This window comes from Strix aluco, chromosome 7 (genome assembly GCF_031877795.1).
Source record: "Strix aluco isolate bStrAlu1 chromosome 7, bStrAlu1.hap1, whole genome shotgun sequence".
Taxonomy (NCBI): Eukaryota; Metazoa; Chordata; class Aves; order Strigiformes; family Strigidae; genus Strix; species Strix aluco.
Genome location: NC_133937.1, coordinates 30,303,542 through 30,425,437, shown reverse-complemented (window position 1 = coordinate 30,425,437; position 121,896 = coordinate 30,303,542). Strand labels below are relative to the sequence as shown.

At 41.3% G+C, this 121,896-nt stretch overlaps 1 protein-coding gene across 13 annotated transcripts; it reads right to left on the bottom strand.

Annotated features, from left to right (window-relative positions):
• Positions 1-635: 635 nt before the first annotated feature.
• RBM20 (RNA binding motif protein 20) lies at positions 636-108,819 on the bottom strand. 13 transcript variants are annotated; one of them, XR_012624026.1, is made up of 16 exons: positions 108,648-108,819; positions 29,313-30,507; positions 27,638-27,699; positions 27,397-27,488; positions 26,957-27,048; positions 22,604-22,747; positions 21,167-21,298; positions 19,219-19,298; positions 17,706-18,393; positions 15,745-15,843; positions 13,612-14,281; positions 11,082-11,201; positions 10,215-10,336; positions 3,839-4,689; positions 2,952-3,073; positions 636-1,407 (listed from the first exon to the last, which is right to left on the bottom strand). XR_012624026.1 is itself a non-coding variant. In XM_074831248.1 (15 exons), the coding sequence occupies exons 1-14, from the start codon at positions 108,788-108,790 to the stop codon at positions 4,579-4,581; spliced, it is 3,750 nt and encodes a 1,249-aa protein (XP_074687349.1). In that variant the 5' UTR covers positions 108,791-108,819; the 3' UTR covers positions 636-3,971; positions 4,551-4,578. The 13 variants fall into 13 exon arrangements, 7 of the variants coding, with proteins under 7 accessions (XP_074687349.1, XP_074687347.1, XP_074687350.1 ...); XR_012624025.1 differs by having other exon boundaries at positions 2,952-3,070; XR_012624024.1 differs by having other exon boundaries at positions 2,952-4,689.
• Between the last annotated feature and the right edge of the window lie 13,077 nt (positions 108,820-121,896).

Genomic DNA, 121,896 nt, shown 5'->3' with positions numbered 1-121,896 from the left:
CCTGACTGAGGTTGAGTATTTCCTCCCAGGAGCTCCAGTTGCTGGTGATGGAGATGAGCCAGGGAGAAAGCCAGGCAGTGGGAAAGGTCCCTGTGGAGCTGGGAGGGAACCAGGGAGGACAGTCTGCTGAGAATGATTGCAGTCAGCAAAGGCAGAGGGAGAGCACAAGGGAACCAGGGTAAACAGGCAAACAGGGGGACTTAGGCTGAGATGAGGTGGAGAAGATGCTTGGCTGGGGATGATTTTATAGGGTGCTTTCAGAAGGATGAGAAGACAATGGAGATGAAGAAAAGCCAGACAGCTTGCCCAGTTCATTCGGAAATAAAGAGAAAAAGGAAAATGAGTATGTATCTAGAGAGACAGGAGTGGGTAATAACAATTAATAATAAACACAGAGCGAACAGCTGAGATGTGTTCACTTCAACTTCAGCATCAGATGGCAGCAATCACTTGCAATCTGTACAGCAGGAGCTACCTGGTAAGAATCACTACTTCTAGAAATTGTATTTAAAAGCAAACATTTCGGCCTCCTGCTTCCTTCTTACCCCCAAACTATATTTTTTTTAATTTTGACTTTTAATAGATCCCCTGGGAAGCTAGGCCTGTTGTTGCTGGGACGACTGCCCACCAATGTATATGCTTTATAATTCTCTTTATTAAAATCTTTCTTTTTAAGAAACACAAATTGAAACACTTTGCAAGCAGTTACACAGATCAGTTAATATTGGTGACAGTTCCTACATATTTAAACAAGTACTAACAAATTCCAACTGTTTACAAGCCAAAACTTAAATTAACAAGATTATATAAGCTCAATAAATAGTACATCTGGTCCAGTTCAAGTATAATTCAACAAATCACAGCCTTAATCCTTAGAGAATAGAAAAACCCTGAATATAACCAGCCTAACACTAATCTAGTGTTAAAGCCAATATGAAACTTTGTCTAATCTTATGGGGCAAATGTTTAATTATTTAATTTTTTACTTCAGAGAAAGTAAGTTACAGATTGACATTAAAGTCTATTTGAGATCAATACAGATTTCACAAAGATGAAAAACATAGTTCCTATTAAAAAAGTGCAATCTTTGGTTGAGATGTGTTGAAACGGTTTGTATATATTAAGGAAGCTCCTTTTTAAATATCAATATTTGTTTGGCTAGACCTGAGCCTGCTTTGTGCTATATATATATATATATGTATTAACAAACAGCGTGGATTATAGTGATGATGAATTATGCCAACTAAAAAAAAGTCAAGATTTTAAATATAATAAACCAAAAGAAACAACGCATTTTTACAAAAGCTGAGAAAGGTAAGCAGTTGCCTACAGTGGCCTTCTTCCTCAGCAGAATAGGTAGTAGAGAGAAGTTGAGGAGTTGAGTGCCTGTCAGCATTGCATGATGGCCTGTTGGAGAGGGAAGGAGATTATCTCTGAGTTCTCAAAGTACATCAGGCTGAAAACTGATCATAGGGATCATTAGGAGCTAGTTGAGACTTGGGATTGCTTTTAACTGCTTTTAAATGTTGAGTTTTAGGGGGAGAAAGGACCTTCTCAGAAGGGGAATTGCCTGTCTGGCCATACCCATTATTTTGCAGATTGCTGTTGTGTCAGGACAGAGCCCAAAAGGACAGCGTGTCCAAACCACCTCTATAAATTTCTGGGTCTCATCACATCTGTGGGGCTGGGCACTGCATCTGCATCACTCACCTGAGTCATCTACCTACACTACACAGGGCAGAGATGCCATCTGGAGCCTCCTCCTTCCTCAGTGGCAAGCAGGGGCCTGTACCCATGACCCAGACAAGGTATCTGTAGCCAGGACAGTTCCTGGTGAGCCTCAGTCAAGACTTTTGGAGCACTGGATGGAGACCAAAACTTAAGCAATTGGAGACTGAAGGATACCAAGGCCCACTCTCTCAAGAAGGGATTTTGCGTGCTAATGCAATTGGCCAGGAAAAAAACGGAGGTTAAATATGAAAGCTGTGAACCTGGTTCAGAACCAGAGGAGGGGGAAAGTAGTTTGAATCATCTCCCGTAAATCCAAAAATAAGCCCCTGGGTAAACGCTCATTTTAATTATTCTTCTGCTGACAGTCAAAATCTTACGGTTACCTACTGCTTTCCTTGCCTGCCTGTATCCACCTGTTGTCTGTTTTCAGAAAGTTTGATTTAAAGCTCTTTGGCCTGGGAAAGCCTTTGTTGTGGATTTGTGCCGTGCCTATAATAAAGGCAGTGGACCTGTAGCTTCTACTGCAATACAAATAAAGAATAATAACAGTGATACTTTTCTCATTTGAGGTTACCTGGGGATAAAGTTGCTGGAGGCGTATGACTTTGATATAAAGTCAGCTATGTCTCACATCCAATTAAGCTTAACCACATGGTCTAACAAGCTCCCATTAGGCCAGTGAGAGCCCCAGTTTGATAGCAGGGTTAGCTTCAAAGATTTGATGCTTGCATTTATAGTGATTTCCTTCCCTTGTGCTCAGATTGTGCTGAAGGGCATGAAGGGAACTTCATATTCAGATGATACATGACCAGCTTGAGAGCTGTGCTTTAGAAGACAATTGCACAATCTTTACTGCTATTTTCGTAATCTTACAGCTTGCAATTCAAGCTCTTGCCCTAACAGTCCTGTGCTCAAATTTCACTGCAATGTTAAAAACAAACAGTCAAAGAAAAACCCAACCCTTGAAGGAAAAATACCTGGTTTGCAATATTATTATTTTTTTCTATAGGGAAAAACAAACAAACAAAAAAAACCAACCCTGTTTTAAATGACAGATGGACCTAAGTCTTAACATATTTCAAGTCTGGACAAAGGAGGATTTAGGCTGTAATGTTTTTCATTTCCCCTTGTCTTTTGGATAGGCCACATCTGAATCTGGGATGCAAAGAATCCCTCAACTTGTGAGAAGCAGGAATGCCAAATATGAAATCTGAACCCACCTCTGGTAAAAACGAGTGGAAAGCACAGGCCATGAAATGGAACAGGGCTTCAGGCAACAACACCAGGCACCTCTGAGACACACTGCCTGGCTACAGGGTACTTCAGAGAACGAGCATGACTGCTGGCACAAGACATAATGGAACGAATACGTTGGTGGAAGCAGTTTTGGCAATTTAGCCACTTTGCAATATTTTGTGACATCCATGTCATTCTTAGGGATGGCTAGAACCTGCCGGGAAACAATTTCCTCTGCACAACATCTAAACAGGACATCCAGCACCAGCAATTTTTACAGAACATACTGTGATGAATATTAGTCAGGCAAAGAATGGAAATACGTCTGCAAACCGCCATCTGTCTAGATTGCATGGGGCATTTTATAAAAGCATAACTCCGGGATCAATTCTGGCAACGGTCTGCATACGTATTCACTTTACTACACAAAGCCCTATTGAAATGAACCAGAAACTTGTACAGTGCATTTCAAAGGGACTTTGCAAAATACTAAGCAATAACTGTGCAGAAACAATAGCTCATAATAATGCCAGAGCTGCTGGTGCATCCTGTGTTCTCAGTGCAGCACTCTGTGAGCCATCAGTAGTTGTATTCGCCTTAAAAAATTCAGGGAAGTTAAATACAAAAACAGTATTAAAAGTCTGGCATCTTTCCATGAAAACCAGGAAAATTCAACATTGCCAAGCTGAGGAAAAGCAAGCTTTAAAGAAAAAGACCCCACAAGCGAGGAGCTTCCATAAAATGTCTAAAAGAGACATGGTCCGAACATGTGGCACTTTAAAAAACCTCTCAAGAGAGTTTCAAGTCTGTAAGACTCAAAGTTGGCACCCTTTAGAATTATCAAAAAGAAGAGTTTCAAACACAACGGTACCTGGAGAACATCCTGATCACACCATGGAAAATGCTGAAAACCAGAGCAGGTTAGCTGTCAGCACGTGTATTCGAACTGCTCTCGCTGTGCTGGGTTCAGGCTTTAAGGTCCCTGGGACAGACTGTGGCTCCCTCTGCATTTGTACAACACAGTCAGTGTACAGTCAGTGCTTAACAACACAAACATTTTATCATTTCACCAAGCTCTACGACACATGGAGGTGGATGCTGATGGGGCTTATATTATGCCATCTACTGACTAGTTTTAGCACAATGGCTTTAGATGTCCTATGCAATTCCTACTTCTCAGTGGGGCAATGAGTGAAATGGCTGAAGATATTTTAAGCAGCATTAAAGCCTATTTATAGTCACATCTCCTTTCCTTCCAGCGTCCACTGGAGGATGCTGAGTGCTTCTAAACACTTCGCCTGACCTGATGTGTCATATCAGAATTAAAACTTTAAGAATCCCTGAGAATTCTGATTTAATCTAGGAAACCACTCCCAGCATGCAGAGTGTGAGAAAGAATTGCTCCACTTCTTACAGATATGCCAGCATTGCTTCACCGTGGGAAACAGCGTTTCAGGCATTTTGGTTTTTAATGGCACTCTGGGTATAGATGCATGGAACATGCTCTTTATTTCCCCTCCTCTGTACAGTGCAAATTGACAGTTATATCATAGAAATAAAAAAAATAAAGTATCAGCAGTCACTCATTATCGCTTTTCCAGTTCATCCGCATCATAGTTTTTTCTTTGCAAAGTGAGGAACAATGCCAGTATCATCCTGAGACAGATGGCTGCCTTCTTCCTTCATTTTCAGGCTCTCTTCTGCAAGCTGGGATAGATACTTCTGCAATCATATCAAAAACAAAGCATTGTTACAAAACTGAAAATGTTCGACATGGGATGCTTTAGTCCTTTCAGAGCCCTCACACTCTCCCAGCATCTCAAAAGGGAAGAAAGGACATAGAAGCCCCATTTTGGTGAAAATTCAAGCCAGGAAATAGAGCCGTGTCAGGCAACATGGAGAAAACATGGAGAATACATGGAGAGCCTCAGAAGTTCAGTGATTTACTCTGTGCCACAAGGGAACTGGTGACAGAAAAAGGAGGACCACGACTCATCGGTCTGTGCAACTAGACCTCACCTTTTCTCCTTGCAAACTCTCTACTCCCATATGCTATAGGGCTCGAACTAACTCCACTGAGTCAACTGAATTATGCTAGTATAAGACTGGTGTGTCAGAAAATAGATGCGGTTTCTGAGTCACAATTTAAAGCATAGATATTACATTTTCAGCATGTCCAGTTCAGAGATAAACCTTCTGCACAAGAACATTGGTTTTAAGGGAATAATCAAATTCAGTAATAATTAACACAGTTTAGCAGTCTGGCTAGAGTATTTACATTTATTGTGTTTCTCTAAGATAAAGCCTTTCAGTGCTTTAAGTACTCAACGTGATCTGAAAACAGACATGGCCAGTGAGGCTTTCAGCCTTTTGGCAGTGCTCTTAGTTGGCAGAGCTGCAAACAAAATGGGTGATGAACTGGTGTGGGTCTGAAAATGCTCAAAGTATTTATTCAGAGTCAACAGACCTAGAAATGGATGGAAAGAAGCTTCTTCAGCAGCTAGTATGGAGACATATGGGAAATTCCCACATAATAATTACAAAATTATAGAATACCAGGTTGGAAGGGACCTCAAGGATCATCTGGTCCAACCTTTCTGGTCTAGACAAGATGGCCCAGCACTGTGTCCAGCTGAATCTTAAAAGCGTCCAATGTTGAGGAATCCACCACTTCCCTGGGGAGATTATTCCAGTGGGTGATTGTTCTCATTGTGAAAAATCTTCCTCTTGTGTCCAATCAGAATGTCCCCAGGAGTAACTTGCACCCATTACCCCTCATCTTTTCTATGTGACTCCTTGTAAAAAGGGAGTCTCCATCTTCTTTGTAGCCACCCTTTAAATACTGGAATACAGCGATAAGGCCTCCCCTAAGCCTTCTCAAGGCTGAAAAAACCCAATTCTCTCAGCCTTTCCTCATGGCAGGCTCCCAGTTCTCTGACCATCTTTGTGGCCCTCATCTGCACCCTCTCCAGCCTGTCCACATCTTTTTTGTATAGTGGGGACCAAAACTGAACACAGCATTCCAGGTGTAGTCTGACAAGTGCCGAGTAGAGTGGGATAACAACTTCTTTATCTCTGCTGGTGATGCCCTTGTTGATGCCACCCAGCATCCCGTTGGCTTTCTTTGCCGCTGCAGCACACTGTTCACTCACATTGAGCTTGTTGTCCACCAGGACCCCCAGGTCCCTCTACACAGAGCTGCTCCCCAGCCGGGTAGATCCCAGCCTGTGCTGCACTCCTGGATTATGTTTTCCCAGGGGCAAAACCTTACACTTGTCCTTGTTGAATTTCATAAGGTTCTTGTTAGCCCACTCTTCCAGCCTATGCAGATCTTCCTGCAGGGTGGCTCTCCCTTCTGAAATGTCCACTTCACCACTCAGTTTGGTATCATCAGCAAACTTCATCAGAGTACACTTGATCCCATCACCCAGATCACTTATGAAGATATTAAACAGCATTGGGCCCAATACCAATCCCTGGGGGACCCCACTTGTGACAGGTTGCCAGTTTGAAGAAGAGCTATTTACCACCACCCTCTGGGCGCGGCCTCTCAGCCAGTTCCCCACCCACCACGCTGACCACTTGTCTAGACAGTAACATATCAGTTTCTCTAAGAGGAGGCTGTGGAGAACTGTATTGAAAGCCTTGGAGAAATCCAGGTGGACAATGTCCACCGCTCGCCCCACATCAGCCGAGCAGGTTACTTAGTTGTAGAAGGTGATCGGTTTGTCAAGCATGGTTTGCCCTTGGTGAATCCGTGCTGGCTTTTCCCAATCGTGTGCTTCATTTGATTTGGGATGGCCCCCAGTAGGATTCGTTCTATAACTTTCCCAGGGATTGAAGTTAGACTGATGGGTCTATAATTTCCTGGATCCTCCTTTAAGCCCTCCTTGTAGATGGGGGTGACATTAGCCTTCTTCCAGTCTTCTGGGATGTCCCCCGATCTCCACCACTTCTCAAAGACTATGGAGAGCAGCCTCACAACAGTGTCAGCCAGATCTCTTAACACCCTTGGCTGTATAACGTCAGGGCCCATCAATTTGTAGGGGTCAAGCTCCCTTGTAATAATTTAGTAATGTAATAATGTAGTAAGAGATGTTCTTATTAATGACTTATACATACACCACATGCAAGAATAGCTGACCTACACATTATTAGGATCATAAACCTCTCTTTTCTAGCTGATTATTCATTCTGATTTGTTTTGAAAAGACCATCTCACATCACTGCAAAATTTTATGTACTTGCAGGATTCTCCCAGAGTACAGTTTACTCTTTGGCCTCCATGGGGAAGAGGTGAAATGAGAAATGGATGTAAAAAAACTAAGGACTGTCTTAGGACTGCCAGGTTGTCTCACATAAATACAAGTTTTGGATGTGAGAGGTACATCTCAAAGGGACTCAGATGTGGTAATGAATGAGCATACCTGTGACAAAATGACCACTGCACCCTTGTTACTCTGAATATAGAGATTTGGCTCTGAAAATTACACAACTCTCAGTCTTGATCCCTGGGTACAAAATTCCATGTGGCAGAAAGCCAGAGTAAATGTTACAGTAGTATTCAGAGATATAGGGTCCATAAAGGCTGGGAGAAGTGATCCGTACACTATGAACTGTAATAAATCACTAACGCTTGTCATTGGATCAGATAACCCATGCATATTTGTTTTTTAATGACTACTCACCAAAATAAGACTGACGTTTATCCACCACCTTTAGCTGACATTGTCAGCTATCATGAGTACCACAAACACCAGTTTTGAAGTTCACAGACCAGACATTCAGATTAATTTATAGAAAAATGACAGTCAAGGAAAAAATATTTCTTCATTTAAATACAAGTTTTGATGAATACTGCATAAAGCCAGTGGAAAACAGGATACAATGCTGCACTGAGTTGCCAAAGTAGCTTACACCAGATTAATCTGACAGCTTTTTGTGGTAGTGGTGGGAGGGATGGCCAAATGATGGATTTTTTGGACATGGAAAATGCAGTGGATCTGTAAATATAAATACCACCTGGGAAAATAATTTATTAAGCTGAAGAGAATGGAAAATTACAAAAAGTCTGCAAGGTTGACAAAGAAACGGGTGGATTTTTTTCAGTGATCGCTTTTCTTCAAGGGGCACCATACACAGATAAAGTTGACTATTTTACTTCAAGACAAAATCGTTATCATCTAAGCAAGGTTTTTGGAAGAAAACTTGTAAACAAACTTTAGTTTTGCATTCAAATCCAAACACTGGACATACATTTTGGATGTGGCTCCAAGGAGATCACATGAAAAACAACAAGTAGCAAATCAACTATAAAAGACTCATAATCATGAGACCATTTGGGACAATGTCTTTGTCATTGGACAATGGTATTTGTCTTGTAGGCAAGACAACAGAAAGACAGTGTGCAGCAGCAGCAGTCCCATAGCTTCACATACAGAAAAAGTTAAGAGTCCATAGTTCTTATGTTGGTGGATACACTCATTAAATTGCATCATCATAGAAAACTGACATTTTTTGCAGAGTGTGTAAATAAGCACTCTTGCAACTAAAAGGGTTCTAGTAATACAGAACAATTATTTAAAATCTGCTGAGTTTCCACCTGAGTGGGCAAAAGTTGGATGAGACATTTACTTCCTCTATTTAGTAAGATAAGAGGTACCGCTCACCAGAACAGTCTGTTTTCATTACCATATTTGACATATTTTAACAGCTTTTGTGGTCTTTGTTCTTTTATCTCAAGTCAGTGTTAGGTATCTACCACAGTACTCATGGGAAATGTCTTAATGGGGAGAAAAAGAGGGCTTTTTTTCACACTGACAGTTTTAGTTGGATCTTTTTTTCTATGACTTTAACAAAATAGCTTAGAAAATTAAAAAAAAATCCCTCTTCTTCTCATGGGACCAGCTCCCAGGAGCAGGGGCTGGAGTTGCAATCTTTGCATTAGCATGAGTTTCTTTGGGACAGACTCACATGGGATACACAGCCTGCACTGAGTGGTGCCACCTCTGGTGAATCCCTCTGGATTATTTTGTATGAAGCAAAAAAAGGCATGCAAACTGAGCACCTGTTTTTCAAGCTTACGCTTGGAGGATCCATTATTAGCAAGAATCGCAGCTCTGCAGGCACAGTCTTTGAAAGCCAGAGGTCTTCGTATGATTACAGCTACCTAACTTCAGGAAAGTCAAGAAGAAAATTCTCCCACACAAATTATGACTCTGAGTGTCACTAGAAAAGCCAACGCATACTAGCCAGCTAGGGAAAGATAGCTGTCACCTGAAGAGAAGCAGAGCTCCAGCACTTACTATGGGTAGAGCAAAGGAACAGAAAAAGAAGGAGCAGCTTTGCTTTGCTCTTTCATGATTTTTGCCAAGAGTACGCGAATGCCAACAAAGGTGTCTTCTGCACAGTGTACACACCCTGCACACAGGCAGGGACACAAGGAGGTGAGAGGCAAGGCTACCTCCTCTGAGGAGTCCTCAGCACAGGGCAGTTAATGCTCATCCTGTCATGGCTGATATTATCAACCATGCATCTGAGAAGTGATAAAGGCAGGGTCTTTTGAGTGAACTGCAAGCACCTGTGGTCCCTGTGTGATATTACCAAGTGCTGATATGCTTATGGTACATTTTTATAGACACCATACAAGTAATTCCATGTTTCTGCATAACCTTATAGAAATTATTCAACAGTGGTGTTCTGCGTGGCTGAACTGCTGTGCCGTTCTGTAGCACAGGGAGGTGATTTCAGCAGGTCACAGGAAATGCCTCGGAGAGCCTGTGTGTCACAAAGTACTGCGTGCTGAAACACGCTGCAGAAATTCAAGCTAATGCAAAAATATGTCTGGCAATATTATTAAACAAGTGGCATGTTTAAAGCTCCTGAAATTAAGAAGTAAGAAAGGCTGCTGCTGGGCTCACTCCCACTGATAAAAACATCCGAGACCCTCAAGAACAGAGAATTAAAGATCTGAGTTGCATGCTGTGCTGGTGACAAGGATCAAATGTAGCTAAGAAGATCAAATTATCACCTGGCCCCATCTTAGTTATGATTCAGAAGTTGATTTCAAGGATCTGGGAGTGAGAAATTAGTGTGCTAACATTTGGAACTACTGTAAAGTTTTATCTAAATGTCTGGTCATCCGAATTCTGTCCACAGAGTGAAAACTAATTTCTTGTAGCATCACCTATCTTACGCACAATCCACCCCATGAGCTAGCTGTTAACCAGCTTCAAGTGTGTTTTTACCTGAAGATTTTTGTAGTGAACAGTACTTCTGCAGTGACTTGTCTTTGCTGTCTCTTCATTTGTGTAGAAGAGTCCACAGAGCTTGCAGTAAAACCCAGTTCGAGGCACCACAAATTCCACACCTATTGAGAAACTCTGAATTACATTTAAATGTCAGTTGAAACCCTTCCCCTCCACAATAAACTTGTTTTCAAAGAAAAAAGTTGCTGGTTAGTTAAATGACATAGATAAGAAGACTGAATCCTGGATTCACTTCTCTTATTTCCCTAATTTTGCAATACTGAGCTGCAGTTTAAAGTCCTGTGCATTGCAAATACACCTTCTCTTAGATATTATACATATTTAAAAATGTACCTTCTTGTGCATAAATATTGACTGGAAACTTCACTGTGTAACCTCAAGGGCTAGAATAGCAATAGTGCTTATTAGCAGTAAATTCATGCTTAAGTTACACAGATTGTACTTCTTCCAGGTGTTTTACTCATGACCACTCATTTACACAGTAAAACTAGTATTTTTGCTTATACTGAAAGTATAATCAATACTTATGACAAAGACTTTAAAATTACTAAGTATTTTTAACATATTTTTCCCATATAGTCCAAGGGAACTTACTTCATCTCATCAGCAACATTAACAGCTATCTTTTGCTATTCATCTGAAATGAAATTAGGAATGATCTATAATCAAAAGCTCATTTCTTTCAACAGCTACCCCTCTGTCATATACTCTGTTCCTTCACTCTCCTCACATGTGTTCTGAAAAATAAATATAGCAAGTAGCCTTAAAGTGACATCTTGTTGTAAGCTCTAGGTATTGCAGTGGGCAGCACCGCAGGCCACGGGTGGCCTGGGTGTCTGAACGTACCCAGGGGAATGCTGAGTTCGGTAAAGACGTCCTCTTGTTCCCAGCCTGGCGGAGAGTGCCTTCTTTTAGGCTCTACCTCTGGGTATTCCAGAGATCTCATTTCCAGGTACCTAGAATTTGCTTAACAAATGAATACATGTATTGAATGAAAACAGTTTATTAGTTTAAAGAGATGTTTTTAAACTTCTTGGGAACATTTTCTGGGTGGATCTATAAATGAAGTAAAATCTGGAAAAAATGCTTTTCCATTCAAATCAGAGGCCTACTCTAGCAGCTTGTACAACACCGTGCAGTCACCCCTATTTCTCCCAGTAGACCATTTTTCTATTTCTAATGTCACATTCATTAGGTTTCTTTTCATATTTTAATCTCTAAATAGATCTATGACATTATACCTGCCTCTGGCACAAGCGTGGTCTGACTGCAGCTCTGTAACCACGCATGGTACCATATGACCAGTGATGGAGCTGGGCTAACACAGGGGCTGCTGAGAAAGGGGGGGCCAGCAGGACCTGCTGAGAGCAGATAACCAAACTGCATGGGCAGAGGGAACCTTCTTCTGGTAGGACCCCTGCAGCACCATTGTCCTCGTCTCCCTGGAGCCACTCTTCTCCCATCCCCAGCATTCCAAGGGATAGTTTCTGCTTTATGGCTCTTGGCCACCTGAAGATTTTGGTTCCTGGCCGGCAGGGATGGGACGGTTGGTCCCTGCTGACCAACGTGAATGGACACAGGCAGGAGATTCAAGGTGTGGAAAACAGTGGATTGATTTGCTGAGGCGGATAAAGCCAGTCAAAAAAACAGATGCCCTCCCTTCTCAACATGTGAATTGTTTTTATTTAAAAAAAGACAAATTTGTTATCACAGAGAAACAGAATTACAGATAAACTGGTCTGATTCCTATTCTTCAGCTCTTACATCAAAGAACTAGTTCCCTTACCCTGACAAAACTTCTATTGCATTGCAAATTTCACCTAGATAAGGGATATATTTTCCCGTAAAACAGATATATTTTTTCCCAAACCAAACCCTTCCTGCCTTTCAAGTCTGTAGTCCACAGATCTGCAATTTCTGGCTGTGAGAATGAATATTTCTTCATTATTTTAAATACATCTATTACATGATTTAAAAGAAAATAATATAAAATCCTGACTGTTTGGCTTTGCAGTTAACTTTAAGCCCATCCCAGGTTTCCAAATCTGCATCAGACATCCTGGAAAACCTGCAAGCCTCAGTTGGCTATTCTTAAGACACCCTGAGCCTTCGTGGCAACTTGAGTCCCACCTAAATTGATTTCTGGGCTTCTGAGCTGGCAGCTGCATTTGCGGAGAGCCTAGAGCCTTATACTGCAGATCCCAGATATCAAGTCCACGGCAGAAACCTGGGAAGCACAAGCTCCCCTGGAGCTTCCAGGCTCCCTGCTGGCAAGTTGGAAGCCGAGATGCTGAAAACACCCAAGTAACTATGCTCTTGGGATACCCAACTCTTCCGTCAGCTGGCTGCCCGTGAAGCGGGCAGCCCAGGGGAGCCAACCTTGCCATTCCCAGTCTCAGGGAGTTTGCATGGCAGTGTTATCTCCAAGTATGCAAAGCCTGGCAAGATGTCTTCAGGCCAAACAGGTAAGTATTGAAAAGAGTGAGTTTCAAATGTGTCCTGGAGAAAGAATTTCAAAATCAGACATTCACATTAAATGTTCCAGCATTCTCTGGTGGAAAATTGCACCCTCAAAAATCTTCCTGCACAAACCCTTCTCCATCACACGGACTCCGGTAGCAACAAAAAAGAGCATTTCTGGCCAACATGCTCTATGTTGTTTTCCTCTTCCCCTCATCATACACAGCCCATTCGCTCAAGTTTCATTTGAAAGTGTGACAAGGAACTGAACTCACTTTCAGACACTCAAGATCTTTTTTTTCCTGACAGCTAAAATATTAACAGACAGTTATGATTACATGTATTGGCATTATCTCACAGCATGTCCTACCAATTATATTAAAGGCAGCATGCGGTAGATAACAGGAGATGATAAGGCAAGTCCTGACAAAAGGCACGTATTTGCATGAACAGGGACTGAGAAATAGCAATCTCCGGATGATTTCCACGTTACTAACGCTTCAGTACAGTGTGTAAGAATACCCACCTTGTCCAGGCGCCAGCCAGACATTATAGATACTTTTCTGTTGACCTTCAGAGACTGTCATTCATTTCATTGACAATTCAAAATAAATTTAGCAGGGCACTGAAAGAGTTCAGTTAAACTCATATGAACCTTGACATGACAATTATAGCAGCTTATGCCTTTCAGAAAGCTTGCAAGCTGCTTATCATATTTCCTTTGCACTATTCAGCTAAGAGCCTCTAATGGTTTAGCTTGGCAAAAGGCACTGGGGTTCTTTTACTGAGCTGCTCCAAGGACAAGTCTTGATACTATTAGCAACATTTATTCTTGTTAGCCATAAATTTCAGTCTACTGTCAGAGAAAACATGCAAGGCTCTCTGTGGGTTGAAAAGAAAAAAAATCAGTAGTTACCCTTGGCCTCTGGACACTCTTGGCTTCCGTGTCTTGTTTCTTCACTAGCATTTTTAACAAGCATTTCCATAACTTCTCTGCTCTCAGTTCCTTGTGATCCCATCTGTTTGTAATCATCTATAAATGTATCAGGGAGCTGGAGAGTCTCTTCTTTCAGATGAACAGAAGGTATATGGTGATCTTCAGGCTCTGAACGAGTGTCAGAGCTCTTATCAATTTTTCCTTCCTTCTGCTGGGGATCCGACTCCTTAGCAGACTGGTCTTCTTGCAATTCCTCTGGCTTCTGCTCAGGGTCCAGATTTAGGCTTGATGCTTCAGTTACAGCATCATCATCATCATCCTCCTCCTCATCATCCTGACAGCCGCTAGAAGCTACACTGCCCTTTGCTGATCTGAAGTTTGTTTCTAAATCTTTATGGGCAAATTCGTCTTCACTCCTGGTTAAGTGGCTGTGATCGTTTTTCAGTTCTAACACGGTTGACATACAGGGACACATTTCTGAAGCAGTTTTATTTTTTTGATCAACTGGTACTATTTCTTCAAGCTCAGTTATATCAGGCTCCATAATTAAATCATCTTCTCCCACTTCATCTACTGTCACTAATTCCTCCATGTTAGCAGGATACCAGGTCTCACCTTCTATCTCACTTCCACTCTCCCAGTCTCGGTCCTGTCACAAAGATGTAAAACATGTGAGAAATCAGTGATTATAGATCATCACTGTTAAAAAGTGGGCTTTGAACATCAGTAACCAGGAAGAACTTTGATCTGGCCATGCCTAATCCCTCTTGTATTTTAGTTTCAAAGAACAATATGCCTTGGTGTTGTGATTTTGAACCTTATGCACAAGGACAAGCAATCTCTTTTTAGTTGTCACATAAACATCACTTTGTGGAGATTCTGTAACTGCCCTGGGGATAACAGTCTCTCCAGCCTCCTGCTTCTTACTTTTCTGTAAGCAGTAGAACAAGGCACAACCTGTTATACTTTATTATGAAACTAATGCCACTATGTGATCCCCAAGGAAATTAACCTTTCCCCTTCCTCTACCTCCATCCCAGGGTGGCAAGAAATAGGCAGCACAATGAGAATATACTGAACCCCAGTCTAGCCACTGTGGCTTTCACTTTGCTAGACTAGGTCCTTCAAATTCCTATGGTGACTGAGAAAACATGGCTACCTTCTGCAGTCATCTTCTTCTACCAGCAAAAGCCCTCTGCCAGGGACTGTGTTGGTAGAGATAGGCCTAGACCTTAAGAGAAATCAGTTTTACAGTTATACTCCAAGGTACATAATCTGAAATACCTCATACACGCAGCTATAGACTTAGAGGACTCAGACACTAATACTGGACTTCAGAAGTATCAGAATGGTAAGGTATATGTTACTTTCAAGACACACTTGCAGCTTAATATTTCAACTCCCAGACTCATCGTGTACACATAATCTATTAATAATCTGTATTTTCCTCCTGTTTGGCCATTCCCACAATTTTCCTCCTAGAATCCTAAAACAGCACGAAAAGTCTGGGAGTTGACACTGCTCTTGACAGGAGATCAGTTTTCTACAGCAACAGATATCAATAGCTTCCATATCTGACCAGCAACCCATGACCCTACAGATATGAAGCTGGAGGAATTCCAAGGACATTGCTGTCCCTGACTGCAATGCTGCAGTAGGGGTGCTGTAAAGACATTATTTAATTAAAAACAGAAATAATCAGAAGAGGCTGCTATCTATAGTCCATCTAAGGCCAATGTTCTGAAAAGTTCTCATCATTAGTACCCTCCTTCTCCACTAACTGACTGCATCTTCTATTTTTGGGCACGGTTCACAAAGTTACACAGTTCACTTGGGCATACGTTACTTACAGTTGCCAGTGCCAAGGGCCATGCATGTGAAGCAATCTACATGGGCAAAGAGCAACTAAAAAAAGAGTTCTGGAGACTTCAGGAAAAGCTATCCTTTAAAGCAGAGGTCAAGATAAGGCAAGTTAATTTAGACAACCCCATTTTACAATCCCTTTACATGCCCTTCTGTGGGGGTTTAATATTTCAGTTGGGAGAATGTGCTACCAAACCTGGCTTTTCACTCATTTCGTTGTGAAAGCTCCACCAACAATGTGTCACCAACCTTCTCTTTTCTTGTGTTTTCCAGAACCTCTCCCGATTCTTTTCCTTGTTTATTATCTGAAGGTGAGCTCTTCTCTGGAACTTGCTCCTCTTTTCCAAGCTAAAATAAATACAACATACACACAGTGGTGCTCTAGTATGTTTCTATTCTGGGTTTAGGAAAGCAAAGTCACTCACAAGGTCACATTCTTTATTTCTAAAGTTTACGCAAGTCAACTAGGCTGTGAGAAAAGACCCAACAATTGGATTCCATTAGCAAAGTTGCACAAATAAGAATTAAGAAAAATGTACACAAAATTAGAGAGATGCGATTTAAATCATAGAATTGGCTAGAATACAGGTGGGAGAGAATGTTAATTCATTAGAATTTCCAGCCTCTACTCCTCTGTTCTCTACCCACATCTGCTATGTTGGCTCAGACATGGTAAGGAGAGCAGCAGTGTTAAAACTCTGCAAAAGACCTCAACTGTTTTGTTTATTGATGTAGGAGCAGTTGAGAATGCAACTGCTTGCACCGTTCGTACTCTGGAAGAACAAAACCACAGTACTACCTGGCACTATGGTAAAAGAGGGGTGATGCAAAAGTGTGAGTTCAAGGCATTCAAACTTATTCCTTTTAAAATAAAGTATTAGCAGTAGTCCCTGGAGAGGTATGCCTTTAACAAAGCCACTTTAAAATAACTTGAAAAACATGCAGAGGAGTGTGCAACACTGGTGATTTAGGATGCTGTGTGACATTTCTCTCTGACATCTCCTCCCAAGGAACCATCCATCACAGTGAAATACCAACCAAAGGAGAAAGATGACAAAAGGTGGCACAGACACACACATCTATGGCATGAGGTAGTGCTGCTGCCTGTTACAGGGACTAGCTGAGTTAAAAGATCTACAGATTTCCACCAGCCTTGCCCCCGCATAAGAGGAACAAACACAGGGTCAGCTAAAAACAACCAAAGATGGCTCTGGCAGCACAAAGTCACAAGCTAGAGCTGGACCCCTGGTCAGCAAAGCAGCTCTGCAGCCTCCTGTGCCAGCATCCCCGGGGGTGGCTGGCGGCAGTGTATCACCAGGGGGGACTGGGGGAGGCAGGGTGGCCAAGAGCCAGTAACAAGATCCCCATAGGGTGGGGATGTGAGCGTGGGCTGTACTGGGACTGAGCGAATGAGGCATCTTGATCTGTTCCCTCTCCACTTTTTCCCAGTGGAGAATCAAACCCACAAATGCTGTCACTTTACCGACTGGGAGTATTTCTCCAGAGATCTCAAATTTTACAGGTGAGCTGATTCAGTGGTTCTGCCATGAGAAGAGATTCCTGCCAGCACATTGAAGGGAGTGGTGTGAATTATCCCGGCCACAGCTGAGGGCAGGGACATATGATTAATAGAAACCAATTGCTCTGCTGAATTGACCAAAAAAAATGTTCCTCATTAGAAGTTCATTCCCCATTTTAGAAGTATAACAACCAGTTCCCTATACTGTCCTACAAATATTGTGCATCCCTGTAAAATACCACTTAATTCCCAAGCAAGTCAATCCACATCACAGGTAGTGGAAGGAGGTGATGGATGCTGAGAGAGCAGCTATGGGGTATTCTGTGCAGATTAGAAGAGAGAGCAGTAGGGCAACTGCCCCTGCACACACAACCTGCATGCAAACAGCAGATTGTCACTTGGTTTTTCTGTCCCCTTCCCCCCCCCGGTTACCCAGAGCGTCTGTGCTTGACACAGAAGGACAATGTCCATGTACCCAACACTGCAATGGTGTAATAGATCTGCATCATCTGGGCAAAGATGTAGACAAAACGACCTCCCAAGATCTCTTCTAGGACTATATTCCCTGATCATGGCAAAACATTGCATATCACCAGCACCACACACACAACAACTGATCTAAAATATTTCAGAAAATATATTACTTCAGCATTTACCTTCTTCTTACATACAGTTCAAGATCTCTATTTACCTCATTCTCAGGAGGTTTGGTTTCCTTCACATCACTGCTTTCAGCAGCAGCATCTTCCTCTTGGTCTTTTTCAGCTTTCTTCACCTTATTCTTATCACTTTGTTTCTGCCTGGAGCCCTCAGATGCTTTGCTGTGCTTCTGTTCAGCTGCCTCCTCCCTGGCAGCATCCTCACTGTAAGAATGCCTACGTTCCCTTAACTTTGCTTCTTCCTTTCTCTTAGATCTCCCAGGTAAATCCTGCGGCTGCCTCTGAAACTTGTCAGATTTTGACTTAGAGGTTTTTCGGTAATAGTCATCTTCCCTGCTCTTGTAGCCAGATAAAGGGTGAAGCGAGCCAGGGGAACCACTCCTTAAATATTTTTCTCTGTGCCCTCTGCCTCCTTCAATCCGTTCCTCCAAATCAAACTTGTCCAGCTGTCGGGAATAATGTTTCCTCTCGTGTACCCACGTGTCAGTCCTGTCCCTCTTCTCATCCCCATTCTCTCGCCATTCCCTGCTGTCTCTTTCCTCTTCCCGTCGAGAATACGGGGACTGATCCCATGACTCTCTCCCATTTCCCCAGTCGGTCCTGCCGGTCCCCATCGGGCTGTGGGGTGAACTGCAGGAAGTAAAGCTGGGTGTGTGGGATCGGGGCGACAGGGAGCGGCTTATGGGGCTGCGCGAGCGGGGCCTCTCCGTGCCGTACCTGCTGCAGAGGGAAAAGGCAGCTGTAACTGGCTGACTCACTGTGGTCTACCAAGTTCTTGCACACTGGAAACACATGGGGACTGCCCTGGTGCCTGCAAACCTGAGATCCCAGGCCCTTCACAGACACGCACTGCACAGCTGCAAACACAGTCAACAGGAGAAAAGGCAGTGTCATATCCAGAGAGCTTAACTAAATCCCCACAGATCTGTCAAGAATATATTCATTCATTCTTAAAAGCCTCTTATAGGGGTTTAGTGTTAAAAGGATATAATATGTTAATACCTTTACAATGACCCTAATGTCTGTACCCTTAATACTCATTCATCTAGGGCATCTCTGAGACAAAAGTGACAAAAGGTCACCTCTTTAAAAGAGATGTTTTATCACTGTGATTCCTCTCCATTTTTGCTGGAAGGTCCAGAAGCCAGGCAGATCAGAAATATACCAAAATACATCGTAATGTGAACTGACTCCTTCCCTCTAGGTCTTGCAGCGCTCCCAGCCTTTACACTTTTCACTCAAGGGGGAGGAGAGTGTAACAGCTTCGTTTGTGTGTTCTTCACATGCCTGGCATATTTTCTGAGTCATCATCATCAGTAGGAAAGAGTTCATTTATTTTCATAACATGCACAGTTTCAATCTGATCTCATTATATAGGCCCTGCACCTACTATTGCACCCACTTATATTTTTACAGTCATTTCAAGTGAAATCCAAATTAAGAAAGATATGAGGTATGAGAGGGAAGGACACAGATAATGCTTTTTCTACCTGCAGGTTTACAGATTTATTCAGGTCCCAATTCCAAACTGTGGAGAAACTTTACCTGTCCACTTCACGCAGCAGGTCCCTCTCCCTCTGCGAGTGGATGTCCTGGATGATAGCAGCCACGTTCTTACCTGGTTTCTAAATAAGACCAAGACACTGTTTAGCATGCTGCACTACTCTCCAGGCTAATATAGGTGATTTGTCCTTCAAGAAACAGCATCCATGCATCTTTCAGTTATACCACCACTGAGAAATATTTGGTTTCAGTGCTGTGGTTACAGTCTTTTCTGCAGCTGGTATCTCAATAACATGATCAAAGCAGTAAAATGATACAAATGGAAAATTTGCTCCATTACATTGCAGCACTGTGTCCTCATACTTGGCTGCTGTAACGGGCTTTGAAAACGAGTTTGTCCTTCCCTGTTACACATTCACTACAGAGTATTTTCTAGGAATTGGATATAAGAAGAAACAAACCAGACAATTTTTCTAATATCTGAATTAAATATGTATAGTAGCCTATCTCGGATCCTCTAGGAATGAACTGCCTTCTTTTCATCTCAGAGTTTAGCTCATTCTGGAGTATAGCTCTAAAAGACTATGTTTAGACACAAGAGCTTCAGAAAAGCTATATGCAAGAAAGATGCATACTGGAAGTGTTGATTACTCGAGATTCAAGATCATTTACAAAAGATGTGCTACTCCAGGCTGGAGTGCACACAATTCATCAAACACTTAGAGCGCGCAGAGCTGAGCAACATAATCATGCAGGAACTCAGAGCAGTTTGTAGTGGTAAATAGCTCATGCATATTCCCCCTTCCATGTTGCACTCATTTGTTTGTTTGTTTTTAACAAAGAGAAAGGGCTTTTGCTTGTGCAGAGAAAAATAATTCCATGACCTGAAAAACTGCCATTGGAAAGGCTGAAAATCTTCCTGAAACCTAGGCAAACTCCCACACTCTCCTAGCTAATTCCTGTTCTGCCTCTATGTTAAGATGCACAGTCTCCACCACCTTACATCTGAACCCCTCACTGTACCACACTAAGAAAGACCGCCCTGGTTTATGAACTTTTGGCAACTCCTTTAAGTCTCCTTAAACTATGATACACGTACAGGAGAGAAAGAGACTTTTCCAAAGGTCAAACCAAACCATCTGAGTTGCCTCTTCTTCCTCAAGGTGCACAAAAGGCCCTTAACCTCTTAACTTGGAACATTACAGTTATTTTATAAAATAATTCTGTGCTGTGTTAGGTAATACAAAATGAAGCTTTTCAGTTCTGCATTGCCAGTTCCAGTCCAAGTCTCCGTGAAAACAAAAAACTCTCTTAGCATTACACATGGCAGTAAATAAGCTTCCACAAATGTGCTCACAAGAGCACTGATTTTTGGACATCACTCAGGTGACCACATCAGAAATGTCACACACTCTAAGTCCAAAGACTATTGCTCTGTTCTGAGTCTATGTTAAAAAAAAAAAATAAATCTTACTTTTAAATGTAGGTCGTTCACAAGAAAGAAAGAAAAAGAAATCAATGTGGTGTTTAGCCCTGCCATCACTGCATGGTATAGAGACTGTACTATGGCTCAAGCATGCAAGCAGTGAAGAGCATTGCTTCAGGCTTAATGTCTGACTAAAAAGACAGGACCGTCTTATTTTTGCTGACATGTTGTATCTTACACATGGCTGTGTTTTAGACCATTGTTAGACCAAGCAATGTGAGGAGCCTGCTCAGAAGGAAGCTCAGAAGGGATTTTTGAAATAATGGTATGAGAGGACCAGAAAAAATGGGATCTCTTCCAAGAGTTAAAATTTAGAACAAGAGCAAGCAGCTAAGTATAAAAGATCGTTAACATACATTCATTAATTTATCTTTCTTAATTTCTTTTTCCATAATATTAAAGCATTAATTAGAAATCAGTAACCAGCAAAGACTTTTAGATGTATTCTCCAGGACATGCCATGAAAACTCAGGAAATCTGATCAGGAATAACTAACTCTCTTACCTTCAGCTGCAACTCCTTGTATCTTTTAGACATCCTAATAAGTAACTTGTCATCATTTATCATAGCAGGTTTTTCTTTGTAGTACTGCACCATGGCTTGTGCTGCTTCACTGTAAGCCATTTCCAGAAAGGCCTAGCACAAATGGGGAGAGCTTTAAAATCCACTACATAATTAAAAATACAAAGCATAAGAGAGAAAAGGCAGCACAATGATTTTCTTTTGGATTCTTCTCATGCGAAATGTCTTGATAGTACAGAACTGGGTAGCTTCCAGCCCTGGAGCTGAAATAGTAACACTCGGTCCGTTTCTCAGTCTCCTTTTAACTGCAAATAATGGTTTCAACCCAGCCATTAAAGCTGATAGGCAACTTTAGAAACCAGTTTAGTTAAAAACTAAATGACTGGAATCTAATCTTTCTGGATATATGAAAACATCACCTTTTGCTTGCTTTCTCACTGGTGCTTCTAAACCATGGTCAGCTGCTGACAAGATGCAGAACTGCAATGCTGCAGCATGCACTGCTCCCAAGATTGTCAGCTGTGTCTTGCAGAATTGCAAGGGATCCACATAAAAGCAGAACATCAGAGCATGAGCAGCCAGAACAAAGCCAAGAGAATTTAAAAAACCTGAACAATATTAACTACACTTTTATTTATACAAAAATTGCATTTGATGTAACTGCAGTTTAACTGGTCAAGGAATATACTCACAGCTGTGTAAGGACTGCATTTTGAAACATTACAGTCTCAAACATTGCCCACTGGCGTGGATTCTACATGCATCTGTACTGTCTGCTGCAGGCATGTGAGAGAAGATCTTCTACTCTTCCCAGCCTGCCACCACTGGCAGATTTAAGCTACTTAAGGTAGACTTAAACTACCTTGAAGGAAAAGCTCTACTGCAATCCAGTGCAGATTAAAAGGGAATGAGTGGGGTTTCAGTGCCCCCTGTAAGGGCACAGCCTTCCTTTAGCACCCGTGTGCCAGATCACCCAGTGCAGCCATGGCCAGTCAAACCAGACTAGAGTGCAAGTCCTTCTTCAATGCCCAGTTCAGCTCTACGAGTATGGGTAAGAAAGCAATAAAAACCTCCCAAACAGAACAAGAGAAGTTTGAAAGGAACCCTAACAAATGGCTGAGAGAAGAAGGCCAAGTTAGTAACTTTTTAAAAAAATTGTTATTATTTTTAAAAGTAGTTTTACAACACTTCTTCACTGAGATTTCTGGGTTTTTTTAACAAGAGCTATGAGGCAGTGGTCATGTCTATGCCATCATCTCATTCTGTGAACACCTTTTTTTTTTTTTTTACTTTAAGAGCAGACTTCATATTTAAGTTTCTATTACAAGAAAAAGAGATCTTCCCCAAAGACTCCGTCTTCGTGTCAATATGTCTTTATGCCAATAGATGTCAATACCAGTGACCCCAAATGCACAGTACCTGATTAGTGGATTTCATGAGGATATAGTTGGTGACCTTCCCAAATGGGAGGCCCAGGTTAATGACATCATTCTCTGTGCAGCTTCCCTCGGGGAGGTTGCAGATGTGAACAACTCGACCCAGTGTAGATTTCCTCTGGGGAAACTGGGGAAAAGAACAACTCAAAATTATGTTTTTATCTTAGATGTTCCAACCTCTAGATAAGAACTTACATTTCTGCGAAAAATGAAATGTTCTGTTCTGTGTATCTGTTATTAAGGACAAATATTCCTCTTTAAAACTTTGCATTTTAACACCCTGGTTTAGAAATACAAATGGTAAGGGAGCCCTGCAGTTTGCAATGGAGTCTCCATCCCTGGACATTACAAAGCCCAGAGAGGATTTCTCTAGAGATGCTCTCGTTGAAACAGGATTAACTATATTGCTGCAAAAGCTAACTTGCCCCCTCAAACCTTATGAACTCCAGGGCCTCAGCTGCCTGGTATGTCACAGCAGTGGGCTGGGCTGCCACAGGCACAAGCTACTGCGTGATACTCAGCACCAGAGAGAGTCTGGAGGCCCCTCAGTGTTTGGAGATGAAGGGTTTCCCTGCCATGGGGAGGTCTCAGCCCCTCCTGACGAGCTCCCTGCGGTGCCAGCACCCATCTAGTCCACCAGCACAACCCCTACGGCTCCTCTGCCAAGTGGGACAGCCTTCCCCAGCCCATCTGCATCTGTCAGTCCCACCGGGGGCTCTGTGCCTTCCCCGCACATGAAGACACCATGCACTACTGCTGATAAAAGGCGCTTAGCAGGCAGTTTGCAAGCAAAGCACAAAAAATTAGTATTTTCAAGTATTCCAGAAACACCCATTTATGTGGTGCTGGTGGTGCCTGGAAAATGAAACAGATGCTCACTGCAGTCCCTGCTGAATTTTTGGACATTAGAAATCAGTTTAGGTGACTACAGAAGTGTTCAGGATAGCTGGGGCTGAATTTAAATCCTCACCCTGGTGGAACAGACTGGGCCGGGGGGAGAAGTGACCCCATTTAACTTCTGAGAGGACACACAGCTGTATGTACCTCAGGTTGGAAAACCTACTACTTTCCCCTCTCATTGCAACAACACACAGTAGGAGGGGCTTCTCCCCTGGGGCATAGTGAGGACTGGACGCACAAAGAGGCGGAGCTCCCAAATTGGGCTGGCACAGGCACATTGCGTCGGTGCAGTAATCACTTCCCAAGGGTGGAAGTCTATTTTGGAGTGCTGGGGCAGTTCCCAAAGAGCAGCCCGTCTCCCTGACATGGAAAGCAGACTCTACACTCCTTGTGCAAAGAGGCATCAGGGTATACTCAGAGAGGAACATAATTTACCTCAGCTAATGACACAGAAAACATTGCTCACGTAGGATTAAATTTTCCCAGATTACTTCCCTGCTTATGACCTCTGCTGTTAGGATTTTACTGAAGAAGTAACTCTACCATCAGTTAAAATTGTGCCATTCAAGGGAAGATGCAAATCACGTAATCTTGCGGTATCAAGTTCACCAGAGCCATCACAAATGTTTGGCTTGTCAGCAAGTTCACAAGTTACAGAGCTAATGTTATCTTATTTACACCTTCATCCCATTACCTTCCCTCCAGGCTTCACCACTTAACCATTTGTGTATTTTTGCTCCAGCAAGACCCTGTATTGCACAGTGGTCTGCTATTTAGCTTGCATCTTACAGAGCCTGTCCAGGTGCTTAAGGTAAGTCAAAGAAGTGCCAAAATTCAGGTATCTTCTCTAGCAGAAAAGTAACAAAGACCTGATCCTGAAAAAGATGAAGCAACTCAATTCCACTTGAACAGAAAAGGAAGTGATGTCTGCGTGCAACTGGCAAGGCAGCCTGTAGCATACAGAAGAATACAACTACAGCTAGCAGAGGAAAAGGAAACTTTCCTGAGAGCAAAAGCAGTTCCAGTGTAGGAACACCCCAGGTCACGTGGCACCTTCTGTTTGTTTTGTTAAATCCGTTAAGAGATGGTATGTTAAGAGTCTATGGGACTAGAAAGACTTAGCTGTTCCCTACGTAGGCTCCAGAGCCTGTGTTCGGACACGCACTCAGCAGTACATTAAATCAAACGACTGTAAGATGTTACCACCTCCCCACAATTGGCAATGGCTTAAATTAAAATGCTACGCCATAAATCTGCTGTAATTCATGATTAAGAAGTGGTCACATACTCATACCAGAAGTCAATGGGCTGTACCAAGCAATAATCTTGTCAGTTGATTGAAGTTAAATTGGATTCATTCATTAAATAAAGCTGTAAATCACAGCCAAAAAAGGAATATACACCTTCCATATCCACAGCCAGGAAGTTAGAGGAGCTCTTGTGTGTCAAGTGTCAAAGGTAATTTTCAATAAGACTGTAAGATAACTTTCATTGCAACTGATGCCTACAGGGGTTTACCAATGCAGCTGAACAACTACTACAAAAATAATTTGATGCACAGCAGTGAAGTGTACCTCATACTGTTTGCCATATTATTTCATCAACACAATTTGGTTATTTTTTATTACAGCCTTTTTTTTCAATTTTTTTGTTTCTTGCTTTTCAAATTCTTTATCCCTTTCTTGAGACTCGCATGAATCTTTTCTAAAGATAATAAGAAACTGACAGTCCCATCCCTCCAGTGCTAATGGCTCTCCACGCCCGAGTGAAGACCTGTAGCACAGTATTTGCCTTTTGAAGAGGGATAGAGTTATTTGCAGACAGATAGCACAGAGCAAGCTCTTCCAGAAATCCAAACACTTTGTTTATGATTACATGCAGGGTCAAGTATAATCTCTCACTGCTCAGTTAAATGGCAGCAGCTTAGCTGAAAGTGAATACTACCGTTGCGGAGTGAATGACAGCTGGCAAACTCAAGCTTAACACCTCTAATATAGTTCCCTGTCCACCCAATGAGGTTCTGAAGAAAAAGAGGATTTACAGTGTCCAGGAAAATCAAAGTTATTGTTTCTTTTATCTCTCATAGTAGTGCAGGTCATTCAGAAGGAGGGCTTCTGCAGGCAGCTTAAATGATAAATAGTGACAGATTCTAAGGAGAAATGATACTGGTATTAGCAGTAATTTCATTTGTTGCAAGGTTGACAGACATGATGAAAAGGAACATTCCACTGCACCCGCTGCTACTCCACCTCTGACCTTGGAGGCAGCTGTCATGAGCAGCTCTGCTCCTTGCTCTCCTGCACGCACAGTGCCTATGACAGGCAGAAACTAAAACCCCTTCAAATAACCTCTTGCACAGCAAAGCCACACAGTAGAAAATTGGTTGGATTAAACAAATCTGGGTGATGTTTCTGTAAGCAATGCCTGAGGCGAGCTGGAATGGCACAGGGACACAACTCAACCTGGTTTTCCAGAGTGTCTGAGACCACATCAGGATATAGACACAAAAGCTAACAAGGTGAAAACTTGAACCCCTGGATTACTGCTGCTATTCCATGAATGCCCTAACATGAGTCCTTGAGGTCTCCAGCTTTAATTGTAGCTTTCTGATATATATTAAGCTTCATTTTAACCCTAACAACTTTGTATTTCCATTATGTTTATGATCTGCTTTTATTTGCCTTCTTTTTTCTTTTTTTAAGTAAGAACCACTTTTAATATTATCCTTCTTTTCTGGCATTTTTTCGTTATTGGGCTAGGAATTCAAATTCTATTCAAACAATATAACTGGGGACCTGTGTTGAATGCAGGGGGAAGCTAATCTAAACCATGGAAGGCTGTACATCAAAGCAAACTTGCTGAAAGGCTACCAGAGGCAGCAGATGATATAAATAATACACTAAAATAAACTAAGAAAAAGCCCAGTAGAATGAATTGATCCAGCTGAGTAACGGTTAGCGAAGCTGCAGCCGTTATCTTTGCCACTGTTGCTACCTGAGAAAAGGAGCCCAGCATGGGAGAGGCAGACAGCAATAGCTACAAATGAATAAGTGGAGAGATGGAAGGCTGCTTCTGGGATCAATACTCAGAGTAAATAAAAACTAATCCAAATCATTCCAAGCTGAAGCTGACCTCCCTGGGTTGAAAAGATTCAGAAAAGGGGGTAAAAAAAGTTAATGGGATACACTCAAAATCATTTACCCACCTCCCCAAACCTCTAACAAGCAAACAACTTTTAGCACTGGGAAAAAAAACCTGTAATCAAGTTGTGATTTGGCCAAAATCAAAAGCACAAAAAAGCTGCAGGGAAGTTGAAATAGCACACTGAATATTCAGGTTATTGTCTAAAAGGAAGCCTTTATGGTTTTAATTCCAGTAAGTACAAGTGGCTTCTACAAGAATCTCAACACGGAGATCAATTTCCTTAGGTACTCACCCCCGATGGAGGAGAAGAAAATGTAGGACCTGGCTGGCCAAAGGACCTTGCTGACGTAGTGATAAAAGATGCGCCGACATTTGGTGGATAATCTAAATAACGGATTACACACATTTCATGAAAATCTTGACTCATATTAATTGCATTAGTGTGTTCAGTAAGCAATGCCCCATTTACATAATGATTAATTTCATAGTCTCTACACCAAATTATATGCTGTTTCATTGTACTGTGAAAACAAGTCATTGTTTGAAAGGAAAATAAATTCATACTTTGAAAGGCACAGTATTGGCTTTTAGCCTTCCTGTGTACAACCTCTAAAAAGTTTTCCTTGGAAACTTGTATCACATTTCATTTAAAATATCTATTTTTCCCCAGAGACTGACTTCCCTTTCAATTAAAAAAAAGTGGTTTTAACTATTGCACATTCAACCATTCACCTTCGATACTAGATGGATTGAAAACTGCTGCATTATTTGGTGATAAATGCAATGTTCCATCTGTTGAGCTTAACACACACCGGATGCCAGTGCTGGAAAAGAAAGAAAAGAACTTTAGGAGCATGCAAAATGCGCTATAAATATTAAAGCATAATTATTAGTAAATTTTCAGTGTAAAGCCACTGAAGTAAGGGATGCTCTGTTAGAAATTCAGTTGGAAGAGTGACTCTAAAATACTTACTTATCTGAAAAAGCCATACATTTTTGGATGTGAAGACTTCCCTTAATGTGCTGATCCCAGTCCTATGTTGAAACAAAGACATGATGAGCACAGGAAAAATCCCAAGACAGTTTTACAAGAGATTGCTTCTCCATTCAGTTTACCTTATTCTAAAAACAATACCGAGATGCTGAAGATCAAACTATGCGATGCTGGAGCCAAGCGCACTTTCATCTAGTGCATTTACTGACGCGTTATTTGTAGATTAAATTATCAGTTACTTTACAAAAGGAGAGCTTCCCTGTATTAGTTTTTAAATCCAGTATATTTTTATCAATTCGGTTACTTCAGTCTAGCTGAACAGCTCATCCTGCAAGGCGCTGAGCACCCTCAACTCCTGCAGTGTCCATACAGAAGGTGCTCAGCACACAGGGCTGCCAGGACAGCACTTACTCATTTCAATAGATTAGCAATATTTGTCCAAGTACATTTGGCTATTTACACTTCTATGATCCAAATAAGGCAGTGTATTAAACACCAACAAACAGATCAACCGAAACTCACCGTAATGACATGTTCCCTGACCTTTTTAAATGTTTAATGCATGCCCTAGATGGGGGCTACTTCACACTACCCCTGTAGCTGCAGTAACCACAGCAAACCCTTTTGCAAGCAGCTGCTCAAAGACTAAAAGGGAAACATGAAAGAGCAAATATATTCGAACATCCCAAAGCCCCAGGGTGTGTAAGTATCAGGTACTATTTCATTTGCTGGTCATCTTCCTTCCTATATACATGCTGTTGTAACATTTTTGTCAGGCCACCACCAGTGTGAAAACACATGCCTTTGCAGGTAGATGCTGGTCCTGTGAGGCAATGGAAAGGTCATGAAGGCTTGTTGAACAGGGTTCATCAGGAGGCAAGAACAACCCCAGCCAGAGCCTACAAATGGCTGTGGGGCTCAGAGAGCCATGTAAGTGGCCTTCTTCAGACCTGACCTACATAACGTGACCTAGCACACAGGTTCTCTGGGCAACTGGGAAGCTGCTTCTCAAGGGTGAGGTTTAATTTGGAGCTCTCTTGGCAGTATGAACAGAGAAGTGGGAGCATGGTCTGCACCACACATGCTGAGCAGCTTCTTGCTGCCAGGCCAAAAGCATGGGGGACCTGGAGACCTAAATTTCCTTAGACATACTAGAAGGAGAAAGAGATCCCAACAGAGGAATTATTAAAATAATTTTATCAAAATGCATTGTTTTGTTTAAGCAAGCTGCTTCCACAAGGCTGTTAGGGAAAAGCCTTTGGGATGAGAAATGCAAAGAGAAAGGGAGAGGCAGATGAAACTGCAGACATGCGGATACTTGAGAAGCAGGGGATCAGCTTCAAGCTCCTCCTCTCCTTGCTTTGGGCCCACGAGATGAGCTGCAATCCCAGCCCAGACCTCTTGTTTCTCATGCCAGTGCTGTAATCTCACTGTCTTTCACAGCAAGATGTGGAACAAAACTAGATCTTGAAACCCCAGTAATTGCCGTGAAACAGATGTACGACACCATAAGCGAAACTATGGCCCTTTGTTTCTGCTTCTCTTGGGGCACCTCTATGGCAATGGGGTGGTAGGAGCCAGTGGCCAGATCAATCACCAGGCAGCCTGTTCAAGGGTCCAAACCATGCCCTGGGGGTGCCTTAAACCCACTCACCTTCAGATCGAAGATCTTCTTGTCGCACAGGGCACAGACGTGGGGGAAGTGGAGGGGGGCCACGCCGCGGAGGAGGTCACCCAGCTGGTGCGGCGGCAGGGAGCGGGCGGGCAGGTCGGGCGTGCCGCCGCTCCGCTCCTCCTTCTGCCTCATGCGAGGGCTGCCAAAGCTCTGCTTGCTGTGGTTGAGGCGGCCGAAGGTGGGGGGTGCGGCCGCGCTGAACTTTGTGTCAGGTGTTGGCTCTTCGGGGTTGTAGAGCTCGTTTCTTATTTCATACTGCTGCTGACTTGTTGACGGCCACAGGCTGTCGCTGGACACAAGGTCAGGCTTGTTTTGGCTGGGGAAATTAGGGATATTTTCCCACTGGTTGCTTGTACTGCTGCCATGCAAGACGGGGCCGGGATCTCCTTTCGGATGGGAGCCTGTGTGCGGGTCGCTGGGGAAGGCCCGTGCTGCCCCGTGCTGTGCTGCCGCCACTGCCCCATAGGCCTCCTTGGGAAAGGCTGCCGCCGCCTCGTGCTGCAGTTGGCTGGGAGCCCCAAAGTGACCCTCGTAGCGTGGCCCCGCTGCCACCGAGGAGGCTGCATGGGCCCCGCCAGCGAGGAAGCTATGCTGGCTGGGCTGGTCCCCCTCCGAGGTGTATGCCTGAGGGGCAGCAGTGGCGGCGTTTTGTTTGCCGTACTCATAAAAACCCCCTGCAGCAGCCGCAGCGGCAGAGGTGGAGGCACCCGCCTTGTTGAGACCTACCACCACGGGTTGCTGGCCAGAGGTCGGAGCCATGACACCTCCAAAGGGACTCATGACGATGGCGTTGGGGGCCTGGGCAGGCCCCAGGCCGCCCCCAGGCGCGGCTAAGGCCGGGCTCTGGCTGGGAAAGGCAATGCTGCCGGAGGGGAACCTCGCGCCGGTGATGCCGGGCCCCTGCGGCGGCCCTGCGGCGTGGCCCTGCGGGGCGTTCATCACGGTGGGGTGCCTCAGCTGGTTGAAGAGCGGCTGGGACATGGCCACTTTGGAGAGCACCTGGTTGAGGACAGTGGCAGCGGCCGGGTTGTTGGTGACGGCGCTCTGAGCCAACTTCAGCCTGTGCAGCGTGAGCTGCGCCTGGAGCTGCGCCAGCTGCAGGCTCGCTGGCGAGGGGAGCAGGGGGCTTGGGGCGCCGACGGAGAATGGAGTCTTCTCCAGGAGCTTGGCAGCGCTGCAAAGGATCAGGATCTGGGTTAGCTGAATTTGCCCAACGTCTACCATCTCTCACTTCCCGCTAAAGCCCAGCATGGGATACACGGCTGCTTCTGGAGACTCAGCTTATCTAAACCCAGGGAAAACAAGGAGGCAACTGACAATGTAGCCATAACCTGTTGTGTTCCCTTCAACACCTGCTGCCACATCCCTTTCAAACAAAAAGTTCTCTAAAACCCCCATTGCGTCCCTCTGGATCAGGCCTTCAGCTCATTTTAAGTACGCCTAGGACACACACCTCTAATGCAGACCAGGAACAGTGGCAACACAAGCCCCTAATCTACTTTTTTTTCCCCTCTTTTCTATTTACACAACCTCCTGCCTCCCTGCTGGGACATTGCTGCTCCTGACTGATCTTGTGATGCTACCATCACTCCCTTTTCTCACAGAGCAGAGGGATATGAAGGAAAGGACATCAAATGGGACTGTAAAGCCAACCTTGTACGTACTTCATACCTAGCACATCTGGCTGCATAAAGCAAGATGAAAAACACTACATGTATTTATTTTAATTGTGGCATGACAGCCTGTTCTGTAACAAAGTATATAGTTTCCCTGTTGTGCAAATGCAAATACAGAGGAGGAAAAGAAGCGAGTGATTTGCCAGAAGCTGGAGCAACTACGAACAAACCATCCTGAAGAATTTTCCCAGTTCAGCTGGAATGTAAGGCAAAATTTCTGCAGCAGCAGATGGTAAAAATCAAGGTCTTTATACTTTCTAGAAATTAGAGGTGCATTGAGTGTTCTTCTTCAAGTCTCGTACATGGGATGAATAAATGACGACTAAATTGCCTGCTTGAATACCAGAGCTGGGAAAACAGGAGATCATATTTGCAGGCATATGGTAGTTCCTGGCTTTGGGAAGCACCTTTGGGACATCTCACCAGTTCACACCACCACCACCAACCCTTCCTCTCCCCACCCCATCAAACCCTGAACATTAAAACAGAAGAAAATAAATCAAAATGAGTAAAGTCTAGCAAAGTTAAAAGCAAGAGATATGTTAAAATGGAAAATATTAGGCAGCACTAGCTTCTGGGCAGCTGCACCCACCCTGCTTTTACTGCCCCCCTGCACCCTTCCAGGACGCCTCCTGCATCATCTCTGGCAGAGCCAGCCTGGGCCACATGTATGTATACCGTCCCACAGCCACGCTCCCTCTGTATGTCACGCTGCCTACACTTGGATACCATCAGCCATTTTCATGCCCCTACCAGAAAAATGTTAGCCATCACTTTTTCCACCACCAGAAGCTTCTGCTCATGGATGGCACAACTACTCAGTGCGTTACAAATGGCTGTTCATTCTGAAAACGAGAGGAGAGAGCACTGGAATAAGAGGGATGTGGTCCAAGGCTCAATTAATTTATATTGTAAAAATGTATTGAGTTTCAATTTAGGCCTTTCAAAGCAGCAGGAGCTATGCATCAACCACCACACAACCCTCACTGTTAATAATTGGCCAATTTGCTAAACTGCATGGATGAAGTTGTAGTTAATGATAAATGTCTTGTCAGCATGCTACATTTGAAAACCACAAATTAGGAAAACATCTGCTTAAATCCAAAGTATGACTAAGAGAAAATGAATGGGTTTCATATTTAACGTTTAACTTCCACTAGCAACTGCAAGGCACATCTGTCTCCCAAAATACAAAACGCCGTTTGGATAAGTGCATCATTATGTAATGACACGACTCCCTGCCAGCACAAGCAGACACCAGTGCGCTTCAGAGCTGAGGTGCCTTTTGTTTTCCCGTGTGGTTTCCATCACTTACTCTCTGACTTGCACTTATACCACAGTTTGCTGTAAATCTGATTACGGATGAGAGTCAGGGCGCAAGTACAGTCAAAACAACACAGAGGCTCTCAGAAACCTCAGCCTGTGAGACCCTGAGGACCCATAAAAGCTACCAAGGAGTCCCACCGGGTGCGAGGAGCTCAGCGAGCAGAGGATCCCGCACTGGCATGCACACTGTCGTCACTGCCAGGGGACATGGCACGACCCTATGCCTGGGCTGTATTGTGCCACCAGCATCTGGAGTGTCCTGGCTTATGATGTGCTGTGTGGGACCTGCCACAGTCCTGACAATTGTTTCATTCTGTAGCTGGTTATACCTTTTGTATGCTAGGTAAGCTGTAAAACTATTTTTAAAAGTTTTATAGAACATGCAAATAAGAACTGCCTGGTGCTCTTAAAACAAAAAGAAAAGCCAGCAGCCAGCTTATGATGTTTTCAGGCTCAGGAGCCACAGATGACTCCTGTTCCCAGCAATCTAATTCCACCGTGCTGCAAGCCTACGCAACAGCGTGCATATCCCAACAGCTGCAGCTGCTTCCCAACTCTGGCGGCTACCTGCTGGACATGGGCACGGGCTCCCTCACTCCAGTGAAACCATCTCACTTGACATTGTCACAAGCCCTAAAGCTCCCTCAGCCTCATCAGATTTTGACCAACTTTGGAGCACTGTCTCTAAGAAACCCCCCCAACACATAAGTAGTGCCCTGCCAAAGCCCCCCACAGCTGGGCATGCCCAGGGCTTGTGCTGCTCCCCAGTTCCCCAGTCATTTCTGGGCTCTGCAGCTGGGCACGGGGAAGGCAAGGGCAGGAGTCCCTGTACTGCTGCACAGTGGGCTGCCTCTGGCCACCTCAGGCCAACAGCTTTCAGGCCCTGCTGTGGAGCAGGGCAGCACTCTGCTCCCTGCGCCTGCCGGCTCCATCCCTGGATTGCAAGCCAGCAACAGGGAGGGCTGGAGGGCTACAGGGAGCCTTACCTGCAGGAAAACAAATGTTGCAAGGAGAAGCTGCAGCCTCCAAGCCACTCACAGAGGGACAGAGTTAGTGAGGAGGGTTGCTCCCATGCACTGATTGGTTTGGGAATGGCCACAGCTTCAAAATCCAGCTGTCTGTTATGAATTTCCAGATTTCAGGGTGTTTCGGGTTGCACACTTTATCCTCCCACAGCAGAAACACAATATTTTATCATCTAATCAAGGCAAAGAAGGAAGGGCATGTTCATGGGTCAGTGGGAAAAGCAGATAACACAGATGGGAGGTTGGGAGGAGAGCTGTGTATAAAGCATGTTTTAGAGCAACACCCAAATTTGAGGATTTCTGTTCTGTTATGAAATACAGGATGTAAGAGACACACAGGACCAGTGTGCACAGCTTTGAAAATTTCTTTCCCTCTTTCTGTTCTACAAACGTAGTATTTATGTATTTGTTAACATCATTTTGTAAATAATCCTGCTACAGATTTACTAAATGACTGGAAACTGCAAACACGAAGTGAAGACAGGGCTCGGCTAAGGCATTTTGTGGGGGCTGTTCACCACCCATACACACACACACACACCTCCCACCCCAGCTCATCCTCAGGTTACCAAAACGCAGCCCCCGTCTGCTCGTGGGGGGTCTCTGCCACAAGATGATTCAAAGCAGCTGAATGAAGCTCTCATTCTCCATTGAGCGCCCAGGGAATTAGCCTGCGTCAGCCAAAGTTAGCTCTATCCTGCGCAAAACATTCCCGATTATAAGGTCAGCGATGTAAAAAGTAAACAGAAGTTGTCCTCTTCATTTATTTATTTATTTAACATTAGTTGTACAGCTGGGCTACACCAGCAGTCCTTGCACAACTAGGAAAGCCAAAAATGGTCTTTCTTTACCAAAATAAGGACAAGCAGGAGCGCTGCCGTTCAGTTTCCATGAGAAAGCCATAAACCAGGAAAGTTTTTGCACAGCTCTGAAAGACAGGAGTTGAAGATATGCATCAACTGTTGCAATACTCACAATGAGATTGCAAACACTGGCAGAGCTGTATTGCTATAAATCAATTCAGTCCATCTGCTACCCCTGTAATCCTTATTCTGCTTTTAGTATCCAAGAACAGCGAGCAACACACAGTGTCGGAGGTAAAGTATCTAGATGAGTAATCCTGTCTGCAAGAGTGATGAAAAGGCTGAACACAAAACACGTCTGTTAGAACAGACTGATAACCTGGAGCTTAATTTTCAAATGACAAAATTATGGATTTTAAAGTGCTGCCTGGCACCTTTCAAAATTAAGAAATAAATAAAAGAATCTGAACTAATAAAGTTATAGTTATCATCTTAACTGCAACTATTTAAGACACATTTATATTCACAAATATCTGAAATGCTGCATAGGGTGTGAATTTGAATACTTTTTTTAAAAAAAAAGACTAATTCATAGCAATGCAGAATTTGTTTTCTTGCATTTTCCATAACTTTTGCACATCTTCTAGGATTTTTGCATTCTCTTCCCTATGACATATTTGCCTTTACATATAGCTACATCTACCTGTCAGAATCTTTGAAAGATAAATTTTTAATATATTTTGTTCCAAAATGTGCTTTTTCCAAGCTGTCTGTATTACACTCTGTTGATTTCAGAATTAAAATGGCCAAGATATTAAGATACCCAAGTATCCTAGATGTATGACTACTCTGCATTAGCACAGTATTAGATTTGAGACTGTATTTGCAATAGCATGCTGTTTTTTCATCCATGTTTCTGAATCAGTTTTTCTAACAGTTAGCAAACTTTAAATTTTTAATTCAGGGCTCTTGAATACATAAAAGAGAACCACTTCTTAATTATCCAAGCACAAAATCAATTATAGTCTGTTATGTAGAAGTGTGAACATCCCTTCCCTGTAATGTATCATTTATTTAAAACACATGGGGCTGCCTTCTCTAAACTCATCCAAAATAATTGCCACTGTACTAAAAGAACAAATAAAAAAAACCTTAAAAATAAACAAATCAATTGTCATGTAGATGAAGCTGATAAGATATTAGGGGTAAACCTAGTCTTCAAATAAAAATGCACCATTTGACAGTACGTTGGCGAGATTACATGCTTATATGCGCCAACAGAATTCGACCTCTTGAATTCAAGGGGACTGCAAAGCTGTATTTCAAACACTGATAAAGACAAAAGTTCAGCAACCTCAACAACATATATTAATTAATAGAATAATTATTATAACGATATTTTATGTTATGCTGTTTTGCTGATCCCATTAAGAATACAGGGTTTACACTCATTTTTGCTTGTTGAATAAACCCAGCGCATGTCAATAAAGACTGGAACACTGGTTAAAAAATGGACACAGGAACTTTCTTCTATACTCTAGACTGCATCTGGCTGGTACTAAACGACTGTTTATTTTCTTTTCAGCTCCGCAAGAAGTATTTTCTTTAGGTTTTAGTAAAATAACTTTCTCAGTCGGAAAAGCTTGGAAAGTCTGCTGAAAAGAGAAAAATCATCTACCTTTATAATTTAAACTCTCAAATTATCTGCCGCCAAGCTTTTTTTTGCTGAGTTCTGGTTAGAAATGATAAAAAAAAGTGATCATGTTTCACAGTGAGTTCAGCTAATGACGGGGAGCACTAAAAACCTTAAGCTACTTTAATACACTTATAAGCTGCAAGTAAAACCCTTCTTATCCCAAATAACGATTTCTAAAGCTCTCCATTATACTACGGAGGGAGTAAAATAAAACATCAGCCAATGTATACATGTGCTTTGCCAAGTGAGTTTTGCATATGTTTGCAATAGTAAACTCTATTATCTGGGCAATCATCAAACTAACAGTTAGCTGGAAGATTAAATGTAAAGTGTTATCACAGAGTTGCTAAACTTCAGGTTTACAAAACTGATAGGGGTTAAGTGCCTGCCTCCTACCAAGAGTCCTTTTTTGCTCATTTGAATGTTCCCTACCTTTGTTTATATGCAAAGAAGTTAAGCAATTTCCATTGGGAAAGTGACAAGATAAAGGGGCAAATGCAGTGGCTGTATCTTGGATAATGGTTGTGATCACAGAAATAAAATTGGAAGTGATTTTAGGAGGATGGTTAGACCAGCTACTGAGGTGGGATTAAGCTGAACTCAACTACTCTTGACATATTTATTTAATCTGCTCTTAGGAACCTTCTTTGGTGAAGATGTCATGACCTTCAGGGACAATTAATTGCTTAGTCTTATAAAGCTCCTCTTAAAGCCTACGGTGGCTCTCTGCTGACAGCATAAACCAGTCTTCCCATGCACACTGAGAAGGGCTTCTCTTACCTTCCTGCAGCTGCTATCAAATCTTCTCTACAACCATCCCAGCTCCTTTCTCCGCACATTTTGTGTGTTGCATTTGTTCATAATACCCAGTATGATTGCTTTTCTTCATAACAGCACAGTCCAGTGGTCCCCTATTACACCCAGCTCCTTTCCTGAAGAGCTATTGCCCAGAGACGTTGGCTGGGAGGGATCTCCAGAGCTCAGCTGGTCTGAATTCCCACGCAGAAAGGCTAGCTCAGTCTCTTCTCCTTTTGACTGTTCAATGGATTTATCGTATCAGCATTTCATACTGTGCTCATCAATATTGTATCCAGGTTACGTCAGATCTGGTTTGTCAGGATTACTCTGGATTCCCGTGCTGCCTCCAGAGCACTTGTAAATCCTCTCCTCTTGGCACTAGCTGCAGATTTAATGGATGCTTTGTTCACCCAAGTCATCAATGAAAGTGTCAAATAGACCAAAGACTGTTCCCAAGAAGGGAACTGTGATGCACCTTTCCATTTTCTCTCCAAACACCAGTAATTCAAGGACATCTTATGCACCTTGCAGCTCCACTTTGCGTGCTGAAGAGACCACGCTCTTTCCTCCCTGACAGTCACTTCTGCTAAAAAAAGCAACTGTCCTATTTGCAGTTGCAAGAATAAAAGGGTGGATCATCTCTGGTAAGACTGATTTCTTATTAACAACTCTTGCTCTATAGTTCTGGGAGAGTTGCTTTGGATTGTTGTTTAAAATCAACTGTATGTTCTGGTTTCTTTACAGCAACATTTGCTTCTATTTGATTTAGCTGCTTTCAAATGCTGAATCCAGTGCAATAGACAACAGTACACACTTACAGCGTAAGAACAACAAAAGCAGGTACCACTGAAGTCTGCACTGGCCATCACACTTCCTCCCCCTGTTATTCAGCATACATTTTACCCTGGAAATATGTTTCTTATATTACGTGGAAGTCCAGATTGTATACTGGGCTTATTTCTGCTTTCCATCATGTAACACATCTCTCCATAAATATTTAATTACTCAAAGTTCAACTCCTTTCAAGTAAGGGACGTATTCTAGCAAATGTACCACCTAAAACCAAGGTCATAGGTAACGATTTTCAGAAGTTAGGAAAGTTATCATTTTGTTTCGTGACATTTAAATGTTGTTTCGTTTTGATGATGTGCCACAGCATGTCAAGGATGTATCTGAAGATCAGTGTGCACACAGAAACACCGGTCTACTTTTTAAATTTCAATAGGCAGCCATACAAACTCCTTTAGCTATACTGCAACCATCTATGCAACTGCTTCTCAAGGAAAAGGAATTCTTTATTTACTGAAGTTAAAGAAATGTATTTTAAAAATTGTAATTTAAATGTATGCTAAAAACTGTCAGAAATCGCTATAGCACCAGATCAGTGCCCTCTGTAACATGTTGCAAAGATCTAAATTTGCAGAGAAATCGTGTCACAGTTTTATGGAGCTTTCAGGGCATGCTGTGAATGTCTGGCAGTGCCATTCTGCCTGCACCTGCCTCCCCAGAACTCTTCCTGCAACAGCTCTTACCATCTAAGCTTCAAATACCCTTCACCATGCACAGTCCGCAGGCCAGATTATCCCTGCCAACCAGCATCCCAGCAGGGCTCCTGTAAGAAGGGGCGTTGAGGTTCCCCAATAACCTCATCACCCCAACAGCCGTGGACCCCACGCAGATGATGGTGCCGGGGTGCTGTGCGGCCGTGCCCCAAGCCCCTCCTGCTCCTGCCCCAGGCAGCGAACAGCACAGCCCCAGGGCCTTGCCTGAAGGCCTAGGGGTGCAGGAGGCCTTTTGGGAGGGGAAAAGCAGGAGAAGGTGTTATGGACAGTAATGCAAATCCACAGGGTGAGCAAAGAGGCCGGGACAGGGATTAGCGTTGGCTCGCGCCAGTGGGAACGGGGCAAGCGGCTCCAGCAAATGCAGCCTGCTTCGGGGACCGCGTCTGCTGCTCTGCCGCATGGCTCGGTGCTTGCGGCGCTGCTCCCAGCCTCCCCTCGAAAATAAAAGAAATCTGGGGAGAAATGATCTGGAAAGCTTACTTATAGAAAAAAAAAAAGAAAATGCAGCCTTTAAAAAAAAAAATTCAGAAACCCTTCAGAAGCTTTTTACATGAGCACATAGACACCCAACTGAAGAACAATCCTCAGCCTATAGTACTTACTAGAAAAGATATTACAGTAATATCTCACTGCACCTTCTGCTAATGTCTTTTCTGCATGGTATTGTTAAACACTACAGAAATAATAAGTTTGAGTGTATCAATATCTCACACTGCCTGGAGGCACAGCCATTTTCATTTGCATGTTAAATGTAAGAAGCATAATATGGTAGGCAGATAATTCCTCATTTGAATAAACTATTTCTATTTCACAGTAATATAAGACAATATAAAAGCCCTTTTACAAAGGTAATATCTTCACTTTGTAGACAGGAAAATGACATGTAACCGTGGAAAGGGTAAAGTACTAAGAAGGATTTTTATTTCTAAGTAGCTTCATTTGTGCTCAAAGAAAGGATTGCCATTTATGGAAAAAAACAAAAATATTAAACTCACCTTTTTATCCTTTTATTTTTAAATATTAGTCCTAATGATATATTTGAAAAGCTTAATTAGGAAATTAAGTCTCTAGGAGAACGCTAGCATTCACAATGGCAATGGCACAGGCTACAAAAACTGTGAGCAAACCTGAGCTCTTCTGTTTGTACCCTAGGTCAGCCGAAAAGCAACAGCTTGTGACTAAAAGTCACCCAGGAGCATCACACTCATTTCATAATTAATTTAGAATCACCACCTCCTCTAAAAGCTGTTTAAATGCTATGTGTTACTAGCCACCATAGCACGAGAGTACACGAGGAGATACACTGGAATAGCTCCTATCTGAAGTGGCCAATATAATTTACCGCTAACATTTAAAAGTAGGCAATTTAAAGTAATAAGTTTAAAAAAAAACAAAAAACAAAGCTTCACTTATTTTTTAATCAGATTTCTGATTCAGAAACCAGAACCTCTGCGGATTTCCTAAGATATATATTACGTAACTATATACTTAGGCCTGTTTTTCAGTTTTCCTTTTATGTATATTTTAAAAGCACATAAATGTTATAAATTCCTATTGTTTATATACCCACACACATTACTGGTATACATAAATTATTCATGAATCTTATGAAGCCCAGATCTAATTCAGCTGTTACTGAAGTGTGCTGCAAAGTCTTCCCTGATTTCACTGTAGCAAGAGCAATGCTTCTGTATCCCTCTTCAGTTATATTTAATTTAAACAAAACATCAAAGAAGATTGCTGTCTTTTCATGATCTCTTTGAAATCAGCCTTTAATACTAGGTCATAATATTTATACTGTTACATGGAAGTAATACGCAGTGTATTTTAGCCTAGAAGCTTTCATTATCTATTTTGCAACAAATGTTGCTTACTTTTTAATGCATCCCAATTTCTATGCTAAAGAAATTTTAATGTCAATCCTGAAAGATATATAGGAGGTTTTATTTATTTTTCTTACGTTAAAGGACAACAGTTGGTATGAATCAGACCTGAGCATGTTCCTTCTGGCAGAAAACAGCCTGTGCCAGAACTGCTGGAACTCTTTGGCTTTGAGAAGTTTAATTTATTGTCTTGAATAATAAACTGCCATTCAATCAACTTTGTGAAACAAAACATAAAACAGGTCAATGCTTAAATCTTGAACAGGGACCAAAAGAGTTTTCGACAAAGGAAACAAAATTGGGAGAGGCATTCTATATTAAATAATGTCAATTATTTTATTCTCCCTTTTTGTCTGCCTTCAGTATTAATTAGGAGCAAGTGACAGTTAATAGGCTCCAAGCTCTGCATGGTAAAATTGATTAGTATACTAAAATGGAAAATAAGAATCAGTTTTTGATGAAAAATATCAGGTTTCAGAGCACTGCATGTGGCAGCTGTGAAGAAGGAAAAAGTGTGAAGGTATTAACCCGTCCAGAACACTCAGCTGGGCATTTGCCCAGTGCTGCCGACAAAACCGTCAGTGCAGACAGTCAGCCACTACTTTTTGGTTAAGCAGTACATTATTTCCTCGGGATTTTTGCCTGTTGGTTTTGTCCACTTTTACTACAACGCACATGGTCTGCTCAGTAGCTGTAGTCTGTATGTTTAAGTAGCTTACACAACTAAGGAAAAACAGGTTTTAATTCATTCCACTGGTCTGCATAGTAGATGTTACACCGTGTGTTAGTGATGTATTTTTCAATCACAAAACACTCTGGGACTCGGATTGAGTTTTCTGTGTGAAAAGATTCTAAGAAAGTTGTGACCACTACTGGTTGGGGTTTTTTTTAATATATATAATAATTTTCTTTAAAACTATTTTAAGAAGTAAAGCCTGGGAAATAAATAAGATAAAAAGCTGTCTTGAAGTATAAAGTATCAGTTATTAAAAAAACCAACCAACCAAAAAAGCCCAACAAAAAACCCCATTAATAATGTTGCTCTGTTTTTCTTTTTTTTTTTTAATTCCAAGGAACTCTATTCATAGTCTAGTGACAACATTTCCAAATTCAACCCTCTTTGAAATATTTTGGTATTTTGACTTCTTTCACATTTTGCAAATAATTCTTTGCCCACTGGTTGTAAGTGACATTAATATAATTCTGCTTGTGTCTACTCACACAGACTATGAGGATTATTACAGGGTGGTTAACCATGGCAAATCAATAGGATACAATTTGGTGTGGAATGTCTTTTAAAGTATAAAAGCCCTGGTATTACAAAAAGCTAAGCACTATAAGAAGCTACTGCACAAAGCAGATCGTATCATTAATTTGAAATCCCAGTTAGCTGTTACCGCCAGAGCTGCACATGCCTGTATTTTCCCTTTGCTACGGAAAGGGCTGTACTTCAGAATTAAATTTAAAGATCGCTAAGATACTCCACTTGGCAGATTAGAACCCCTCCTTGCTGGAGACGCGGGAGACGGGCGTTTCAGCACGGTGGTGGGAGGACGCGGGTGACATGACATGATCTTACCTTCTTGCAACATATAGGGCTGCCAGGAGCAGCGAGCTGGTGCGGAGGAAGCGCGGCCAGGAGCCGATGTCAGCGTTGCGCACGTGTCTCCCGGTAACATCCCACCGACATTCTACCTGCTCTCTGCGCCCCGACTATTTACAATCTTTCCTCCAGAAAGTCACAACTTTAGGAATGAAAAAAAAAAAAAACCCACCCCACCCCACCCCAAATGGAGGACTGGAAGGCGGATCACGTGGCTGCCAGGAGCCGGTCTTGTTGCATTACACACAGCAAGTGTGGATGGCAAACAATATCGGTTGATGTTTATGCCATATGTTCTCGGTCTCTTCACGTTCAGCACCAAAATCCTGTTTCTGCACAGTGTAACGCCACAGGATCCTACCCGGGAGAGGGTCACACTCTGATTAGGCGAACTGTGGGAAAAACACGGCATGCTAACGAAGAGTGAGAGGGACTGGCTTTTACAAAGCGAGCCCTTGCTCTGGAAGGCAACAAGCACTAAAATTTTAACAATTTCTTAAACACAAACTCAAATACACTGTGTTTTAGCCCCTGAGCAATTTGTCTGTGTTCAGATTGGCTGCCTCCTAAGGACAGTTGAGGTTTTGAGGAAAGACACTGTTGTTATTTGGGCTAATATTATTGCTCAAGTCAGCCTGCTCAGAAACAGTCACCAGAAAGGAAATTCATCAACCAGTGCTAATCCACTGTCCCAAACACATAAAAGAGCTGACCTGCGCCACAGGCTCTGCTGGGACTCTAAAGCATGGGCAAGAGGCAATGCAAAGCCTGTACATCCTTAATACAGAATGTGATGAGTTATCTCAGCAGGTCTCTTCTCATTACTGATCCATCCTTGTTAAACCAAAGCTTTTCAAGAAGAAGTTTTGCACCTTCCTAAACCAAAATTTTTTATGCTTTACATGTGGATGGCAAAATTACTGATCTTTCCCATATTTCACACTATTCAAAAATTAACATAGACACAAAAAATGCTATTTTCCTGTCTCTGTTTCTAACATACCACAGTATATACGTCAATTAAGAAATAAATGAGCTGTTCTCCCATATCCAAAGATCAAAATAAGCCAAACATTCCTATTTTTGCCTAGGGTACATCAGCCCCTTCAGCCCATCAGACCACTCTCCTTACATCTGTTTAGTTGGTCACTCTACTAACCTCCTCGGGCACAAGAGCTTGTTAAACTTTCTTTTTGCAATTAACGGCATTAGCCTGAAAACCTTATGCCGTAGCAGTGGCATTCTATATGTGAGATGATCCTTCTACAGAAGATGCCATTTCCAAAATTACTTTGCAGTAAGGCAAACCACAAACTACATCAGCCTGTGAATATGCACCTCCTACCTTTAAAAAAAGTTATAATTCTGCAATACTTCACACTTGCTCAAAGTGGAGCCCAGAGGGGTCTCCGTCCATGTCTTCTAATTTCCTTCTTGCCTTCTTTCTTCCTTCCCGTGCCATGTCAGAGAGTTCTCCCCATCTCTCCAAAGGAGAAAACTACTGTTCAAATTTCTGGCTTTTCTCCAAATAAAAAAGCCCTATCTTTAAGAGATGGCAAAGACTGTGACTGAAAGGGGAAAGGCACCTAACAGGTGGTCCAAGGGTGCTCCTTCACACATGCAACTCCCATCAGGAAACAGTGGAAAATTCAGGGGAAGGAGAAGGAATTAGTAAAACCTACGGGGCTTTTCTACAGCCTGTTGCATCTCCCCCAGCAGAGACGCCCTCACGGTCTCCTCTGCATCTGCATTACATTAAATAGGATGAAGAAACACAAACCAACTTTCCTTGAATTTGAACTCTCTATTTCATGTCACCCCCAGGACAACCACGTGAAACACATATGGCAAGTTCAGCCTGGGAACCGCATTGGGACCTTTCCGGCCAGGAGCAGAGCTAATCCTCACCGCTGCCCGCATATGGTTTGTGACTGAACGCTGCGGGTTCCTCCCTGCCTCCAGCTGCTGGCCCAATCGGCAGCACGGGCAGGGCCAGCCAACTGGACTGTGTCAGCAGATGGACTTGCATTTTTTCCACCGAGTCGGAGCAGGCCAATGACGAAGGAAAGCAAGGCGAGTAACACAGGCGATTTGATTTCAGAAAACGCTACCTAGCACACAGGCTACACACTCACTGATCTCTCTGGAGAGGGAAAAGATTCACTCTCCCAGCTCTACAGTTTTCCCTAACCTGCATTTTCATCTGTCATCAGATGCTTGTGTTTTGCTTCACACCCAGGGAAAGAATTTGCCCCAAAATGACAGCGTCCCAGGCAAACTAGCAAAACATCCCTGTGGCATGTCCTCGCCTCATCTATCTGCTGAGCTGGGGAGAAGAAAAAAGGAAAAAAAAAAAGAAAGAAAGCAGCAACTAGTCCCTTCCACCCACCCCGAGGAAAGACCTGCCATTCAGAATAAATCAGTTAACATTCACTATAATGCGCCTTTCCAGTATTTTTTGCTACCTTAATTAAAAGCGATCAAAAATAAATGTTACTTTTGAAAGTGAATCCACTTCAGAGACAGACAGCGAAGCCTCTCAACTGGTTAAATTTTAGCTGGGAGCCTCTTTATTGTTTCCAGATAGGAACTATGTGCTAGTCTCAATAGCCACCTTGTAGGCACATGCAAAGTCTCCTAACCGCCTGACGCCCTCTGCTAAGGTAATATGATGCTTCCGGGGGCTGGCGAGACTAGAAAGGCTCACTGGCAGTCTTTGAGTATTAGTGGGGGTAAAGGGGAAAAAAAAAAAAAAAAAATCATTTGTATCATGGGAAAAAAAAAAAGCAAAGATGAAGTAATGCAGCTGAGAAAAACTTTTAACTGAGCAGTTGGCACATGTGGAGAGAAATCATTGAGTCAAAGGCAATAATATATCTGATGAGCTGTCAGTCCTATGGTGCAGCTTTTCAGGAAATTTTGCTCTCTAACATTCTACTTGGGGATTGTTTAGGCACGGCTTCCTAATTCAGAGGCCAATCTCTTCATATAAATTGCCTAGCATAATCTCTGGACTCTGATATCTCTTAATGCATTTTAAAATCTCTTTTTATTAGAGCAAACACGTAAAAAAAAAAATAAATCAGATCCTGCCCCTATCTCCAGAGCTTCTGGATCACAGTATTACTGTTACAAAAAACATCAGTACGTCATTTGGAAAACATCCTGAAAAGTCAGATGCATCAATGCAAGCCAAGCAGGGATGTGACGGATCAATTTGAATATTTAAACAGCAGAATTTTAAAAAAAAATAATGGACAGAGATCTCCAGATATGGGAGCATCCCCACTCAGAGAAGATTACTGAATAAATAACACATTCTGATGTCTGGATAGAACATGAGCCTGAAAATCTCCTGGCATAAACCACCATCTACAGGGTGGGGGTTGGAAGAAGCTTATCTCCGTATTCCACAAAAATGAGCTTTATAGTCATGCTTTCTGTAATACCCTAACAAATGAGATGCTGGCAGACAGACAGAATTGTGGTTGGATCTGCTGTAAGAATTTCTGTATTTCTGTAACAATCAAATAAATTCTTTTAAAGGATTTTGCTATATCCATCTCAACTTTTAGAATGATATATGCTGTAAAACAGAGCAGTGTTTTCTTCCCTCAAGAAATAAGAGATAAAGAAGTTGTCTTCAGAGTTCATGAAGAAAACTTCACATGTATTTTTTCTGCTTTTACTCACAGCCAGTTGCTCCTCCTGAGCTCTCATCCTGCTCCATATAATAATATTCAAAAAATGATTAAAAACCATCCAGCTACAATTCTTTTTGCAGCAGCATTACAGCTTGATTTGGCCAGGACAGCAAACCAGCTTCTTTACTGGGACTGGAATCAGACAACTTCATCTGCAGCTTCTTTACGACAGAGAAGAAAACTAAACATCTGTCCGACATGTCTACATCTCAGCTAACAAATTAAAGGCCAGAAATACTCCACAGAACTGTGATTCCAAAATTTTTGGTTGCTGGACATCGACATTTTTAGATGACCGCTAGCAAACCCATTCGAAGTTCATAAATACTTTTTATCATAACAAGAAACAGTAACAAACCTTATCATGGTCTTCTAGGATTATGGGTGCAACTGCTGTTAGATATTAAAACAGGCCCATATCAGCATTTCTATCTTTTTTTTTTTTTAATTGCTCAAGTGTCTGTAGAGAGTAAGGCTTCAGAGATTGGCAGCATCAAATCTATTTCCAGATGCTGCTTCCAGGGTCAAGGTCACTCCTGCTCCCTAGCATCACACCCACTGGGATGAGCTGTAAAATCTGGTTTTGGAAGGGTCAAAGCACCCTCCAAGTGTCACAGGATGCAACACCTGCGTTACACCTAAGATCAGACTTGGTTGTTTAATGGTCCTTTCTAGTCAAGAAAACCTCTACTGAGCTGATGGTGTTACAGTATGGTGTTTACTGCAGGAGACGTCATCCTGCTCAGCTATTTTCACCTAATAAAACACAGAGATTTTGTACAAATTAAAAGTATTGCAGCACATTAATTTGCAGCACAGGAAAGATTCATTAATTTTCTCCTCTAGGAATGAGCGTCGCTCAATACATGGGGCTACCACAACCCAGCAGCTCAGTATCTTTGTCCAGAGCATGCAAGGGGACACAAAAAAGCTCTTTCCCTGTCTTGTATGTCGGTCTTGGGGGTGTGATGGAGCCAGCCAGTCCCAAGTGCCATCTGCCACGCTACATGTGAGCATCACACTCTATTAGCCCTTTGCATGCCTGGCTGAACTAGCTGATGTCAACAAGATAGTTACACCCTTCCCTATATGGGCACATGCAGGGCATCCAACTCCATATGCACCACGGGGGGGGGACTGGGGGGACGGAATGGACAAAGCACATGCTCGAGGCCTTGGGAAGCAACACCAATCAATTTCTGACTCTTGAAACAGAATCAGACTCCCTGGGAACAGAGCCAGCACCTCCCCCTGAGGCAGAGTTGGACACACTGAGCAGATTTTGTCCTGAATAAAAGTCTCCCAATAGCAAGGCGTAAGACAGCCCAGCCAGCACTTCAGTGCTGCCAGCCTTTTTGGTTCCTCATCTCTCATTCTCTCTAGGGTTTGCACAGCTGGCATGGCAAGTGCAGCAGCACTTGAGCATCTGAAAGTGATGCTGAGGAGGAAACGCTCAACGATCTGCCCAGTTTGGAGCATCTCCAGGTTCTGTATGTGATGCATTTATCACCAGCACCATGAAGGCAGGAGGCAGTAGGGAACAAAGCCAGATTGTATTGGGTGCTTCCCCTGTCCATCGCATGCTGTTTGCTCTGGAGAAGGCTGCTGACCAGAAGCACAAGCGAGGACATGCTAATGGCCCTCCTGGCCTCCTGATCTCCAAGGAGGGAAGGAGGACAAGCAACACCAGGTCTATAAACATATCGTGCAGTGGAGAGGATAGAACTGTTTAAAATTAAGCTAAAGGCAGGCTCAAAGCTGCCCTAAGGTACTAAGGCTGGGGGCTGATCAGAAAATGGAAATGTCAACGTGAACACAAGCACGGTGTTTAGTTAGAATATATGTTCTATCTTACATACACCTTAAGAAACGAAAGATACTACAGTATTTTCACATAAAGCAGCTGAATGTAAATGTGAAATGCTGCATGAAAATCACAGGAGTAAACCTGAGATTTAAATATCAATACTAACATATAGGATAAGCGATTCTAATAACATCTCCACTCTGCTTCTCCCCAGGAAAACATGCTGATACGGGCTGGGAAATCTGAGGAGCAGCTCATGTGATGCAGACTTCTGACATTCCCCCAGACATGACTAAGCTTAAACAAGTGGCATTATCTGGTGCATTAAAGCAAGATGTGAACAACATGATCATGGGGCTTTTTTTGGTACCACACAAAATGTTCCCGCTTGGTTGGGGTTTCTGAAGTGAAGGGTATTATGAACAAGTTCAAATTTGCCTGTGCCTTTCATAGTCTTGACAGCCTGAACTTAGAAGAGAGTGCTGAGAGTTAACAACATGAATGTAAAGAACAGTAGTTCTATGAAAAAGCCTATAATTGAGCTGACACCATATACCACGACAAAAATAACTACGATTCCTATTACAGGAAACACAACCTTATCTAGAAATAGAGCCTACAGCGGGCATCCTTAGTTTTGCAAGTTTTACATAATTACAAATTCATTGATATTTAAAGCCTGTGGCTTCCAAACATAGAATTAAATAGTGGGTCATCACAAATACTATTTTCCAGGCGTGAAGCTGAACACATAAGTGAGTTTCGTATTAACTAAAAAGTGAATAAAAGGAAAATGAAAATAAATGTATGATGTGAAGCCCAGATGCTGTTACCCTGATGTGTGTGCAGAGCTCAGGAAGACCAAGCTCAAACAGCACCTAATCCCTGTGCAAGCACACCCTAAAGGCTCACAGAGCTCCTGCATCACAGTTTCTCTTATCCTTAGCAAGTGATTTTGTTCTACATTCATAGAGACTTAAAAAAAAAAATATCGAGATTACAAATGAAGACATCTGCTTTTGAAGAATTTAGAGCAAAAAGGTCACCATCCCAGTTAAAAACAGAAGGCCAGGTCTGACTGCTGGGCGTCAGAATAACTCCTTTAACAACAACAAAGCAATGACACCAGCTGACTCTTTATCGCCCAGTCCTTCAAAAAAACTCACCTGCCTTGGTAGCAATTGTAGAGGTAGTAACTACCTTCCTAAATCTAATATAATTAGAAAGTTCACTATTTTCTTATTGGTGGGATTTTGGTTTGCGTTGTTTGGGTTTTTTTTGTACTTCACCGCATTTACACCATAAAATCAGAGAGACCTCTCCCGCTTTCTGGTTGAACTTGTGCACAGAAAAGAACAACTTCAGGTTCAAAAGCCTTACCTGCAACTGCAAACCTGCTGTAATGCATTATATCTTTTCATTAGTTATAATTGTTTTTTAAAAGATTTTCAAAACATATATGGTGTGGAGTTAAACACAGCCTCTTCAAATACAAACCGATGTATTTTTTCCATCTAAAGAAACTTGTCATTTCTAATCCTTCCTACCTAGACTTTTGCATTTAGCTCAGCAACTAATTGAGATGCTTGCTGGCTGATACTGCCACCCAATGGCTTTTTAGTCATTAACAGTTAAAAAGAAAAAAAGCAGAAATGTAATGTGGAACCAGTTCTGCTTCTGCTATGGGAACAGAAAGTGGCTGGGTTGGACACTTCCACTAAAGAGATCCTATGAAAAATGACTATATAAAATACACGTTAAAAATACTCATTTGAGGAAGCTGGAAATGGAGCAAGTTCTCAGAATTTGAGCTGAATATTCTTACTATCATCTCCAGCAACACACGGGTGAGCGATTTAATTCACATGGACACCAGCTCCTGCACCCAGTACTCTGCCAGGCACTCTGAAGATGTTCCCCCCACTGCAAAAAAAGGGATAAACAGATGCTTTTCTCCTTCCCCTTGTACCCCAGTCCCTGATCAGTAACAGGAGCTGTCTCCAAGCAATTTTTTTCCCAGACATTCAAGAACCAGCTCAGAATTTCAGAGGGAAAAAACTCAGTGCTCAGTTTACACAGCAAGAAAATACTTACTCCCAGGTGCTGTGACAGGCACTGGGTATCAGACAGGGAAAGCTGTGTGGATAGTACCCCCCCAGAAACTCTGCAGGCAGCTGTAAGCCTGGCTACACTTCAGCCCTACCTGACATAAAGCAAATACTGACTGGCCCTCGAGAGTTTTTCAGTTCAGGGGAGGGAGAAGGATCCAACAACTTATCTTGTGATCTCTGAATATGTAGAGAATGCAAAAGGGCCTTCAAGAAGAGAAGCAAAAGGAATTAAAATGCCAAGAATGAGGAGAAATAGAAAACTCCGGCTCCATTCCTGCAGTCAAGTCCACAAGAAATTTCTTTGCCTATGGGTGGAGGGGACCCCATGGTGGAGAAAGCACTATAAAGCTTCCTGCAGGGAAGGAGACAGGGGTCTGTCACAGCTAACCTGGCACACACCTTGAGTTTGCCTTTGTGTAACAGGGGGGTTTCCCTTCTTGTTTCTCCCTCCAGTTCCAAGTGGTCCTAAAATGTCTCCCCATCTTAGGTCGTGACAGCCTGAGCATGTTTGTCAGCACTATTTCCCTCACAGCCAGGGAGGGCCATACAGCTGCACTTCGGCCCTCACCAGGACAAATCTCAGACAAAGACCAGCCTTGAACTGCTCCTGACTCACAGCCAAACACCAACGCCCACCAGCAACATGGGACAAAACCCAGTGAGTTATTGTAAAACCTGCAGGGAGCAGGATTCCGACAAGAAAAACAAGTGATTATGTTTTTCTCCCAAAGGCCACAAAGGGCTATGTGCAGCAAAAATATGATTCTGCATTATTATACATGCTACAAGGTCCCAGTGGTTTTACTTTAATGTAATAATTTAATTCACAAAGCACTGTACTGTCTGGTAGCCTATTCTTTTTGTCATTTTGTTGTTAATCAACAAACCTGATCCTGCTTTATTTTCTCAGTCTGCATATAGTTATGATGACAGACATGTTCATGTGCATTTGCTGTGTCAGAAGCAGTAGTAAAATAATTTGCTTCAATATAGCAGGAATTTATTTTCCACACAGAAATTATAAGTAGTAAAATTGCTGATTTTTCCTTTTGGAAAAAAAATTGTATGCACTTTATTCTGTACTCACAGAAGTTTAAGACGTCCACAAGGAAAACACTAAGATAACAGGGGGGCTACAACTGGTCTTACTGCCATGCGTGTGTGCACGGCATCATTCTCCCCCAAGTGGTACTCGGTGAGTGAAGGCGGAACAGCCACTAGATGGGGATGTCTGGCTTCAGAATGTAACAAGAGGAGCCTCAGTCACCCTCTGAGATAAAGGTTTTTCAGAGTATTAGGAGAAAGAAGGAAAGAGGAAAAAGAGGGACAAGAAGAGGGACAAGAAGAGGGACAAGAAGAGGGACAAGAAGAGGGACAAGAAGAGGGACAAGAAGAGGGACAAGAAGAGGGACAAGAAGAGGGACAAGAAGAGGGACAAGAAGAGGGACAAGAAGAGGGACAAGAAGATAGAAAAGAGCCCATGCACTTGCCTTCTCCTTGTCTTTCTCTGGATTGAGTGGAAGACCAATGAACTGATTCATAGTGTGCAAGGCATAGCTAAACAGTATGAGAGAAAACAGGTGGAAAACAGTAACTGGTCAACATGTGTATCACCAAACTGACCTGAAAATAGTTTCAACAAATATCCAGACAAGACCAAACTGCTGGTGCATTTCTCCTGACCTCCTGGAAGGTTCTCACACTCCCGGCTATCTCTCTTTTCTGACAATGTATCTTTTGTGGCTTCACCTGCTCTTGGTCCTGCTCTTGTCTCCTTGTCCTCTTTTCCACCATGCTAACTTTATGGGTACTCTCCTCTCCCCTCCAGCATCCGGTGGTCAAATTTTGCTGCTTCTCTATCAAAGTCTTTTTCCTTTCAGGTTACAGTTGGAACTTCAACATGCATCTCCTGTCTCAATTAATGGGACACCCACCCCTTCATAACATTTGCATGGCCCCCACCCCTTTAACCCATGACAGAGCTCCTGCATGTACGTTTCCCCCTCTTCAAATGCTTGTGTAGATTCCAGAGCATGAAGGTTCTTAGTTCTTACCTTCAAACTCTTCACAGCACTGGCAATGCTCTTTTCCTTCCCACTTTATCAGATTTGGGGCCCACCTGCTCACCTGTCTCTCTTCCTCCTCACGAGTGCAATGCCCTTTGCACAGAAATCTAAGGCTCCTTTTCCCTTCATCTTCAAATCCCCTCTTCTAATATTTCCCTTCTCCTCAGTGCCTAAAAGCAAGTGGCCAACAATCACACAGAAGCAGAGCACCGAGGAACTACTCAGAGATACATGAAGTATTTCATACGTCATTAAAAAATTCTAGTGTATGTCAAGAGAAGGATGCCCACCAAAGTCATACTCCTTCTGTGTGCTCACCTTTACATTTTGCAGCTCTCAGCTTGTAACTGCAAGAGAATCTGATTACACCTTCCTGTAGTTGCAGATAACCATATGCAGGGATGATACATATCTGAACGTAATTACTTTCTTTGAAAGAGCACATGAGATGTTCACAACAGCTTTTTGTATGCTTAAGAACCAACCCACAGAAGACACCTGGGGAACCCTGTTAGAAATACAGACAGATTTAGGGATATTTCAAATAAACGGGATCATCTGTTTTTTCTAGCTGAAAACTATTTACATATTATATTATATACATTTTATATTATTATATTATATATACACATATATTTACATTTACTATTTACGCATAAAAATTTTCTAACCAATATCTGTATGCACTAAAAAAGACATCAACTTTTTTAAACTTTTCACTGATTGTTTTTCTTTGTTCCAAGGTAAAAGATTATAAACAAAACACCGCTGTTTATTGCTTTGAAAGTAGCTGTATCTCCTTTTAAAACACTGTTGTGTAAGAGTGAAAAATGCTAAAAAAAAAAAAATGGTTATTAAAAAAAAGTTTTCCTCAACTTAATGTGCAAAATCTTGTATTTATTTCTAGAGCCACGTTTCAGAGATGACACATACTTGGTCAGGTTTTCAAACTCTGAGAAAACAAAAAAAAGAAATAGTTAACATCCAATATGTTTTGTTATGGCTTTCAATTTACTGGAAAGTAAAGGTACATACAGAAAGCACTGCAGGCTGTATTCTTGATCTACCGTTCATCTTGGCCAAAGACAAAATATTTATTGAACTCAGCAGTACAGACCCAGCCTCCACTGGGAATTTGCTGTAATGTATTTGAGATCTGAGAAAATGCTTGTTACTGTTCACATGGGAGCCTCAGTGCATTTACAATACAAGATTTTAGTCCAAAATTTGCACATCAACATGTCACACCACAGTGATAGAATAAAATTTTTCAATAGAATTAAAAATATATTTACATAAAGAAAGACCTCATTTTAATCTGCTTCTCAAACACATATTCAAAATAGACTGCAAGACAAGGTCACTGTATAAACTGATCAAGACCCAGTTGGGATGCCTTAAATTGCTCCCCTAGCTTGTTTTCAACTACAGGCACTGGCTGCAATTCTACAACTTCCATACATTTGCACTGGTAAGTGTTCAGACAGGTTCATTACAGACTCTCACACACTGCACATCTGCCTGTAAAGGGGCATTTTGCCACTTGCAAGGCACAGTGTTGCCCTGCGCTCTGGTCTTGCTCAGTGCTCTGTGCAGCCAATTACGCTGTGGAATTCCCTTCCATCAGGCATGAAGAAAATAATTCAGCACATTATGCTTGAACATACCACTATCTGGGTGGGCACTCCGATTTATTAAAAGAATAACTATATGTGAGCATCAGAAAAGACTTTAACTACAGCTCCATGAAAGATCCTGTGCAGAGATCTCTTGAGGAGCTGTGGACAATACTCCCAAAAGGAAACCTGAGACCATCCTCGGAATTATAACATCATCCACTACAGCAAGGAAGCATAAAACAGCTCATTAGCAGCCCTATCAAGTAACTGACCTAAGGCCAGCTCCAAAGTTGCCCACACCTGTCTGCCTACAGTGCCTGCCAAAAAGCCAAATTCCACTGGGGGAAGAATCCTTGTCCCTCTTCTACATCTGGATCTTGCAACCCCAATATGCTCTGGGGAGCTGCAGGTTTTAGAGCAGCAGGGTGCACAGCTAGGGGAGAAACGATGAGCAGATGCTGTAAGATCCCTTCCCCTAAATGAATGAATTCCACACTACTGTGTTTCGAATGTGAAAACCCAAAATGCCATTAAAAATATGTCAATTTTAAGTGGCACTATTTTAAGTAGCACAATTTTAAGTAGTCCAGCAAAAATTATACAGTGGTATTTCTAGTACATCTTGTTCACTTATAACCTGAAAATGCACAAGCCCTACTATTACCTTAGTAACTCATTTACAGTTGGCACCCCGAGATGTTCCTTTGACAGACTAGGAGCAAACTGTATTAATAACATAATAGTCACTGTATAGTTTCACACTGAATTCCAATATCACAGTGAAAAGCCTTAAGTATGACAAAGCTGAGCAGAACTCTTAAAAGCAAGCCAGAAAATCTATTCTTTCCACACCACCCTTCGTGATGATCTGAATACTTAATTAGTCTCCCAGGTTCTGTTTTCTAGAAACAGTGGGATTTTTTTTAACATGTTTTATATATAGCCTTCAGGAGTAAGCCATCAAGAATTTTGGTAATGAATTAGGAGAAATTAAAGTAACAACTGACATGCACACATGAGTATCCATGAGTTTCAGTGACAGATTTTTCCCAGACTATAAAGAGCACACCCACATCATATGACACTCTATAGAAGATGAGAATAGCCTGAGTTAGAAACCAGACATTTTTACCCTTGTGGAAATCTTCTTTAATTGTAGCAAACTGCTAGATAAATGATGATAAATAGATGATTACACAACATGGTAGAAAGTGTAAGAGGAGAGAGAGAATTTTTTTTCAGCCAATTTAGTAAGACATTTCACCTCTCTGTGATGGTGTCTTGGAAGTGTGAAAAAGGACTCCTCTCTAATGCTGCCACTGTTTGTTTTCCTTCCTGATAAAATTAGCATTATTACTATCAGAAGTAACTGCACCCTTACAGTAAAAGACATAAAACTAAACGCAACAGAGCTGTAGCAGTACACAGTTGTAATAAGACCAGCACCACAGATCCTATGCAGCAGAACAGTATTAAACAGCAGAAAATTAAAAACTCCTCACGCTGCCAAAACATTGCAAGGCACTGCATTAAGTGATTTGCAAGCCTAGGTATAAGAATTTTTCAGAGGAGATTACAATCTTGCAAGAAGCAGAAGGTAGAACCACCCTTCCTGATTCTTCCCTAAATGATTCTTGCCCTTTCACTGCAAGAATATAAACCTATGGGGTTTTTTTCTATCTATTAAACTAGGTTTTAGGTTTTGATCCCAAATAACATTTTGCCTAAATAGGTGAAGACACGTGAAAAGAAGACTGGGGGCTTCTGTGCTTGGGAGAGAAAAGAATTTCACAACAGCCTGAGTTCCTTGATCATTTCACTGCAACTTCCCCATTAATAGCCTTAAAGCCAATTCTAGGCTTAATTAATTCTTAAAAGAAATGAATGGTGTTGATGTAAAGAAAAGATGCATTAATACTGGAGGATCGTTTCATCTCTCTCTTAGATTAGAGACCTGTCTAGCAAAAGCTGGAAGCACAATAAAGATCCCAAATGAAAAGTCTGAATGGCAGCACCCGCATCTGAGCGCCCGCTTGCTTCTCTCTGCCGGCCAGCCGCTGCAGCGAGTTGGTATGGATTCAGCAGTTGGCACAGGCACCCTCACCGGCCGCTGCATCTTCCAAATTTTGGAACAAGCCTGAATTGACAGGAGGCAGGGCAGAGCCTAAGCAGGTTTAAGGCGGGAGGCAGCTGGCCTGGGAACGGCACAGGAATTCGGTAATGCGAAGGGCTGTGTTCCTGGCCCGTGGGGAGGGACCTGCGGCCCCAGTTGGAGGATGCAAGTGCTCAGAAGCCTGTTCAGTTATGTACTAACTAGAGATTTATGTTACAGTAACAAGTCACATTTCATGGCGAAATGTGTGTGAGAGGAGTTCAAAAGGCACCTCATTACCCATAGGAGGGCAGTAACTAACAAGAATCTACTTTCTAGGTTTCCTCTCCCTGCTATGGCATTGAGACACTTTTTAATTATTTCCCACTCAGTGTTTTGCCTTTTACCTTAACAAACATTAAGAAATTTTAAGGAATCCCTACCCCTGGGAAAGAGCCTATTTTGTGACAAATCTGCTAAGAGACACCCCACAGTAGGTTTTTTAAGATTAATTACCTACCTTATGAAGATAACAAAAGTCAGATCCATTACAAACAGCTGCAGGTTCTTCTAGCACTTGAAGGACAACGTCTTTAAAGTAAACCCCTGGCATCTGTAGCTGCAACCCCGTGTGGAAGAGCCCAGGGCTGCACCCAACCGCTTGGTCACACAGACGGTCCGAAATTTAATGCACCAGATTCTCCCTGCGCCCTTGCTCTGTCATTGCTGAAGCAGAACTTCAAACTCCACTGTCTGTTTGAGATAATAACTTAAATCCTAACCCAACTCCCCCTTCAAAACAACATACACTAACCCAATTCATTATTTTTTTTCAAATGTGTTATGCATAACCATTGTTCAGCTGCACGGTAGATGGCAGTAAATCTTCACTTGTCACATTAGAGACTGTCTGGCCTCCCTCCAGAATTGAAAGAATTTGTGAATACATTTATGGCATTTTTCAACTTAATGTAGGAGTAAACTCCTTCTCAGCGACACTCATCTTCAGCTTTCTCACCAACCCTTTCCCTAGGTGTACGCATATATAATTCTATTATTTCACACATGGTTCATTCTCAGAGCTCTTTTATTATGGAAAAGCAATGGGATGTACATGCAGTTTAGCTCTATCAGATGAAGACTGGCTTATTTCAGGGTAATATAATCCAAAACCGTATGAAACGTAAACCAGAGTATTCTTAATCACAGCTGTAAATGTGTTGACACATACATGGTGAGGAAGGGAAAAAACATGCTTGGTGTTGCTGACAGTATGTCAAATAGCCTTACCAGAAAGAGAAGCAAGCTGCAGCATGTGATTTGGACAACACTTTGTGACACAATTTCATCTCAATTTTTTGCCACAGAAAAGCATCCTCTTCCTGTCAAACTTTTGCAAAGCTCTAAATCTCACTTAAGTTGTCAAATGCTCATCATTTAACCTCTTCTACCAAAGATGCTGTTTCAAACTTTAAAATGCTCCATGTCCCAGTTCTCAAAAGGTACATTTGCTAAATCATTTTACACCTACGGACATCAGCTCCTAGTAATTTACAGGACACATGAAGCCATAAAAATCGAGCTAAGAAAATGGTTTTCATAGAGGGTTTGACCCAACACATCAATTGGTAGAAGTATTTCCAGTTCCCTGCCTGGTCCTTGAGTCAGGCTCAAAATGAAGGAAGGTTTGCTAGACCAGCTTTTTGGTCAAGTTTATTGTTGGTGACCATAATTCCAGTGCAATTGTACCATTCACACCAGCAAGGTAGGCAGCCCTTTAAGTGCCCTCTCTTCACACACTATCAAGTGTACAAATGAAGCTTATCTCTGTTATGACTTCTTGTGTTTCAGAGACTGTCATAAAAAGCAGTGAGAAACCACAAAACAATCTCTCTTTACATTAGATGATACTAATTAAAGCAGATTAATAATGTACTAGCTTGTAACAGCATACAGAAATCTGTTTTATATCACATCTTTCTGACGGACTGCATTCCAAAATAATTTTGGTGCCAGCTCTCACATTCCCAAAAGTGCCTTAAAAACCACCTTGCAGCCATCTGTAGAATTCTCATAACTTGCATCCAGCACTCGAACACTGGTCCTCTGGGAATTTTGGGCTAGCATTCAAGATCAGTACCCTGGCATCTGCACAGGGCGCTGTGTAAGTGTGAAATCATCAGGACTCAAAAACCCACCAGAAATATCTTCTGACCATGCTTCGTTTATATGAAAGTCAGTCAAATTGCTACTGCAGTTCTGTTTCTCATGAGCAGCAGCTGAGTTGCTTGCAAAAAGCAATTTGCCTGCAGCATTGCAATTGCCTCTGCATTGCTCCAGGGTGTTGGGGCAGCAAGAACAGAGATTTATGCCAGGACTCACAAACAATACTGCCCTTGTGACCCCTCTGTTCCAGCGTGGGACTTGCATGCAGTGAGTTAAAGTGCCTACAAACAACACAATTTCTCTTCAACTGAATAATGTTGTAGATTCATTTCTCTTATAATTTTAAAGTACTTTGTACACATATTTGACTGTTTCTACTTTTTAAAAGACCCATCAGGGAGGGCTAGCAGCCATTTACTGCAGAAATAGAAGGGAAAGAAAACTCTATTAACACTAGAATATTAGCTGCCGTGCAGATGAGCTGGATCCAGTGTAGTATCTGGTCAAGTTTGAGTTGCTTGAATCCAGGAAAAAAGTTAAGAGGAAATTATTAAGTGACAAGGAAGTACTGTACATTTTGACAAACCACCTGATATCAGCCAGGGCAACAACTGCTTAAGTTCTCGTAACAAGAAGTCTATCTTTGGAGCCGTGAAAGGGCTGAGCCCACTTAAATTTTGTATCAGTAGTAAGCGTACAGATAAAGTGAACTCTAGAAATGTTCTATACAGACAAAGTTTTAAATACTGGGAGTTATTTTAAGGGAGGGCTTCGTAATACTTTTCAATGTCCGCAAAAATGAGCAACTGAAATTAGGACAAATACCTCTTAGAAACTGAAGAAATGAAATAGAAATGAAAAGTCTCTGTGATGAAATACAGATATTCCATGGATGTCTTTATGTAAATATAAACAACTACAGACATAACACACATTAAGAGACACATACACAAAATACATTAAGAAGACTACATTCTCCAGATTATTTTTATGACTTGGTGTAGCTGCAGACCACATAGCACTGGCTACCTCGGTCCTCCTAGCAGCTTCACCCATTTTGAGGGGCAATGCTTTGTAAAACTGTGATGTTCTGTCAAGGTCAGGGGACTTGCACCTTCACCATCTAAGCCTGACCAACTTACAGTCTAAGCCACTCATTACCACTGTGGTAGATACCCATCCCTTCTTTTCTACCTTTAGATGTTCATAATATTGTCAAAAGAAGAAAGAGGAAAAGCTTGCTTGAAGCCTACAAATCAAGTCATTTTTAAGAAGTGGGGTGTGCAAAAGGTCTTGATGTTTTCAAGCCTAACAAGAACATGGAGACTGTACTTGTGAAAGGTCTCAGAGCTCTGAATGAAAATTTACCTGTTTGGTCTACCATTAGCAAATGTTCCACCTCTTGGCCCCTGGGCAAAGCTCCCTGGCTTCACACTGTTTCACAACATCTACATGGTCAACAAAAGCACAGGCTACACCACTGGAGCAAGTTCAGCCCAAGACTCCCATTCAGCTCAATGTAACTTGCTTTAGGTGAAGCACAGAGGAACCTTGCTAATTGTGATCTGATGTTTCACAGCTTATGAACATATATCTCCCTTCCCCCCAAATGCTGAACACTCGAACAGGCCCACAAACTTAAAATTTCATTGTCAAATTTTTATAAAGTCCCCTCACAACAAATCCCAGTATCTTTGAAGTGGCATTACCACCCATGGTTAGAGCTGAAAACTGGTAAAAGAAAAAGCTGTAATACACTTCAATTAAAAAAAAAAAAAAACCAAAAAAATTGTGTGGTTATTTGCTAATTCTTCCAGGACACTGAAGCATGTGTTTAACGTTCAGTGGGCTACTGATGGGTTTAAGCCACTGGAATAACTCAACCACTTCTGTTGCTTCCAGTACAAGCAATACTGAAATTCTTTAGTGGATTTAGGCCCCGGTCACTACAAGTCAATGAAGATCTGCAGTATGGTATTATATTTACACATTTACTCCAGAGCAGCATTTGCTCCACCCTTACTGTAGGATAAAGTGTTCAGGAAAAGAAAGCAGAAATCCTAGCAGCGACATGTACACACTCTCACTTTAGAGGAGCTAATCTTTCAGTATGAGCAAAATGAGCTAGATAAGCATCTCTTCACAGCCCATTAAGTTATGAGCCTCCTCCATATCAAAGACAACATACAACAGCTGAGTCGTATACAGTATTTATGTGACGTCCACTTGTCCAATACAAATGTCCTTACAGAACCTAAAGATCTTTGGCCCAAGAGGAAACTATAGAGAAGTCTCTGATACTGTGACAGAGAACACACAGGATCCAGACAGACTCTCAGACTTGTGACCTTTGTAATTACACCCCATCGCGGGCAGCTTGCTAGCGTGTGGACAACCCTATTTATGGCAACAACAAATCACTGCGAGTTAGCCCCTGTCTGAGAGCCTGGAGACTGGCATATCTGAACCATCAAATCTCTCAGCATTCCTCACTTGGTGCTTGTTTTGCTCTAGCTAGACAGACAAATCGGGGTCATCCCTAACCTTTCTTGGGTTTAGTTCTGACATGGGTATGGGCAACACAAAAGAATACAATGCCATGGCATGAGGAGCCAGTACTCAGTGCTGACTACTGGTGATCAAGCTGTTCCCATGACTCTAAAAGGAACAGAAACAGGATTTTAGCAAAAATCTTTGCTCATGAGCCAGAAGTCAGAGTAGAGGAGGAGCAAAGCAGTTGGGGATCATGAGAGATTTATACCACTTTTCACCCCTTCTCCCTTTCTAATCCTTTCACTGCCTCCCTGCTGGATAAATGCAATTCAAGTTTCCTGTCTACCTGTAAACTGCTTGTTCAAGCTTCTCCTCCTTTTGCAAGCTTTGGTTCAACCCCGACCTTCATTTGCCTTTTCCACTCCTCTTCTCATAATGCTGCACAAAATCACAGTTTTGTATAATTCAAGGCTGGACACACCACTGGGTCCTCCTGCATGAATTACCCTGTCTGTGTGCCACAGCCTGGGATGTTTCACCCAGCTATCCTGGTAACGGGCACTTGCCTGAAAGCAAGACTTCCTGCAAAACACAACAGGCTTGATCTAAGTTAGTCAAGACAAGTCAAGAGAATTGATTGGGTTTGTCTCCTTTTGATATGTTGCAGTGGCTAATTACCCTTACGATTAAAATGGAATTTCATTTCAATTTAAATGTCCATTTTTGAACTTATTACTTTGGATTTGTCATTAAAACGTGTTGTGTTAACAAGGGCCCAGCTTCCTATACAAACTGAGGTTACAGTCCTATTGTTGTTTAAAACTGCAGTAATCCTTATGCCTCTAGTGAACAGCATCTAGGTTTACTTCAAACTGTTGGTGAAAATGCTGAACAAGACTGTTTCCCAGTCTCTGTTGTATCACACAGAAACGATACCTATCTGAAAAAAATTCACTACTGCCAAAGGTTCTCAGGGGACGACTTTAAGTTTTGGAGTTTTTAACCCAGTTGGGAGTTGCTGTACTGATAACATGGTTTATTCCTAAAAATCAAAAGACTGAAGATATGAAGCAAAATACCTTGCAAGCATGAAATCTTTTTATTTATCTACCTTTATCAAAAACTAAAAATCTTAAAGAAAAAAAATATTCAGCAAACTCCTTCTAACAGAAGATGATGCTGATGAAATAATTATACTTCCACCCTCTAAGCTTTCATTATTTTTTTACTCTTTGTAAATTGTATTCACCTTAAAAATTCCTGTAATATTTTCCCTTACTTGTAAGACTAACCACGCTCCAGCTACACAGACCACCCCAGTCATTTTTTAATGGTTAGCTCTTCTTCACCAGTTTGGATTTACTCCCATATTCCATGATTTTTTAAACTCTCAGGACAAAAATCTCAGGGAACTTCCTGATCCAACTGCTTGAATTCTTCGGTGGAGCTAACCAGATGGGTTGATTTTTAGTGCAGTTTTACTAGGATAAACATTACCACATCCTCATTAAATATTGACTTCAGAGTACTGTATCAGCCTCATCTGATACAACTAGGTTATCCTGCTCCTTTCCAAATAGAAAGTGAGGTATGTATTGAACAGTTCTGCCCTTTTTTTGCATTAATTCTAGCCCCTTTACGGTCTTTATCTGGTACTGGGTGTTCCTCCCTTCTAGCATCATTCTCCTGAAACATCTAAATTCTTCCATCAACCATGGATTTTATTCTTTTATTTTTAACTTCCCAGCCAGAACGCCCCTGTTGTTTTTTTGGTTATTGAGTGGGAGGAGTGCAGTGGATATTTTACAAGTACTTCTTAACAAAATCACAATTTAGTTTATACACTTCTACTTTTTTTTCCTCAATCAACTTTGCTTTAAGATTTTCCCCAGAGTGATGAAATTTAACCTTTCTGAAATGCCAAATCAGTGTGTTACCCATACAAACCAGCATATGCCTCTTGGTTGGGAAGTAGGTCATGCTCACTGGTCCCTAGGCAACCACCAAATCTTACTCCCTTGATCAATTCATCTGCATCCCTGTTCATGACGTCTGAAATGGGTTCAGCTGGTATTGTGTGCTGTGCTTTTTGCATTAAAAGGTTATTATCTGTTTTTAGCAATGCTAAGTGCTACTAGTGGCTGCATCAGATCTCTGGTATATAGAACGGCTCATTTTTAAATATTCCATATCCGTTTTCCTTCTCCTCCCACACACTGCCGTACAACGGACTAGTTCCCACCGGTCTCTGGTTTTATTTAATGGATTCTTTTCCAGAACTTGGTTATCAAATTAATCCTATTGCAGTCAAAACTCAGTGGGTATGAGTTACTCATCAGTTCTTTAATACTATAACATACAGCATCATTTCTTTTTTTATGCTCATCCTTTCTAAGAGTATGGATGACCACATGAGCAGAGAGGGAAGTTACAGAGTATACCCCATAGCAAACTGCATTGCACCAGACACAGATAAACAAGTAGTGCATTTGAAAATATGAAAACTGAATGGGCACCATATAACAAGGCAAAGACCAGAAAGCATGATGACAGAGCCCTAGCTTGGCAAATGTAAATTTGCTTCCATCGGGGCTGGGTGAGCTTCCTTGCAAGAGTTGCATCTAGTGCTCAAAGCCACTGTTCAGTCAAGATAACCTGACTTGGCACTGGTTCAACCGTTGAAGTATCCCATGAGTTTTATGACCTAGTCATGCAATAGTTCCCCAAGGTTTCAGCAATAAGCATTTCTTAAAATCACTGAGAATATTAGTTCCCTCCTGCTGGTCTCCACAGCCTGTCGGTGCTATGTGAGCAATTCCTCTCTCATGTATTTTGTAATAGGGGATCAATTTGTTCACAACAAACGGAGCTCACTTTGTACATTTGACTTAGCAATAGCACACAATCTTGTCAATTAAATGTTAATTCAATGCCTTCATATTTGCCTCTTATAATGTCCAGACAGGCTTTGCTTTCCAGTTTCTGAGGTACAGGCTGCCACATACAAAGAGCTCTGCAGCTCCCTGGAACATGGCCCAAAGTTGTGCTTGGGCTCTATTATCAGGATGAATAGTGTTGGCTTATGAGGAAGCAGTTTATAAGCTGCTGCATATTTTTCTTCCTTTCTCCTGTCAATTATCTTTTGGTTGTAGATCAGAACTAAGAACAACAGGATTTTTTTCTTAGCTACACTTAGAGACACCTTGTGCAGGTAGCAGTAGAAAGCTAAGGTCCAATCTGCAAACCTAAAATTACATGATGATGGAGGGACTAAAGCCAGCTACTAGAATAAGGGATGGATGTTAATATGTAAAGGTAAATAACTTAATTGTATCACACTGTCACATACTTAGAGTGACTGCATCTGTATGTTAAAAAAAGGAGGCAAATATAAAGAAATTAAACATATATTTTCCTATCAACACGGTCCATATTTTGATATAAAACTGATGGAAAGGAAAAATCAAACAAAATACATGAAGTGTAAAGAAAAATGAGAATAATGTATTTTAAAGTGTTCTTGCAGATGAGAGATGGATATGAAACAAAACTTTTCCTACTCTTGTCTGGGAAAAAAGTGTTGCTTCGGGTTATCTGTCTTAAAAGACACAGAGGAATAAGGGAAGCTTTCTTCATGTTAATTAAAACTGGCATTCAGGTCTTGGTGCCTCAGAAGAGACAACCATGATACATCACCAAATACAACCACTGACTAACCCTGGCCATCATCTGCCCCAGCCCCCGCTCACGGGAGCGGGTAACAGTCATTCCAGACAAGCAATGTCAAGTGACAGCAATTTTTCCTGACATGTACTCAGCAAATGCATCATCAACAGAAGTGAAGCAGATGTAGGCTAGATCTTCACTGAGGAAAGAAGGAGAAGTATACCTAGACTTCACTTCTCAACTCAATGCGATTGCTACACTAATCGCGGCTTGTCTTAGTATCAGCATCTTACATTAGCTCTCCAGAGCAGCAAGTCAAGAAGCCTAACAATAAAAGGCATTTAGGGAAAGCTGTTTTCATTCCTCCATATCCCACCGGTTCCAGGGACCAGGGGTTTGGGGCTTTGACTTCGCTGTGTGGCTGGTGTTCGCGTAGCTGCAGCCTTAAAACCTGCTGGGCGTGACTGCCTGCAGACACAGCAGATTTCCATCTGTCTTCATCATCAAGCTGTGGCTGTCAATCCCACCAGCTTCACGGGAAACCCTGGTGTTACCAATCAGCTTAGCCTACTGTGCACACGCCACACTGCTATAAACCATAAAATTATTGTTTTTACAAGGGCAGTGGATTTAAAATTGCCTGACCCCACCAATTCAAGAAATGCAAAGCTATCGGATCGAGAGAAATACATACATAAATGGATAAAACTATGTGCACCATCATCGTGGGATGTATCCGAACCCTGAACCTACAATATATATAAACAGAAAACAGAAAAGGTATTTTGTATTTCTTACAGCCTGATAAATACAAGAACTGTCCTTGGAGGAGCAGTTTGCCACATGATCTCTAAAGCCAGCAATGGCAGCAGCATCGTCTGTGGATACAGAGAGACAACAGGTGGGAGAAGCAGACGAGACAAGTTTTCTTTTAGGTGTATGAAGTTTGTATTTCATTCATGCTATTTGTGAAATGGAATAACATCAGCAAGTAGTCATGAGGCCACAAGTTAGGAAATTACATCATACACTTGGCAATAACTGCAGGATATAAATAACCTGGAACATCAAACCTTTCACAGAAACAGATGCAAAAAGGGATTCACTTGCCCCTGGGCAATTCACAGTGTGTAACATTTACGTGTGGATGGGCAAGCTGTTTTTAGCTTCCCAGGAGTCGAGACAGACCTAGCAGAACTGGATTGCACATTCCCACAAGAAGGGCAGCAGATGATTGTTACAAGCTGCAGAGCACAGCAAAGAAGTTAATTTGGTACCCTGAAAAAGCATAAATCCAAGAAAGAATGTAAGGAACCTTTTTCTTTCTCTCCATTCCCCTATTCAAAGTAGTTATAGGAAGAGAAATTATTCTGAGCGCTATAATTCAGTATAAGTAACCCTTATCAAAAATTCTCTGTAACCAACCTTACAATAGAAACAGTATACCTCCCCTCTTCCCTTTGGGTTATCTTAAACCCATTTGTGAGTAGTTCAACACCTAGAGCCTGATCCTGCAGAGATAAAAGCACAGGAATAATTTTATTCCTACAACCTGTCTTACAGGTCCTTGTTGCAGAAGATGTGCATACATGCTTTCAGAACAAGGCATAGTGAAGCATATGTGACCCAAATTAAATTAAATTAACCCTATACAAATTAACATTTACTGTGTTTTCTGCTTTTAGAATATAATGACTTAGGTTCTGTGGATAAAGGCAGGCACGGTTTACTGAGATCCACAGGGAAGTGGACCACATACAACCACGTCAACAACTATTGGTATCCTATACCGTTTGTTAAAAGGGACAGCACGGATGCACTTCTTCTGGGCACTGGAATGAGCACAGTGTCAATCTAGCAGCCACAGAGTCTCCAGAATAAGGAATCATGAGTAGACAAACCTGTCTGTTAGGCCAAACACTTTGGTAAATTCTAATTCATAATAGAGAATGCAAATGAAACAAAAATACTGTTTAGAAATACTCTCAGCAACTCCCCATGCTGAGTTTTAGAAACTTTCCTTCCTTCCCACTCCCAACAGGGGATGAGCAACAGCCTCAGTGTGTTGTTGAAGAAAGATGCAACTGAACCTCACCCCCTCTGCAAACATCCTTGCTTGCATGGGGCTAATACCTTCCAGCGAAATAATAAAACAGATTCCAGCCAAAATACTTCATCCTGCCTTAGTGCCTAGCAGCCACAGCAAAACACAGAGGTTTTGGTAGGTACTATGCAAACATACACAAAACTAATTCCTGCTGTCCCACTCTTCTCTGTCTTGCAACATCATAAGAGGTTGAATAATAACTTCAAATCTGGATTTACCACATTAAAGATTTGTATTGCTGCTCTTGCCTCCCCAAAATTAACCTTTGGTGTTTCGATCATCTGCAAAATCTTTTCTTCATCCAAGAATTCCAAGGTGCTTTAGTAATTTTGCTTAATTCTGTTTTACAGTTTGGGATTGTCAACTATTGAGTGCAATGTACTTTTTACAGGTGAGCAAAGAGAGGGAAGGCAGAGAAATAGAGCAAATCCACCATAAGCAGGACCACGACACTGGCATTTTCTTAAACTGGGTTAGCACGCATGCTTAACTAACAGGAGGTGTACCCACGTGACTTCAGTAAGCCTTCCACAAGTTACATTAATAGTGCTCTGAAGCAAAGGTATTCCTTGCTCATCTAAGCTTACCTAGATACCAGTTGAAACAATGCACAAGACAAATAACCGCAGCTTCTAGAAACGTCCCAGGAAATGAGGACAGCTTGTCTATTCTAAGGCTTGTTACATTTCTTTGTCTTGCAGCTACAATTAATAACCATATGCATAAATTCTAAGATCACTCAAGAATAACTATCCTGCAGCATAAAAATAATCTAAACACTGAGAAACAATTTAAAGCAAATGGCAGTCTTGATAATTGAGATTTTACAGATGTTGCAGGGAAATTGCTTCCTTTCTTCTAGCACTGCCATAATTTTAAGATACAAATATAAACAAATCTTTATAGTGTTACCCATCAGCCTTTGCACACAGCTGCTGTAATCACTCCTCTCCTAGACTTTTCTTATTTTCCATTTTACCTATTTTGATCTTCCCCTCTTAATCATTCTCTCTTGCAGTGCAGACAGTAAAACACAAATATTATTTAAGTACAGAAATCCTTAAAGTAGATTTCACTGGGGTTAGGGGCTATTTTTAGCCCAGCTAGCACAGAGATGCACTGAAGTGTTTACTAGCTTGAACATAGGTCATAAAGTCTGCATTTGTCATTACCAAAGACCACCTGCAGTTTAGATAATTTATTATCAGTGACAACTGTTTATTACTTTCCAACAGGCAAATAAATTTAACCCTTCTCTTCCAGTCATAAAGCTCCTGAGTGAAAGCTACAGCAGTGACCTTTGTGGTGTCTCTCAAGTATGTCTTTTAATCCTTGCGCCTACAGAAACATACAGGGGAATCGCTGACCTTAGAGTTACAAGCTTTCCATGCTGCTCAGGTCTTCCAGTGGGAAGTGCCAACTAGACACCCAGAGCCAAAACCCCTCAGGAACCTCCCAGAAACAGCAGATAAGTTATCCAGAGAACAAAACAAGCCCATCTGCAGAAGACAGTGAAAAGCTGTCAAGAACCCAGACCTGAGAACTGGATACATTACTGAATATCCAACTACTTCACATTTTATCAATTTCAATACTATTTCACCTCAAATTAACCCTGCAGGTAATTGTAAATCCCTACAAAATATTCAGATATGAAATGGAAAGCCATTTATTTTGCACAGTATTTTTGACTGTCTCCTCTACTGCCTTCATTACCTATTATGTTTGTATTAGTTTCCTGTTGTCTGTCACCATCTCTCTATGTCCCTACTGCAAACTCACGAAGAACTTCCTAAAGAAGTTTCCTGGCCCACCTCTCCCTCGCTGACTGCTTTGGGTAGGAGGCTGAGGGAAGCTGTTAAGGGGAACAAGATCTTAATTCAACAGGTTTGGACAAACACAAGAATTTGATCGTAGGCAGTGATTTACAGGATAAGTACTGAATAGCTCTATGGTTGGTCTTTTCTGCTTTATTAAACAGTGACTGCATTTCAGCCCAGAAAAGCTGCTCTATGGTTCAGTCTCGTAATAAATAATACAAAGGATGGAGGAAGGGATTGGATGTTTTTTCAAATCAAGGTAATTCTCCCTGGGAATACTGTATTGTTATATTTGCCCACCACACTACAAATCTGGTAAGCCTAGATTCATAGTCACCCTTGGTTTTCTTTATAGTCAATAGATAAAGTTGATGGTCAACAAATAAAGACACATGAAGGTTATAATCTGGATTTTGGATTGCCTAGATTAGGAACAATGTAACATTTCTCTATAACTAATTACCACAAGAAAACAAGTTTGGTCTTTTCTTTATAAGTCTAATGAACAGAATTTGAGCTTCTGAAGACAAAACTGTTAGATTCCTGGTTTTCGTCTCTTTATAATGAATTCATGTTAAATAAAGCATAACTCATGCTTTAAGCATAACTCATGCTCAAAGCATAATTCATGTTAAATAAAGCATCTAAACCAGGTACACAGCCTCACTTGGAATCCATTCTTTAAGCACAGAAAACAAATCTGATATCTGACTTCCAAAACAGAATGATCACCTCATTCCTCACCAACTCCAGTTCACTATATAAATTATTCTTGATGAATTCTCATTTGATATTTGGGTGGACACAATTCTTCAGCAGTTAATGTCCAGAGAACCCAAGCTTAGTCTGTATCATTTGTCATGCTTAGATGAATACTAATGTAAATAATTTTACACAGTGAATTAGTATCAACGATGTAAATAATCACCATGACCTCCTCAACTTCATTCCTTAGGATATTCAGGGCAATTAAAACCAACCATCCTGATGTTATTCCAAAACTTGCTGAAACCAAGAGAAATATTTCTATTTATTTCCATCGAAAATAATGAATTCTTTTAATCATACACTAGGGACTTTAAAAGTGGTGTCTCTGACCTCTGAGTCCTTAACTCATTTGCAATCAAAATATTCTGTACAAAAGTACTGGGCAAGAAAACGCCAGTAAGTCTCCTGGGGTCTCCTGCCAGACTACCATAGCCTGCAGTCTCCAAGGTTAGGCTTCTGGTTCTCTACCACCAAGCAGCAAACCTGACAAGCCAGTCCTGGGAGAGCTGGCTGCAGACAGGGCTATCGAGGCTGGTCTGCTCAGTCTTCAGCAAAGAGCTGGGCAACGCACGACTTGAGTCTCACATTTGTGGAGACAGGAACCTACAGCACTGGCTGCAGCTGAGGCTCAGCTCCTGGCTCTGTGGCTGGTGCTCAGATGCCCCAGGAACCCAGGCACATGCTGCTAAAGCCATCACCAACTGCAGCTTCTCTGCAGAGAGCCCCTCCAGCCCCAGCCTCCTGAGCCAAGGGGCCAAAGCAACTCAAAGATCTCAGCAGGAACGCAGCGATGGATGCAGAGGCAGTACCTCTCTCAAGCAGGGAGCTCCTGCTTGGATCTTTTGAGAGGGAAAAAATGACCAGTCAGAAATTTTCTCTCTCAAATGCTTGTAAGAAAAAGTCCATTAGTTCAAGATCACACAATACAGGCCACATTTTTTTCATAGAGGGACACTGCTTTAAAAAGCAAGCTGACACATTCTGCACTGGGTTTATCTTCTACATGATTTCACATTCTGTGCCAAATCCAGCACATTATAATAATCTTGTCCTGGAATGGAATGTGGGAGAAATTATTTATTACATATAGTCACATATGTATGTATCTCTAAAAACAATCTGATGTTGTACATATTAGTAGCTGGGATGATAAATACATAAACAGTTTACTGTCTCCCTCTTCTATGAGGATTATAGTTCTCTACTCCTTGGCATGCACTTTGGATTGGGCAACAACATAATTATGCAGCATTCTCACATACTTTTGAGCTATGGAGGTCTTGTGCCAGGTGTCAAGTTTGTTAAAAAAATCTTTTAAGTAAATTTTTAGGCTCTTGCGTTCAATTGCTTACTGACACAGTTAAATACCTTCAAAATCTGTGTTCCTGTCAACCCTCCTTGAACTGAGGAAGACTGAAAAATAACATTTGTTCATAATTCTAGAACTGACTTACACCATTGAGTCACACGGAGCCCAAACTTTGGTCTGGTTGCACAAATGATTGAGAAAAACACACACAATTGAAATTAAGGATGCCAGATTTACTGCTGGGATATGCTGCTGCATTTCCACTGATCTCCATAGCATTAGTTAAGAGCGAAGGTCACTTGGCATTCCAGCGTGCTTGAACAACTGGCTGAAGAGCAATGCCACGGGTTCTGGAGAGCTTCTGAACACTAACAGAGCACAGGAGAGGTGAACAAGGGCAAGATGTCACTGATGCAATGAGGTATGTCTTTACAAAAAAGTAGAGGAACTCATGAGAAAGAGATTGAGTGCTAACAGGCTTTCAGAGATCTGATTCATCAAGAGAAAAAATAAGGCACTTGGTGCTAATTTTGTTAGAACTTACACTGCAACTACTATTTAATCAATATCATTCATTGCATTCATTACAGTGAATATTTACTTACTGATAAACAAACCTTGTCATATTTGTCAATGACAATCAACTCTTCAGAGGAAGGCTAAAAGCCTCACAGCCCTCTGATGAACATGTTAACATCAAGACAACCAATAGTAAGGAACTGAAATTGGCTGGTTAAAAATGATGTTCAACTGGCTGCTGTACGTCTCCTCAGACTATCCAGCTCTCATGATGTCTGAGAGACTAAAAGCCTTTTTGGCAGTATGACCTTTGCAGGTGTAGGGTAATGTGTATCTCCTGCACATCAGATTCCTGCCTCTCTTGTCCCTCAAACTCATTTTCAAGCTTTCAGTTTTGCTCTGCTAAAGGGTCCCATGCTACGCAGGTGAACATGCAGAGCTCCTGCTGCTTTTGGGGTGTGATCTGAACAATAGTGCTATTCTCACCTGTTCATATAAAAAAAAGCAGTAAAATCTGCTGGAAAAAAAAAGCTGCTATGGTGGAGGGATGCTGTATTTTGGGAAACACGACAGCAGAAGATCCCCAAACTTAGAGGTTTACAATGAGGCCCCAAATTTCAGGACAGCCCAAGAAAAGCTACTGATTTTAGAGTCCTCAGAAAACTAAGCACCCAGTGGAACGGTGTTCTTCAGCTCAAGTGTAGCAGAGCTAGGGCTCTGATATAATATACAAGGATTAAGCAGTGGGCTTACAATACTCTTTCTGAAGATTAGTATAAGATTTCCTTCTTAGATAATGTAATCATGTCATGAGTCAGTCCCATTTCTTCTAGTCATCAATATCTTTCTGCACTGCCACTAACATATTCCTCATTTTCTGATTCCTAGGGAAGACATCCCACTAGGTTTTGGTGTAATCCTTTTTTCCCCACACAGGCTTGTTGTATAACTTGCTGGCTAACATATCCACCAGGGAATGGAACACAGAATTTATCTGATGTTCCTACATTACTGCCCTGGAGCAGATGCTCCAGCACAGAAGATTTTCAGATTATCAGGGGGGGTAAGAGGAATGTCACAGCCTCTGCTGGTCTATGTAAGGACATTTATGAAAAAGACAGCTGGTATAAGATTGCTATGTTCTCTTCCCCTGATGCAACAAAAGGTACTTTAAAAATATTTTTAAGCTGAAGGTTATTTTTCAAAATACAACAGAATGAGAATTTCATTCCTCCAGCTGATGAAGTTGTTCCCTTGATGCTGAAATAGCCTCAGAAACATATTATTATCCTTCCTCTCAGTCCCCACATACACCAGCAGACATTTCCATTAGGTACACTGCTCACAAAGCACTCAGACAAGAAGCCAGAATCATGGTATACTGCCCCAACAAAACAGGCTGTTTCTTGAAATAAACAGGAGTCTGTTTTCTTGAGGTGAAGGTAACTTCTCCCCTACTCTGGTAGGGGGGAAACATCTGGGGTATCTCACTTTGATGAGCAACAGAACAATTAAACACTTAAGAAAAGTAACCCATCAGCTTGTGGAGTAAAAGAGAATCACGTTTTGTATGTCAAAATGCAATGGAGGCACAAAGTTGCATAAACGTTAATGAAATTTCAGATTGCAGTCCCTCAGTTGTGAACAAGGAGTTACACCTTTTATCTAACAACAAATGAATACAACTCACGCAAGAAAAAGAAATAACATCTACATGAGAAAATAAGCAGCAGGGGAAATCAGTCTGTAAAAGCTTCATTCCTAAGATATTTATGTATCTGGCACGGGTCAAGCACCAGAAAAGACGCATGAAGGAGAAAGGTTGTGATGGGCATCTATGTCGCCACAGCTCTGGAATGCTGCAGCGTATGTTTAAAGAAAGCCCCTCTGAGAATTGCAGGATCCACATAGCACAGCGCACACATGGTGCACAGTACAGCGTTATCTGAGGAGCGGATCTGAACAAGAAAAACATCTGCATCTCCTCCTGTTTGCATGGCTACAATTTCTCCTTCGCGAGGGAATTAGATGCCCCATCTGCATTAGAGCAAGCGCTAGCCAGCACACAGTTTTCCTCTGGAAGGGATTTTTCTCTAAGGACAAAAGCTGCTTTGAGAGTTGAACTTGAAGCTATTCCCCTCACAATGTACTTCAGTGACATTTAAAAAAAAAAAAAAAAGATAAAAAAAAAATCAGCTCTGCCACAGTTTTTCTGAGTGTTAGCTTATTAAGGTAATATTTGCACTTTTTCGATGTGTTTTCCATGTTGGAAAGCCACCGGAAGATGAACAAAACTGATCATGCATATATAAGTACCATGACAGACCTGACAAAAATAACATTTAACCAACGAGCAGGAGCCCGCAGGACAAATGCATGTGGGTTTACCCATTTTGCTGTGCATGACTTGGCTGTGTAATACATATTTTGCATCAGCTTCTGTCCCGACTTTGTTCACATCAAACCCTTGTAAGAAGATCAACAAGCTCTTAGGAGGATATGAAATTACTGATACAACAGAACCCACATAAGCCATGACTTAATTCAGCCAAGTGTCCTTAGCTGGCCACCTCTTCCTAGAGTATTCCCAGCTTCCACAGAAGCAAGAGACCAATATTTAAGAGTCAGCAACAGTTTAGCTAGAGTTTTACACTATTTACTTCCATTTCTCTTTTTTTCCCTGTAAGGTTTCCATGTGACAGAAGAGTAATTTGCAACTGATACCACTGAAATACATGACTTTGCATACATTACCCACTATGGTGCAGCATAGAGATATTTCAAGCTAGCTTAAAATAAACTGGCTTGAGCACAAGAAATGGGTCTAGATGTAACAACACGGAGCTCTGCCATGGCTTCATCTATCCCAACAAGGACCAAAAGCAACTGGCACAGCTTGCAGATACGTTAGGCTTGGATCAGTGCCCATCTCTGAGCTCAGCTTTGTGTGTGCAGGCTCTGTCACTCCTACCCCATCTTTGAGCAGGCATTTAATTCAATTTTAACAGCCCTTCTGCAGAGAAAGTTTAGACTCCTGCTACCCATGTCCTCATGCACAGCCACTTGTCATCAGCCCTTGCAGCAACACCCACATCAACACCAAACAGGCAAATTAGCTGTGCCACATACCTCTACAGCAGCTGTGTCATCAGCAGAAAGCAGGAGCCTAAACCCCTCCCTCGCAACCCTATGGAGACCCTGCACTGGAGCAGCAGGCGTCCTGCACTGCTGCCGCACTGAGCAGGGGCCGCAGTATTTTTAAGAGTAAGGAACAAAGTTTTCATGCACCTCAAAAGTGATTTAAAACTAAGGGAGAAGGGGAAATGGGAGAGGAAAAATACATGATTTTTCTCCACATCTGTATGGCATGGGAAATTGACCTTCTTAGGATATCTGGTCCTTCTAGGATATAAAAATTATAACAACTGGAAAAATAGCAAAACGATGACATAAAAATCAAAATGAAACATCTAAGAAACAAAAGTATTTTCAAAATTATACTAGTAGTTTTGAATTTTAAAAAAGATTTGTAAAGTATTCAACATCCTCTCCTTTTTGGCTTTTGTTTTTATATACATTAAAAGTTCTTAAAACTGCAAAAATCAAAGAAAGAGGATCAGACATGAAATTCCTGATTATGTAGGAAGAAAGTATCCAAAGCCCAAAGAGTTAAAAGATCAAATGTTTAGTATACTTCCAAAGAGCAAGCCCATACTCAATCATTCATCAACTTTAGCTCTTCCCGGATTCAGCGTTCCATTTTTTCTGCCTTTAAAGCACCTCCTAAACATCACCTCCACAACACCACCTAAACAAACGATGCACTTGTATGCATAGTGCATCTTTTATGACCTGTTAGACCAGGATTTCCTGAAGCAGGTTCACGAAAGAGACCATATGGAAGAGGATTTCTTTCCACATACACAACCTAATTTAATTTTCAGTTGCTTCTGTATTTTAGTATTTTTTTATGCTTCAGTTCAATTTGTACTCCACTCCCTCTCCCACTCAAGACAGGAATCTAGAAATATAAAGGGTAAGTCCAGGAAAAACTCACAATTTATTACAGAGGCTTACTTAAAAGAAAAAACAGCTACAATGGATTAATGTATTTCCTTTCCCACAGCTTTTTCACTTAAACCATAACTGTGCATATTTACCGCAACTCTTCCACCTGCCAGTGGCATTGTGCTGACACATCCAGTGTGCAGGCTGCGGGGACTGACAGCAAGGAGACAGGTCCCACCACTGCTCTCAAACTTTGTGATTAATATGGTATGAAGCCTGGTGAAAAGCCACACTTACGGACATTGCTGACTATCAACAGTGACCCAAATCCTTGTTATTCCAGCCATTTATCCTAATCCTGAGTCAAGTCTTTAACAACAGAAAATGCTCACGAACAAAAACCAAAACAGATTGTTGTCAAAAGCTTAAGTCAAGGGCTATAATCAGATTTGCTCCTTTTTCTTACAAGAAGTCCTGCATAGCCTGTGTAGCAGAAGAATAAATGGCTAATGTAGGCATTTCCTTTTTTTTTTTTTATGCAAAGCAGTACAACCAAAGAGGAGGTACTACATTTTTTCAAGGTCAAATCGAGTCCACATCACTGTCAGAGTTTATCCTTTAAATCTGAACCTTTCAGCAGGCATATATATAAACACACACACATCTGACAACATGGGAAGTGTTACTGATAGGTAAGTTATGTAAATGATATGACATACTATAATCACCTTTAAATTTCTTCTTGGATTCCAGAGGTTTCTGGAAGAGATCAGCCAGCCACATTGTCACTCCCGTGCCCCAAAGTGACAAACCCACTAACTGCAGCGATGTCACAGTAATTCTCCCAACAGTTCAGTGACCTCTTTGCAAACCTCTCTCCAGCCTAACACCGGCCTGAATAAACCTAGCTCCTCCGCAAATTGAAAAAAGTATATAAAAGCCTATAAGTTGCTTTCACATAGTGAACTTCCAGAAAAAGTGATGTTTCTCTTCTTGTTTGGGATGGCAGGTCTGTTTTGGGGGGGTTATTTCTCAAATGTCACTTTTAATTACTAATAAGCAAGTTGACCACAATTCTGACACTGACTTCAAAAGTCCACTGGTTTCAACAGGAGTTTCATCCCTCTTTCATATTTCCTTTCTCTCTAACACTTTCTACATGAGTTATGGAGAACCCCCAATTGCAACTGGTCGAGATGGGCAACCTCTGAACAAAACGCAGCCATTTTAGCATCTTGAGAAGGCCACTGAAGCCCACACATAAATCCTGGTTGTCTAGAAAGCTGAAATAAGAGAGTTTCTCGGTCTACTGGGAAATACAGCCAGCCTGGCTACCAGGATCCTACTGATGCACCAAACAGCAGCAACACAGCCAGCAACGGATAAATAAACCCAAGTAGCTCCCACACAATGGAGAACATTGACTCCTTCCAGAGGCTAAAGTAATGCAGCCTCCCTTTGCCGAGAGCAATAACCAGGCTTTGTGAAACAGATGCTTTATCACTGGGAATTGAAATCAGATCTATCAGTTTGCTGTGCAGGAGTCACCCAAGATGCCCAACCTCAGATACTTCCAACCAGGCTTCACACTCAAAACCATGGCCTGAACACAGACAGCCTTTCCCTATCCCCATGAAGCATCCAGGCAGGTGCCTTTTCCTTAGAATGGACCATTACCATTAATGACCCACATCAATGCTCTTCATGCTCATTTTTTAAAAAAAAAAAAAAGGGGGGGGGGGGGGCAAGCTTTCTTAACTTTCTGCTATAAAACTCATTCATTTACATCTTAGCACAAAGAAGATTCCCATGTGCAGCACACTAGTCTCATCTGTCATCAAGCTGTGAAAAAAAAGTCCACTGATCTTGACAAGCTAGGAGGTAAGAAAATGACTTTTGGTCAAGAGTGTCAGATGACATGGCAATCTCATCAAGGAATCTCATAAGAAATAGCACCCATTGCTGTTCATAAACACAAGCCTGGTTTGGCTATATTCAATTACAAGCAAAGAAGGTTAATTAAGCAGTTCATGATATGGAATGGCTAAAGCATGTGCAATCTTATTTATGTTCTCTGCACCTGTGTTTTCTACGGTTTAAATTATAATACTGATCTTTTAAACTGCACTCAGGGAGTATCCCAGTTCATTCACACGAGAGAGAGTAATATGTTCTATTTTTAATCAATATGTAAACAAAAAAGGATGCAAGATATTGTAGAGCCTTACCAGTAGCTAAATACATATTGGCAAATTACTATTAAATTGTTGACTCAAGGCAACCCAAGTACTCCCAGAACTAGTCTGTGTGCCCAGTTCACTTGTTGGTGTTATTCCTCTCCTTTCTTCTCTCTGTGTTTATACCTTCTCTGTTGTGCTTCAATTCACATTCTTTAATTCACGGTATTATGGGAACCTCTTGTAGCTCATCTTTCAAACCAGACTGTAACCTCTACCCGCGTAAGCCGCAACTGCATTTTCCAACTCTCGGAGCAATGAAACCATACAATCCTTGCTAAAGCCCTCTAATCCTTAACAAAGTCTTTGAGGTAGAAGCAACCACTCCTGTCAGATGTGCACAGCGCCTATGGGAACGGCACAGAGACCTCTCAGCCCCCGCGCAATCTAAGCCGTAGCAATACCGAGGGGGAGAGCTCTGGCTACGAGGTTGCCGGTGCAGCCCCGTGCGCCGTGGGCCGCCTGCTTGCCCCACCAGCAGCCTCACCAGCGATGTCACCACGGAGCGAGGGGCAAGCTGTCCTTACGCCTGGAGTCCCCCGCCTACGGCCAGGTGGGTAATACAGCAGGTTTACTGCAACTGCCTACTCTTTTCCTAGCACCAGTGGACTGTTCCTGCCCTAAATATTGTGAGAAACAGAATGTCCCCACACTTTTTCTTAGTTATTACATTTTTAGTTAGTTATTGCAGTATAATGGTAGATTATTGCATTGTCTGTAATTTCATCCTTTCTGTATTTCAGCCATTACTCTCCACAGATTTTACAGGAGTTACCAGATATTTCCCAGGTATTTTTGTTCTGCATACCCCTTAAAAGTACTTGAAAACAAAGCACTGATAATCGGTCTGGATATAAAAATCAAAAGGAATCTAATACAAACTATTTTTCAAAAAAGCCAGCTAGGTTCAAGCCTCCTAAACTCATTTCAAGAATAAAAAAAAAAATCACCATGTATAGAAGAAAGAAGAGATAGTATGATATGTGTGTGTGTCTAAACAGGGAATTCCTGATATATGCAATGGCTCTGCATTTCCATACCGTTTTAAAGGGTATGGGTAACGTACTATGGTGTTTTTGTATGGCAAACGTTTTCCCTTAAGCTAAAAGAAGAAAACTGGCTCCATAAAGAAAAAGTACAGCTATACAATTGAAAAAAATTAAACTCTTTTCAAGATATTTAAATGCATGCAAAGGAAAACAAAGTTTCTATCCTTTACAATTTTAAAACGCAACATAAAAACCACTGTAATAGTTAAACATAATTATTAGTTGACTTGTGTGTTATAATATGTGGATTAATGGTCATTAACAATATTTATGTAATACACCTTTTGGATAGCCCTCCAAAAATCTAATGCCAAGCACATCAAAGGACTGTCTGACCGACATGAAAAGCTCATATTGTTCAGCCATTGTAGTACACTGACATTTAGTTATAACATTAAAATGCTTTTGCATTCATTCCCTGTACTCTCTGGACAGCACAGAACACTACTTACTGAGCTCAGTGAGGATTTCAAGAAAATTTACTTCATTGCCAGCATTAATATGAATACATTAACTTCAAAGAAACAGAAATTATGTAACATTTTAACTACTCTCCATACTGATAAAATGCCTTGTTCAAGAGATTCATTGTATTTCCTTACCACCATTCAATGGTCCTTCATCTTTGCTATATGTTTATTATACTGTGCCTCTTAGAAATATACAAATTACTTAAAAAAATTACTTTGAAAAAATTTGACTGAAAAGGATAAAAAAGTGTCAGTTCAAGCCAGTTGTTACTATTTTTTAAAAACCAGTTTCTAACATAAACAATTACTTTTAGAGCATTCACAAAGAATGAGCTGGCTTATAAATAAGATGTTTCTACTGTAACAGCTAATGTCTAGGGAAATTTTCATTTTACTTTTTTTCAACAAGCCAACAGCATAGCAGCTTCTAGCTGTACGTGCAACTCAAACCTCTCAGAAAAGCAATACAGAAATACAAATCTCTTAAATGTTGAATAGAGTGCCAGCAGTACAGTAATGGAAAATTATTCTAACAGTTATAGCAACTATGATACTTTCTCCCAAGTAATTAGAAAAACCTCTCTTATATACAGGGTTTTTTTGTTTTTAACTGTTATTCTCCCCTGCCCCCCCCCCCCCCCCCCTCTGTTTCACAGAAAAAGCAGTGCATACCCCGTTTTAGATTATGGAGGATTACACAGTGTTAAAACTGTCAGAAGAAAGAGTGAACACAAACTGTGAGCCAGATTAACACAAATGCTCTTTCACCAGGATTTTCCTCCCATCACCTAATTTCATAGTTTTTTTTCCATATAAAATATTTTCTATTTCTTAAATTTAAAAGTAATCCTTCAGACAATCTTGTCGTTATCTTTATCTGAACCTATGAAGTAGATACGTCCAGTGCTATAGTTTCAGTATTTTGCAGACTTCTTTGTTAAGAAGGATGTAGCCAACACAGCCGACGCATTATCTCTATTGCAGTTTGTGGCAATTTAAAGATTTTCTTTTAAGACGACAATTATACAAGAGATAAAATTGAACATTCATTCTTAGTAACCAAAGCTGACTTCCAAAACAATCACATTCTAAATCTCTGAGCACATCATTCAGACCTGTACTCAAGAAAAAACAGCAGAAACTCGGCTGACCGAAAAAGCCATGAGCGTCCTTATCACTTGGGATTTACCATAAAAATGAAACAACAAGAATTAATGCACTCAGTTGCCTCTCAATCCATATTACATATCCTCCCTAATAGGCAGGGTTTTTTCAATATTAAAAACATCAAACACAAGTTGATGAACTTTTGAAATTATGTGCTATCATAAATGATGAGTAGTGAATAGAAAAAGCAGTCATTAACGTACTCACCTACTAGTTTCAAGAACACATAATTACAACTATGGCTGTCAACTTTTCCACGTCAGAGTTTCCCTGCAAACTTTAAAATTCCAGAAATAAAAAAATGTGGTTACAGTCATCTTTATTATGACTACTTTCTAAAATATATTGTAACATGTATTCTGAACCAGATTCTGTATTTTTATATTAAGAAATTCTATACTTACCAATAGGCAGCTAATTAGGCCACTGATTTAAATGAACAATCTTTGAAATAGAAAGCAGACCTTTAGTAAGTTGCCCAGATAGGTTTTATTATTGCTATACCTGAAATCTAGAAGTGTTAGAGCCAGGATATGGTAGCCCATTATTGTTTCCCTATTGCAAATGAAACAAACAAAATAACAGAAACCCAACAAATCTTTTTGACATGATACACAGAGACCTAAACCAGCTTTAACCAAATTAAACACCTCTACTTATTTGAAATTGTTGACAGAATTCACCAACAGAATCTTTAGCTGAAAATGGAGACAGATGAATAATTAATAAGAAGTAGTCTAGAAATTATTTTCCTTTCACAAATTGTCCACCAAAATATTTCTTCTTCTATTAGCTGGCCAATTAGCTGAGTAACTGTTGAATCACATTCTGTTAAAAGCTGACTGATAATATGACATACTTGGGCCATTTTCACTGCACATTGATCAGAGAAAACACCTTCAGGCTCTACTGAAAATGCACAGGTATTTTTTAATACTCTTTCAAGCACAGAAGGAACTTCCCTTAACCTGATTGTGTGCTTAATGTTCCCTGCTTTGTTGAACATTCAAGCAAGTGAAGTCACCTTAAACAGAAAGCAGTTAACAAAAATAAAGGCAAAAATTTGATGCCATTTGCTTAAAAAATTCCGATTGGATAGTGAAATGCACTAAAAATTACTCCAAGGATTTTTTGTTATTTTGGGGTTTTTTTTAATAAATGCTAAAACCAGGCTAAACAGTCTCCCAGAAGTTACTTGTTGAAATTATTTTACGGTTTTCCAAAGGAGGACTGGGTTCAGATTTTACGGTCCAGATCCTCCAGTAGAAAACTTGCCCTAACACTAAGCTCCCACATAACACAGAAACTCGGCCCCTAAAGGCCTTTAGTCTATCAGAAATCAGCTCCAGCGATAAGCTTCAAATGCTGGGTCTAGTAATTCCAGGTGTTCTTAAAGCCATGTTAGCGTCACAGATGGAGAGGATTTTTACCCTTCCCCACATCCTGTTTTAAAAAGCAGATGTGGGGGCTCCCGGGACCCTGACAGACAACTCTTTGTTCCCACTTGATTGGAGGGCGTCCAAGCATTCTCGCTAAAGAAAACGGGGTTTCTGTGTCCAGTTGTGCTATGAAGAAAAAAAAAAAAAAAACAACCTAATTTCACAGGCTCTTTAGGGGGCACTTTTCAATAAGAGTGGCCAAGGTTACCAACACCTCCACAGGTTCGTTGGTTGGTTTATTTTAAGGTCATTTTTATTTTGTTTTTCTCCCAAGCCCGAAAATGTAAGTGAATAAATTTCCGTGAATGTAACAGCTCTAAGATTTAAGATCCATCGATGAGAACTGGGCTTGGGCTTCAAATTGTCCCATGTCAGCTATTCATAAAGGAGTATTTGAAATCACTAACTGAATGCAATGAGATTATTTTCTTGCTCAACAAAGCCAAGATTCCCATTCTTTCTTTCGTAATTTTATTGAGAAATTCAGTATTTATTCATTCTGTGTGCTGTTTAACAGAATTTAATACCGGACATTAACAGCTATTTTGCTGTTAATCAGAGAGCACGTGGAGGATTCCCTGGCATGTTTCCTCAAGCAAAGATTCAGAAAAAGAACTGCTAATTCTATAAAGGAAATTTTCAAGCTCCAGCAGGACTAACAATCAGAAAACCCCAAACCAACAGACTTTAGCAACTTTGTATGCAAGTATAATTCTGACAGAGTTGACCAGGAGTCTCTAAAATATTAATTTTTGGTACAAGCTCACTGTGATATATGATGAAAAGACAGAAAGGAATATAAAATGTATTTGCATGTTCCTGGAAAGGAAGAGTTCGTGCTCCCTGCTGCTCTTTGGGGCTAATAAAATGGAATATATTTATTGGTATAATAGGGCTTCTAAAACTGCACAATTTGCTTAGTTATATGCCTGTAATGTATATGCACTGAGTAAAAAGCCACATGTGAATAACTGGTCCAGAGCTAATTATTCCTAAGGAATATAATTCCTTTCTGGTTTTATTAGCGTATCTTAACAATGGCTTCAGACTATTTTTAAAAGATAAATAAACCTCATGTCCCATCAAGGTGATATTTGATATATTGTGCAAATGAGTAATCTGTAGCTTAAACAACTCCTTCACAGGTTTGCTTACAGTGCTGTATGCAGCAGGTTGCTGCAAGCACTGAAAAGTTCAGCTCATAGTTTAGCAACACCAGTGTTCAGACATACAACACTGCATCAGCAACAAGACTATTAGATTTTCTTTGCCACTACATTTACTGGGAAACACTACACTCAAACCATATTGAAGATCATCAGTAAAATCCGCTAAAAAGAAATTTCTATAACTTTCATTCCAGCTAAAATAAAAGCAGAAAAACACGGGTTATTGCTTTAGAAAAAGTCCAAGTGAAAGGACAGCAAAATACCGCTAAAGGAATCTATTACGTTCAGCACAATTCTAATACTCTGCTGACCTGTATCACCTGTTTGATACATGAAGAGCCTGAAAGCTGTTTTTTCGGAAATTTAAAAAGTCACCCTGACAAATTTGAACATAGAAAATATCAATATATTGTGGGTGTTAAGCCATTTCAACTACCCAAATAGAACATTTTGGCTGTTTAAATCCTTGAAGATAGGTGGCTTAAAGAAGAAATCCCAAGTCTCTAACTGGAGAGGTGGAGAGGATCTGGCTGGGACCAAAGCAGCTCATTCTTTACTATAGTTCTTTTTCTTCTTTTTTTCCCCTCTCGTCTTTTTTCCTTTTTTTGTGACAGTTTCAAGACAGGTGAATGACACTGAAAAAGATAAACACTTCCATATGGCAGCTCTACAGATCTCTAACCAGAAACCACATACAAGCCACTAAAAAACAGACTGTACACTTTTTAACAGGTAAACGTTTTGGCACCTACTCATCTAGTCCTAGGAGTCACTGGGGATTAATCCACATTTAACATCCATAGGATTGAACAGGGCTTCAGAGCAGTCTAAATTTATAATTTTTATAAGAGCATTTAACAAATCTGTGCAGCCAGAATTGCAGAATCCCAGGACAAGGAGTGACTGAGTTGTGTGATCTGGATTTTTTAGTTAACACAACAACTAGGACTGTATGCAGTTAACACGGAAGTGGCACTCATGGGGATGACTGCAACAGAAACTATCATAACAGTGTAACAGTAATTAGTAACATACACTGTCAAAATTTTCCTAAAGGATATGAAGATCTTTGTCATTACAGGAAAAACAGGGGCATAATTAAACTACGATTTACTGTGTGGTTTTAACTCAATTCCTGTTTTTCACCTGAGACTGTAACTCAGAAATTATCTATACTGATATAAATAAAAAGCACGATATCAAGGAATATCTGTTCAGCTTTTCTAACTTCTTTTTAATCTCACTCAATACCAACATGTAGCACTTGTTTTTATTTGCTACAGAAATATTCTGAGTCAGATTATCTTTAGTCAGATTTCAATAAAACTCTTGCCAACCATTTTAAACCAGTTAACACAAAACCCCATGAGACTAACATTGCAGATAATGAAAAGATAGACATACAGCAGTTAATACATTGAAGACGTCCAGGGAAGGCCTCGTAAGTGAGCTACTGGACTGTGTGAACTGCCACTGTAATGACATGTTTTCTCTGATTGAGACTTTATATTGAAAGATGAAAGAATTTCAGTTTTCCTTTGTTCAAAGCATATTTCTTTCTCATACAGAGATTTGCATCCATTCCCTAATAAGATCATATAAATGCAGGTGTTGAATACTAGCTTCTGCCAGGCTTCACTAACACAAGTTCAAATACATATTATTTGTCACCTTAATTTTGTTTTTCAGGCATAATTCACAACTATTGCTGATTACACAACGATTGTTCATGTCAGCAGGCATCCCAACAAAGGGCATAAAAACCCCTCAGTAACCTCCGAACAAAAAGAAAATTCCGTATTTTCCATGAAGAAAAGATTCCTGTAAGATATTTTCCATGATATAATTAAGTTGAAGAGACAGAGGCAACTTAACGATTATTAATAATTACATTCTTATACAGTTTGAATACATTAAAGAGCATTCATTTTTCTGTTAACATGTAAGTTTATGCATTTTCACTTCCTCCTTCGAAGTCCTTCTTAAATTTTGCAAATGCATCTTTAGATAGGGAACCATTTACCAGTTAAATGCCTATACTGAATAAATTGTTTCTTCTCCTTCCCTTTGCTGCCTCTCCTCCAGTAAAGGAAGAGTTGTTATGGTATGAAAGAGACTAAAACCAGACAAAAATCTACCATTTTGCAAAGCCACCAATATTTATCCGTAGCAATACTGTAACAATAAGCTTACAAGATTTTTTTTTTTAGTCCATACTCAGCATCTCTTCTGGAAAACTGTGCATTATTTATAGCTGAAGATTTCTTAAATTTTCACAGAGTTAGTTTGTTTACATTATTTTGTTCTAGCTTTAAATCCCAATATAAATAAAGCCAATTAAAACATACAGTTTCTTAGTTATGTAATTCTTTATTACGAACCCACAGAGACAGAACACTAACTCTGCAGTTAAACTGCTTTGCTCTTTCAATACTGCAGGATCCAAGAATTTGGAGCAGGGAAGCAATATTAAATCAAGACACTAAAGGGTTAAAAAAAATTAATCTAACATAATGTGAGTGAATCTGGCTACTACCAGACTCCAATACAGACCAAGCACTCCTTTACGCATTCTAATGGTTCGCACAGAATTTGATGTGCTCATCTTTTTGCTATTTTGAAGCTTCCTTCAATTTCTTATCTTTATGAAGGCATATAATTGAGTTTTAGCTGCTTATCTAACAGTAAATCTTTTTTAAAAAGCACATAAATAACTTTTCCTTGAATAAAATACTATGTAATTGAAGTGGTCCTCCTTAAAAGCAAACAAAAAAATTAACCGCATAATTAAAAATTTCCCCAATGAACCAGAAAAATGCACTTTTCCTGAAAGTACACCTATTAAATAAAAACAATAAATAAATGAAGAAGGGTAGAAATTATTTAATACTTGCAAATTGTTTATGCTTATGTAACACTAATTTATGCTTTTAATACATCTCTGTTTAACAGAGCACTGTTGAAGGCAGCATGCTTTTCTATGGCTTCCTAGTCTCACTAGCAGTGTTCTCCCCCAGTCTCCTCCCGCAACGCTGCAGCTCACTCAGCCTTGCTAGCAACTTTAATAAGCATCCTTAAAAATAGAAAAAGAAGTTTCTGATTTCTCCTATCTAGGTGTTTTAAATTCCAGCACTATCAAGCAGTCACCCCAGGACCCACGAAGGATAAGGATATGTTGTCAACAAAGGAAGAAAACAGATAACGTCTTTGGTGCCCACCCCCTGACCTGACAAAATCCAGGGCTTGATATGGGTCTCCAGGTCAAAAATAGACTGTCTGCATCTGAAAGCAGCAGAGGACATTTCCACAGTTATCTCACTGTTAGTTGTTTTGCAAACCACATTAAGCACTTCATCTAACGGCATCCGTATCAGCTGTAACTTATTTGGGAACAACAACTCTGAGAGATGTTTGAGAAAAAGCATGTTTCTCAAGGGCCACAGGAACAATTAAGAAAAATAATCCTACCTTGAAGTCCCTTCTCTTGTGTCTATGCGTTATGCTTTCAATAGAAGTAGATGTCGTCTTTACAAATGCCACCACCATCCCATTCACAGTAAGAATTAAAACCAAAACACACAGACCTTCACCTGCCTTTGCTAATCAACACAATAATATCACACATTGAAGGCACAAATGCTTCTAACAAAAGATCGAATAGCCACTCACAGCAGTAAGATACCCTATGTTCTCTTCCTTTTTATGGAACTAGGAAAGAAATGTCATTATTCTAAGTAATTATAACAAACCAGTATCATCAAGTTAAATGAATACGCTACCTTTTCTGATCCATTATCTTTGCTTTTGAGCTTTTCCTCTTACTGACAAAAATTCAGTAATTCCCCATGTTCTTGCCGAGCACTCGCATAAGTTAGCAAGGTTCAACTGCATGCGTTGTCCAAGCCAGTATAGCTTAAATCTCAGTCAGCCAGGAAGCCAGGCAGATAAGCGCTGGCCTATGGAAAGTTTTATCTTTTGAAATGGAACAGGGTGCTTGAAACAGAACTTAAGGCCAGGACAGTCTGTAAGTCAATGTTATGTTATAGTCTGTAGATTAACGATCAAGTAAATGCATTGACAAGATCATCTGACAGGTTCCACCAGATGTTACCAATTATTAATGAATTCATTTGATCTACTTCAAACAGACAGGTATTGGACCCACACTTTCTCCATTGCAGTGTTTTATGATCTCATAACAAAATTAAATAAATCAGTTTCTGAGATATGCAATTTAATTAATAAAAAGGTGGTATGGTTTTTAGCTGAGACAGGCAGATTTTTTTGGAAAACAGCAGAACAAAGCTTTTTCCATTGCAAGGCTGTCTTGCATAAGAAACTTTTTTTTTCTTTTTAAGGAAAATCTTTGCTTTTATTTAAAAATCATATATTCTAGATTCTATAACCTGAGTACTGATAGATTTTTTCAAGACTATACAATAACATAGATTTCTATAATGTTTTTTAAATTCAAGATCAAAACCAAGTTTTAAAAACGCCTTCCAAATTTGTAATAGTTAAGGAATTCTGCATCATGACTATATTGCATTGTTGCAAAAAGATATTTTCACTATAAGAAGTATTGAAGGATGATTTTTTAAATTGTACAAGAAAAAAAACTTCCACTTGCATTTTACTCAGAATTTTTACTAAAAGAAAATTCTACCAATAGCCTTAATATTTAACAGAAAGCTTTAGAAAATAATATTTGACTTTAAAAACCTTCAGGTATAGTGGGATTCTAATGTATTGAACGGCTGCAGAGAGAACAAGAATGTCATTAAATCAAGGGGGAAAATCATCTGTATATAGTAACTGAAGGGTTTATTTGGCAGGTATTATTTGGTAATACTTAACTAGTCACATTTGTCAAAGTATAGAACAGGACAAAAATCCCCACTAAATGAGATGAAATTAGTATTATTCCATTAAATTTGTTCCTGAGTATGCATCCCCTCTTATTTAAAAGATTTGTATTCACAAATTTAAATGAGTTATTTCTAAACCTGGTTTAAAAAAAAAAAAAATTTAAAAAATCACTAAATGTAAAAAAATTTTCAGGCTTTTTCCTGTATGTGCTGTGAAAAATAATTCAAAATAGCACCATGGAGATTCAGACATGCCTAAAGAGGTTTCATATTATATATGTTTAGTTTAGAAGTGATAAAGAATTTGACCTGCCAGTCTCCAATCTGGGATTCCAACCCCAAAAGGACTTCCTTTGCCAGAAAAATAAACTCCTGCTTTTGGAAGAGGGTTTTTTCAATGACACACAATCCTTTTGATGGGATACAGATGAAAACATGTATTTTCTGCACTACATATATATACAAGAATGTGAAATAATTTAAGATAAGAATAAGCCAGTATCTCGGAAAGTAATAGGTTCTTGAGCTAATGATTTAAATTTCTGTGCTCAACATATCTAAAGAATAAGCACCAAAATGGGACATTTTTGCAATCACCTTCAAGAGCAGAAATACACTGATATGGTAAGCAAGGATGAGCTATAATATGAACAAATGTGAGACACTTTAAATATTTTCTATTTAGATATATTAATTACAGTGCATTTGTCTGATGTGCCACAGTATGTTATTGTTGACTGATGGATAAACATGAGTGATTATCCATTTCGCTTGTCCCATCACTCCCCCCCAACCTACTCAATAGAGTCCCTGCAAAGAACAGGACTACTGGATGGTTATCAGTTTGATCTTATCTGTTATCAATGGTGAAAAAATGAGTTGTACAGTTTCATATCTTGTTCTATGATTTCTGCAAAAATTATTTTTTCTGTAAGTAGAAAAAAAACTGAACAGACCATGTCACATGACTGCTTCATAAAAACCTCCACTTTTAAACAGAAAAATGGCAAGGTTAATATGTACAACCTGACGTTTAAAGACTGAAATAAGTGATTTATGAAGGAGAAGTGGTTTATGGTTTGCTCTGTAGCTTTCTATAAAAGTTATGGTTTGACATAGCAGATTTAGATAAACAGCTCCTAGGAGACAACGACAAAAAATCATACCACACTACTGATTGACAAAAATTGCCTAATTGGGATTAATTAGAAATTGGGGCTTGAGGTGGGAAGAAAAATGTAATTAAGAATTTTAAAGGAATATTTGAATATTAAAAAAATCTTACTTGTATCTGAATAATTTTTTTAAGCTATTGCTGCTAAAATGATCTTGTACTACTCCTGCAACCGAAACGTTACATGAAAGTATTTTAACCATATTATGCATAAAGAATTTATTTCTAAACAGACGGCTTTTACATTTACAGATTAATTTTTTTCTCTTAAAATTAGAAGATGACAGTAAATTCACAAAAAGCATAAGAGGAGTAAAATCTTTTAAAAACACTATTTCGATCAACTGGCTTTCCTACTGGCAGTACCACTTTAAACTGTGATGGAATTTTAAAAGCAGCCCCAACATATCAAAATGAAACCTTAACAAATACCTTAACAAATTTCTCAAGTTTCTATGACTAATAGTGTATCACAGAGTTGATAGTTATGGGCTAAATGCAATCCTGACCTTTTGCGTTTATGGCTATGAGACCTGCAGTCTGTGCGCTGAGCCAACACAAAATCTACGCTTACAGCAGTGCTCTGCATACCAAAAATCCTTCGAGGCAGGATTTCGACTTGTTTTATAGCCTCTTTAAAATAGAGGAAAGGGCTCCCTACTCCTCCCCAGGAAGGTAAGGTCTTTTACAGTCACTCCCTCCTTCATCAAAAAGTCAAATTTTTTTGGAATAGCGACCCTACAGTGCCAGAAAGCTGCTGTTAATAGAGCATTTTTAGGCCTTTGATAAACATAAAGTTTTTTCTTTCTATCCAGTCTGAAAATCTCTGGCTTCTCTCAGACAAAGAAATGCTGAATTTCCATTCCCACTGCCTTAAACCAAGTCAGTGATCTGCATTTCTGAGCAAAAACCTTTCCAGGTGTCAAATCTGCTGTGATTCTCTATGGCATTTCTCACAAACAGGAAAAAGCAATGGATATTTCTTCTTTGTGCTTTATACACAAGGTTTAGCTGTTGAGGAAGAAGCAGCCAATTCTTACACAAAAAAGTTAAAACCAAAGAAGGTTTGATACAGGAGAAACTAGGGATCTGGCAGTTCAGGACATGACAGGGCATCAGGAAGACTAGAAGGATTTTGTGTGGGAGGAAAGCTGACGGAAAAATTGCTGAGGAGTAGGGGAGGAAAGGGAGAAGGGCTGTGGAAGAAAGGCATGAAAATGCCATCCTTTCAGGACTCTTTCCCCTCCTCTGTCCCCTCTCCCAGCCCTTATTTCACTGGTGAGCCCATTTTCCACATACTCTTTGCAAAAGACACAGAGAAAGAAGCAAAGAGGCTGTGTAAAACAGAGCATCACAGCCCTTCCCCTGGACTCAGGGGAATATTTAATAAAAAAATCTAATTAGCTCTCTGCTACTCTTCAATTTCCAAAAGCCACTGTCATTAATTTTGTTTCACAGGACAAGCTGTAGAAATCAGAACAGCAAAGTGCATTAATCACCAGCAATACTGCAGTAAGTAAAGACAGCCTGAGTCAATAAACAAGCCTGGACTGAGTGACCATGAACAACAAATGCTCCTTCCAAGCAGCCAAAGTGAAGATCATGAGGAAACTGTAAAATGAGGCATGTGCATCATGTAAACCTCTCCTCTTTCCCTCCTCCCTTAGGAGGGGATGTTTTGACACTGAACTGTGGAATTCCCCAGAGACATGATAAAGGAAAAATAAAAACAGCTACCAGTCAAGCAAAGCCATGCATGACAAAAACCAGATGAGGAAGTCACTGGGTAAAACAGCAACACAAGCAAACATGGCACAACCATCAAAACTACAACTGTGTTGGAAACTGCTCTTCTTTACAGTAGTACTCGGCTCCTGTTCCAACCCTTCTTGCCTGACCACATACAGACAGGGTAGAAATTGCCATGCCAGATTAGATCAACCAGCCCAAAGATCTGTGTCCTACCAATGGCAACCTATGAGCAGCTGCTCCATGGACGATGAGATACTAAACACACTTCACAAGACACACAAGATACTAAACCCACTTCAGGAAATTTTCTCCTTTCCAGAAGCTAGTTAACACCATGTATTTATGTCTCTCTTGTTATTCTTTCCTCCATCCCATTTTTCTGGGCTTTATCAAAAGGTAGGATAGCCTAAAGAAGTGCTTACAAAACCCACTCTATAGGGTAACTGCCAGTAGATGGAAAACTCCTACTCCAGCCCTAATGTCCCTTGAAGACTTCTTGGATGTGGGTTCAAGTGAGAAACTCTACACAGCTGGATGTCAGGATGCACAGGGAGCTTTCGTTCCCCGTGTACTTCTCAAATCCTGCCTCTGCACAGCAAGACTGCACCTGTCCCAACGCAATACCCCTGGCGCCTTCAATTAATGCTGAGAAAATCCTGAGCTAAGTGCCTACTTAAATTTGATGGGTTTGCCATTCAAATGATGGTCTGTCAGCCTAATAAAAGCACCAGTTAGTAAACAACGTTATTGCACAAACACCAGGAGAATTATGAGCAACTGCAAGCTGCAATTAATTTGACTTTAGCCACCATGCCCACACCACCAGTGATGCTAGTGCTGTAGTTTTATTTCAGATCAGTGCGAACAACAAATAAACATTTCCATCACCTCTCCAAAGAAGAGGAATCAAAATGACCCAGTGCTGCTAGAGAAATGTACAGTGGAACAGATATAAACTACTTCACAGCCCTGAGGAAAATGGAATTCATTCACTGAAGTGTAGCTGGAGCTAAACTAATCCGAGGTGCATATCTAGTTCTTGCAGAGCTTTGAGTAGCCATCAATCTTCCTGCATTCACCAACAAGTGATTTGTTAATCTGCAGTTTTCATAGCATAATAAAGAACATTTGGATTAACGAGCTATCGTCAGAACAGCCTGATGAGCTTCTTAAAGTCTCTTAGTTACTTACTGGGTATGACAGAGTATACAGTGCAATGAAACAAACTGGGCAGTATGGATTACATCGTGTTCTGCCATCTGGAAAACATTACAAGACAATCACTAATACTGTGAAGCCTCCTGAATCTGTTCTTCATTTATAACGTAACCCTTTGAACTCCAGAAAGAGCATCTGAACAGTGATTTGTAAAATATGTTACTGAATCCTAAGTAGGATATTGTTTTAAATAAAAACCATACCTAAGTACAAATTTGAATTTCAGTTTACATCCTTAACCAATTATATACCAATGCAAATCTCCACCGATAAATTGTCTTGCCAAATCCATTCTTGTGGTGGATTAGTTAGTTCAGAGAAACCACACTGGAATACAGCTCTCCAGAACCAGCAAGGTGATTTGAAGTTTCCCCACTGACTGGTTAGCAACTTCTATTAGTTATGCAGAGAGATTCAAAAGTGTGATGGCATTTGACAGCAACACAGAAATTTAAGGTCACTGGCCCAAACAACTCAGGGGGAGAGGCTGGCAGTGGACAGAGCCACTGCAGTCACAGGGCATATAGGCTATTCGTGTGCTATATGTCATTCCTGTGCAGGTAGAGGCAGAAAAAACTGCTCGTGACCAGCTGCTGAAGAGAAATGCTGCCCAAAGAATGCACTGGAGAACAACTCAGCAGCCAAACACCGTGTTTTGTAGAGTCACAGCTGCCTTCAGTATCACCCGCTTTTCCCATCAAGAATGCCCAGCATCCTATGTTATTTCTGGCCCATGGTGCGGGGCCAGAGGACTCACTCTCGCTGCAAGAGTAGTCAGACATGCTCCTTGACAGCAACGGACCAGCACCACTTCTGACATGTGAAGCAAAGTTTATACAACAGCACTTAGCTCCATTTCTTTGAATTTTTTGCTCCATGGCTGAAAGCCAACAAGGGTCAACACCACACAGCGGTTTAGTTTCACAGTGGATCCCCTGTACAGATAGCCCTGGGCTGACACACCCCACTGCGCTCCTTGAGATATTTTTTTTTTCCAGGAAGACAAAGCCAAGCCCTCGACAGGACAACCTGCCAAGAGCTCAGCAAATGAAACCTCTGAACTGGCTTTCCCTGGCAGCCATTCCCATTTTACTTTCAAGACTTCAGTATCCCTAAGGAGATACGCAACAGGGTTATTATCCACAGCTCAGGAAAACATATTTATGTATGTGTATATATACATAAATTTGTATACATACACACACACAGTCTCTATACAAAGCCATGCTCATAAACTCTTCCACAATCCCCAACTCTCCAAACAAGCAGGTCAGGTTAACCTCATCACAGATTTATTACAAATGTGGTAAAACCTATAGAAGGAGTACTTTACAGAAGTTGCTGATAAAGTTAGGTCATGTCACAGGGCATGCAATAATCTGAAATCTTAATTGACAGAAAAGCCAAAACACTGGGTGATTTTTGGAACAGTTCAAGTCTGTTTGTTTTTAAAATCATGCCCTGAAAACATAAACACAGTTTTCATCATATCAATGCTTTGACCCAGACTTTCTCAGAAATGTGGTAAGAAACTGAAGGTCCTTTTGGACAATAGTTTATCACATAAATCATCATCCTAACAGCATTTTTACACAATTCCCTGGTTAAAGGAGCACAGGTGTTTTTGGAGGACACAACAGATGTGTGGGAGACCACAATGGAGTATTTATATGTTGGGAAAGGTTAGTGATATTAATAGCTAAAATTGTGAATTATCTCTAAAATAGGAGTTCCTTAAATAAACTGTATACAGGTGCACAAACGCACATACACATTCCAAAAAACATATGCACACAAAAATATCGATGTATTACGTACATCTTTATTACAAATGTTGAGATAGATGTTTTCTATTCCACCTGCGTGATATGCTACACGAAAAAGTTATTCCCTCTGATTTTGTTATCAGATCACATGACAGGAACCTTTGTATTATTTTTGTACGTTTTAGTGAACACCGCTTTACGACCTGGCTCTTAGTTTTATTATCCACTTAAATACCTATCATGTACTATTTTTGGAAACAAAACCGAGGATGCTTCAAATTCTTCAAATAAAGTCTACTATTAAAACTATTTAAAGCCACAATATGAAGAAAACATAAGAATTTTTATAGTCTGGCTTTAAAACCATATGTTTAGCTCAGCTAATAAATCTGTTCATGTAAACTCTGCAGCATTCAAACAAACGTTTAAATGCTCAAGCTGCTAAAAAACAGATACAGTTTCTAGTCCTCCAGTTATTTAATCCAATCTATTGAAAAGGACATTAGAGAATTTAAAGTGTCTGCTTTAAAATGAGACAAAGCTGGTAAGATATTTTTAAACAGGCATATTTAGACAAAATAGTTCCTTTTGCCACCTTGAAAAATCCATTTCTAAGATTAGCTAGAAGTACAATTAGCAATTCTACTACATTTGCATCATAGCCATAAAATTCTCCTTGTCCTTTCAGTACTCTTCAATCAATTTTAAGGGTAACTACTGTGCTGATCTCCAGCTTACATTGAACAGAGGAGTGCTAGTAAATCAAAAGCTGTCCAAATCTCCTACTGTGGATTAACATATACATAATGGCTGCTTGCCCATGACTGGAAATCCTTCTGATAGCTTATTGCTGTCAGGTGCTTCATTTCCAATGGCCAAAACACAACATAAGATTTCAGAGGACAAATTCTTCAGGCTCCATTTCAAGCACAGAAGTATGTGAACACCATTAAAACCCAGTGATTTTGACAAGATGCTTTTGTCAAGCATGTGTTTCACTAATGCACAATAACTATGTTCATTTACAAAAACAAACATACAGAAACAATCAGTTTTGAAAGCTAAACAGTAGCAGAAGATGCAGACAAAGATGATGGCAGCAGAAGTTCTGCAGATACTGTTAGTGTAGCATTTCTAATATTGGACTACAGTCACCAGCTGGAGAAAATAAAATCTATTAATATAATTAGCCTTATAAAAAAACCCATTATCTAGGTGAACATCATGTCCATATTTAAGTCTTAAAATACAACATTTCATTTCTGAAAGAATAAGGGGTCTGTGTATTTCTTTACGGGATGTAAAATGCTCACATAAATCTCTGTGCTGAAAAATTTTAAATCTGAAGTCAAAAATGGGCAACAGGACAGAACAGCATGAACAGAGGGGCAGGGGCCAGCCGAAGCAGGAGTATTTACAGAAGAGATGGTTTGCCAGGGGTTTTGTGGAGAGGGCAGGGAGGGGGTGGAAGTTTGGAACAAATTAATGGGCAAACTGTTCCAAGCACCAAGACTGGCATGGGAAGATGTGTCCAGAAGACTGTGGCTGCAGGTTTGTGTTACTTAACATCACTGTCTAGCTATCTAACTAAACTGCCACTAAACACCATGAATAGCAACATGTTTCTCACCAGCAATACAAATGCGCTGTCATGTAACACCCAAGCCTATGAAATCTCTGGTATTTTTGGTAAGCGGGAGAAGGAGGTATGTGGAAGTATACCAGTCAGATCAACAGCACGTGGGATTTGCCCGGGGGAGATGTAACCACATCTACTGCCATCCCCAGGTACCAGCCACCCCAAAGACAGTTTGCAGCAGGCAGTTTACTCATTTAGCTGTCAAAGGCAGGACTACATACTGACTCCCATATGCACGCTCCAGGACTACGTGAACGCTGAAGGCAATGACTTTCAAAACTTACCACCTCACCCAGCTTCAGGTACTTGTCAAAACACAAATGACCCAGCACGGTGGAGCCTGATCACTGCTTGACCAGACACGGGAAACTGCAGGGAAGACTCTCCCAAAATCTCCAACACCACAGCTGCTCCCACTGACAAAAGCAAAGGAACCAGGAAAACACTGAGAAGCAAAGAGCATGTATCTCCATTTTGTACTATGTTTAGGCTCAATAGCCAGTCCCAAGAGAGGATGCAAAGAAACACTGTGTTCTCTCAGGAGTGTCCTTTTCAGGAGGGGTCAGCTGAGTAGAAGTCCCACAGCCTGTGCTTCAAACAGCTGATAGTCAAAGAAACTGCGGGACAGATGTCACAGGGGACAGAGCCGGACAGACGCCCTTTTCCCTTCGCACCTCTGGGTGCAATGCCAGGTTACACTCAGTACCGTGTTAAGGGACAGTGTGTTACAGCACTGCGCTGGGAGATGATGGTTTGAAGGGGGAAAGCACACCCTCTGCAGGCTGAAAACAATAAGAGACTGGAAAACATTATTTCTCTATGCAAGCAAAGAGGACTCAATTTAATTTCAAAGGTGGTTGACAGGGATTTTTCACAGATTCACTGAAATGCAGGAAGAACAACTCAGGATATCCAAATCAGCAGAAAAAAGGGACAAATCTATGGTTTATAAGCTGTTCCACTGCACCTCCTCTGCTGGGGCCACATCACTCCTTCCACCCAAACAAAAGAAAAAGCATATAAACAAAATAAAATAGGAATAAGCTTGCACAGAACAAACGGTTTGAATAAATGAAAGTATAACAAAACATTTTGAGTTATTACATCATTTTCTATTATTAAGGTCAAATTAAAATTATTTGTCTGAATTCTTCTTACTGGTGTTCTTTTTTTAAAGTGGACTTCTTCATATTTTCCAGAGAAAAATATGGAACAGATATACAAAAACATCATCTACTTGCTAATTTTTTAACAGACCAAAATAGATTTTAAGCACTTACCGCGAGGCCTCCATCACTGTGCATAACTAAAGAACTACAAATTAAGCATAAAACTAATTAAACAAACATCGAATAGCTAAAGCGTGTCCATAGAAAAGATGAATATAATTATAGCTCAGCAATTTGAGAAGAGAATATTTTGAATAAGTAGGTAATTAAGTTAAGAGAGGCCTAAAGAAAGATTTCACACTCACATTCATATGCTTGAAGCAGTTTAAAAATAGAGAGCAAGAACTGCCTGACTTCACCTTTTAATTTTAGCTGAGTGATGAGCTGGTCCCAAAGACAGAAAGGCACAGCAGGATTTTTTTCTCAGCAAAGTGCCCTTCGTATTTTTATGCGAAGGAAATGCAGTATGTTCTATTAATATCCTGCCATAGCCCTAGATAAGTCTAGGCACCCTTTCAATCAGGAAAAAGTTCTGGTTTGTTACTTCAAATCACTTGTATTCCTAAAGACATATACACAAGTTGGAAAACCTCCCGACTGCCCCAGCCACTTCACAGGTAAATAACATCCTTACAGGAAAGACCCTTACTTAGTTTTCCCATCAGTCACCTCTTGCAGTAAGTAACTGTAAGCATGACACTTCTTCTCTCATGAGGAGGGAAAAGGAAACAACTGAGTTCACACCTTGAGATAAGTTTAACTTCATTCTCATTTTAATTAATAGCTGGAAAAGAAAGTGTTGATACCAGCTAGACCAAGACTACATTGCAGAAAGGGGGGGAATAAATAAAAGGAAAAATGACAGCATAATGGCTAGGCTTTCCCAAAGAAGCTGGGGAGAAGTACGTAAGCTTTCCCCCACATAAAGACAGATTTATTATTCTTCTGGGTATGGCTCCCTCACACACTTCAGCTTCCCGACATATCTCTGATTAACCTAACCCAAGCACAAGCTTCCCCATAGCAGGTCCTGGCCCATCCAACACTGTTTCAGTCTGGCAAATTCTCACTGAAACCCTTCCTGCTCAGTAGCATCACATGGAGAACTTATCTGTCCCCTTCAGGGAATGGTGGAAATGGATGATAACCAGCAATGCAGATTATTTTTCCAACATAATCTTCCCAAAGTGTCAGCTATCCAAGTGAAGGTCAGAAGGCAAGACTAATTTTGCTTGATAGATGGTAATGGTTAAAACCTAGGCAGGAGTCTTAGTTAAATCTGCAGTGAAAACAACCCTGCTGAACTCGCCCCTCATCTTCCACAGTTGCATTCCCTTGCTTGTATTTTAGAGCAACAGTCAGCAGTAAGACTCTAGATTCATCCGCCCCCTCTTATATTTAGCCTTTAATAATGGATTCATCTTAGGCTCCACCTGTAGACTTCTTACATGTGTAAATACTGGTCACTGATTCACTCCAGCTGCTTCTGTGAATAAGCATTTGCAAATTTTATTTGCCAGGGAGATGAAATGCAAGTTAGTGAAAGTTTGCATTAGCTGATTGCTGGTCAGCAATCACTAGGTGAGGCTGCCCTGCCATTCTTATCTATAGCCCACTACCTCAGTGAACTGTTTGCCCAAAAGCGTAGGAGGTCCATACTGTCCTCTCAGTGACCTGCTTCCCAACCATTCAGTTCTTGATAAAAGAAAGTAGAACACAACGCTTATGCAGGTGAACCAAGGAAGATGTATGCAGTTTGCTTACACCCATATAACTGATATCTTTTGGTTTTCATCTTAACACCTTTTTGCATTTTTAATTACTTTCTTTTTCCCCACAATCCTACCCCAATCCCAATTCATGTTAGAAGTTCCATATTAGTCCAGAAACTTTTTTCCATACAGACAAAGGGTATCATCTTCTTCCAGCTGAACATGCTCTACATTTCGTTTGTACACATGTAATTAACTCATTCACTCTTATCACTCCTAGTATTTCTAGTTTCAGTGTCAGATACCAAAACTGGCCCAGGCAACAACGGCACTCTATTCCCACCACAGGAATGACATCTTCCACTTGACTTCTTGCATCAAATGAAGTTAAAGCACTTGAACCTAAGGACTGAAGAGATGACTGATTCTGTTGCTTTTACTGAAGATCCCTCTATTTTAATCAGAGATGCCTCCTTGCAAGAAGGTTGTCAGCTGATATTTTTACCTTCTCCACCTTAAGTTCAACACAAAGTTTGTAGGGCGAGATCATCAGTCACTGTATCACTATTTATAGTTACTTACTCTATCCTTACCCTAACAAGACCCTAACCAACAAAGTTTCTGATTGTTCTAAATTAAAATTTTAACAGGAAGGAGTTTTTGTTTGAAGGAACTTTTAATATGAATGAAATTTCTGTTTTTCTTGCTCTAAAAGAATTATTTGAAAATTCAACTAAAAAACCACCACCAATTCTTCTGCCCTTCCTTTTCATAAATATTTCAGATAATGCTTCTCTGTCACCCTTCTGTGTAAAGAAATCATTCATGGGTTATAGGCATGTGAGGCTGGTTTTATGTAGCAGAGGATAAAGAGATTCAATTTATCCTTCCCTCTTCTAGAAAGGTTTACCATGCCAGACACACCTCTTTCTTCTACACCTTTCTTCTGTCCCTTCAGCAAGGTAATACACCAGACTCCACCAAGTGGCAAGTACATCCTTGGCAAAGCAGTTCAGATTTCAGAAGGAAACGTACACAATACTCATTAATTGCTCAAACAAGCAGCCACCTCTGAGTTTGCTTCCAGCGCCCATCCAGCAGGATCCAAACCCAGGGGAACGATGGGATCCTCTCTGGCTTTATTATGCTGTCCAGTGGGGCTCTAGTATATAAGAAGCATTCTCCAGGGCTTATCAAAAATGCAGTATAGTTGCTATAGCACTGGTTTTCGTGCATGTGTACAGAGCAGTGAGCCTAAAGGGGATGTGGTCTCGAAGTCAGGCTTCCGGGTGCCCCAGCAACACTGTTCCCACCAAACCCTGGCACCCAAAAGAAATGCCTGCTGCTCTCGCTGCTGACACCCATGCAGTTCTGTTCTTAAGAGTAGTGGTCACTCCTAAAAGCTGGTCACTCTGCCAGTTTCGCTACAGATAAATAAGTACAGTTATCTCAGGGAATTTAAATTAAGAGCTGCCTCCCTGTCTCACAGAATTATATACAACACTGTCATGTTTAAGCTGGAAGAAGCATTTTTTCTGCCTCCCTTGTTGATTCTGTTACTTCTTAAGAGCAGGAGCTGGAGGTGGGGGGTGAGAAATCATGTACTCCAAGTCTTGAATTACTGAAATGTCTAATCCCAGATATGGGGTCCATTTGTCACAAGTCACATCCTTGGACAGTTTCTGTCTTGTCCACTGGGACTCAACTAGCAAGCCCTCCTCCCACGCTGTGCTATCTGTACAAACTGCCAACTTGGAGGAAAAAGTAGATACAGAGCTGGTTTGCTTCTAGTGAGGTCCCCCTGGCATCCAGCTAAGAGGTGAGAAAACTAAATATAACAAACTTAAAACTACAATTATTGTAGGAGAGCTTGCCAGAGCCGCTATGAAGCTCCTAATGGTCTGTCGGGGATTTATGGATCAGCTGTGAAAATTTACTCACAGCTAAAACTTGCCAATCAAGTCCTTGGCTTTGGAACACTGCTACCAACTTTCACATAATACAGCTTGAAATTACAGAAATGCCAAAGCAAAACAGTAGGTTTTAATGCTTCAAAGAAGGGCACACAAAAGAAAAATCTATCATATTAAACGGATCAATAAGAAACGTGTGGAGAGTCTCTGGTACATGTTTGTATCTTTCTGTAAAAGCGTCTTCTATTCTACAGAGCAGGAGATTACACACAGAGCAGTGCCAAGTAGTGCCAAAATGCACAGTAAGAAACAGCATGTTGTTCAGAAAAGGCTACAAATGGCTGTCTTGCAGTTTAGAGCAGATTTCCCTTGTAAATTTTGCCAACAATCCAGAAAGTAATCATAGTTCCTGATGTTTTATGTCCTTGCCATATGGATTAGGATAAAATGGGATCTTGAGAAAATTTAGAAAAGCTCCTTTGAATACAGGGGGAAATACCACAAAATTGTATCTGTTATTTTCATGTTATTTCATTAAAAAAACCGCAACTGTAAAAAAAAAAAAATCTCCCAAGAATTTACACAGAGAACAAAGCAAGTAGCCAACTTAGATGAGAGACCTAAGACCATGCCTTTTTTCTCCCAAATGCCCAGCACAAAGGGGAAGACAGCAGTGATGGCCACCTGTAAGTGCAGCACCATGCAGAGGAGCTGATGGGCTCTTTGTAAACCCCTCTCTACCTCCCACTCTACAAACCCCTATAGCCAGTGAGGCTTTAACACTCCAGAGTGTTGGTTTTAAAACATGTCAGACCATTAACATGCTATTAAGAAGCACAAAGGAGCATGGATCCATACTCCTCCCTGCACAGCTCCATGCTCTCTTTCAAAAGAGAAGTTTCAGTGCTGGATCACAAGGTAACTTTGTTATTTTCTTTGCCTTCTACTGTATTAGGTCTCTCCTATCAGCAATTACTCTTCTTAACATTTCTGTGCAGGATTCTTAGTTACCTGGCAAAAAAAAAAAGCAGTAAACAGTCATGAAGCCTTGCAGACAGATAATAAGATCTGATCCTCTAAAGCCTTACACACATAAATAATCCTCATCTGTATGAATAGGCTTTGCACGATCAGTCTCATAGTACATACACTACATCCAAAGAGGAAATTACATCTTATTTACCACTGACAAGCAAACTGGCTTGCTCACCTAACATGTAATATATAAGATGTGTTGCTTTACTCTGCACAGGAAATACTTTAACCATCTAAACACATGACTGAATCTCTTCTAGCCCTTGAGAATTTCCATTTTACTCCTAGTTTTTTTGAAGGAAATTCAATCCTTTAATACTTTGCAGTGCAGAAAACCTACAAAACCTAGGTTGAACAGTAACAATCCCTTGTCTTTCAGAAGTTTGATCTAGCGAAGATACACTGATATGTGATTAACTTAAATTTTATTGTCAAATTTGAAGTAGGTAGTAAGCATTTTTAACTTCGCCAAGAGCTGGAAAAAAGAACGTATGTTCAAGTAACATCCAAAACAGTGCAGAAAATACAAGAGTTAACTTGGATTCAAGTACTACAGAAATTTTATTCATTTGTTTACACATTACCTACGAACCTGCTTGCTCATGCAGCCAACAGAGGTATCTAGAAACACCATCCCAGTCAATCACTATTCTTCTATATTACTTACAAACACGTTCACCTCTAGAGACATCAATGACGCTTTCCTATGCACAATGCACGTCAGAGTAACCTGAGGCAAATCTCTTGGGTCATCTCAAAGAGAGTCAGCAGAAAGATGACAGCAAAAGGGTAAGCCCTGCCTGTACCATGAGAAGGTGTTGCTACAGGATAGAATAGTGACCTTGAATGACGCGGTAAATAAAGAAAAGAGCCCAATGTTTGGTTGTTGGTTGGCAGGACGGTGGAAAGCTGTAGGTGACCTTACAAGAATGTGCCATGAGTGAGGCACAAATGGATGACACAGAGTACATGGATAGCAGGGGTGTGAATGTTAAGATGTGTTAATGGAAGAGTCTAGAAGATAAGAGAAGCCTAGGGTTGGGGAAAAAAAAAAAAAAATCTCACCCTAGTTTGCTAATATTTCTCTCTACGATTTCAGGAGACAAGACTCATATTTTCTCCAAATCCTATCCTCAGTCTGAACTGTGCATAATCTCTAATAAAAAACTTTATGTGGGGGAGCAGAGGAAATCTCTCACAATCTCTGGAGTGGCATCCAGACTGCAAACCATGCAGACACACATAGCTATGCACAGCTCTGCAGGCACTGGAGCAGACTTCTCTGTACCAGAAGTTAATCTGCTCTCACTCTAGTTCCGCAGAGCAGAACAGGGTGGAAAAGACATTATTAAAGCATTATAAGGCAGTTTGTTCTCAGTACTTCACGATTTTATTTTACAGTTTTTTAAAAAACTGAGGCCAAAAAGAGAACAGTGTAATGACCTGTATGTATCAACCTAGTTGCTTAGCATATCTTCTCCTAAGAAGAGAACATGTTAATCAGCAGAGTCAGAAATAATATTTCATACTGCAGAAACAGACTGTGGTCAATTTACTGCTGCTTTTCAACATACAATACGCAAAAGCCCACAGAAGAGTATTTGTTATCTCAGGAAAGGAAACTTCAGCCATCAAGCCATTTGTTGCAGAGGTACTTAAAGTCTATTTCTTAAAACAAAGATTCAAATGTAAGTAAAAAAGCAAGAGCAACTCCTGCACATTTCCAAAGAAGCGTCCTAGCTCACAGACACCATCAATTCACACATCTCCCCCCTCACAGAAAAAAGCCACGATACATAAAACTGTAGCTTTAGACACTACTAAATTCAAGACATTCTACACTGACTGAATTCTAATACTCTTCAGCCTACTGTACAGAAAAATCACAAGATTTATGGCGAGTTGAGGAAAGCTAAGACTAGATAACATCAGATGTTTTTGGTATCTCAAAAGCCAGTAAGCCAGGGAAGGGACCAGGTGATCAGAAATCAGCCAGGGAGCTTGCTTATAACCTGCCCACAATACCATTTTCTCTGTCCATCCTGACCAGCAAGACATTACTCAAGGGAACAGGAATTAAACACCTCTTTACCCTGTCCCTGTCTTTTCCTAGTAAGAAATATATCCAAAAGTGATTAAGCAGAATATTCTCTCACCCCTCTTAAAGCAGTTACCATCATTAACATTTCATGTAACACAGGCTTTAGAGTTAAAACCATGCAGGAGATGGACTACACAACCAGTATAGCTACAGATTCGTGTCACCCACAGAGTCAGGCATGGCTCATGGCATCTTTGGAGCATTCTGCAAAGGCTGGTGAGCACCTGCATGCCTTTAAACAATGCAGACGATGGAGGACAAACCTGAACAGCATCACTTAGTGTAACAACCACACAGCGCAACTCCACGCCGGTCCCCCTTGCTGTCCGTTCAGCTCATCTCCCAACACGGACATACAGAAAACCAACAAATCATCTTCCTTGTTGTTCCTCAGATGCACGAGAGAAATATGAAGCTTGTGGTACAATTAATACCAGTTAAACTCACACTTCACAAGTTTACATACACACACCAAAAAAAATGCAGTAAGCCTGCAACAAAATAATTGCATCGCATCCTTTAAGAAAACAAGTCTTTGCCCCTTCCTGCAACAGAATACCCAATGCTTTTATTTGGCATTTTTTCTAAATAGGCAAGAGGCATTTGTAAAACGGGCTGGGCTTGAGTTGTCAGAACAGAACAGATATTAAACGTTTCTAAAACCCAAAGTGGCAGGTTTTCTGGTTTCACCCAGTGTGTCAAGTGACAGCTTCACTGTGACGGGTCATTAGCGTGACAAAGAGAAAGCAGCTGGACACAGAGGGGCAGAGGCTAACAGAGCGATTACATCCTTAAATCAACTATAAAATGTTACAAAGGATGAAGAGGGGAAAAAAAGGGGGAGTATATTCAGGGGAATAAAGTCAGTCTGATAAAGTGTCTAGCTGCAAATCAGATCAAAGGGGTACGTTTAAATAAAAAAAAAATCAAGACAGCTTACTCTTCAGAAAAAACATATTCTATTTGAAGGAGCATTTTAAAGTGACTAAAATTATTTTATGCAAACAATCCGGTTTCTTCCCTCCTAAATAAATTTTTGCAGTATGAAGTATAAATATATCTTTGAAGATCTAGTTCCTCCCATTTTGACAGCCCCCAGAAAGGATCAGAACTAAAAGGTATTGAGGTCTTTACCCATCTCCATTTTCCTTTCCTCCAAATGGGGTCAGAAAGATTTTAGCATTATCAGCACAGCGTAGCAGTAGATCAGCAGGTCAGATGTAACTATTCACTGTTAGGTGCATGCAACTCTGAATGGGCATGGGCTGAATTAAGAGGAAAACCAAAAGAACACATTTCCCAGTCTTCCCATTGATGGGAACAGTAGTATTAAATTTCCAATAAAAGAGCAACTTAGCTGCAGTAAAGAAGACTCGATTCCCATGTGTCGTGGTCCAAAACCCACTTATTACATTGCTTCTTATAAAGTAGATAAAAGTTGATATCACTGCCGTTCTCTCTCTCTCCACTAAAATATGTGAAAGAATTTTGACATTTCTGGGCAACTAAGAATTGATTAATAACTGATAATACAAACCAGATTACATGGAGATGTTTACATGCAAGACATTCCTCCTAAATTCTTTTTCCTGACCCCTTTCCACTTTGTACCTCTGTGCTCTCTCTTCAGTCCTTAAATTCAATTTTATTGTGCTTTTCTCCCAGTAAGCTGTTGCATTTTAAATGAGAATTAAAAAAAGAAACAGAAAAACCCCCGAAACAAACACAAAAGATTTCAAGACAAAGAAACCCACACTTCCAGCCATTTTTGTTTAAAACAGAGAACATCCATATGATTAATTCATCTTTAAGCTTTGGGTCACACCTGATATACAGGAGGGGTCATTGGTTTCCATCAGAAAAGAAATTTTTTTTAAAAAGTAGTTTAAATGAGAAATGTTAACAAAATGAAATGTTAAGAGAAAAGAGAAATCTTAATTACCTGACTTGAAGGTGATTATCATCGTTGATGTTACTTTTCGAAAGCAAGTAAACTTAAAAGTGAAGCACCCCCCAGGGGTCCCTGTCTCTGCCGCCCCCCCCCGCCCCTCCATGCGCACATGTATTTGATACACACATTTTAAGCTCTGATTCTAATGTCAGGTGAGAAGCCAGACAATTCCAAGAAAACTGAGGTTCCCTCGCTGTGTGTTTCATAACATACAAAGACAATGAATTGGAAACACAAGGAGGAGTTTAATAACGCGGGTTTAGCTCCTACATTCTCTGGCAAGTCCAACACCATGCAGTCTGCTTTTTCAGCTCCTGTCCCTTGTTTTGATAAAGCTGCTCAGCTAAAACAGCTACAGCACTTTCTGTTTTGTTTTCATCTCCATTCAGGGCCATTAGAGTTCTCAGAACACAAACTCCATGAGTTTTCAGGGCTCTGTCAGGTAGGGAACCGAATCAGATTTTGGAGATGTACTTTAAAAGGCAAATAAATATGGAAAGCCTGGATCGGTAACAGTAAGAAGAGAAACAGTAAAACCAGTGTTTCTCCTAATGTCCTCTTGTTAAGTATCAGTTTAGCCTTTGCCATATATGCCAAACTATTTGCCATGACTAATGTATATAACGGGAATACATTTCATATTTTATCTCTCCTGAGAGACCTTGAGTTGGGGAAAAAAAAAGAAAGAAAAAAGAAAAAGAAAATTCCACACTTTACACAAAATAAACACACAAGGAAGCACATCAAAAGCACGTGCTTAACATACTGGGTTTAAGTTTTAAAAAAAAAAAATAAGTTGGAGGTTAGTTTTCCCAACAAGTTTCCTCCTCGCTGCTACAGGAAATAAAGGACTCAAAACATTCAGCACCAGCCTGCTTACTCCTGTCTGCCCCCAGAACTGGCACAAACTGATGACGACTTGGGCGCAGATGTTGGAAATTCCATCGTCCTTCTAGAGGAACTCAAAAATCTCCAGGGCACAACCCCTTCAAAAAAAAAAAAAATTATTAACTTTGTTTTTCCTCCCTTTGTTTTAAGATGTCTTTATTCAATTTGTAAAACATACACCCCTGTATCAACACAGGGAGTTAAAAACTGCTCCATTTCCACTGGACAGATATTACCCATGACAAATCATTAGAACCGAAAGCATGCAACCAGCCATTAGAACATACAAAGAGATTGTATTTCAATACAATTAGGTCTCCTGTAATTATGGAGTTTACTTGCGGCATGTTTTAAGCAAGAACTATCACAGAAAGCACTCCTCATACAACACCTTTATAGTTAGCCCACAGCCTTCACTACGTCCTTTCTCTCAGTTATTTCCAGCTAGTTGCTCCATCAGACTGCAATGAATCGCACACCTGGAATTACTAATAGACATCTCCACTCTCTCATGCTGCTTAGGCACTCCAGCCAACCTAACAGCAGGTGCTAAAATCTGTCACATACTGAGCTGTCATCTAAAAATGACATTTTGCAATGTAATTGCAAATTATAAACAAAACCTCCAAATGATAAACAAAAATTTTCTCGTAAGACCAGACTTACCAAAAGAGGCAAAAAACCCCCCTGAACCAGCAGTTCCAAAAATGCATTAAAACCTCTCTGTGCAGAACAGCTATCTGAGGTCTTTTCAGAGATTTCCCGTTGTGTTTCACTTGCTGGTACTACAGACCTTACCCAGCATTTCCACTCCTTCCACACAACCACAGTAGAAACCAGTTATGAACACTAACCAACACCATTACAACTGCCCTGCTCCTTCTTCTCAGTCTTCTGCTTTATTTCATATGCAAGCATATGTTTTTGTAAGTCATCCTCTCTTGTGAGTAAATTCAGGTTTCCCTTCCCCACCAGCTCTACATTTCATTCTCAGCTCTACAACTTAAGGGCTTTGACTGCAGTAAGGCTTTTACTTTTGGAAAATAAGAGGTATTTTCCCATCAAACATCACAACAGCCTGCATAGATAGAAAGCTTTAACTGCTCTGTAAATCTTATGATTGGACCTTTATTATCAACTGAAATGACATTGTCACTCAGGGGAAAAATACAACATGTAGACAGCATATTTCTATTTATATCTTATTGTATTCAGGTACTATCAGCAAAAAATTTCAAACTAGGGATTCAGTTATATTTTAATACTAAAATTACATTATAAATGTTAAAGGAGAGAGGCATTTAAAGAATATGGTACATGCTACCTGTGTTGCACGAGTTCAGTCAATGTAGCTGCTACCAAAAACATTTAAGATCTCCAGTTTCACTAAATTTTAATCCTTGTCCAATACTCAGTGTTCCCAGTGAAAGTTTACCAGCTGCCCATGTAGGAAGTAATTTTTTTAAAATTATATCAGTCTTCACCTAACATCTGTAAAAATTTCTAACAAAAGTACTGGGGGGAAGGAAGAAGGAAACCAGAGAGCTTTCTAAGTTTAAACGGTATAATGAAAAATAGATGTGTTTAAACAGGGAGATCCAGTTAAACACCACGCAATACCCTGACCTACAGGGCTCTGAATTAGCATTCTGAGGCTGCACACTTGTTTACTGCAGCTTGCAAAGCAAAAAGACGGCAATTGTTAAAAAAAAAATAGACCAGTTAAGAAAATCAAAATGCTTGGGAAAATAGGTCAATGTTTTCTTTCCTAGTAATGAAACTGCAACTTCATTTTGTAGAAGAATCACTGCTTTCCTTTCCACCCTACTTTGCCAGTCATAATACCTGTTCTAGCATATTAGAAATAAATTCAGAAGAGCAATTTAAGATATTACCTAACATCTCCCTTCCTAGCAATCACTGAATATATAATTCAGATTATAAACCACCAAGTTATTATCAGAAAAGCAAAATATAATTTGCCTAGGTTTCCAATTAAATGCAGGGTGGAGATTTATTAATGACCAGGTAAACACAGAGGCGCACACCAAATTATGCTGCATGGTTACAAAACCATACGATCAAGTTGCAGGACCTTAGATGGAGACACTCGACATTTGCCATTCTGCATCACGTTACCATGATAAAGAACGGTCAGAACATGGCATCTCAAATCTTTCCATTAAAGATAGGCTCAAAACAAAACAATTTCAAGTTTTCCTACCAATAATTTGCTAGTAGGCATAACAGGCGAAATCACGATACCTTTGTGCATAACATGCGCTGCATTAGAAATACAACCATGAAGCAGTCTTGACAGCTCTGCCTATCTGACTTGCAATACACATGCACATAAAGTCTTGATAAACATGAAAAAATAAGGGCCATCTTTAAAGACCGTAGTTTAAAATTTAAGACTGATTTTGAGTAAGTGTAAATTACCTTCTGGTCGCACACTAATTCATATGTAGCACTGCAGCTGCCCAGGGCACTTAGGAAGCAACCATTAATGTTTCAGTTTCAATGCAAACTCCCAAGTCCGTATTTCCAATTAGGAATAAAAATGTGGGTAATGAGAACCATTAACGTTTTCACGATTAAGTTACAAAACGTGATTTAAAAGCAAACAGACAAAAAAGAAAACCAAGCATCAAGAATTTATGGGCCACACTGCACAGCAACTTCAAAAGTCCGGTTTCATACAGATTTAAAAAAGGTAACACGATTCCCAACTTAAAATAATGTTTATACTTTGTCTGCTGTAACGTTAAAGCATACACGCACACATATATTTATACACATGTGCGTATATATTTTGCAAATACAAGTGCGAGGTTTGAAATCATTTCCTCCGTTAGCTACACTGTTGGGTTTTGTTGACAAGCTGATCAAGGAGATGCCTAAACCAGCGCCTTTCATAAAGGGGCTGTTGCGGGAAAGCGGCGCAAGCCCAGCTGCGAGGCCGCCGCAGCTCAGCAGCGCTGTGTCACACTCGTGCTTTGCTTGTCGGCCGAACACAGGCTCAGTCCAGTTGGTGGCCTGGGACATAACGTCAAAAGCGTCTCCCAACCCACACTGCTTGCGTCCCGCTCGCCAACTCAATCGGCAAATCTTAAAGTAATAGAAGGCAATTCTAACGGCTGCAGAACTGGGCGTTCATCAGTAGATTTACTGCTCTGTTCAAAGGCCCCATCTCTTTTAACACGTTACGACTTGGGGAAAACACAGATACAGCGCACGCAACCATCGTGAATCAACTTCTGTGTAACTCGTGCTTCACGTACTAACTACAGAGCATTCGGTTTGGCTTCAAGCTTCTCATTTTGCCAGAAAAGTATCGCTCGCACCACTACCTCTGTGTAGCAAAAGTACTTTTTCCCTCTCTTTCCGGCTGGCAAATGAAACAGCACAAGGCCGCTCTGCCCTCAGTGATACGCCTTCCACGCAGCACAGGTTACTTTTTCCGTGACCGTGTCGCAGAGGTGCGATCGCTGCTGGCACAAGCCGGGGCCCTCGCCCCAGGCCTGACAGGAGACACCCCGGTCCGCAAGCGGAGGGGCGGCTGCGGGCACTGCGGGCAGGGGCACGGCACCGGCCACCGGAGGAAACTTCCCCGACCGAGCCCCCGGGCGGAGACGCGGTGCCGGGGCGAGCCCTCGGAAAACCGACACGAGCGGCTTCTCGGGCAGAAAACTTCTGCCGGGGAGCGGGACCGGTGCCGGACTTCAGCGGGGTACGTGCCCCACATCAGCGGGGACGGCCCCGCCGCCGGCCGCTGCACCGGGCGGCCCAGGCGAGGCTCAGCCCCGCGGGGCACCGCTCGGCCGGGGCCGGGCCGACCCTCCGCCCGCCCGGCTGTCACCCTGGCCGCGGGGGAGGGAAGGGGGGGGCGCCGCCGCCGGGGAGGGAGAGCGACCCGCGCCCCCCCCGCCCGCCCTCCCGGCTCGGCGGAACGCGGGGCGGTTCTTACTTGTGGAGGAGCTGGGGCAGGCTGGGCGGCGGCGGCATCCCTCGGCCGGGGCCCCGGCTGGGGGCCCCGCTGCGGGCATCGCTCTCCGGCGGGTCAGCGCCGCGGGGGGCCGGGGCCTGGCTCATGGCAGCGGCAAGGACCATGCGGGGAGGCCCCTGCGGCGGGAGGCAGCCCTCCGCCGCGGCGGCAGGAGGGAGGGAGAGAGGGAGGGAGGGAGGAAGGGTGGGAGGGAGGGAGGGGGCAGAGGACCGGCCCTGGAGGCAACCGCCCCCCCCCGCCGGGCTGGCGACGGCGGGACAGGCAGCCCCCTGCGGCTGAGCCCGCCCTGCGGGAGGGCTGCCGCTACCGGCGGGGGCGGCCGGCGCCGCACGGGAGCCTCAGCGGCGCTGGCGGGGCCGGGGGGGGGTGAGCGGCCCGGCCCGGCCCCCCTCCACCCCCGCGGGCCGCGCCCGCCGGCCCCACCTGGGCGCCGGGCCCGTTCCCGCCCCACCTCCCTCAGCCGGCACCTGCCCGGCGGGAGGGACCCGGCCCCCGGGCAGCCCCGGCGACCGGCACAGGCGGGTTTGCCCGGTGTCCCGGCTGGGGCAGGGTCGGTCGGTGGCGGGGTGGGTACACCTGGCCGTCGCCGGGGCTCGCCCCGGGGGCCGCGCTTTGGGAAAGACAGGGCAGAACGGTGACGAGCGGGCGGCAGCGGCCTGCTCACGGTCCGGCTGTGGTTTACAAACAGCACATCTTTCCCCTTCCCAAGGGCAGGGGGAAAAAGGGTGCGTATTATTTTAATCTCTTTGCCAGTAACACCTCTGCAGAAATGTTATTAGTCATTTATCAGACATAGGCTCTGTCAGCTGATACAAAACCGGAGAGTATGCCCCAGCCAACAATATAAACCTTCTCAAGTAACAGTCTCATCCCTAAAGTATATCCCCAGTCTGGGCCCAACCAAAGAATCTGCTTTTAATAAAGGATCGTCAATCCTTGGCTCCCCCCTTCCAAATACATGCATTAGCGGGATCAAGACCTGCCCAGCAAGGCTTTACCCACTGCGGTAATAACACAGAATTAAGGACTGGAATTGCTGCACGGTGATACAGCGTGACAAAAAAGTTTTACCTGCACATGTTTTGGGAGGACATTTCAGATGACCGACGGTACCGATTGCGCTGCTCGTACCAGGTAAGTAACACTGAAAACGCTCCTTCCAGGTCTTCTTGCCTCCTTTGTAACGTGCTCTGTCTAGCAGAGAGGGCTGAGTCAAAGACCATTTCAATAGTTGCTCCTGCGCTGCCTCTGTGTGCCATGCACCCTCCCCCCAACACACACACACACCGAGGAAAGCAGAAACATCCTGGCTTCTTTGAAAAATTAATCCTAATTCAGGGCAAAGATTAATTTTGGATAGGGTCAGGTTCTCTTCCTCTCTGCACCTGGCGTAGTCATTTACAAGTATGTAGCCTTTTAAATGGGCACAAATTACTACAACTAGTGACTGGAAAATTTTAAGTTATTTCCGTTTATCACGTACTTTGCAGATGGAGAGCACTAACCAGGTGCAGGGTGGTGGAGAATTGGGCCGTATTTTGGTTGCACAGTTGCTTAGTAGTCACGTAACACCAAATGCACCTTCTAAAAATGAACGGCAATCAGTACGTGTTTAGACACATCAACATAACACACACTGTATTCTAAGAAATACAAACAACAGAGCTTCACATCCTTTCCCCCAAGGAAGAAAACTTTGCAATGTTATTAGTTTTCTGGTTCAGCAAGAGCCAAGGGGTGGTCAGTGCTGTGTAGACTAATAGATGGCTGATCTTCCAGCAAAGGACAGGAAAGATCTGGCACAGGTGAGGCAATGCATGGACACAAAAAGTTTAGTGTGCAGTGCTATCTTTGCCTGAGGTTTAAAGTGAGTCTCAGGTGTCCACTGATGATCCACAGAAAAATGTCTTTGTGTGAATTTCCTTCTTGTTACAGCAGCAGAGAAAGCCCTTGAGAGACCAAGCAGCAGCCACTTTCTGCTGCCTGTAATTATTTGAGGAAGTGGAAGATGGTGACTCACAGCCCGGAGGGCAGCAAGAACACAGCTATGACACTAATGCATGGCCCTGGATTAGAAGGTGGATAGTCACAAGAACGTGTTACTTCGCACAGACCATTATATTACATCACTTGTAAAAATGGATCAAGTGTGTTTTACTAGGCACTACTATTTCTGCATTTAATACATACAGCGTACAACTCGACATTCAGACAACTGAAAAGATTTTCTCTATTCACTCTCTTTAAAGCTACAGTCCTCATCCCCATGCCTGCTTTTTGTCAAGGTTTTTTTGTCTTTTTCTGTCATACCATGGTGTTTGGCTTGGCATGATCTGGTGTGGCAGGAGCACTGGCGCCTCACCCCCAGCTTGTCCCTGCCTTACCAGAATACACTAGCACAAGGCTGGCTGGGATGCCAACGTATTTCTCTGGTTGTCCTACATGGAAATAACTGGGTGGGTGTATTACTGCTTGTGAACAAGCACAGACTGACTAAGGTTCATGGACTCTCTTATTCAAGAAATCAACATAAACTGTTTTCTAGCCAAGCCTTACAGTATTTCTGGAGCGCTGCCATAAGAGAACAACAACAGTAAATGGACCAAACAACATAGTTTTAGGGTCTGGATTTTGCAGTAGACCTGAACAAGTGCAAGCTGCTATACAAGTTCATATTCTCCCGATATGGAACATGGTTATTTATGCTCATGGAGAAATCATATCTGTAGGTTTTTTCCCTTGGCTAGAGTTGCATTCTCTATTAGTGTAACTGTCAGCTAATGGTGATTTTGGCAATGAACTTGGCAAAACGTTGACTTTCCTGTTGCTGATGTCCAATTTATAAAATGTCTATGATTTTAGATTAAAACTGTTGGTTTTTTCGAAGTATCTATGCCATGGATATTAATGAACACTCATGCAAAAAACCACTCCTACCTAATAATTTCAGCTGAGATTAATATGCTTACTGCATCTCCAAATATGATTAAAACCAACCCCCACCTTTTACAATGCCTTTTTTGGTTTTCCAGTTGTAGGAGTTGACATGCTAAAACTGAAATCCTGATCTAACTGCTGTTCTAACTTACATGAGTATAAATCAGAAGCAGGTCTCTGGTATACATGAACTCACAGACTGAATATTTAATTTTTAGGAGGGTAGATTAACAAAGGCGCAGGCAGAACCCAGAAAAAAGAAACCCGTAAAGTAGGAAAGTGATGGAGCCAGACGCACACAGGGATACTGTGTCCCCAAATAGTTCAGCATCAAATAACAAAAATAGCTATAACTTCATTGCTTTAGGAGCTCAATTAACCATAGAGTTACACAGTAGCAAGGAAACACATCTAAGAATAAAAGATTATATCAAGTCAATATGCCTATTAGTCCGACTAAGACCTTTCTCTGGTTCGTGCCTGAACCTGTTTCTCTGTGGCCTGAAATTTAATCTTTTGTGTATCCAATACCCTAAAGGTAATCCTCTGTGAAATTAATATATAATTATCAGGGGAAACAGGGGGTTGAAAAAACTGAAAGATGGAAAACCTAGATAATACAAGTACTTCTGGGCCAGGGTTGGCCGGTTCATAAGCGTTGTGCCCTAGCGTAAACGTCCTGCTCAGTTAAGCAAAGTGCAGAGCCAGTTTAGGTACCACTGTGTGTGTAACGTGGCTTATTCCCAAACTGGGTAAGGCAATCAGAAATAATGGAGAATAAACTCTGCTTTTTACTGTTACTGTTACTACAGTGCACAGGAATTTTAATTCATGTTTATAAAGTGTGATCTAGATAGTGATCTAGATAGTGTTGTGATGGCTCTGCAAGCAGCAATAGAAGTCATTAAAATACAAAAATGATTTCATAAAGAATAAGATGTCAGCTCTTAAATAGGATTGAATTAACATAAGTATCCAGTTGCAGGAATAAAAGACTTCATCTAGGAAGAATGGCAACATCATACTCCTTAACAAACCGTGGAGGGAGGCAGGAAAGCACTCTCTTACTCGACTTCCAAAACTAATGAAGGAAAATACCTACAAATTCCAGAAAAAGGATGAAAAACACTTCATGTGTGGCAGATTATAATTATTAACACATTAGCTTTACCCAGGTTATGCTGAACCCTGTTTCTGGAGCTTGTGTGCATGTTTGCTTGTTGTTCTCTCTGAACGTTGTTTGGATAGAGAAGCTGAGGACCGAAGCAGAAATTTCCAGTGCCTGGGTATATGAAATCTGCCTTCTGGGTAAGTCTCTATTCGCTTCTGTGAGCTTTTGCTATCAGCTTCTCCTGAAAAATATTTCAGTCAGCACCACTTTTCACTTGTTCCTTTTTGGTGATTTTCTTTTCACTGGGTGTGAATGGAAACAGGTGGCCATAACTGGTAGGCTCTTTTGCAGTTACTCTTGCTTTGCTTTTTCCTGCACCTGCGCGGGCTCCGCCGCCCATGACTGCATGTCAGTGGAATGATGGTGTTCAGAAATACTCAGGGTACGTTTACAAAGGGCCAGGTAAAATTTAGCTCAGGGCTGCAGGTTGCTTTATAAGCAAACAAAAAAGATCGTCTGACGTTTGAAAGTACCAGAAAGTTTGCTAATGGTTTGAAAGGAAAATACAGGGGAGATCTAGTGCTTTGAAAGTATTTGGCTGTAGAGCTGATGTTTTTATAGGGAAACAGCATCACCTGAAGCATTTGACTGAACACATTACTTTGGAAGCAGAATAGTCACACCATGAACAGTCAGAAAATGAAGCTTATGGATGACACACTGAGAAAGACAGCCTTGCTCCAGATCTGCAAAAGGAGAAAGACGAAACTTAGGAGCTGGACTGACCGCTGCAGTGGTGATCATGTGCCTTCAAGATTCAAGCAGATCAAGATGCAAACGGATAACCTTTGGGGGCAAGTTAGCAGACACTCAACCATGGATAGCTGAGACTTTCAAATATGCGAGGGTAACAAGGCAGATACTGCATAGTTTTAGTCCTGATGCAGAACAATGTGGAATAAATTAATGCTGTCCTTTTGCATTTACTGTGAAAAGCTGTACAACCCCCCAGCACCTCAAGCCGGTGACAGTATAATCCTCAATTCACATATCGTAAATTTAGAAAAGATTGGAATGTGCAACTGATCATACCTAGGATGTTTACACATGCTGTTTGATCCCAAAATACTGGCTTATGTCACTAATGGCTTGTGTCATGCTCCTTTCTAGCTTCAGAAATGGCAAATGTTTACCATTTTAACTACATTAGCCAACTGCTTAAAGAAAAGCAAAAAGGAATCGAAAGCATAATGGGCACAGTAAAAAATTAATGTTAAATTACTCTAAGGAACAACTGTGATTTTAAAAAATTCCTTGATGTTACTTTTGGCTCTTGAGATAACCAAGACATGCATGTTAATAACCCAACTTATCTTTCCATGCCTTCACTATTAGATACTTCAATTCATATCATGGCATAACTGGTCTGTTTCCAGTCATCCTCACTTCAGGTTCTCATCCTTCATGACCCCAGAAGCACAAGAGAATTTATGATAATTGCTTATTTATTTGTTTACTCCACCCCTTGCTAATGCATGTGTGCTTATATTGGGGACTTTTTCCTCTCATCCCCAAAATGTGGATAATAACTACTACCCCTTTACTATTAGTGAATATAGCCATAATTAGTATATTTAGTACAGATTTTACTTCAATCATTTTTAATTTTAAGCATATTACATTAGAAATAATACCCAGCCTTTAAAAAGCTTAATTTTTTAAGCCTTTAAATACTAATTCTTTATGTGCATGCAAGTTGTATGGATATATGCATAGCTGGAGGCAAAGTCTAAACCTTAATCATTTCTTTCCCCGTGGAAAAACACTGATTTTTGCAAAACTGATGAGTACCATTTCATAGGCATGAATACTACTGATGCTCAAGGACAAACTGAACATAATTTAGAATGCAAAGTAAGGCCTTTTAAAATTTTATATGAAGACAACTGAATTCTAAAAGTATGCTGAAGTAGTACAGTACCAAACATTGCACATCTTATGCGCCTATAACTGATGTTTGGCCATGGTCATTTCATCATCATGTAGATTTGGGCCTTATTAACCAAGCAAAATCTTAATTCCATCGTAAAAGTCCTGCATGAATTTTGCTGCAAGTCATTTTAGTATCAAGCCAAATCCCTCTTCGCTTAGAGACTCACTTGATTATTGATAGTTCTTGTACACTGCTACTGATGCTGAACACCAGTAGGGACTAAGCTGAGCATTTAAAGCATCTGGGCTTTAAAACAAGAGAGTGGGTAGCTATCAAGAAAACCTTGTATTTCTTTAAATAGTACAGTCCGTGGGGGTTTTGTGCTTGGCATACTGCCTCCAACACAAAATCAAATCTATTTTTTTATTATTATTATTATGATTAAAATTTTCTCAGATCCACATATTGGAAACATCTGGTGACCAACGGAGTTATCATACCTAAGTGCTGCTTTGGTGTCCTTAGAGCCCAGCATGTGATGGGTAACAGGAAAAGATAAATATCACTGAAAGTAGCCAGGGATGAGAGTCCTATCCCTGTCAGGAAGGCTGGTCTGGACTAAAGCGACTGACACACGCTGATCTGGTCTATGGCAAACAGATCTATTCCTGGGACTTCTCACTTGCGAAAGATGTTCTGCAGGACTGAGTTTTTGACAGGCCACTTGTCCAAGGCGTGTCTGCGGGCGTGACCTGCCTAGGTGCTCCCGCTCGGGGAAGGTGCAAAGCTCACACAGCACGAAGGCCAGAGCTGCAGTGCCTCCCGACGGATCGAGGGAGAGCTCCTTCCCCCTTGTCTGCTGACAAATTGCACAGCTGTGGTGTTACATGTCAGCACTTGCATTTCGGATCTCCAGAGACAAACCAGGAATGTTCTGCATGCCAGACAGTGGCGCTGAGCCATTACATTGAGACAACCTTCTTGAGGGAACCGTGGGCCCTGCGTGAACAAGGAGAGTGGGAAGCCACTGGCGTTCTGGCCCGCAGCTGTGTAATGAGAGGCAGCCTACTGCAGCGAGGCCAGCTCTACAGTTGAAAGAGAAGATGTCTTGCAAAAATGTGCTAAATTCATGCAGCATTTGCTGCGTAGATACTACACTGATTTCAAACAACTCACGTGGCATTTAGATAAGGTGGGTGAGACTATATGCCCCTGAAGTCTGAGGTATGCTTTCATCAACATTCGTGATGAGCCTGAAGTTATTTCATGATGTTTATCATCATCTGGAATACTTCCAGTGGAAAACATGATCTTGCTGACCTGGAATCTAACTCAGCTCCTGCGATCTATATATTCAGAGTAAGAGTCAACAGACAAATTCACACTGACATTTAGTGCAGAGAAGCAAAGGACTCTGAAGTTACCTGAAATGATCGGCTCACCTGTTGAGGTCATCTTCTAAAATTAGCCTTTCAGTTCAGAACCTACAGCTCTTGTTCATGTCACTGAACTACCGCAGCTGCTAACCTTTCGTCAGGTCCTTCCCCTTTAGAAAAGATAAAAGGGCTTTTAAAGTCATATTCCTACTGGGAATATGAAGAATATCCACTGGATTGTAGAAATAGATTTTGTAAATAAATATCACAGGGAGTGAAAAATGACAAAACAGTCTTGAGAGACGGACAATTATGGAGGGAAAAAACATTATTGTAACCATGGAGGAAAAAAGTAACCATTATTGTCTGTGATGACAAATTAGTTTATTGAAACATCTGACATCTAGGATAGGGAAATAATAAGAATTAAAAAAACTTTTACTTGAACTCTGGAGGGCTTCTCCTTTGTTACTTCCCACTTCAGTAGCAAATTTACCTCTTTCTTTATCAGCATCTGATGAGAAAGGGCATAGAAAAGGAAAGCAAGGACAAATACTGGGATAAAAAGAAACATGAATTGAAGAGCAATAACTCATGGTCACAGGTAACACAGCTAAAGCTTCACCGTCTCAGAAAATAATCCTAAAAAAACCCCTAGTGACATACTGTAGATGAGGCTACAAGAAGATGGATGCACAGCTTCTTGGAAAACTTTACTCACAGCTGGTATGAGTAGTTTGCTGTCAAACTAGAAAGGTGTATCATTTGAGAATCTGTAAGGGTTAAGTCCTTTTCCTGTATTGTTATTTGACAGTTTGGGTAACAGAACAGATGACACATTTGAAATCTGCCTGTGGGGTAAGGTGCCGTAAGCAAACCAGAGCAGGGAAAGAGTTTTCAGAACGATTTGGAGAGATCAGAGAAACGGTCTGAAAAACATGGGATTCAACTGAGCAAGGATAGGTGATAAGTCCTGTACTTAGGAAGGGAAAATATTGTCTGGGGAAGTACAGGATGGGGACTGACTAGACAGATAACAGTTGTTCTGAATAGGATTTGGGGAGTATTACAGAGGATCAGAGCTGAACATGAGTCAACAATATCATGCTGTCGCAAAGAAGGCATCCATCAACGTGAGCTGTACAAACAGGAGTTTCGCCTGACGTCATTCCCTTATTTTTCTTGGTGGTGATAAGGCCTCAGTTAGAACACTACATCCAGTCTGGCAGTTGCATGTTAAGTAGGAAGTGGATTGAGCAATTCAGAAGAAAGGATAGGACTAATCAAAAGCCTACAAAAGGAGAGCCACAAAAAAAGGATGATGGAAAGGGTATTGTTCAGTCTAGAAAGGAGAAGACTGAAGGCAGAAAATAACCTTTAAAGAAAAATGGAATAAATCAGTTTTGATATCCAGGGTGAAAAAGATGGAAGAAAGGAGACTTAAATCACAGCAATAGAAGTTCAGATTAAACCTCCTAATGGTAAATGAGGGAGTATGCCAAATTTTGAAACCTCTGACACTAGCAGTTTTAAAAATAGGTTGCACAAAACATCTGTCAGGAATGATTTAAACATGATCCACCTTTGGAGCAGGAGGAAGGATTAGATCACTCCTAGGTGTCCCATTTTGCATGATTACAGGAACAAGCAGACTCTGTGATGGCAATGAAATACACAAAATCCCTTGGAAAGCAAGAAGTACAAAAGTTGATATAACTTGTGTAGTTTGCAGGCTCTAGCAATTCTTCACAGTCCTTACAAGTCCACGGTTCAGGAGATTTTAAGATGCCAACAGTTTATGTTAATAAATGGCACAACCATGCAACTAAAGAGGGTCTTGAAAGTGATGAATAGATACAGTCAAAGTAGGGAAGAAGAAAAGGCCATTTTATTAGGGAGAGGGACAGAAGCAGAGATCACACAAACATTTTAAATATTTGTATCTAGTGAGAAGGGAAGTCATAGAGTGTCTCTGAGAAGTGCATCACTCTCCCAGACACAGAAGCCATTGCAGGCACAGGCTCTTAGCAGATAGCACGATTTCACACATGGAATATGTCTTAAATTCAGCTCCATCTGGGAAGCCCTGAACTGCAGCCTAAGGAAAGCTTAGTTTAACAGATGCTTGTTTAAATCCAAATTATTAAATGTTTTAGCTAATAGACAGAGCCCTGAAAAAGCCATGTCTCCCCATACAAAATATAAAATAAATACTGTCATGTCAGGATACTCCACACTTAAAAAAGAATCCTGGCTGAACAGCATCAGATGCTTTAATTCACTCATAAAGCCAGCCCCTTTTTCCTCCACTGTTAAAAAAAGATGTGTGATGAGAATGTGGCTAGTAATCCCGGGTTGAAAGAGCAGCATAAAACCCACCCATCATTCACAGTCCACAAAGCTTTTACTTGGACTGCCCTCAGCTGTGATGATAACACATCGTTACGAGTCTTCCAATCATTATGTACATACAATATGGAATGCAAGAACGACCATACAGTCCATAAACAGACTGAAGCAATGACATTGGATTAGCTCAGTCTCAGGATTCAAGGAAAAGCAAAACTACCCTTCAGTCAGGGAAAGCCCTTACCTGAAATCACTTATGAAATTAATTCTGATGTCCAGAAGTGCTCAGTTATAAAACTGGGAAAACTCACAGTATTGTCCTTGAACCAAACATCACAAAATCCAAACTAGGGAGTGAAATCTCCCTTTAGTAGTTTACAAGGAAATTAATTAGGTTGTAGTTACAATATATAGACTTTTCCTTTTTTTTTTTCTTTAACTGGGCACCTGCAGGGCAAAAAGCTATAAAAAAGAAAAAACAACTTTTAAAATTGTACCTTTACTCTTCATTTTTTCCCCTTTCCACTTGTTTTTTTGTAGAGAACTTGACATTTCAGTTTTTTCCTGTAAGCCAATCAATTGCCAAAAAAATGCAGCCTCAAGCAAACTTATCAATCAGCTAGTGTTGAAATCAGCCCATGAGAAAAGTAACACTCCTGAAAGAATTATATCATTCATCTTCATTTCTCTCACAGTCACAGTTGTGTCCTTACCCTCTCTGTTTCAAAAGAGACACTAAAATTGTAAGCAGCAGCATTACAGACACTACAAATGAGGTCACATGCTGGAGAGGAGCAAGGAAATTTCTCAAGACCCCTGTGATATTAAAAAAAGCCCAGTGATAAGGACAGACAGATTGAAGGTAAGACAGACCCCAAATGTAAAATTAATCCTGAATAGTTCCAGTTTGATAAAATTGTAAGTGATTAAAAATAGGTTCTTAGTAAAGAGAAATGTCAGGAAAGTTCAAACTCGTCCTCTGCCTTTTCAGAGCACGAATTTGAACTGCAGGTTCCCATCTCTCCAAAGATACCTTAATTACCAGTCTTCTGAGTTTCTGGAACTGGACTCTTTTTTTTATATATTGAAGTTACTTTAGCTAATATAAACATGCAAAAGGCAAAGCAGCAGGAATTCAATTCATATGCATGTCACCCCTCCCTAGGTCTGACTTCTGGTGAAGCTTCCACGAGATCAGAGATTATTTTTCTTTCTCTGTGTTTTGGAATGAACATCTACATGTAAAACAACTTCCTTCAGTTCTCAAAATATTCTCATAAAAGTTGTTTTCTGGGACAAGCTGAAACAAAATGGTGTTTGGCCAATGACCAGAAACAGTTCTTTGGCTGCAGTATTTGCTTCCAGCTGACTTTTTTGAAGGTCTCCAGCTAAAATGTCTATCCTTTCCTAGGACATGATTACAGGACAATGTATTATTTGGTTCACATTGTGAAAAGTTCAGAAAATTGTTTTTCATCAAGAAATTCAGCAGCTCTACACTGTGGAGAACAGACATGAAGAATGCAGGAGATCCAGCTGCTTTTCCAGGGCATATTATGGAGTAGGAGAAGTAAGGGGGGAAAAAAAAAGAGTTTGTCAGTATGGAACCAAGCATGCATGCCTCTTCAGTACAAACGGGTGACAGGAGTTTTCTCAGCAGGTCTTGTACTATACACCCTATCTGCCTCAGCACCAACACCAAGCAGACATGTCAACCATGGACCCTTCCTAGAAGCTCCTAAGTGCAAAAGGCATATGAGATTGGTAGGCAGCGGGAACTAAGGCTGCTCATCTCACACTGGCTGCAGCACACAAAGCTGCAGGCACCTGGTATCCTAGGGAGCTGAGAATGAGGTAAGTAGATACAATTACTCTCAATCTTTCTCCTGGCCCAGCTACCTGAGGTTCAGGGGAGTCATCACTAGAGGCATGTCAGAGTTAGGCAATGAGCTCCCTAGATATTCTGCTTCACTGGCACAGATCAAGATCATAGAATGGTTTGGGTCAGAAGGGACCTTAAAGATCATCTAGTTCCAACCCCCCTGCCATGGGCAGGGACACCTTCCACTAGACCAGGTTGCTCAAAGCCCCGTCCAACCTGGCCTTGAACGCTTCCAGGGAGGGGGCATCCACAACCTCTCTGGGCAACCTGTTCCAGTGTCTCACCACCCTCATAATGAAGAATTTCTTCCTTAGATCTAATACAAATCTACCATCTTTTAGTTTAAAGGCATTACCCTATCGCTACATGCCCTTGTAAAAAGTCCCTCCCCATCTTTCCTGTAGCCCCCTTTAGGTACTGGAAGGCCGCTATAAGGTCTCCCCAGAGCCTTCTCTTCTCCAGGCTGAACAACCCCAACTCTCTCAGCCTGTCCTCATAGGGGAGGTGTTCCAGCCCTCTGATCATCTTCGTGGCATCCTCTGGCCCCGCCCGAGCAGGTCCATGTCCTTCTTATGCTGAAGGCCCCAGAGAAGGACACAGCACTGCAGGTGGAGTCTCATGACAGTAGAGTAGAGGGGGAGAATCACCTCCCTTGACCTGCTGGTCACTGGTGGCTTTCGATGCAGCCCAGGATACGGTTGGCTTTCTGGGCTGCGAGTGCACATTGCTGGGTCATGTTGAGCTTCTTGCCAACCAAACCCCCCAAGTCCTTCTCTGCAGGGTTGCTCTCAATCCATTTTCCACCCAGCCTGTATTTGTGCTTGGGATTGACCTGACCCATGTGCAGGACCTTGCACTTAGCCTTGTTCAACTTCATGAGGTTTGCACAGTCCCACCTCTCGAGCCTGCCCAGGTTCCTCTGGATGGCACATCCCTTCCCTCCACCACGTCGACTGCACCACACAGCTTGGTATCACTGGTAAACTTGCTGAGGGTGCACTCAATCCCACTGTCCATGTTGCCAATAAAAGTGTTAAACAGCACTGGTCCCAACACTGACCCCTGAGGAACACCACTCATGCCTGACAAACCTGATGTCCTTCTATGACAAGATGACCCGACTATTGGAAGAGGGAAAAGCTGTTGATATTATCTACCTGGATTTTCGAAAAGCATTCGACACAGTTCCCCATAGAATTCTCATAATAAAACTGGCTGCCCATGGCCTGGATGAGCGAACAGTCTGCTGGGTCAAGCACTGGTTGGATGGATGGTCCCAGAGAGTGGTGGTCAATGGAGCTAAATCCAGCTGGCGGCTGGTCACAAGTGGTGTTCCTCAGGGCTCAGTGTTGGGACCATTTCTGTTCAACATCTTCATTGATGATAAGGACATTGAGTGTATTATCAGTAAACTCGCAGATGACACCAAGTTAAGCGCGGGTGTCGATCTGCGTGAAGATAGGGAGGCACTACAGAGAGACTTGGATAGATTGGATCAGTGGGCCAACATTAACAGGATGAGCTTCAACAAGGCCAAGTGCCAGGTCCTGCACTTGGGCCACAACAAGCCCATGCATTGCTACAGGCTTGGGGAGGTGTGGCTGGAGAGCTGTCTGGAAGAG

Bases quoted from the DNA above. Each gene is read 5' to 3' on its own strand.
- RBM20 (XM_074831246.1), bottom strand. From the start codon at position 108,790: ATGGTCCTTGCCGCTGCCATGAGCCAGGCCCCGGCCCCCCGCGGCGCT. The intron at 21,299-22,603 runs GTACTGTGCATT...CATTTGTGCTAG, and splicing joins TCATGAAATCCACTAATCAG to GCCTTTCTGGAAATGGCTTA. The intron at 18,394-19,218 runs GTAAAGTTTCTC...TTCCCTCTGCAG, and splicing joins CTGCTGCGTGAAGTGGACAG to CAGGTACGGCACGGAGAGGC.